Source organism: Platalea leucorodia (assembly GCF_965183815.1).
Source record: "Platalea leucorodia genome assembly, chromosome: 5".
In the NCBI taxonomy this organism is placed as follows: Eukaryota; Metazoa; Chordata; class Aves; order Pelecaniformes; family Threskiornithidae; genus Platalea; species Platalea leucorodia.
In genome coordinates this window covers 100,850,268-100,993,892 of record NC_138827.1, presented here as the reverse complement: position 1 = coordinate 100,993,892, position 143,625 = coordinate 100,850,268, and the positions used below count along the sequence as shown (strand labels likewise).

Here is a 143,625-nt window from a genome sequence, read left to right as displayed (position 1 = left end):
AGCAATTAACCATTCATCCCCTGCAATGGCATACTCAGAAGTGTTTTCTTTTTCCCAGCCTAGGAAAGAGCACCATAAAGATCAGCTGTGCTGTTTGGCACTGCTGTGTAACCTTCTCGTGCTGCCATTTCACACCACCATCCTACTTCTGGGACATTCATCCTGGAAAGCAGCCCGAGATGGATGCCACACCGTCTGCAGGAGTCATGCATGACCTGAGAAGAGCAGAAGGGAGACGGACCCCCAGCACCGCTGGCCATCAAGCTGTAGGGTTTATGACAACGGCAGAACATCAGGCACAGTTTTATGTCCATCAGCTCATCATTCACAGGCCTGAAATCACAAATTTATTCTGGGGGTAAGACAGTTCAAGAGCTCTCTGCCGTTTAAGATCCTTGCAGGATTTAAACAATTTCCACCGAGACCAACACAAGCATCCCCTCCTGAGCTTATTTTTAAACAGCTCTGTCAGCACAGGCTAACCTGACACTTGTGTTTCTGGACAGTAAAGAGCATCACAAATTGAAGTGAACACAGAATTTTTTAAATTGGAAGCTAATACAAGTTCCACATCTCCAGCAATGAACGCATCCAGCGACAAGCAATTAGCACAGCTGACTGCTCATTCTCCACCACTTCCCTAACGCAAAGTAAGGGGGGAAAATAAGTCTGGTCTCACCTTGTAGACTCAAAGCAGAGATATTTAGTGCAACCAAGCAACACGTGGAGTGGTTTGCCACAGCAGGCTGGAGTCATGCACAGCAGCTCAATATTAAAAAGGGGCAAGCTAATTTTACAGAAAATAATGAAGCATGTATTTATGCATGATAAAATGCAATTAATTAAAAAATTACTTCCTGTGCTTTAGTGTGATAACTTATTGCTGTAAGGATGAAGAATGAAATTTTACTCCTAGTTCACTGGCTACGTGGTCATTGCTGGAAACGGGTACTCACATACGATGGGCACAGATCTCTGCTCCTGTTCCCAGCTCAGAGGCCACATTAAGAAATTGCCAGTCACCGACAAGAACGCTGACACATCAAAGTAAAATTTTATAGTTTATTTCAGATACCTGCAAGTTCTGAAGTGTTTCTGTTCATTTGACATAGAAAGTGAGATCCCACACAAATCAAGAATTAGGAATAGCGTTTGTTCCTCCAGTGTCAGCCTGTGGTGAATTCACATCAAGGCCCCGATCCCCAAGACAGGACACATGGGGCAGGACCTGCCGTACCCGCTGCCAGGCTGCCGGTGCCCGCGGCAGCGCCGAGGGGCGGATGGCAACAGAGCACACGAAGCACAGCCCTTCAACCTGCTCTTTGGGACATGCACCAGCCTTCCTGTTCCAGGGATAAGGAAACCCGGATCAGACAGCTAAGCATCAGGCGAGGGACCGGGGCAGCACTCGCACGTGGTGCGACTGTACAGACTCCTGCCCTTCACCCGCACCGCTCCAGCCAGCGGCAAGTACAGCGACCCATCTCTCAGCTGGAGTAAAGAGGTGCTGCTTCATCACCTTCAGTAAAATGACATAAGATGAAGATCTAGCCAGGTGTTTTTGCTTAAAAACCAATAATTCAATCAATACATCCATGTAAAACCACACATAGCTAGTGCATGCAAGGGTGTTCTCATCATTACAGCTATAGATACCTCATCTCCTCCAGCCCTCCCCTGTTTCTGGCTGGCAGAAGGTACTGCCACTTGCCAAATCCCTGTTCCTCAGCAATATGGATGTTAGAATAACTTGGATAGCAGACCCAGGGGCATATCAAACAATAATAATTAGTAATAAACAGTAATAGCAATGAAGAGTGCTGACCTTTTACAGGGCTGAGTGAAAAAAGCCACAAAGTGAATCTAATGATTCCCAGCAAGTTTAATGGCATTCACGTCAGTCCCAGTCTGAAAAAAGTTATCCAAATGCCATTAAAACAATGATCATCTGCCTGTGCCATCCCCCAAGCAACACATGAAAAATAAGTCAGTAACTTACAGAAGGCTGTTTTCTCTGTATTTCAGCTTCCATGGTGTTATCCTCACTGTACTCTAGAGAGTATCTAGAAAATAACCAGTTGCCAACTGCAAATACATACCTATGAGTTGTTTGTATATTAGTCAAACTTTCAGCATAACTTTATAGTAAGGAGGTTTTGCAATATTTTGCCTTCATTAAAAAAGCACAGTTTTCCTTCTACCCTTTTCCTTTCCCCATGCAGGCTGAAGAGAAGTTCACTGAACATCTTTGACATGCAAGTATACTAGTCATCTCAATTTTTTTTTCCATTTCTGAAGTTTATCAAACATTTGGATAAAAAAAAATATTACAGCTTTCCTTCAAATCTCTATATTCTTATTTGTCCCTAGAGAGGCAGCCCGTCTGCGCAGGCTGCGTTGGGTCTGGAGAAGCGCAGGAGCACAGCACGCTTGCGTGCAACCCCTGGGAACAGCAACGAGGAGGATGTTTCTCAGCAAATCTCCCAACATCTCCCTCCTCCAAATCAGCTTCTGCATTTTCATCACAGTGTTATTGATTCCCCATGGACTACTCGGGAATAGCAAATGCCCATTTGCAGGAAAAAGATCCTCTTTTTGAACACCCCCCCAAGAAGAGGATGCACTGCTGAAGGCAAGAGCAAGCCGATTCCTTTCTGAGCTCTTATGTTGATGCGATCCGTCACTGAAAATCCCTCCGGTTTCATTGCGTACAACCCACAGCTTCTTATAATATTTTGCCATACAGCATTAAATTGCCTGTGTTCTCCCTCATGGTAAAAATCAGGAATCTCTCTATTTTTAGGGGAAATGAACTACCAAAGACAGATGACAATGTTCTTCCACATGCAGCTGATAAGGGAATAATTGTCAAGATACACCTGGGATAAGAAGTGCCAATTAACTCTGGGGATGGCCACTTCCTTTGATGTTTTCTTCCTCATTAAGGTGCTGAAAATGCTTAATGTTTGTGAAGCATTTGAATTATTACTGTTTCTAGACATTAAACCAAACGTATATGCATTTCTGCAGATCTTAAATTCCCCATCAACTAGCCTGGAGACCTCTAATGATTCTTCCATGTCATAAACAAGGGTACCAGTAGGTTCTTCCTTCTAAAGGGCATTTGCATGAAACCCAGGTTCCAGTGAAAGCCTTGATCTGTGCCTTCTCCATTTGAAGTCACAACTCCCTGCCATATCCCAGCTGGTTACTACGGACGTTAATTCTGCGCTCCAGGCACTGAACTTGCAGTATGCTGATGGGAAGTATCCAAGAGCAGCGGGAGCTTAAGATCAATCATACAAATGTTATCTAATCTAAAGGCTGGCAATCTGTGGAGGTCCAGGGAACCTAATAGAATCAAGCTTAGTCTTTCCTCATCATAATGAGGAAATATGTAAATGCTGGAGACTCATTTTTTGAAAAGCATTGCTCAGCTAAAGCCCAAGTCCTCCTCCCTGGATAGAAATCAAAGTATAATCCTGTCGGCTTTACTGTCGGAGGCAGGAAGAACAACTCATCGATGAGATGGAGCAGAGTCAGACACCATGCTCGTGGAGCAGATTTCACAGGCTGTTAGCAACCCGCGGATGACCCACGTGCGACATCAGAGTAGCACCTCTGCTCTGTCAGAATTCGAGACGAGCGCGAGGGAATCTCAGACCCCCTTTGGCTCTGCACAGGGAGGAGCAGCAATGCAGCACCGTCCTGCCTGCACCCTCAGGCCTCCCAGCTGAAAGCCCGTGTGTGTTACAGTCAGCCAGGTTTTGCTGCCATTAAAGGCCCAAAGAGAATCAGTTTCTATAAACCCCTATTGACGGGAAAGTTGGTTGTAATGAGTAAACAACAAAATGACACATCTTATCTACATCTACCCAATGCCCAAGAAGGGCACTGGAGAGTTGTAACTTGTTGAGTGAAGAATGCAATAGGCCAGAACCGATAAAAATGTCCACGCATTTGGTTAAAGAAACACATAATCCTGCGCAAGCCCTTGTACAAGGGAGTTTACCTTGACTGGGAGCTCAAGCTGCCGATTGAAGCAAGTGCTCTCATCGCCCGCCAAAGCGTTTGCTACATCTGCATTTCTCAGTTTACTATTCTAGGATAGGAATCTTTGACAGGCCTCAATCTCCTCCAAGCATGAAGGAAGAAGAGACATGGAAATTGTGACAAGCCTTATGGAATGGGAAAAATCATTTTTGCCAGCCAGAAACGCATCTACCCTGTACAGTTAAATTGGTACCTAATAAAACGTGCTAAAAAACTTACTACTTGGACATGCTATGATTTAAATAACATTTTCATAAATGTAAGTTGGGAGCATGCTCAGACATAAGGTTTCTATTTTTCATGACACATTTCACGTGTATTTCCTAAAAATTATTTTATACTCCATAGTGAACTGTCTTGCATGAGGACACCCCATTTTGGAGAAATGTGTACTGAATTAGCCTCCAGCTTTATCTTTTGGAACATCAAGTCTTGTTTTACAGACTCAGTCTATTACAGAGGTGTAACAGTTTGTGAAGAAAGTCAGCAACAGAAAGACAAAGTGATATTTCATTGCCAGTTAAATAGCAGAAATAAAGAGAAACGCTGTATCAAAAGATCCATCTTGAAGTGTACCTTCACTGAAGATTTTGATATGCATTTTTAAAAAAAAAAAAACTTGTTTCATTATAAGCTACACTTAATTGCTATGCATCAATCTTTAAATTAGTGCAAATAAGTAGAAAGAAGTCATACATGGAATCTAAGGAGCATATTGTAAATGCCATGTGTGTCTTTGCTGCAAAGACAATAAATATTCATGTGTGACATCTTAAAACAGACAAAATCCTCATGCACAGAATTCACAGCATCAGTACAGAATAATACCGCTCACAATAGCTAAGGGCTGCTGTTAAATGCTGGAAATTGTAGGTTGTATGAAGGCTTTTATCCCTTTTGTGCACCTGACCGTCTCGGCCACAAAGCTGTCAGGGACCGTTTAGATTCAGCTAAGAAAACACTCCAAAACCAATCCTTTCCCCTGCAGATAACCAATGCTTTAGTCCCTCAATCTGAGCTATCAGGGACCTGCATCTTCACTTAGACAATTGAGCCGGGCTGGTTAAAACGCAGCCTTCAATCGCAGGATTAGCGCTTTGCTCACTCATTTCGGCAGTCAGTTTGTCCCTTACAATGGGGGCTTACAGTCAAGGCTTACAATGACCAGACGTACGGCGTCAAGACCTTTTCCAGTTTAAATCCTGATGTGTCACCATGCCACATCCCTTCTCTTTACCTAGAATAAACGACTGTAGGTTGTGACCACCTCCATGATGGAGCAAGAAACCAGAGCTTTGCTTTGGAGGGGCCAGTTTGGGAGCAGAGGTGCAGAAAGGATGATGGCACAGACATGCATTTATGTCCTCTCTGCATGTGTCCCCCCGTTCAGAGCCATCTTTCACCTTCTCATCACACCATAACTAAGAACTCTGCGTTTGCTCTAACTTGAAGAATTTTTAAACAGCTTCCCATCAGCCACACTAGTAGGCAAAAAAACAGACTGCGGTTTGGGTATGCAGTCACTCCTCTCACCAAACTGAGCTTGCACAAGAGAAAACATGACCTTTCCACCCAGACCTTCCTAGGAGGAGGACACAGCAGGTGGTACTTGCAGATATGACAGCGTGACCCAGCTGGCTAGCATTCTCCACTTGCAGCTCTGCCAAGTGCCTAAATCCCTTTGCTTACTGCAGAAAGTTACCTCCTAAATACTTAAAGTTTCAGGCTAGCAGAATTATTTTGTCAAGCACATATCTCACTGGAGATCATTTATCCCCACTGGTACACAGAAGCATTCCTTGCTGTGCCATGAAGGAAAAAAATATTTGCAACGACATTAAGACCACTTGTAACCCACAGACTCCTGCACCTAGTGCAGAAAACCAGTACCAGGCTGCAGACTGCATTTCTTAAACACAAGTTTGTAGTTGCAAGCTGGAAATAACAGCTGGTACCTCCAGGTGTCGGGTAGACAACATTGCTAATTCCCTAGCTCATAGTGCAGGAACACAGTAGATCATTATTTTTTGTGAATCAGGAAACACAGGATCAGCTGTAGTGAGCCAAGGTACACATTGGTAACAGAATAATGAGAAAATAATCAACAGTAACTGCCGCTTCCTCCTTCCCCGCCATACATGTGCCCTCATCAGCGTCAGGTCAGCATTTTGTCTCCAGCAGAGGGTATATTCTTAAATACTACATTTCCAGCAATCCTTAAATTTTTCACAAATTCAGCTGCTATCAGTCTGCCAAGCAAGCAAATAAAAGCCTGTACCGCAGAGCGGAAGCTCTTATCCTGGCGTTTGAGAACAGCTACAGATGAAGCGGAGCACAGAGAGCTCCTCGCACGCCGGGTTCGGATTCCGTGCCTCTGCTGCGCGAGGTTAAACGCCAAGCTCCCGTCTCCGCAGAGATGGGCTACCGATCGATAGAACTGCACTGCCGAGCAATCGATTCCTTGCCTTCAAGGAGATTCAGATACTCTCACTTCTACTGAAGACAGTTATTAAAGTGTCTTGTTCTTCTAAATATTTCCTAATTACATTTTCTGAAATATTGCACTCATTTCACAAAACCTCCCTTAAATCTTATTTCCCCACTGATTCAGCATTATCATTCATTCCACAGGAGGCACAGCCATATAAGCCAGCAGAATAGCCACAAGTCATCTCAACACCTCCTCGTCACTCAAGAGGTCAGCTGTAAGATTACAATCTAGTAATAAGATGAGTTAACAGACTGCTGCAAATAATCTGGTGGTTAACAGCAGGTGAGCTTTATGTGGAGCATCCATGAAGCCTATCTAGGAGGACATGGGCTTTTTCACCTTTATCACCATTAAAAAAAAAAAAAAATCTTCACATGCCTAAATGAAGCACAGAGTGCTTCATGTTATGGAGTAGAGAATTAAAACTTAGTGACACCACTGCAAGAGAGACAATTTCCAATCTCTGCTTTTGTGACCAGAAAGCAGGATAACGCATAACGAAAATACACAGTCACAAGCTGTACGGCAGAGAGTTTCTCTTTAATGAGCTTCCCCACAAATTTGCCGCTGACAGGAAAATTGGCAGGTTTTGCTCTGTGAAAAAGAGAGGCCCCCATTGCCCACCAGGGATGCTGCAAAAGAAGTAACACCCCCGGTTTTACGGCAAATGTATTCTGATTTTGCTACTTTTAGCAGCTTTCAAGTCACCAGTGTAATCTCATTTCATGCAAAAAAGGCTTAGTTCTGTACAACAAAAACACAAGAATATTGAGGCAAAAAGAAACCCCCAAAGCGAGGCAACATCACCAAATTCATACTGAACTACTCAAAAGAAAAACAATACTTCAAACTCTAATTCTCATCCTCATGAGACAACCCAAACTCCAACAGCTATCATACCTTGATGGAGACAGAGTTAAAAACTCAGAAACAAAGAGAGTGAGCCACAGGGCAGCATTACTTGGGGAAACAGCATCTGATAATAAAACAAATTGGACATATCCCAAAGGTCTGAGTACTCACACACATTCCCCCCCAAACTCTTAATGCCTTCTTTCCATCTTGCTTTTCTAATTTTTTCCCCTCTAATCCAGATCATGCCCGAACCTGATAATTTTCCAAATCTTGACATCCTCACTGTCCAAGCCTCTACAATGACAAAAGCAAAACAAACCTGGGCCTTTAGCAGCGCTGATTTTGAAAGCCAGCTTCAGAAGCAACAGCCAGGCCAGCCTTCTCCATGCCCCGTAGCCACTATAACCACTACAGCTGACCTAACTTATATGCAGAGGAGCTACTAACAGGTGTAGGTAATGATCACCCCCAACCGCCTCCCTGCAAAGCTGCATCTGGAAGGGTGATATGAAAAGCATTACAGCAATTACCAAAGCCTGGTAAATGATGTCTGTGTTTCTGCAAAAGATACCTTTCACCACTTGGACGAGGCTTTCCTACTTCGTCTTTGGAAAACACCTGGTCCTGCTTCTCCACCTTCCCAGCTCAAGCACTTGAAAGGACACGATGATCATCATCTTATGTCATTTTTCATCTTAAGGTGAAAAAACCCAACATCCAAGATGCCTGTAACTCCAAAACTGACAAATCCACATGGTATTTGTGCGGGTGATTAATCATTAGCAAATAACTTGTTAATTACGGTTGCTGATTAAAAGATGTAAACATCAAAGCTGCACCTGCTTTCTAAATTGATCGCTGTTAAAGTGTAAATATTTTATCTATACGAGATGGGAAAACAGAATGTCACCAGTGTTTAATCTGTACCATTCATTACAGATTTATATTAACCTTTAGAAAAGCAGTGACTACATCCCAGCGTTCAAGATGAACCACTATTAAGAATAAAATGCGAGTCAATTAAAAATTGAAGGATGGTGCTTTACTAAAGGACAGAGGATGATGATTATTATTACTATTATACCACTGCAACAATCCTAAAGCTACAGTTAAAGTAGGACTTTCTTCTGGTGCTATATTGTCATGCAGATATAACTTCAAGTTAAAATTTTAAATCTAAATAGTAACGTTTGGTTTTAGCACACAGGGAAGAAGTTGGTCAAACTCCCGGGTGATCATTTCAGATCACCCTAAAGCAGAAATCTCTTCGCTCAACTGAGTCTAACAGCTTAAAAACTTCACAACAATGAGGTGTAACAGTACCTAAGAAATAACTGGCCAAACCCAGGAGATCATATTAAAATGAGTTAAGTATAAATGCACACAAACAGCACAGGTATATTTTCATCCTTTTGTTCTAATAGTCCACCATCAAACTGATTCCCGAAATAACTGATGGAAACCAGGGAGGGAGAGGGCGGGCAAATAATATTTGCCAAAGAGAAAAACAAAGCCCCAACGAGGCAGGCTATTCTGAGTTTGTCAGTATTTCTACCTATTAAGTCAAAATTTAACCACAAGAATTAGGATGCTTCAAAATCAAGCAGAAACCATAATTTATAACACCTAAAAACCAGAAACCATAATTTATAACATCTATAAAATTATACTATTAATGAGGTATGGAAGAAGCTCATAAAATTATTTCACGCACAATTTCTAGATTTTATATGAAGGGGAAATAGATACACTGTGTTCGGCATTGGGAATACGTCTTGCACTTTGGCTGTAATTATTTCTCTCCGTGCTATCACGTTACATGACAAATGTGACGGATGGAGGGACTCCATTTCAAGGCATGTTCACAAACTGGCAAAGTAAAACAAAATTAAGGCCCCGCATGAGTGTACAGGATTTCGGGATCTGACATTCTTCTGATGCAATGCTTCAGTACCCATAAAAATGAAGAGATGCAGGAATGAGATAGGAGTACATAATTATAATGTCAGAGGCTAAAAGATGCCTGAAAACATGGGCTAAAATGAGTACCACTGCCTAGTGCATTATCGTCTAAACCCAAAATGACAATAGTTTTACTGCATAATTGCACTTTTATTGCTTTATTGCACTCATTAAGAAGAGCAGCCTTTCTCTCTTTATTCCTTTCTGACTACTTGTCTCCATTGCTCCTGGCTGCTGGCCTAAATCGCTCATCCAAACTTATCTGCAGAGCAACTGGCAATGCTCTGGAAATAGCTGGCTGGTCCCGTGGCGCGTCCCTTCCCAGTGTCCGGATGCTAAACCCCGTTCGGAGACGGCTCAGTGTGCTTGAGAGAGGCCTCGGCACGGATTTCCCACGGAGCCCCTTGCTGTGGTTGGCACGAGGAGGTCACTGCTGTGCCAGGAGGAAGGGAAATGGTCCGTGCAATCAAGAAGGTGGGAGGCTGCGACCATGGGACTATCATACATGCGAGGCTTTCACCTCTTGAAAGTTTATTTTTGCTTGACAACCCAAACATCAACATCTGTGCATGCTAAAGGCTGTTAAATCTCTGAATGGCCCTAAATCCAATGGGTCAGCTCAGTTTGCGACTTTCCTCTGCATTTCTTTGCTTTTTGGCCATATTCCCCCTGGTATGTATCCATGCAGAGCTCACTCTAGCACACGTGGTATCAGATGTTGGAGATGGCACGGTATTCATGCACTCAGCATGGCGTAAATCTCCATGTACAGATTACACTACTCTTGCTTCTACAAAGGCAAAACGTAAACATAACCTTCAAAGACAGGTACATCAAAGACAAAGCTGGCTTGCTGTACCAGGCTGGTCACCCACTGAAGAAAGAGGTGACTGTCAAGGGAAGAAAACACTCTCACCTTCAAGTCTTTGGATAACATCACAGACTGAAGTCCCCAGTCCTGCAGTCACTGAAGTGGGATTTCAGTCAAAATCAGTGGGATTTTGCCTAGTTTGGGCAAAACGATCTGATCCTTTATGAAAGGCCGCATACCGACGGAGCAGGAATCACTGCAGGCACTGCTAACTGAAGCTGCAACGCAGTGGCAGAAGCGTTTGCAGCGCCTGCTCCTCAGAAGAGCGGTTGTTACTCAGTTAAGCATCATTTTCAATGAGACCCAGACCAAATTCGGATGCACTAATGAACAAATAAATTATTGACACTAAGTGCGTGGCTGTACTTGTTCCACTAATCTCAAGGGTTAAGCTTGCCAGGGGGGATGAAGAATCACAGTTTGTCTTTCGAGGGCCCATTATACGAGGCACAATCCAGTTATTTAAGTGCAGGTCACACTGACTTTGCTTGCACTGTTTACTGAGGAGTTACGTACATGCGTGAAGAACTCACAAAGTTAGACCCACAGGCTGCCCACTTTTTAAGGCGAAGCATGACCTGATTTTAGAAAGTTTTCCACACCCACAGCGCTTTATAAATCGTTTCTCATAAAAGATGGTGGATTTAAACTCTTGATGATCTCCAAGTTCTTGTGTGTTAGTAGGGTTTGAAGAATGAATGGCAGAATGCACAGACTGGTCCCCTTCTGTGAAAGCTGGCTATAAGATATTGAGGGGAGGCACGCTGAGAATTAAAAATATTAGACATTTTTGGTAGAGTGAGGATCTAAAAGATAGGGTAAACCTACTAGAAATAGTTTGACAGAAAACAACAGAAGGGTTGTTAAAACCACTCCTTAACGTGGCAGATGTGACACCCACCCCAGCTGGAGAATCCATATGGAAATTTGCCTTTAGGAGCGGGGCACATCACCCATGCTAGGAGGCAGGAGCCGAAGATGGAAGCCCAAGAGAAAAGCCACGTGAAAACTAACTTTGTTGAGCAAAGGAGGATTGTATCTCCGTGCTTGGGCAGGAGCCGCAGACGCCAGAGCGAACTAACCAGCACAAAAGGAGGGCAATCAGAGAGCCCCGGGTAACCCATGCAGTAACCTCACCTCCCGCTCCAGCACGCAGGTTAACAATCAGTGAAAAGAGAAAATGTTACCCAAGGACTTGATGAAATTTTCTTCATTTTTAAAGCGACATGGGATTTGTAAAGTGGTGCCCAGAAAACTAAATTGGAACAGATCATTCTAGCTCGTAATAAGTTAATGGCGCAGAAAAATAAGAACATAGCAGCTGAAAAGGGAGTAACTGCCATGTTTTGTCTTCTTTTTTAACATTTTAATTTCTGCAGATTATGATTTTACTTCCAGTTTTTCAGATAACGTGGTCCTTACAGTGGTTAACCATTTTTCTCTCTATTTTGCTACAGTACCTCACCAACAAGCCTCTCTAAATCCTCAGTTGGCATCAACTTCACACACAATAGGGTCAACTCATTCCTGAGCAGACGTCAGAGTGATTTTGACTCAACCATTAATATAATCAATCCCAGACATGGAAGTCCTAGAAATAAAAAACCCTCTGGCCCCGAGTTACTTTCCCAAGCGGGTATCCCTGGCTGGTGTGAGCTGGCATCCCTTCACGCCAACCGACAGCAGCACAGCAGTTGCACAGGGGACATCGCTCTGCGCCGGTCAGATCCAGATATAGAGGCTTTAGGGCCTGGGTTATTTTATATCTTAATATTTTTTCCTAGGTTATTTTATATCTTTATTGTCTCCTAGGTTATTTTATACCTTTATTGTTTACTCTGTTAGATTTATTTATACGCGAAGACATTTACAAGAAGGAGATGTGAATAACTTAACAGTAACAGCTGCCTGTCACCAAGAGACCGTAAAGACACAAGTCTATATGCAGAGTTGGAGAGCACTGAATATTCATACATACCGTGTTCTCAGGGACTTGCGGAAACAAACAAAGCAGAGGTGGTTCCCACGTGAGAGTAAAATATGACCTCTAGAAGGAAGGCTCGTTAGTAAAGTGTAGTGAAACTTCACAGAACCACAGAATCGCTAAGGCTGGAAAGGACCTCTGAGATCATCGAGCCCAACCTGTTAACCCAGCTGCCTGGTCCACCTCTAAACCCTGTCCCTAAGCACCACATCCACACGGGTTTCGAACACTTCCAGCGACTGTGATTGCACCCCTTCCCTGGGCAGCCCGTGCCAGGGCCTGACCACTCTCTCCGGGAAGAAATTTTTCCTAATATCAAATCTAAATCTGCCCTGGCACAACTTGAAATGTTAAAAGACGATTAGCGAGCACTCTGGCTGCAGTGGGATACTGGCAAGTGGTGTGGCTGCATGTCCAGACCTCTGTCTCCCTGCTCCTGAGTGCTGCAAAAAGCAAGCTCCCTAAATTAGCTGGCGGGCACCCTGATAACCACCAATGCTGTGCCATACACTTCACAAAACGTTCAATTCTTACAAAATACTGCCCTGTATGCAAGAAAAACATTGAAACCGGTGGCACCAGGTATTGCAAGGTTACTATTGACACTTAGCACTTCTCATCTCAGGGTCCCAAATTGCTGCACGGGGCAGCTGGGCACTGGTACTGCCCTGGAGCACGGATGGGGGAGCAGGAGAGAGGGCGAGCAGCCGCCCGAGGTACTGCAACGGGGCGGCTGAACGGATCTCCTGGCTCCCAGCCAGGCCATCCTGCCCTAATGTACTTGGCCGTGCAATGTAATATTTAAAAACCAGTTGCTCCAACGTGCTTGAGAGTAGGGAAGCTGATATTAAGGACATCAGTCAGGAAAGCAGCAATACATTATTCAAACAGTTTCTTGAGCGTTCAGATCTCTGCGAGATGCCAAGACAGCTCTCCAGATTCTATTCTTTCAATTTGGTACGAGAGCTGCAAGAAAGAAAAAAAATGGAATCAATAATCCAAAGCTATGCTCTCTGCTATTAAAATGAGAAATCAGAATATTCAGAGAACCGAAGTTGTAAGCCATTTCATGCCCTTTTGTTAAGTTTTGTCTTAGTTTTCAAGTTCCCTGCGCCTGTAAATGGCACACAGCTTTCCCAAGAACTCAATAATTCATTAAGAACTGGTTTGGACTTTGATCAAGACTAGTAATTCATATTTGATAGCCCAAAGCCCACAGAGACAGTCCTCAAGAAGCACGGACAGGCAGAACTACAAGGCAGTGTCAAATCCCGCCGTCTTTAATAACTAATTGAAAATAATAGCTTTTTCGTGGTGGTGTCAATAAGTTCAAAGCTTTCCAGTTGGGTGTGAAAGAAGGCAAAGTGAAACCCAAACCAAATAGCTCGTTAAAAGCCAGCAGTGAGAAAAACTACAGATGGAAAATAAGTAATCGTAAGCCGATCCAAGCCGTAAAGCTACTTTCCGGGATCATGGATATTCTTACATAATTTTGGCAGAACTTGTTCAGCAAATCATTTTACTCGCTTTATTTGCACGGAGTGCTGAAACCAAACCGAACGTTCACCTTCTTCCAGCACGGCTCCCCACACAGCCCCCGGGGCTGATGTCCCCATCGCAGCAGGCTTCAGGCACAGCTTCCCAGTTAGGCAGTTTGCCTACTGGGAACTCCTCCATCACTGGGAACTGGGCCCTGGGACAGGGACAAGCAGCCGGTGCCATGCCCGGTTCAGCAGCCGTGCGGTGCTGGGCCGGGTCGGGGTGCGCGGGGTGCGTTTCCCACGGCTCCGCTCCCCGGGGCGCTTCCCGTGGTTTACAAGAGCTGCACGATCCAGGCGGGGGGGCAGATCTATCAGGCTGTTATTAGACACCCATTGATTGCAAAGACATTTACATTTTCACATCTGAAGGGAGAAGTTAACCCAAGCTGTCATATTAATGCAGCTATATTGTATACCACGTATTATAATATTTACATATACTGTGTATATATTGTACTCTCATACAAATGTATATTCATGGAACCGTATATTAAATAATTCATTACAAAGCGGAAAGTTTTTAAAAGTACAAACACATGCCTAAAATTAACTGAAGCATTTGTTTTCACCATTAGGTCAGCTGGCAACGTAGGCAAGAACCAGACTGTATAAAGGCACAGGAGAACACATTAGTCCCACAAATAATAAAACGTAACGATAATGATGCTCCGAATGGAAACGATTGTGAAACCAGGGCGAGCACTTAGATAATTTCATGCCAGACAAATAGCCTGCCTACAATAAGAGATTTTCACAGCCAAATACTAATTGAATCAGTCAGCCAACAGAGTGGCTTAAAATATTTGTTCTGCCAGGTTTCAAAGTTTCTGGTTTTTGACACAGCTCTTCAGATCCAAACCCCGGGCAGAGCAGGAGCCTGCACTTCTGCGGGCAACGAGAAATGGCAGGAGGAGAGAAGCAGGGAGGCTGACAGTGGGTTAGACGGCAGCGAGCCAGCGCCGCCCGAAAAGGTGGCAGGGCCAGCCGGCCAGCTGCTTCACTCGCAGCGGGAATGACACTCTTCCCCTGTTGAGATTTTTTATTGCTTTGCTTCTTTTTGTCCTGGAAATGCAGGCATGGCACGCCACGGCTTCTGGGAGACGGCTGAAGACATGCATTAAATGCTCTGGGAAGAGAGGAGAGAAAACACTATTATCAAAGAACTTGCATTTTGAGGCAGGTTAGTCATGGCACAAGGAGCAGTTTCTTTTTGTGTTTAAAAGGCTTGGATTTCTCCTCTTTCTGAGTGGGATGTGGTTATGCGTAACGCTCCTTCCTCTCCCGACAGGAGACGAGCTTACCCCCCCCAGCAGAGCAATGTTCGGGGGGGGGGGTTCGCTCAGAGCGAAATCGTGATTCCCACAGAAAACGGTTTTGCTGTCACCAACGGGTTCCTCTGCTGCTGCTTCAGAACATGCAGAAATCCCAGCAGCATTCTTGCAGAAAACGCGCACAGATCATTCCTCGGACTGTTGGATGGCGGGAAGAAATTGCAGGGAAGGAGATCCCAGCGTAGCCATCCCGGCCCCATTCCTTCCAATTCCCATTAGCTGAGCCAGCTTTGCTCCAAGCCAAGCGCCTCACAGCCTCCCCTGCCCGGGACCCGGCTCCGCAGCAGGGGCAAGGAGACCTGTCGCCTCTTGCAGGCAGGTTTTTCGGGACAAAGTCAGGGGTCAGGGGTCTGAGGAGTGCGGGGAAGGCAGCCTGGCCGCCCGGACAGCCGGACCCACACCGCCGGGACTGCCGAGAGACCGCCTTGGGGTGTACGAGAGAGCACAGAAACCACCCGCATCAAAGAAGGCTGAGAAAAACAGGCTAGCTATGCTGAGAGCGACAGTCAAAAATTAATTATGTCTTTAAAACCATATCCATGCTGTGCTTTTCCCCGTGGATGCTCCAAGAAAGGAAAGCGCAGCTAAGGAGCTCTAATGAAGCTCCGCCGACGCGGCCCCACGGGCGGCCCTGGGTGGGCTCAGGCAGCGCCGGCCGCTCGGAGGAGCAGGGCCTGCCTGAGCCCGTCCTTCTCCTCCCCATCCCTCCTCCTGACCCGGCAGCGCAGCGCCGCGGCGTGTGCTCAGCCGTGAACCCTTCACTGGCAATTAATCTCCCGGTGCTAATCAGAGAGGGAATATTGCCCAGCATGTTATTTCCCTTTGTCCTCCTCCAAAGTGGGATGCAAAGAGCCCCAAACGCCCTCTTCTGCCAGACACGGCCCCCAGACCCCGATCCTCATCTCATCTAAGGGGAGGCAGCTGCCAGCACCGCATTAGTTTCTCTCTCATGTGGTGGCATCAACATCTGGCAGGAGCTGAAATCTCTGCCCGGGCAAAGTGAGTCCTCGGCCACCGCAGATGCTGCACATCTGGTGATGATTCATTCTGCTGCCCTAGGATACGCGCTCGGGAAACACGGGGCGAGGGGAGCGCGTAGAAGCCTCCATAGAGAGGGTAGAGGATCAAGGAGACAAAAAGTGAATCCGTTGGACACCAGCAAAGACCTTCACTTGGGGAACACCCTCCCGGGGACTACCAAAGAGACTGGCTTTGCCACCCGCTCTCCAGGCAATGCTGTTTGGGGCCAGGGTGGCCAGAGCGGAGCGGTGCCGTAGCCCGCTCCGTGCCCAGGATCTGGCCCCGCGGTGGGCACTGTTGGCTTTCACCCTTGCATCTTTTAGGCTGGTGATGGACAAACGGCCGTTCCGAGCACCATCCCTCGAAGCAGAATTCAGTACAGGCAGTATGTGCCGGCATGATCAAACCACACCTTGGGAACCGGGTCCTGCAGGGGACCCGGTGTGTAGGGCCATTAGTTTTCTGAATGTCAAGCACCGTCAGGGGATATATGAGCCTAAATGCTCAGACCAGTCCAGGTACGTACAATAGAAGAACTTGGAGGTGCCCTAAGATGTGTTTTTTGGAAACTTGCTTATGGCATCTACGCACCATCAGCCAAGTTTCTTGGATCACACTCTTGAATTCAGCCGTGTAAACTCCAGCCAGATTGCGCTTTCTGGAGCTCATTCCAAGAGTCTCCAATCAGTGAAGAATTTAAACTCAGTGTGGATAAACAAAAAGATCACATCACGGGTGGATTTTTGTTTTCTTGCCATTGCAATTAAAAGCAGCATTAAAGCTCTCCCATAAATAGGGTCTCCAGATGCAGCATTTTATATCCCCCAAAGATTCCCTCTGGTGGAAGGGCTGGCGATGGAGCCGCTGGAGGAGAGCGGCCGTGCACTCAGCCCCGCCGGTCCTGGGTACCACAGGGATGCGGTGAGCCCCAGTTCTCTGGCTTCGTTCTTACGCACCTGCTTAACTATACGATGCGCAAGTCCTACCTAATAAAACTGGCACCTGACACCATTTTAATTAATTTCCTTCCCCCCAAAGCTGACAGTGTGGAGCATAGCTCTAAATGTGTATTTATATCAGACTGGGGGTGACAACTGAAGCTGAATAAGCAGCAAGAGCAGAGGAAGCCACAACTCGTGGTGCACCAGATGCTCTGCTGATTAACTGGCTGCGTCTTCTGACCACTTTGACATGAAAACTGGCAAAGCGACAAGAAACCCATCCCCAACATCGCAATTGTCCTTGAAGATGTGAATTGTTGTTACTGGTTTAAATTAGGACATAATTCACTGATAAATGATGCACAGTAATGAATGCTATGAGCCACAGCACCACTCTTCGGACCACTCAGCTGCTCCAGATGTGAACTGTTAAACACAGGCAATGGAGAATCTGTTTTATGCTTTAGATAATCTTCAAATAAAGCCCAGACTTGACTGAGAGAGTGCTCTCACTTCGTAGCATAGGCTCCTAATTTGTAGATAAACCATTTTCTGGGGGATATTCATCAACAAACGGATTATCTCTACATTTGTCCCTATAACCATTCGCAGTTCTGACTGAATCACCAACAGGTTTAAGAACAGTGTGAGCAAAAATTCTCTGGAAAAAAATTCTCTGGAAAAAAATTCTGGAAACATAAAATTCAGCAATACTTAGATAAAATCGAAGCTCTGCTTTTACTAGTGATTAGCCATTTCTTTCAGAGAAACTGCATTTTAGGTGGACAGCACATCAAGCTTTGCCATGAGTCTTTTTGCTTCTCTCATTTTCTGCTTTTGGTTTTCTTCTGTTACTTAAACATATTTTATGTTTTATTATACAATTGGATATACTGATGGCATTTTACTTGTGGCTTTTTAATTTCTTTTTGTTTAGATTCTACTGAAGAAATTCCATGAAGATTAACAGCAAATTTTATAAGAAGAATTAAATTTTAGGGCCTTTATAAATGAGATGGATAAAATTAACAGACGCAGATGTAGGTTTCTTTTGCCAAGGATTGTAGCCAAGCCTGATTACGGAGTTCCTCAAGAATAAATCTTGGTTGTTTCCTCCTGGTATTTACAGCAACAGGAACAGGGAATAAGTGAGAAAATCTGGTTATTACTGTGTTACCTTATGTTATTACCTAGGTGAAGCAAAGGAATAAACAACTGTTGATGGTGAGCTCTCCTATGAACAGATTTTCCCGGGAATAAGTGGTTGGGTTTGCCCTAGTCTTTCGATATTGTTCCAGTGAATTATGGAAGCATTAAGATATGCATCATCCACCTGTAAAGCGAGATTTATTTTGGATCCTTTATGTTCTCCGTGGCCCCAAAACTTGCTGTACCTACTAGACAAGTCCTAGGGCTGTAACGGGAACCCTTTTGGAACTTGTTTGAAAATGCAAGTATTGTACGCGAGCAGCAGCCATGCGATTAAAAATAACTACAGTCCTACTTAGCAAACCGTGTGAGGTATTTATAAGGTGCTTAGTAGAGTATCATGGGCAACACCCTCACACCACCTAAATCAACAGCAAAATTCCCAGACATTTCAACAGCTGTAACACCTTTTTCTATTTCAACTAATTTCTTAAATTGTTTTTTTCCAATCAGCTCATAAATCTCTGGTGGGTTAGGCTGGAGCTGCTATCAGTAAAGCTGTTGTGCACCAGGAGAGATCCATCCTGACCACGCTCAGCATCATTTTCTCAGAGTACCTTTGGACTGCTGCGTTAGACGTAGCCATCCAAGCTAGGTATTAATGTTTCCTCACACAGCCAGGTTATTAAGACAGAGCATAATTATCTTGCATGGATCTCCTGCTGTCACGCTTTGCCTTTTGGCAGTGCCAGCTCGATAGCATAACACTATTCCTAGTACACTTTGGGGAGACGGACTCAGCGTAACGCCTGTGCTATCAGCTGAGCCTAAACCGTGATGCTACGGCTTAAAATGGGTGTAAACCCGGTGCAAATATTGAAGACGTTCCTTGGCCCATCGCTCGGGGAAATGAGGGCTGGCACAAGCGCGGCCGTGTCCTGCAGCAGCTCCCCAGCCCACAGCTGCTGCTCTCGCCTCTGCCCTCCCTCAGTCTGCTCGGATTATTTTTGCTTTCTATATTTACCCCTTGTCCTCCTCCGCTCTGTGGGATCGGCACGGCGTCTTTTCCTCCGTTTTGAGTGATGAGATCCCAGCTGTGCATATTTGGGGCTGGTATCCGAATGGAGCAAGATCTGCTTGGAACGTACCTCCAGCCAGCGAGCACGCCCAGCCCTGGCCGCCATCTGTCCCCAGCTCTAGAGCTGTGAGAGAAATGATAATTGCTGTTCTCCGCAAGGACTATTTGGTATTTAACAATGATATTCAATACTCCTTGTGATACAATAGCCTAAGCAAAAACCAGAACTTCTATTCTCTGATCTAAAAAATCCAGCATACATGCACCATCTCTGCAGCTTCGCAAACCAAGGATGCTGCTAGAGCACAAAAGCACTGAGCAATTCATTACAGAAAGCCTTGTCAAACAGTTTGAGGCATTTTGGATGCCTCATTTTCATCAGAAGTTAACCCTGCAGCTAATTGAGGGATCATAACTCGACTTTTTGATTATTCTCTGTAGGACTTAACAACCCTGAGAACACGCACTTCCATCATTTTGATGACACTGAGCCTTTTAATCAAGCATCGCAGTTTGCAAGGACTGCAGTGTTACTTATCTGTTATAAATAGTTCATTGCTAAAAAAATATCAGATAGTTTCTGCAATATTTATGTTAAGAAGACAATGAAATGAGCATTCTGGCATTAGCAGAGGAGTTATTTCAAAAAGGGTGATCTTTAGAGAGTTCAAGGAACTGTAAACCATGGGATACACTATTTAAAAATACATAATCTTTATGTCCTGTGTGCTGCAATGTGTAGCGTGCTAATGAAAGCAGAAGATCTCTTGATTTTTCTGCCCTATTGTCATTTCTTAATTTTGCAGTCGCCCCATAGGAGCCCCTCGCTCTGCATCCCTGCCCCGGAGGCAGAGAGAGGAGATGAGCACAGAGCTAGAGATCTGAGAGTGGAAAGCTCTCCGGTCTGGAAAAACAGACAACCCTGGACCTAAGATGCACTTAGCAAAGAAAGGGATTTTCGTGGCAATGAACAATCAATGTGGAAAAAAGTGCTGCCGAGATCCCAGCGCATCGACACTCCCTGCCCTCTCTGCTTTCCAAAAAAAAAAAGAGGCCAAAAAAGGGAAAGGTCTTTGCAAAAGCCCCATGAGCTCCGTTCCGTGGGACGGCAGCGCAGCTCGGCGCCGGCCAGGGCGGCCGCTCGGCCACGCGGGACCAGGCTCCGCAGCACCCGGGGCAGGGCCGGGAGCGCCGGGCCAGGAGAGGAGGTAACAGTTGCGGGGGCACCGACGCACGGAGGAGGGCATGGGTTTCATGGCAACCCTTACTCTCAGATTTCTTGGATCTTTTTTGGTGTTTTTAGCTCGATTCATAGGTATAGCAATGGCGACGATCACGTCTGTCCAGCTCAGTAGGTAAGACACGGTCTTCTTTGAACTGATCAAGAGAAATGACCATTAATATTGGTATATGCTGTTGGCTTTATGTCTTTCACGTGCAGCTTATACTTTTTGAAAACAGGCTTTATCACTCAAGTAGACAAAGTGGATTTGGATATACATCTTATGAAATTCTGCTTAGGAAATAACACTGACCAGATGCCAAAAGATGTAAAAGATGGGTATCTGAATAAAAAATGCTGATCTGCAAGATAACGTATTCCTAAGTATAAATCATGAATATTAATCCAGCAAAAATGGAAGACTTAAGGGCGAAGCATTATTAAAAAGGTGGCTATTAGTCTTTATTTATCTCCTTTAGCATGATAAACAGTCTTATTGTCTCCTGAGTCTACCTAATTGCAACTGGAAAATTGTTGCCATGGATGCCACTAAGGTATGCAGATTGCTAGTTTCTATTTTTTTAATCTGTTTCAATGGCTCTCTGGACGGTACGACTGGAAACGCCGCTGGAATTCGGAGAAAAACCAGCAGTTAGACGACAGATGAGACTCAGCCACTTTGCAACCGGACAAAAGCAGAACACAATCGCTTTATATCACTTGCAAACCCTTTTGTCACACTTCAACTGCTCAATCAGCGAACGATGCTCTCGGGAAGGGAAAGGGAGCTTTGATGAGCGGGCGGGCACCGTGCGGGCGAGGCGACCTGCCCTCACCCTGTGGCAGCGGCTGCCGGGACGGAGCAGCCCCCTCGTTTCACCACGCTCTGGCACCAGCCCACAAATTGGGCCGAGAAGCAGCGGGCAAGAGTCGGGCTACGAGCCAAAAGGCGTATTTAGCAAAATCACCACGGGTTCAGCTCTTGAACTGAAGCTCAGCGCCGGCGAGCGGCTGCTGCCTGCACTTGAAATGAAGCTATTGCTCCGTCACTCTCCTGAGGTCTGCGTGTGCCACTGCCCCCAGTAGCCAACTGGCCAACACACCAGCCACCAAGCTTAGCAAAAGTAATGCTGCTATATACAGTGAGAACGAAGGAGAGAAAGAAAGGGAGAAAAAAGGGTGTTTTCATATTTTGCTTCACCTCCTGCTTCTCATGCTTCTCCCACAAACTGTTTACCGTTTAATATGCTGCACAGGCCTCCCCAACCTGAAGTTTTAAAAGGTTCCTAAGAATTCAGATTATGGCCACAATAACAGAGACAGCGCTCCCTCTCATTCCTCTTTTCCAGATTTTCCTTCCCAAAGAAGCAAACCTATTTGTATTGGCACACCAAGGGACGCAGGAGGCTTGGTTTCGCTCTAAAACAAGGTTCTTAATCTCAGTTACAAAATCGCTTTCTCTTACTGCACTCAGGACCAAAGAGAAATGAAACACAACATTTTTCTTAGTCATGTCCCAGGCAAACCGCTAGTGACGGTGGCGGCACCACCTCCTGCCCAGGCTGTCCTGAGCCCAGAGCCGCGGCGGGCGAGCGGGGCCGGGGCCGGCCACCGGGGCCACCGGGCACCCGCTGGGTTCTGCCTGCCAGCCGGCAAGGCCACGGCGCTTCCCAGCTACTACACAAACCTGTTGCGACCATTAACGGCAGCCTATTTGCAGAGAGCTTTGAAGATATTATTATGTGAAGAGCAGCTGTCGGGAAATCATTAAATATCTATGTATAATATCAACACAAAGTACTACTTAATGTTATTGTACAAGCATCGGTCCTGGAATTTATTAAATGCCAATGGCACAGATGAATTGCTTTTTCACATTAAAAAATGGTAATACATTTAGAAAAAAGCCCAGAACAATAGACACTTCTATTTATTTATATCAAAAGCATAAAAGACTCAGCAAATTGCATTTTAACCACTGAGATAGATAGTTTTTAAGTCATTTCAGATTAATAATAGAATTCTGTCTTAGCCGTCATTAAAAAGATAAGAAGGAGGTGTTTTAGTAGGGCTTTTTCAACTTCTTTTGACTCATTATTTCAGTCCCTGTCTTTGATAAAATAAACAAACTAATACAAAACGAGTGCTGCTGCAGGCTGTGGTTGCAAGCACATGCTTCCTTTACACAGCTTTCCCCACTACTGCCCCAAAAGTAAGTAAAATAGCAGGAAAATGAACGTTGCAACACCGAGACCGTCTCTAGATCCGATGTGACTGAAGTCAGCATTGACAAAAGGCTGGTTTATAATACACATATATATGAACTTGGCCTAGCAGTCTATAGTTAATACAATAAAATTTGGCAATAGAATGATATTTTGTAGTCTAGCAAGAAGATGTAAAGACTGAAGCTCTCTGGGAAAAGCATTATGTTTAAGCTGAGTCCCCCCTGGCTTTTATTCGCCCTCTTGCCGCAGCCACGGCAGCCCCCGGTCACCACGGGGCTATCAGCAGTGGCACATCTACAGCTGGTGTTCGGACCGCCCGCGGAGCGACGAACGCACTGCTCGCAGCAACAAGAGCGAAGAACGTGCACGGTATAATCAATATCGTAAAAACAAGACCTGGTCCTGGTTTCTTTAGTGCAAGACTGAACTGGGCAGTTACACTTCTTGCAGTGCTGCTAATCCTGTTGTTGAGAGTCTAATGCCAAGGGCAGTCCCAGTAACACCAGCCGGTATTCTCATGCCTTTTGCCTTCCTACCATATACATACACATCCCCAAGCACGGCACAGACAGGAGCGCCAGGCTGGTCAGGGGTACGGTGACTAAAAGCTGGTCAGGGGTACGGCCGGTGTGTCTGTACTGCTTGCGAGGACCCACAACGACAGTGCCATTTATTTTCTAGCAAGAGCCGAAAGAGAGCGGCAGGGCTTTACTGGTGCTTCTCGCTGCCGGATACATCGGGAGAAGGGTAAGAGTTCTTTCAGTCCACCAGCACTGCTGCCTTCTCCCCTCAAGAGCTATGTTCCTGCTTTGTCCTCGAGATTTTGCACTAGATGCACTGGGTATTTTTGTAGTGCATTTTTATTGCTTAAAAAAATAAATCAGCAAGCACCTCAAAATAGATGTGCACAATAGTGCACTGCTGACAAAGCAGGGCAGCAGAGACCTGTTTTGAATGGCTGAAAGAAGAAGAAATTCTCATCTAGTTGGCAGTGAGCTTGCAGACAGCTACACTGATGAATAAATTAGCTAAAATAGCATCGCTTGTTTTACCTGCAGCTTTTGAGGACAATTTGCTGCTTCTCACGCGGCGCAGTCAATTACAAAAATGCAAATCAAAGTAACAAGTTCAGTTTCAAAAAGAAAAATAAAATCTGGTAACATTTGTAAGTCCTACAAAGCCAAAATGAACAGTACCTTACAGATAACAGTCTATTTAAAGAAATATTTTACTAGAAAGTCATTTGCTTTGCTTCCAAGCTCAGTGCTTTGCACAGGCTCCATCAGCAGACTGGTTGCCAACGCGCCGAGTCAGAAGCTTGCAGGTGAGCCGATTCTCGGCAGCTAAGCTCGCAGTTCCCACAGTCCTAAATCACTGCACCGGTTCAGTCCCTCTAAGAAAAACACAGAGGACTGCTGCAGTGACGGCTACCGGGAGCAACGTTTGGGAAGTGCCCACGTTGCCGCTGGCTGGTGATGAAGAGCACTGGTGGCCGCAGCTCTCCCCGTGCCCCAGCAAGGGTTAGGAGTATCTGCAACCCTGCCTGAGGAGCTGAGGCCGCCCGGGGCCGGGGGCCCGGCAGCTGCACACGCGTCACCGGTGGTGGGATTCCTACGGATGCTCCATGTTTCTTAGTGGCGGGGTTGATCAAGTTGTCTTCTTTTAGCTAGATGCTGCTGAAACACCTCGCCAACCTTAGCTCCTCTTCCTAATCAGGTTTTGCTTTTAAATTAGTGAAAGAAGCTAGAGTAAAAATTTCTCTCTCTTATCTCCATTACGAGATACATAAACCAACTCCTCAGGGACACCAGTGCTATGAAATGTCAGTTTTTTCCTCACGTAAAGCCAACGCAGGCACTCATCTGGTGTCCTCAGCCTGAACCATTCTCCCTCAAAATCATAGCAGCTCCCTACCTCTGAGATGGATACTTCTAACTCTTACAATTTTGTAAGATATATTAATATTTCACCGGTAAAGAAATGGCCTCAGGAGTAAAGTTGGATCCCATTTCATCTATTCATGGCAGCAGTGGCTGGGAACTTGCATACATAAATGCTGCAGCATCAACTGCTTTTCCAGTTGCTATGCTTTTATTCCTTCTCCAAAAACCTCTTTCCCGTGTCCATTATAATCCGAGATGGCGAGCAGAGACTCCGTACGCGACATCCTTGAGCATCATACCTTTATGATAACCATTTTACCTTTTCTGTCTCCTCCATCTTCTTTCTTTGCTTTACTCCGCTTGGTTTTATTTTGCCTCCCGTAGCCCTTTCCCCGCCTGTAGCACAGGCCAAGTGCCAGAAGGGGAGGAACGATGGGATCAAAAGCTCAGTCTGGATTTCCGAAGCCACTCTTGCATCTACAGTATGTGTGAGCATCTGAATAATTCATTGCTTAGGATATTATAACAGTTTTTGTAGGTCACAGTTTTCAGCGACAGACGTTTAGCATACACCAACTGTTTTAAATTGCTACATAGAGTGAAATTTAATCCAAATCTGTGAATTATTTGGAAAAGCTAAAAATAAACTTTAAAAAATCCCCAGTGGATGTTACGCGTGCTCCAGGAAGCTCAGAGAACGATTTCACGCACTGTATAATAAAGAAATATGACAAATGCTGGAGATGTTTCATAGACGTCCGGGGGGATGAGGTTGCGTGGAATGACGAGGGCTGAAAGATCACGTTTCAATCCACAAACGAGTAAAAAGGAAGCCAGAAGAGAGAAGGCCACCCAAGCACGATTGCCTTACCTCTCGATGCTCTTTCAGTGACGTGGAGTTGGACTGTATCAACTTTCTTTGTCATGCGCTTCGAGAAAGCCGGGTGGTGAGAGCAATCTTCAAGCTAGGGAGAAAATCTGACTCTGCTCAGGACGAAGGGTGCCAAGGTCCGTGTCAGGGACGGGCAGTCCCTACCCAATGCAGCCACAGACCACACAGCGTCCTCCAAGTCACCCTGTAAAAGGGTCCAAGCACGCTACTTGTGTACTTCAAGACAAGCGGGTGGAAAAATACCGTACAGAGTACTCTCCCCCGTGAGCCGTAATTCACCGTGCATCACTCGCTGGCCAGCCTCTCGCACACCCGGAGGCGGCCTGGCTCCATCCCTGGTGGCAGCCCCGCGCCCTTCCTCCCCGCGGCGGCTCAGCTCTTCCCCGCTCACGGGGCAGGGCTCTGCTCCGGCAACAGTCCTGCGGAGTTTCAAAATGCATTTTATTTAATAGAAACATTTTCTGCAGTAATTGAACCAGGCCCTGCAAAATCATATCGACTTTAAAATGTATTTATTTCTAATTCTTCAAATTAGCAATAGTTAAGAGAGACTTGAAACGGGAGCGGCAGCTTGTTTTCCCACCGGCGACATCGACAGCTGGAGGAGGAACAGGACAGACCTTGTTTGATTGCTTTGTATAACAAGTATAAAAACTCGGCATAAGATTTCACAGACATTGCATGTATTAATAAAAATGTATTTTTATACATTTTTAATTTGAGCTGTCAGTCATAAAATACCTGCTGCGATTATGGCTGCTTTTTAGTCATATCTTTGACGAAGCCGTCTTTGACGGACACATTGCCACGGTTACCTGGAAAGCACAAAGCGTAACTGGGAGGAGAAGCTGAGCGCCGGAGCCCGCGGGCGGGCAGGCGGGGGCTGCGGGTTAGGCAGGATAAATGATCACACCACCTTTCTCAGTGGGACCTGGTGCAAGGGAAAGGTACCGCTACACGACCACCAGCCTAATTCAAAGAAAGCTCAAGTCTTCAGTGAGCTTGCACTCGATACAACCGTGATCCATGCCCAGGCACTTTAATAAAAGCAAAAAATCCAGCACACTCTTTGAGAGCATAGCAATTTACCCTCCCACGCTGCTGCGTGTTAAATAAAGCTCCTTTTCCAGCTCAACCTGCAATACTTTTAAGACCCAGCTGGAGGGGTGCTGGGCCATCTCGTCCAGACTGTGCTCGTGCCTAGAAAGGTTGGACCAGATGATCCCTGAGGTCCCTTCCAACCTGGTACTCTACGGTGATTCTATGATTCGATGAACCACCTCACTACACAGCAATACTAATCAAGGCCACTTCGTCTGCGTACTTTCTATGTTTCTTTCTTGAACAGTGAGAAAGTAGCATGTAGTGAAGGGCAAACACATAAGGCATTGGTCTATGAGAGAATTGGGCGCTTTTGGCTAAAGTTGCCTCTGCCGACCAAAACTTTGCAACTCCTCGTCCTTTGAAGGAACTGCGCTTCCCTGGACGGTGACGAGGGGAACCCAACAGGGCACTGAGAGGCACAAGGGGAAGGAGCACACCTACCTCATGCAACACTAGGGCGATGAGGATGGCACGAGGGGAAAGTATAAATATATTATATAGAGATCTCACTCCCTTCTGAACTTTTCAGAAGGCAAGGAAAAAGCCTGACACTCAAAGAGTGCACGTCCACGCCTATTCTGCAGGAAATACTTTGGAGAGCGGGACCTGGAGAGGCGCCCAGGCTCCGAGCATGGCAGAGCCCGAACAGAGCCGCCTGCACCGCGTCCAACCAGCCGGCTGCGGGCAAAAGCCTCCTCTGCGCTCAGATCAGCATTTCGGGCAAGCACCAGCCTCGCTGCACCGGCTGGGGCCTCCCGCACAGGTTCTGAGAGTTCCAGGCTTTACCCGAGCTCACGTTTAGTCTCTCCCTTCCCCGTGCAATAGGGTAAGACATACCAAAAGCAGCAGGCAAGGTGTTCGCATCACTCACTGCAAACGTACAGTGCTGTGCAGGTCACGCCTCCCACATCCAAAAGGGCACAGAAGGAAACTTAAGGATCTTCTTACCAAAGTTTTAACACCAAACTGAGTGGACACCGGTCATTTTAGCTGCTGACAAGCAGATCGGAGGAGTAACAATGAGTGCCAGTTAGTCCATCAGGAGCTGCACCAGACCCAGCACACACGAGAAAGCATTACAACAAACACAAGGGTTTCCAGACCCACCCACCTACCACACGTACTGTATCACAGACATATTTATTCTATTTTATATAGCCATTTTAATTAAGAAATTTCATTTCCAATGTAACACAATTTAAGGAGACCACTTTATGAGCACCAGCTGAAGAGAAGTACATTAGACTTTCCATAACCGAGAACAACCACTACCTCGATCGGACTAGTGCTGTGCACGTCGATCCCAATTCTGCCCCAAGCAGAGAAGATGAGAAGTATGGGCTTGAATAATTCGAGACAAAATGGTTTCAAACTGATGAAAGGTTCACGCCGTTAAGGAACGCAGGGTGGAAACACCAAACTCTTCCACCTGCCGACAGTGTTTGAAAAAGTATTTACAAACAGACCAACAATATTCTGCAACAACACAGGTCAGAAAATACAGGTTATTAACAAAGTCCTTGGATCTATAGCATTTTCTGTGCAGTCCAGAGTGAAAAAAGGAAAACACCACATTGGACGACAGCTATACGCATAGGTTCACATAATGAAAACTCAATTGCATATACGTGTGCTTTCATACAGAAACAGGTTTCAGAGTACAGTCAACTGTTGTGGAATTTGTCAAATTAAATATCAAGACTGTAAATTCTTAAGAATATTGACTTTGAAATCATATAAATTTACTTAGAAATTAATGTTTCTTCACAATTTCAGTTACAACTTACAACCAGTTTACATTTATCGAAAATAATTTTTTTTTCTGATAGGTTATATTAAGCAAATGAATGGAGGCTAACCAAATTCCGTCATTTATCACTGCACCATATATGACTGGCAGACTTGATCTTCTTAAAAGCATGGGAAAAATACTGCAGAAAAGGTAAGCAGTTTTATATGCTTTGCAAAGACAAAAAAACCTGTACTAGTTACTTCTGCGGCTCTCAGGGTGTACATCTGCCAACAGATTCCAAAACACATGAATATATCTAAGATTGAAGTGTATAAGAACAGAGCAGCATCATTAGACTTTGTCTCTGTGTCAAAATCTTCTTATATTCTTAGTGCAAATATTTTTGCATATTCAAAAATGGCTGCACATAGCTGCATTCCTCGCAGGTAAATACAATATCAAGTGGTTTACGCACAAGATTGAGAATGCTTATAAAAACATAGGAAAGAGTAACTTGTAAAATCGGATATAAAAGAAATTATATTTTCTCTGAATCCAATAAAAATGCTTGAATAATTTCTTCCCTGTGGTGTTAGGAAAAAAAAACCAAACCAGTGCTGTACAAATATCAGAGAGCCCAAGTACTTGACTACATGAACTAAACATTGCTGATTTTTATCAGGTATAATTTAAACTGCAAGAGCAGTGGAAAAAAAAGTTACTGGACTTCATCAACACCTTTAATTGCAAATTAGTTTTGTCTCCTTTTACCTGCACCCCTATAGCACAGCTAGAAGCACAGACAAAAAGAGTACAAAAAAATCAGAAAATATCTTATGGGTTTGAAACATTGGCTGTTTTTCTGGAAGATAAATAGTCATGTTTTGTACATAAGCATACGTCCGCTTTCCTTTTTTCTTACATATAACACCCTCTAAGCCTAAGGCTTCGTCTATAGACCTGAAACAGAGAACAGCAAACTGTTCTATTTTAAGACCTGAACCATCATTCTCTACGGTGTTATTTAAGACATCAAACTCCATCAGTAGGCTCGAGATCCATCTTCAAAGAAGCGTTAGCAAACATGGAGTCGCCACACCAGCCGCATCGGGTACCATAAAACCACGAGAGCAGCCACCACGCCATTCGGGGCTGCCCTGGCGCAAACGATACCGAAAGAACACCCTGTTGGTCCCTGCAGAAGGACATCAGAGTGCTAATTAGCACAGCAAAATTCACTAAAACACATTCACTCCAAGGCTTTACCCGTGGCAGGCTCCTTCCTTTCGTCTCTGGAAGACAGGACTATTGTGACAGGTAAAGCCATAGTAAGCAAACCACTCTATATGGTGCTATAGCTTCCTATAAGCATCTCCTCTGATATACATATCATAGAATCATAGAATTGTCAAGGTTGGAAAAGACCCTTAAAATCACCGAGTCCAACCGTCAACCTATCACTGCCAAGTCCATCTATACCATGTCCTCGAGCACCACATCTATCCGTTCTTTAAATACCTCCAGGGATGCATAACAGAGGGCAAACGCAGGTGTTTTCCAATGGTTGGGCATTCATAACATTCCCCATGTGAATTTTTTGTTCTGCAATAAGAGCTAAGTTCAACCAACAGCTTTCCCTTCCAGCCGGGGAAAAATATCGCCTCTTCTGCCGACCCCTTGTCTTTGCAAGCTCTACCCTCCCAGTTCCACCACAGCTGCCCAGTGGGCTCCAAAGGTCTCTTCTGGGGTGGTGATGGGGAACGGAACAGAGGAGAAACAGGCAGCAAATGCCCGCGTCTCACAAGCCCCATTTTATCAGACATGAAGCTAAAATAACCATCATCTGAAGGCTTTGCAGGATTAAGAGTTCAGAAATCAGCTCGGTCGCTCCAGCTTACAGGGAATTGCTGGCTGCGGCCACCGAAGCGCGATCGCTGCCCGCGGTGCAGCCGAGCGGAGGGGTGCTAACCAAGGGCCCAACAGGCAGGGAGACGCTTGGGAAAGCAAACGTTTTGGCTTATTGTTTTAAAGCCATCCCATAGCAGCAGTGGAAAACGAAAACACAGAAAACGTTTTTACCCAAACAGAAAAATGTTCTCAGATTTCTACAATGGGCCCTAAATTTAAGCTCCTCATTGACGGATGCTTGTGTTTCCACCGGAGCTACTGTGTAGCATAACAAACAAATCTAAAATAACATTTGACCAAAAAAGCACAACAGAAGAGACCCTTGCATGAAAACCTGATCAGTACATTGAGAAGAACAAACATTAATTAAACTCTCCTTCCACCCTCTTCCAGACAGCTGTAGGATCCATACCGAACCAGACAATTTGCAATCATTTCAGCGTTCCAATGCAGAGCCTGCATTGCCAAAAGCCGCTAGCAGCAATCTTTATATAACGTGGTCAGGATCCAATCTTCCACGCGATCGTATGCTGCGACTTAGGATGAATTTTAGATGTTTATTTATAACGTTTTATCTTCGAGGTCCTGCAGCGTATTTGCACTCCCCGCTCCTTCCCAGCCTGCAGCAGAAACAATAGCTCTGATACGCAATCAGCGCCGCTCGCGCCCATCGGGGCCCTGACGGCGCTGTGCCATGATGACAATAATTCAGAAGTAATCTTCGCATAAGACACATTTAAGCCACAAACTTTTTGCTGTGGGATTCAGGGAGAAGTTCTGGTCGGGAAAAGTTTTTGCGTTTAAAAAAAGTGCACCAGTGCAAAAGTCGGAGTCCTAAAACCAGGATACAGTAAAGGACGACGATAATGAAAAGCCTGTCTCTCATTCTGCAAGCGCCTGAGCCCACGCATCGCTATCAGATCGCTGCCACGGCTGCTGGCAGCTTTGCTCTGGTCTAAACCAGCTATTTTAATGCTCTAAAGTACTAGGGAAAAAAAAAAAAAAAGGTCATTGCCACATTTGCTGTCCGCTAGCGATGAAATAGCCATATCCCCAACGCCCTGCTCCTGGAGGAAGTATTAGTGAGGGCAGCGCGAGTTCCCTGCACAGCGTTTGCACAGGGGCCCGCTAACGGCCCCGCTGGGGACCTCCGCCCTGGGAGACGCTGGAAGGCGGCCGGAGCAGGTCCCCAGCGAGCCGCTGCTCAAGGACAAACCCGCCGCAGGGCTGGCCCCGAGCAGGCGGCCTCCGGGGACTCCCTCCTCGCTCAGAAACGGATTCAAGGGCGTTCGTGAGCACAGCCGATCGTATGATTGCCTTCTGAAAATTCCTAAGAACTCTCTGAAATTGAGATTGCTTAAGAAGCGAGAGGGAAGCAATGAAAATGGACAGCATCGGCGCAGAACTCGGGGCCAGCTCAATAGAGCAGACACTGCCAGGATTAAAATACATCATCTTTTATTTACATTTTGCATAAAATCCAATTTTTTTATTTGTACTCAACACTTTTAAGTATACTTACAAATATTGAAAAATTCTTCAAGAATTCTCCCATAACCATGGTTAACTCCACAAGAAAATGCTTAATTACATCTCTTAGCGATGACAAGAGTGTTTGATTTCTCAGGTTTGCCCGCTGCAGAATCAGCCGGTCTCCAGGAAACCCCTCTCCCCGAGTCACCCCCAAACACTTCTCCAGACCCGGGTTTTGCACAGGCTGGCAGCCCCCTGGGTTTCTGCTCCCCGTGCAAATGCACGGCCGGCAGAGAGTGCTGCTTGTGGGACGGGCTGTTCTGCTCTCCACGCTGCCCGGGCTGCGAGCACGCCCAGCGGGAAGCGGCCTACCAGCTCAAAAATGGGAAAATCTGACTAAAAATTTTAATTTTTAATTGTTGACATCATTAAAAAAGTTGCCTCTAACAGACTTCTCCATCGTGCGTTAGGAAGAACAGCAATGCTGCTGAACGGTGCCAAAAGCAAGCAGGTGTGCAGATAGCACCGGGTGCTGTCAAACCGATTTCATTTTCCATTACACACCATGCAGATTGCCAGAACACTTCGACACGGTGGAAAAATAAGCAAAACCACTTTACAATAACGCAGGCTGAAATTGTCCCTTTATAGAGAGGCCTCCATAGCAAGGGGTAGGGGTAGCAAACATTTAAGTCGAAGGAACCACTGAAAAAATTAGTGATTTTAAAAGCCACTTGAAGCGGAATAGAAAGGTGGCAGGATGACAAAGCGGGAAGTGCTGGCTTGTTTCAAATGGTTTACTGAAAAAGACACTTGCAATTTCCCCATTATTTCATTCTGCGGGCATATGCCGGGGTAATTAAAAAAAGCTTTTTTGAGTGCCTATGGAGAACATCACTTTGGAGATGGCGTCCCCAGCACCGCAGGGCCGGGGCTCTTCCTGATGCCCTTCCCAGGCGTGGGGCACGGTCAGAGAGGGAATCTGCCTTCCCCGTGCCTATGCCTCTGCCCACGTTCAGCTTCTCTCTCATGTTCGACATCAGATTAACATATTAATTTGGATTCTTTTGTTCCTCCCCTACTATTATTTGCAGGATTAAATAGCAGCTTAGAAAATGCCCACCATTAAATAGGATGGCTTCTTTTAAACACTTCATTGTCTGTCATCTCGGTGACTTCTTTTCCCCAAAGGTAAGCCTGGGCCTTTCCTTACAAGGGACTCGGAACAGGACTCCGCAAAGTAACGCCAGAAGATTTCGCTAAAGCAGTCCACGCAGACCCTCCTGCTAGGCGACATCCCAGCTTCGAAACACCGACGCTCGGACTTTACAGCTTTAATGGATTCGTTGAACTTCTGCAAAAGTCTCCGCGACCACCAATGACTTTCACGTTGCCTGTGGTGGTAAAACACCACTCTAGGAAGTGAGTAAAACTAACAAAAAGCTTAAGCTCGTTTTTGTGCAATAGTATTATGGATGGTAAAGCTTACTTTCCATGACCAAAATTTAACTATTCATAATACCATTGATTCTCTTATACCGATCATACTCGTACTGTGTTTAGCCATGTGAGTTCAAATCAGGAGCATCAGAAACAAGGAAATACATTTTCATCAGAAGCTTGATGAACAACATTTTTCTGTGCGGCGAAGCTCCATTTACCCTGATTTTCAAGCTTAAATTCACCGAAAACCATTACTTGCAGAGACAACTTCCTGCATCACAACAAATTGATTCCTTTCTCCACGCATTAAGAAGTTTCCCTAAGAAATGAATCCAGAAGTGAAATAAGGTACATAAGACTTAGTACATTTGGGGGAAAAAAAAAAAAATAGCATTCGGGAAGATTATCAGAGAATTAATTTGCCTTCCTGAAGGCCAGGCCGCGCTTAGGTACGGAGCCAGCTGCCTTTCCACAACTATTTCCAAATATACCCTTTTAGGGGGGTTGTTCTGACTTTTCCATCACACTTGACATTAACTTGAAAGGCTGTCATTGTTTTTTCTCTCGACTAAAAAACCCTTCCTGCTGATAGGTGCCCTGAAGTGAAAGAAACCACCTTCAGAAACCGGGAGAATGTCCAGGCATTATAAGATTTCTCTTCCTATTGCTAACGTTGTTTGTGAATTAAATGTAGCTCTTTTGCCCTTTAAGCTTTATCCCTATGCTTTTATCTTTAGCTTCATTAGTCTCTCTAGAACACGTTTCAGACAGGCTTCAAAGCTTTCCCATGTAGAAAATAAAATTTTCAGATAACCTGAACTGCTATTTTATTCTGATTTTTCTCACATATTGCTCCCCCCTCGCTTTTATTTCCTATATCTAAAGACTTCAAAGGTTCATAACTGTCGGTTGAGAGGGCTGGATGCTATTAAGCAGATGTCATTACTCGCTTCGTTTTTTAACATTTCTCTTGAGAGATTTTTTTTTTTTTGCCCAACTTTAATCCTCTCTTATGACTTCAGGATTTGTTTTTCAACCAATAGTCCAGAGTACATTTTTATTTCTAGCACTTGCTAGTAATGAAATACGGATTATTTGTCTTAAATCCATGAATTCATCAGCTATACAGCAGCAGGATCAAGCAACAAGCATTACTGATCTATGTTTCACTGCATGATTTTTATGAAACAAGCAAGCATATGAACACAATAAAGTGGGATACGCCATTATTTAGCCTAGAATCCCTTATTAGCTTTACCAAAATCAGGAATTAGTCACTTGCATCAAATTTTAACAAGGATTCTACTAAAAAGCAGATCAGGTGAAAAAGTCCAACATTTACCGCGCAAGAGCTGCAAACACACAAATTATCCGTCTCGAGTGAGAATTCCCCTGGGCATAGTGCACACGCACAGAGCCGTGAGCTACCCAAGGGGAATATAATTTTTTTTTTAATTGTCACATACTTTTGCCTTGCATTTTGCCTTAACTTTGCTACAACTGTCTCGCACCCTTCATTTGGCACTGGCTTTGGGTGTGCTGCTTCTCATGGCACCTGCCACCTAAACTCTTACCTTCCGGAGCCGACAGAGAAGTAGGGGTGCACCTAGTTTCCCCAGAACCTGAGTTTGGCAGGCTCCCAAATTCCCCCAAGGATCTCAGGGAACGGACACCTCCAGGATGAAGATGCTCAAAGGACGTTTCAGACCCTGCCAAAGAAGACACCCCATTTCCAGAGGTGTTCCCGTTCTGGTTCTTCTGACAGCTACTGCACGAAGTGCTCCCGAGAAATAACACTGTGTTCGTTCTCAGCTTTAGACTTCTTCAGGAAAAAAAGTTAGACGTGCTCTTGTTATATTTCCCTGCGTTGGGCTGATCTGAATCCAGCCTGTTCTCGGTCCAACGTTTTCCGTGATGGCAGCGCAAGCGGAAGGAGAACGCAATTGTGATAACACGCCGTGATAATATAGTGCCCAGCGTATTGTACAGTCCCACAGTTTATAAAACAAAATACACTACTGGAAAATGTCAATACATTTTTCATAAAGAGTGAAAATTAAGTAACATTATTCAGAGTAAGAAATAAGCTGCAAAGAATACAATTGGAACAAGGGAAAAAGCTCCCTACAGCTCTTTGGCAAAAGAGACTAAGGTTATGTGCTGAATAGATCTAACCAAAACACATCAGATATCCCCGGCACTCCTTGCAAGGGAAAAAAACCCAAACCCACCCTTACCACAACATCAAAACTGTATTTTTAAAAAACAAAATCAATTCAATTCTTGAATAACTTATGAAGCTCTAATGGAAAAAAAATCCTTCTGCATAACTTAAAGCACATCTGTTGTGAAATAATCAGATGCACCAGCAAACCGAAAACATAACTAGCTTCATGTAGAATATGATTTCACCTGTTTGTTTTTTTTTAATATCCAGAGAGATTTCTTTAACTCAACACCTTAGAAAGCAATAGTTTGAATCTAGCCAGGAACTAAGGCCGCAGTTGCTAGGGCAACCCTGCCTTTCCGAGCCGCTTGCTCCTTGCTTCACATGCCAGCATCTCAAAATATTTCACCCGGGCGTATGAAGCAGGACAGAATTCTAAATGGCACTCCGAAATTAAAAAAAAAAAAAAAAAATCTTACAAATGTTTTTCTCCTTAACAAGCTGCTCCTGTTTCATTAACTGAATCCCGAGACAGGGGAGCTGGAAGCTTCACTAATATTTCCTTTTAGATTCACAGTCTTAAAGCATATTCGATGTACAAGCCCTCACCCTGCTGGCCAGACCACAGGCTGGCTGTCTCAGAAACCGCTGCTACCGAAAAATAACCATCTATCCATAACGTGACAGGGGCCTAGGAAACATTTGAGAGCAATGTCGTATTTAGTTTATACAGAGAAAGCTATGAGTTAAAGAAAAAAAGTTGAAGTTAAAAGTTGAGTTAAAGAAAAGCGCATTTCTAAGAGCAAAAATAAAAGACCACTGTGTATTTAAATATACTCTAGCTAAAAGTGCTGTCATTCTATTGTAAAAGAAACTTAAGCACTCCTTCTGCCCCCGGCTTCCTACAAATTGTGTATTTCGAAATACAGACGTACTGGCAGGGGGCTTTCCTGCGGGACCAGAAAGGAAGGAAGGGCGAAAGATACGTGCTCTATCAAAACATATGAAAAACAATGCAAAAAGTTAAAAACTTCAGGGGGGAAAAAGTCACTTGATATAGACTTATTTTAGGAAGCAGTGTTTAACTAAAAAAAAAAAAAAAGAGAAAAAGAGACTGCAAAGAGCAAACGTGGACCTCGGGATAACAAAAGCAAGTTCAACCCCCTGCTGAAGCTCTGCTCGCTGTACGAAACCGAAAGCAGTCAGATTCAACTCTCCTGAACACAGTCGCAGAATCGAGCCTTTCGCTCCTCGGCACCGCTTGCGCTTTGAAATCCTCCCAGGCTGGGGGCTCCTGTGGCAAACCGGGGCTCCCGCAGCGTGCTGGGTCAGGGCCGCCCTGGCAAGCAGGGCAGCGGCAGCGCCAGCCCACGAAGGGCGCAGGGGAGAGGGGCACAGCCTGGGGAGGCCAAAACGCGCAACGTGAGGGCGAAGCGCTCGCGCGCGAGGGGAAGAACCTCTTTCAGGTGGCCTCGTTTGGCAAGACGCGCCCAAGAAATGAAGCACTGTGCCGACGGCTGGTAGGAACCGGCACCTAAACCCATCATAAATCACAAGGCTGAAGAGAGTCGCCCAGGGGAGGCCGGGCAGAGCCAGGAAAAGACGAAGCAGCCGCTTTCAGATTTTTGAAGGAGACCCCTTATCTTCTCGTATGAGGTGAGCAGATCTCGTTCGGATCGGAAGAGGTTTCAGATTAAACAGGATGCTTTGGTAGCACCGTTTCATTCTAGACAGCAAATACGAGATTTAAATATTTAATTCCACCATGGCAGAAGAATCTGATGGAGTAAAGGCCTTCTAATGTTTATGTATTTAGAGGCCGTTACTCTAGACTCCTCGTTAATTTACACTGTTCAATCAAGAGGCGCAAGGTCTGTGGTTTATAGTTTTAACTCTAATTTCAAGATATGCATGAATTTTGGAAAATAGCGATTGAGGAGCTGTTTCACACAGATGAGCGTCTCCATCCTGAAGCGGCAGAACTGGCTTGGTGTGGGACCGGGAACAGTAAGAGCGCTGCCCAATTAATTTTTAATACTGTTACAACATTCAGCTGAATTTTACCCTGTTTGTAGCAAACCTTACACCGTTGAGAAGCAATGCCTGCAAACGGGGTAAAGCTGGCTTTCTTGGCTAGCACTGAGGAGTAATTAGCACACACACCAGAGACACCAAACAAATTCATCAGAATACCTTTGTTGCATATACTGAACAACGCAAACCCACAACAGGTAATGCGCCCCGTCAATACACGTAGGCATGCACCAACACACACAGCTGAATAAAATCCACGTTCCCCCAGTATCTGCCCACTTCGCATGAAGACAATCTAACACACAGTGTGCAGTGCAATGCTAGTAAAAGAAAAACATAACACCAGTTTTGCAATTCTAGGAAGTAAACTCTGCCTACCATAGTTACGTAGTAGCGACGGGAAGGTAAACATGACGTCACTCTGACAAATGAACAAATGCTAACTAAGGGAGCAGGTCTGTGGGCTTTTTCCTTTAGCTCCTGCAGAAGTTATTTCCACAAGTTTTTTACTACAGTTGTGAAATTCTACCTCTTTTAGTAGTACATTACCTCAGTGAAAATGGTTCAGTAAGAAAACAAGTCTTTGTGCACGACAGCGTCAAGAAAAGAGCACCAGTTTTTCAATTCTAAATAAATCCTCCCTCTCCAACTTGAGTTTGCGATGAGGTGATTTTTAAAATTAATTTTTAATCTGAACGCATCACCGTTACAATTCAACCTGAGAAGCTGCCGTCCTTGCACCAGGAACGCGCGCGGCAGCCACTTCTTCGGCACTGCATCTCCCCTCCCTCCGACTTCTGTACCAGCGTCCATTCGGTCAGATCCTTTCAGACCAGAAGCAGACCAGCCAAAGCCGTGCCGCCGCCAGCAGAGATCCCGCCCTGGAGCTCAAGCTACGCTCCTGCGAACGCCCAGGCAGCATTTGCCTGGTCCGCAGCGCCAGGACACTGTGCAATCAACTTCAGCTTAGACGGCGCTCCAAGTTCTCAGCCGTTTCCACAGCCAGACCTTCGCAAACAACCCGCAACACAGCTAAATTTGGTGTTGCAATTAAGTGGCACAAAATTAAAATTAAAAATTAAAATTAAAAATTAAAATTAAAAATTAAAATTAAAAATTAAAATTAAAAATTAAAATTAAAAATTAAAATGTATTAAATTGCCATTTTTCCACCTTTACCACCCCTCCAGCCCTTCTCCCACTTTATTCAGCTCTCTCCCCTACTGACTAAATTCACAGGCAGTAATTTTAGTGTTAAGGTTGCATGAAATGATCTCTCACCTATGCAGTCTCACCTGTACATTCATATTAGATTCCTTCGTTTTCTCTAAACCCAGGGCATTTTGTCTAAGTTTAATGAGTGCATCATATTTTAAATAATGCACATTTCGGCAATAATCACAGCACCTAAATCGATGACACCGTAATTATAATGGCCACATGTATTAGCGGCTGAGCTTTACCAATTATTTAGCGACTCCCCAGCTCACACGCACGTACACGCTGCAGTTACTGACTGCCGCCGTAATACGGATCAACATTAGCTCCTTCCACTCCTCTGAAGAAAAAAAAAAAAAAAAAAAAGAAAAAAAAGCAACTCTAAAAACCATCCTAAAGGCTTCCAGCTATTCCAGCAGCCCACACGGACAACTCTACGACATGTCAAATTAACGCGGCTGGTTTCTTGCGAGACCCCCACTCAGTGGGCTGCTAATCAAGCCGGCTGGTGAATAAACTATCAGTGTAATGAGCAAAAGAAGAAATCTGCCCACACCTTCTGCAGAGACTAGTAATAACGCAGAACAGCTGCAACACAGCTGGTTCATCCACACACACCCCTCAGCTTTGCAAGGTGTTTTTAAACAAGCGATTAGGTAAACTCTTCACTTCAGGCAAAACCCTCACCCCCGCTGTCTCTAGGATATTGCTCACGTCTCTTACACGCATCCATCCCTCTTCTAAGTTTTGAGTACAAACTGGTAGGTTTTTTTACAGTGAGTTCCCGTAACTTTGACAAAACTAACAAGAACAGATGCTGGTTGCCTTCACGAAGGGCACAGCGTGAGTTCGGCCCTCCCTAGCAAACAGAGCATTCACCCGGCAGCTCACTTCCAAGTCTCGGCAAAACTTAGTTTCCAATGCTCACAGCACTCCTTGCTCCTGCCTTCAAACAAACGAACAAACAAACATCATGAAACCATGTCTGAAACTGTTTTGCCAGAACTTTAAACCCAAACATCATCTTCATTGGAGACAACAGTTACCATAGCGGAGCTTCCCTGCTGAAAGCAGAGCAGTTTCCAGTTTTTTGGTCGCGACCCTGGCAGGAGCTGCTGCATCAGGGGAGCGTGCGGTCAACCCCACAGCAGACCACGCACGCCTTGCCGCGCGTGCAGACGCACCTTCCTGTTAGTCTCTGCATCTTCACAGTTGCTCTGACCGCATCTTTAAGAGAACACTGGTTCTAATAATCATTAAGCCAAATTTCCGCTGCTTTTCTGACACAGAGAGTAGCCTTTCATCCGCCTCTAAATCACACGGACAACTCAGGTGAACAGGATCGACAGCTTCTCCTGCAAGCCCCAGGCTGTCGCAGACGGTGACAATTCCTTCACACGACCTCTTTCGCCACGCGGCGTGCTGCCTGCAATTGGGCTTGAGCCACGCAACGCAAAGCCGCACGTACGCCCTCTTCACACAGCACCTGTAGAAGAGCGTACATCGGTCAGTTTGCAAACTACAAGCAGTTTCCGAAATGATGACTTCAAATGTACAATTAAGTTGGCTGAAGTGGCAGTGACTGAAATACATAGTTTCCCATTTGAAAACACATTCAAGCCTAAGAATCAAGTCTTAAATCACGCGGTAGGACATGCCAAGCTGTTAGGAAAGGATGCCTAACTGATGAAGATATAACAATTGTTTGGTATGACAGTAATCAAGTTTTAATATCCTGTCCACAAGCTGCCCTGTTTTATCACATGGTGATACCTGTACGAAACTTCAAATGGTAAAAACACATATTAGAGCATGAGTGCTGTTATAAATCAACAACTCAGTCTTTCTGCATTATTATTCCTGCTTTTTAATTTCCACTTTTGGTCCTGGTAAAAGTTAACAAATTCAGCTGTTCGGAATTTGCTGAGCAAATTCAGCATGTTTCTTCATAAAAGGGTAACTAAGACCCAATCAAAAAGACACTGGGAGTTAGAAGCAAGGTATGTAGTTCAAATATCATTTGCCTAATGCTTTTGACTCCTTGAAAACACAAATCTGACAGTTCGCTTAATATGATTAACCTTTTTATAACAACCTAGAAAAGCCAGCTGAAAGCATCAAGATAATGTTTATCTACAGTAATTTGACAGAGCCACGCACACTATTCTGCTCTTTTCAGCTCTTACTGGACAACCAGTTGGGAATTTAATACCTTATTCAGGTGAGAACTCTTAATTAGAGACTCTCACCCAAGCCCAGTGACATTAGATACGCACTCTTTCAGCCTGGATATAGTATTTCATCTCTACAGAGTCCATTTCACACAAAATAAATTAAGCTTCGATATGTAAGTGTTGCTCCTTATTAAGGGGTAACGCATTGACTTGACAGGTACATTTGGCACAGAGGAAAACCAGCAGCAGAACTAGAAACAGCTTCCCTCAACAAATTCCAAGTTCCACCACAAGCATATCACTACAGCAGGATGGTCCCGTTGTAGGGTCACGGAGATCACAACTTTGGATCTTTGTAGGATCACACAAATCCTATTAATCATCATACACGGAACTTAAGACTACTACTAAACAGCCTTGTTAAGTGATAGAAGTAGGACACCTGTACAAAATGTTTCCCCATTTAGAAGCTAGCCCACTCATTTGGAGTATAAAAAAAAAAACAAACTCAAAACAAAACAACTTGAACACACCACTACACCTAAAGGGCCACATTCACAACTGATTTTAAAAACCTATAAAAATGTGTATATTGTGCTCACCTCTACTTGTAAGTTACAGATATTGAGACATAAAACATTGAATTGACACTACACGTGTGTATACATATATATATATAAAATAAATAAAAAGTCAGGGTTTTACACATATCATACAATTTTTATCTTGATATAATAAATTAACTCCTTCCTCCACACCAAACACTTTTCAGTAGGTGTATATACCCTTATAAAAAGCCAGCTACACACCATATGCAAAAAAAACCCCAGTTTGACAAGTTTTTTACCATTTTATTGAAAAAGAAGAGTTAGATGTTACACTTAATTTCAGCTGAAGTTACAGTGAGTTTCAACATTGGGTCAATTTTCAGGTCTCCTTTTCTGGCTTCCCGCCCTCTGCTCTCACCAGTTCCTGCACTGAAGCCGACCACGGACTGTGAAGGGAGCAGAGGGACCCTGACTGCTGCAGCTGGCACGTTCTGCTCTGAAGCAGGGAAAAAGGCAGGAGAGAAGACACAAATAAAGTGCAAAACTGATGTTTAAGACAGTCTGTTGGTTTAAGTCAAGCTCTATCAAACCCAGTTTATATTATCTAAAGAAATAGGGGATTTTAATTAAGATTACTTTGAATCCCTACTGATGCCCATCATATTATCGATAACTATTTTCAAAACCTTCTTATTCATAAAATATGGATTTAGTAAAAACACTGCACAGAACCCATGAAAGCATCCACACACTTGCAATGTCACACCTCGCCCAGCCGAGCCTCTCCAATTCTCATTTGAGGCGGCAGAACGGGATTCCTAAAAATGCATAAAGCCTCTCAGGTTTTTCCAGCAGTCTCCTTGGAAAAGGTCAAAGGCTTCAGAGCCTGAAGAAGCCCTAACTTAAACTGCCTCCAGCGAGATTTTCAGACTGCCTACCTCAACATTAGCCCCTCCAGTGGCCCTAAGGCAATTCGCGATTGTAATTTAAGGCAGGACGCTTTCCCTGCCTGAACTGGAGGAAGACGCGCAGAACTGCCAAGGCAGCGGGGCTGCAGGGCGGCAAAGCCCCCGCACGTTGTGCGGGTCTCGGCCCACAGGGCCGCAGAACGCCACTCTGAGGGCAGCGCTACCCGGTCCTCCGGCCATGCCAGGCCCAAGAGCGCGCCAGGAGCGGCCCCAGGCCCGGAGGAGCCCCGGGCCGCCCGCCCTCAGCCACGGCTCGGCGGCGGGGAGAGCGGCCCGGGCCCCGCCGCCCTGAGGGCCGCCCCCGCCATGGCGGCTGCTGCGCGCCTCCCGCTTCCCCCTCAGGCAGCACCTACCACTGCGCGCCCAGGGCGGGGGGAGAGGGTACGCGCGGCACGTACCAACAGGCACTGGCACGGGGGGGGAGTGGGGGGCGGGCGGACAGTGAGGCCGAGCCTCCGGGCCGGCGCGTACCACCTGCCGCAGGGCAGAGGGGAGCGCGGCCGCCACCTCCCAGTCTGCTTGAGCGGGCAGCCAAGAAGGCGCTGGGCGTCTCTCCCCCGCCTTCCTTCTGGTGCCGCCCGGCCGTCAGCGCCCCGCCCCCTGCCCACGTGATCCCTTTCCCAGCGTCCCCTGCGCTCGGCCCCCGCCGCAGCCGCTTCCCCCCGCGCCAGCTCGGCGGGCCCGCGCCCCGTCCCCCGCCGGCAGCGGCCCGCTCTCGCCGGGAGGCGCCTCGGCTCGCCGCAGACCCGCCGAGCCCCCGGCCCGGCCCGGCCCGGCTAGCCGCCTTTACTCCGCGGCTTTCCCGCCCCCCGCCCCCCAGCGCGGGGCCTCTCTCCATCCGCCCGGTCCTTGCCGCCGCCAGCCGCTCCGGGCACCGACGCTAGGAGAGGCGGAGAAGAGCTCCTCGCGGCCGGGCCGGCGGCCAGGATGTCAGGTGGGGACTCGGCGGCGGCGGCGGCGACCGCCTCCCCGCAGCCGCTCCCGTTCTCCTTGCCGAAGCCCCCTCCCCTCATGCAGCTGACGCCGGGGGACGCCGTCCGGCCCGTCGCTTCCGCCGCGGACCAATCGCCGAAGAGCACCCGACTGGCGGGCCGCCCGGATTGGCCGGCCGGGAAGCCAGTCAGCCTGCTGGCCCCGCTGCTCCCGCCCCGCGGGGAGCCCGAGCCACTCATGCCCTTTGGCCCCTCGTCGCGGCAGCCACTCAGAGGGCGGCTTCTTGGCAGGTGCAGCGGGGGCAGCCTCCTCAGCCCCTCGATGCGGCCCGGCGGCGTCGACCGCGGATCCCTCATGGTGAGTCGGGGCGGTGGGAGCGGGCGGGCCTCGCCGCTCCTCCGGGCCCCGCCGGGCTTCGCGGCGCTCGGCAGTGCCTGGGGCCGGGGCCGCCTCGCCTTGGCCGCGGCCCTTTGTCGTGAGGAGGCGGGGGGGCCCCCGGTCCTGCGGGGCGGCGCGTTGCTGCCCGGCTGAGGGGAGCGGAGGCTCAGCCGGTGCCCTTCCCGCTGTGAGACCCCCCCGCCACCGCCAGCGGCAGGGAGGGGCTGGTGGGCGGCAGACGGCAGCTGCCCGGCGGGTCCCTCGGGAAGTAAAAGAAAACGCGGTTACACCCGGGGGAGGGGCTGGGGAGGCTTTGAGGAAACGTTATTCTGCCCTGAGTTACTGGGGCAGCAGCCGAGGCTCGGCAAACAGGCAGGCTGTCCCTGCGCCTCTTGTGAGGCTCAGGGATGTGGCCGGGGGTGAGGGTTGCCTTCACAAGTTTCAAACCCTTCTAGTTGTTTGTGATTTCTTTGTGTGAACGACCCACTCCCAGCTTCAGAGAGTGTTCTGGCACAAAAAAGAACATAGAAAGAATTCTTCTTAGACAAATCAAGAAGCATTACTTATTCTTTTTTTCTGCTAAGAACCTTTCAAAAATGATGTTTTGCTTAAGAATAGTTTTCATATTAATAAACTAGTTTACTTATACACACACAGAAATATGTTATACGTTTAAGTTGTATGTTCCTCAAAGAAAAAGGCTTTCCAGTGTTTATCCTAAGGTACTCTTAGAAGCTGTTGCTTCTGACTAGAATAGAAAGCTCTTAATATGTTTTGGTAATTAAAAAAAAGGAAAAAATGTCCCTATCCATTTTTGTACTAGCAGTGTGACTATGCTGAGCATTAGAACAGCAACAGGATTCGGGTTTTTAGGAAAACACGGAGACGGCGATGGTAGTCAGTGTAGAAGCTATTTCAGCGTTGGACATCAGGAGTAGAAGATATTTTGTTTCTCTGATTGACTTTTGTGCCACATGGTTGCTTGTGTTAATTGTAATTGTACGGAGGAGCGTGCAGAAATAGTTGCGTTCCTAAATTTAGTATGTTTTTCTGTGTGTCCTGATTTTGGCTGGGATAGAGTTAATTTTCTTCCTAGTAGCTGGTATAGTGCTATGTTTTGGATTTAGCATGAGAATAATGTCGATAACACGCTGATGTTTTAGTTGTTGCTCAGCAGTGCTTACACTGAGTCAAGGACTTTTCAGCTTCCCACGCTCTGCCCGGTGCACAGGGAGCTGGGAGGGGGCACGGCCAGGCCAGCTGGCCCAGACTGGCCCAAGGGCTGTTCCGTACCCTATGGCGTCATGCCCAGTAGAGAAACTGGGGAGAGTTGGCTGGGGGGCAGCGATCACTGTTCGGGGACGGGCTGGGCATCGCTCAGCTGGTGGTGAGCAATTGCATTGTGCATCACTTGTTTTGTATATTCTTTTATCATTATTTCCTCTTCCTCTACTGTCCTGTTAAACTGTCTTTATCGCAACCCATGGGCTTTACTTTTTTCCTCTGATTCTCTTCCCCCATCCCACTGGGGGAGGAGGGTGAGTGAGCAGCCGTGTGGTGCTCAGTTGCTGACAGGGGTTAAACCACAACGCTGTGACAAACCATAAGGTGAAAGATTTTGGAGAGTTTTTTTCATTTGGATGTTGGTTTTGAAATTGTAAATGGATTTGTTGATTATGATTAACTCTGGCTCTAGAGGACCTGGAAGGGTGAATGATCTTGCTTGCTGTTTTGCAGTATCGATCTAAAATTGCCCAAATCATTTTCTATTCAGTGTTGAGCGTCTCTTTGTTGTTAATGCTTTTAAGGGGTTTTGGGTAGTTGGCTTCATGCTGATTTTTCTCATTTGTTGCTGTCTTTCAGATGGGACACCCAGGCATGCCACATTATCCTCCCATGGGAATGCACCCCATGGGTCAGAGACCACCAAATATGCCGCCAGTTCCACATGGTATGATGCCTCAGATGATGCCCCCCATGGGAGGACCACCAATGGGGCAGGTAAAGCAGTTTTACAAGATTTTTTTTTTTTTTTTTTCTTTCTTTCTTCCCATAATGATGTCAGGTAACCCCTGAGGGAGGTAAGTCTCATACAGTAGCTCTCACATGGTAAGGTTAATAATTCAGAGTATGTTATGCCATAGTTCCTATCCATGCATAGCCTCTTCTCATTTGTAACAGGTAATTGATGCACCTCACATGTAGCTTTAATTGTAAATAGCTGTAGGTATGAACCTATAATTTGTTTTTTATTAAAGCTTTTTGGTAGTTTTCTTTAGTTTTTGAGGAAGTAAGGTTGTGTTACTAAAAAATACTAGAAACATAAAGTAGTGGCTCTCTTTAGAGGTAGTAATGATAGAGAAGTTCACGTTTCTTTAATTCTTGGCTAACTCATACGTCTACACAGATGAAAGTCATAGGCAGATGCAAGGGAAGAAATAATTACATTTTGAATTTTTTTAGAGAATTCCTTCTTGAATCCTAGGGAGTGGTTTATAAATCTGTGTATATACAGTTGTTTCTAGTGTCGTGTGATGGAAAAATAAACTTGGCCGTTCAGATTGACAGGTGTGAACCTGGGTTGACAGGTAGAGTAGCCAGAATCGTATCTGTGCTTTTTGCAAATTTAAAGCTTTTATTTTCAATAATAAAACGTCCTTTCCTGTGTGGTTTCTGATTAAATTCTGAACCTCTAAAAGAAGCAATTCTCTTTCTGGATATAATAAATGTTCTAGTGATATTACTTGTAATGATGGTTTGCATAAGTAGAAACTGAGTGTCATCAACTAGACCAGAGGGATAGAGCGAACCAGAGTAGACAGAGGATGGCAAGAAAGATTAACCCTTTGAGAAGAGCCCACAAGGTCATGCTGGCAACACAGTGTCTTCCTTTGCAGTACCTTAGATAGGACGTATGTCGTCTTTTTTTTTTTTTTGCTGGTGTATAAAGGCTTGGTAGGAATCTCTTCAGCATGGTTTTGCAGCCTGTTAGAGCTTCTGGTGTAAAAATAATGCAGTTGTAAAAGATGAGGAGGATTTGACCATTAGCATGATAGCTAATAGCATGAGCTTTTGTGTGTGTTCATTAGAAACTTAAATAGCAGTTCTGTTTTATTGCTCTATTTAACAGTTCTTTTGTAGCTTCTGTTCCACTGTTCTCACTCGTATATTGAATATCTCAGTCTTTAATATTTTAATGAGCAATGTAGGGAACTCGGGACTTTTTGGTAGACGTAGAGTAAAAAGCTAAGTATAAATGGCATGGCAGAGATATTTGGCTCAGTTACCCTACAGCCTTAAGGATGGGACAGGACGGTGATATTCTCCCACCAGAACTATTGTACTGGAAGTATCAGCTCATGTGGGCCCGTTTCCTTGAACGATAAGGTCTTTCTTCCAGCAGATATCGGAGGTTTATTTGTGAGGCTTTGCAGGATGGGATGTTCTGTAGTTTGTTTTCTCCTTTCTGAGGTGAACCCCCGTAGGACAGGTATTTTGCGTAGAGAATAGCAGCGGCCTTCTGTCAGCATCATTCAGAGGAGGGTCTTTTGGAAACGAGTTCGCTCTCCTTCCCCATTTTTTTTTTCCTTTGCTGACTATGATTCTGTGCAGAAGCCGAGCAGTGTGCAGGGTTTCTTCAGGACCTGAGCCAGGGCTTTTAAGAAGTTTCACGCGCTCAGAGCCCCCTTAGTTGGAAGTAGCGGTGGGGCAAGAGTGCTTTCTTCTCCTGCTTCTACAGGATGGCGAGGAATAGGAGGGGCCGCCTTCCAGTCTTTCCTTCCTCCCTCACCCTCCCAAGAAAACCTTGTGGATTGAGGGTGGAGCAGTAGCCCTACCACATATCCCTCTCTCCGCACAAGATGCAAGATGAGGAGAGTGGTAACCTGATGCTCCCTGAAGATACAGGGGGATGGGGTCACTTGGCCAGCCTGCCAAGGACAATAAAGGTAAAGGGGCATAACTGAAAGGTTGAAGGGGGTTGACTTCTCGAAACCTGTTTGGGATGAGTGGCCAGAAGTTCATGTTCTTAATGACCTAAATTATATCCTTTGTTCATTTTGCCACTTCTTTTAATGGCTTGTTAGTTCTTAAAAGCCAGGATCGGTAAAAACCATGGGAAGCGTGCAAGGTATTAAACGCTTTTTCAGTAGCATTTTTTACATCTTTTCAGTGCATCACTTCAGTGATGCATAAGTTCTGCATAACTATCCCTTTGAGACTATAAGCATAAATATTTGAGCAAAAGCTAGCTTATCTGAGTAGCAGTTCTGTGGTTTATTTGGTCTCATCGGACCACCCAACAAACTCGGATACAAGTCTAGACTCAAACTTTTCATTTCTGCAGTGTGATGTGTCCCCATTTCCAAGTTCACACTGTTACATGGTTTAATATTTTATGTCTATATTAAGGATTTTTCCCCAGACCTTTAAAAAAAGAGTTCAGAATTGTTTTAGAGCTTTGATGTTTAAATTTAATAGCTCTCTTCATCTTGAAGTTGTTTGCAGAAATTCATTCTTCTAGCATCCCTGTAAAGTGTTTCTTCCTATTTGTGAGGTAAGAGGAAAGGGAGACAGGTTGAAGAAAATGTGAGCATAACTAGTCGTAGACTCTTGAGTTTACCTTTCCTTTCTTTAGTTTGTTCTGTGTTGTCTTGGAATTTTGCAGAAATCTTTCCCAACCTTTATTTTTCCTGGTTTAACTTAGGATTTCAGTAATAGCTTATTAACAGATCACACCTCTTATCATTTGCTGCTGTTGTTTCGTAGTTTAAATGGTCGCCTTTATTGATATTTTGTATCAGACTTTGGAATACTGTGGACATGTTATTCCTAATGTCGATTTTGTAGGAGTATAGTAAAGGGAATCAGAGTTCTACAAACTTAGCTTACTCTTTGTTACCAAGTACTTAAAAGGGTTTTTTTGGATTGAAAACTAGTACCAGATAATTGCTTTTAAATAAAAATAAAAGAATCCTCATGTTTTATGTTTAAAATATCATAAAATATATCTGAAATACTATTTAATTGTAGATGCCTGGAATGATGCAGTCAGTAATGCCTGGAATGATGATGTCTCACATGTCTCAAGCTGCTATGCAGCCTACAGTTCCGGTGAGTTTAACTTAACTTTTCTGGTTTTTAAAAGGTCTTTGTGTCAGTTGCTGTTGTTACTTCAGTATGGGTATGCCTTTTCTTGAATTGGATTATGAAAAAGGTATTGCTAATTGCAATGAGGTTTTTTCTAACTCTTGAATTATTGTAAAAAATAAGATTTCTGCAAGAGGTAGAGCTGGTGATTCTTGATGTCCTGTGGATTTTCATTAGTCTTTAAACTCTTCTCTGTGTCTGTGTTTGCTTTTCCCTTCTTTTTTCTGTCCAAATTCTGCTTCCCGTAATGATTGCTGCATCCCTGGCCTCCTCCCTTGTCCCTCACCTGCTGGTAGCTTGGCAGGAACCAGTGTGAACTCTGGCTGTTTGGAGGGAGGGATAAATGTCTGACTAGGATATTTCTGATTTTCATTGAAGTTTCTGAAATTCAGCCCATTTGAGATCTTGAGTAAAGTTTGCTGAAATCAGTAAAGGTATGAAGAAGTTATTTGGGTGGCAATGGAGAGGGAAGAGTTAACAGACATTACAGATGAAGTCTCTCCCTGAAGTGGAAAAGGCTAAATTTCTTTCCTATTAACATAATCTTTTCAGGGATTTAAAGTAACTGTAGGAGATCCACTTAGAAACAGTTCTTTCCACTTAAAGTTAGAAATAAATTAGAAATAAATTATTTTTTATTTTCTTACCATGCAGATACTACATCTCCAAGTAGAACTCTGAATTTTTCTGTAGTGCTAAGCACAAAACCTTTGCTACTTCTCTTGTTGACTTTTTAAAAATAAGTTGGTTAATACTCCACTTTTTTTTTCATTAAGGGTTTGCTGAAAGAGATCTTTAATTCATCTACTAAATACTAAATACGCTATGTGTAACCAGATGTATTGTGTTAAGCAGTCTATCTGCCCTGTGGAATAATGAAAGAAAAATCACAAAGTTACAAAGTTTCTGCAAAATAAGGAGAGAAGGAACTGTTAGGGAAAGGATGTAATGTCACCTGGACGTGTGCTAGATGACTGAGAATTCATGCCACAGAAAGGATGTTAATTACCTTAACAGTGGAGAAAAACACAAGTTTAGTGCTTGGGCTTTATCAGACACCATCAGGTCGTGCCTGTGCAGGTTCACTGTCTGTTTTGTGACCTACAGAAGTGTTTACTCCCAGAAAGCTGGTTAGAACCAGTGTAATTCCTAAAAATGATTATTTCAGTCAGATTAGCGCTCTTACAATACGCAGCAAATTAGAATGGAATTTGGAAAAGTAAACATAAGCACAAGAAAAGAAGCGTGTCAGAAGGGTTGGTTACTAGAGACACAAACTTAACTGTGGCCTTGCTTAAGTGACAGTACTTATGCTCAGGGACACATGCACGCACACAGAGTAGCTGAGTTTTTTTCCAGTATACAGAATGCACTTTAAAGGCCTGCGTTTCGTTGATGATTCACCTGGTATAGTCCTATTGGATAATATCAAACATAAGTCATGAAATAGGATTTCTTTTCTCTTTATAACAGATTTTACTTTTTTGCTTGAGGAGTTTTCTGTTAATTAAGTTTGTAGAAGAGAGCTGAAAGATAAACCCTTCCAAAAGATAAACCTGCGAGCTGTATTTTTGTCTACAGAAAGAAACTGGGAAAACTCTATTTGAATTCTGTTAATCTTTTTCCTTAGCTTGAAAGAATTTCAAAAAGGGTATCTGTAAGAGCTTTGGTTATTTGCAAGCAGTTTTGTGAATGCAACAAATTCAACACTAATATGTTCAAAGGCTTATGCCACATGATTGTAACAGAAGCCCACTAAGGTACTCCAGCAGAAATTCAGAATCTCAGTTTTTTTCCTCCCAACTCAATCATTTGGAGATAAAGATGTGTATTGGAAAGATGGCAAGGGACCCCCCGGTGTCCTTTATTGCATGTATTGCTTTTCTGATGTTCCTAATCACGTATTTAAGGAGCAGTAATGATTAAGTGGGCGATGGGAAGCTAGGAATCTGTATTTAAGGCAGTAGAGCATTTTGTTGCTGAAAGCACTTGTTTGGGTATGTACTGTATTTATTGATGATTTAATTACAATTGCACTCAGTACTTAAATATCTGTTGATTGTTTCTACAGCCAGGGGTGAACAGTATGGATGCACAAGTAGGTAAGTATAAACAATTTGTTACCATTTCAAAATATTTCACCAAAATCAGGTGAAGTATTTAAAAAAAAAAAAATTTATACTTTTCTGTAAAATGTGATTTAGCGTTTCAGTACCTGACATCTTCACTGATTCCCAGAATAACTTTTTTCTTTCAAACACTGATTAATTAGAGTCTTTTATAGAAAAATAAAGCAACCAAACCCTTTTATAAAATTAATTTTTTTAATTTTATTTTTTAGGTGTAACACCTCCTGGAACTCAAGTAAGTGAAAACCAAAATTCTAGAAGACTGTAATAGCAATGTGGTGTTGTGCATATGTGGCTTTACAGGCTTAAAAGAAAACCTTGTATCTTATTTTTCTTCTTATATGGAGCTTCTTTGCTTATTTGACTGTCAGGCTGTAATTAATGTTAAGATTATAGCTCCAAATGTGTTTCTTATTTGTCAGGTACATACAGCTTTCATGATCTTTTTGTGTGAATGTGGTATTTTGTTGTTTAAAGAAATTTAGGCTTGAAATAAAGTCGGTGTGCATTTCAGTTGTATTTGTAGTTCTTGTATGCAGGACAGCAATAGGAGATGTTTCTTGTGGTGTTTTTAGGTCTTTTTGCCATACCTGAGCAGCAAGCGAATTGCAGCCTACGTACCTATGTTACTTGAAAGCTGACTGTTTTCAGATTTAAATCTTTGCAAGTGTTGGGCAGGATAGTTACTCAGAGTAGAGTGGGGGTTTTATTTGTGCTGAAGACGACTGAAGGTTGTTTCTTTTTCTGTGTTTCTCTTTTTTTTTTTTTTTTTTTTTTTTGGTTGTTGTTCTTCCGTGTCAGTGACCAGTTTATAAGCAGATTTTTATTTTACTTAAGTTTGGGTAACTTTTTGCCTGTTACATGTGAATGAGTATTTTGCTTTGGCAGTTCTAATACGTAGAGCAGAATTCGGTAGGCCGTGATTAAATCTGCCGTGCTGTTCCTTAATGCAGCTGTGCTTAGCAGGAGAAGCCAGGTCAAGGTTCTGGTATTGTTCAGTCCTGTGTGATTTATTGGAACCTTTATTAGCATGGTCAGCTTACTGAGAGTTTTGATACCAAACACTCTAACAATAAAAAGAGAATAGCCTGTATAGTTACCCATAGTAATTTCAAAAACATCACTGTGGTTTTTGAAGAATATAAAGTACAAGCTCAAAAGAATGGTTATTATTACTTCATCCATTTTGCTGCTCGTTGGTAATTTAGCTTAATTCTCCCTCCCAAAGTCTTGACATAATTTGAAATTTGCTTTTTAGTGTCTCCTTCTGTGTTTGTGGGAACATAGCATAATTCAGTAGCTTAAGTAGGAATAAATATTGGGTAGGTTGCATGGAAGGTGATTTAATGTAGATTGAACTTGTAAACAGGAAGGTGGCTTGCGGGTCAAATTTACTTCATTAGGTAATTCTTAGTACTCTTCCACCTTTCCATCAGATGGGGAATCACTGATGGAACAGAACCGGTGCTGTATATCTCAATATTGAAACGTTTGAGTCGTGAATTAATGGAACTTTGTATTGAGGTAGGCAGGTCGTCTGGAAGTAATCTCAAATTTTAAATTTGTGCTTCATGGCAGCTTGAATGACCATGAATAACTTTCAGTCACTATCAGATTTCTGTTTAAAATTTTGTAAATATTAAATTACATCTTCAGAAGATATCCTAGATGTTTACCTTTAGTTTTTAAGACGATGAAGAAAATAGTTTGGCTAGATAACAAAGAGGCGGAATCTGTAAAAATAGTCACGTGGCCTCGAAGATACCCCGTTCTCTTTTGGTTGTTGCTTCAAAATTCGGGGACCTTGTACCTAGCTTAATTATTAAATATCGGTCAGTATCAGTTGTCCTTTTATTTCTATGAGATCTACATTATATGTAATTAAACAAGGCAGTTGGACCTATAAGGAAGTTGTTTTGCCTCAGCCTTATCCAGTAACTGAAACGGAGTAGATGGCTAAAGCTGTATTCTGATTTCGGAGACTTTATTTAAGCTGTCGATGAAAAGCAGTAGGAGGGTACTCCTGCATTCACACTAAACTCTTGAAGTTAGAATCTTCTTGAAGCAAATTTTTCTTAGTTTTGAAACCGTGGTGTGCTGCTGGGACTTTCACTTGAAGGTGTTAGAGTCTGACCACATTCACTTTTGCTTTCTTTTCTGATGGTAATGGCCTGTCTTGGATTGCTGAATGGGAGGGGTGTGTGAGAGACTCTTAATAGCTCTTGTCACAAAGAAGTAGTTTCTTGAAAACAATACTGACTTAAATGTGTTTAGATTTTGGCTTGCTGTCTTTGCTGCTGAATTACTTAGTATATTTAATACACACATTCAAATGAAAAACAAATATTAACCAGAATGTCTTTTCAGAGCTCTGTTTTGTTTCGCCCTCAGACAACACATCCTGTAGTTTGTGCAGCCCAGCAAACTGCCACAACCAACAGTTCTGCTAATGAAGAGCACTCTAAACAGGTTTATCTGCTTTCCGCTTGTATTTAACGTTTTAGTGGCTTTTGATAGCATCTTGGTCAGCAATTATTGTTCATCATTAATGATTTCTTTTATTTTTTTGTAGAAATCTACGTGGACAGAACACAAATCACCTGATGGAAGAACGTATTACTATAATACGGAAACAAAGCAGTCTACATGGGAGAAGCCGGATGATCTCAAAACACCTGCTGAGGTAAATTAAATTCGGATGAAGTTTACTGTGCTGTGTGAGTTTGTGTGAACGCAAGAATTTTCTAGCATAACATGCAGGAGGAGCTGTGCTGATAGATTTCCCCCACGCACACACTGTGGAAGCGAACTCTTCAAATGAGAAATGTTGAAAAAATGTTTATATTGCACTCCTTACGTTGGTAGAACTTGAGGCTGCAGAACGGACAAAACTTGCAACGGTTTTCCTCAATTTTTAGATAAATTTTCCTTATTAAAAAGATGGCAGTCCTTGATATTTAGACAAGTAATGTGTTTGTTTATCACTAGGGGGGATTTTCGTTGGACAGTATACGCCTTGTATTCACTGATCTTTAAGTTATTTCTTGGCGCAGTGTTTGTGGCTCACTTCTAGCTATCCTTTTAATTTTAAAAACACCATTGTAAGTTTGATTTTATGTTTTTGTTTTCTGTCCATTAGCAATTGTTGTCGAAGTGTCCCTGGAAAGAGTATAAATCTGATTCTGGAAAGCCCTACTATTATAATTCCCAAACAAAGGAATCGCGCTGGGCAAAACCCAAAGAGCTTGAGGATCTTGAAGGTAATGTTACAAAAATGAGTAGGGAGGGTGGCAGCGAGTTGCAGCTGTGCATATGTGTGACTTTTGGCAAAAATTTGGTGTCAAAGCATAGCAGTTAAACTTCTGTTAGAAGTGAAATCTACTGAAATGAGCTGTGTGTAGTAGAGTTAATGCAGTCTGAGGTTTCTTTGGAGCAGTCTTGTCTCCGGTGTCCTGATCACCATCCCTTTTGCCGTTATCCCCTTAGTTCTTCCCTAGTTGCGTGGCAGCAGCAGCTCCCCCTCGTGTCCCTGAACAAGAACTGAATTGGGATGTAAGGCGCTGTGCCTTGTTCGGGGCTGTGTGCGCACTCTGCCTGAGCGCTAGGTCATGCTTCAAGTCTTTCTTCGTTTTAGGGCTGTTGTAGGATTTGACTTTTACTTAGCTGCCAATCCTTTGGAACTTGTAGGAACTTAGTAGGATTTGTGAAGGGGTTTAGGTTGATGGGGGAAGATGAGAGGCAGAGGGGCGACTGAACTAATCCTCGTTCACTTGGGAAACCAGGGTAAAAGGGTGCTGAACTTCTGTAATACAGTATAGCTTATAACTGAGTAAGAACTACATTTTCTTTCGGTGTCTTAGAAGAATTTTGAAAACAGTAATGTACTTTATACTCAAAGCAGTAGTACTGGCTGTCTGCTGAAAGCCAAAATTGTGTGTAAGGATTTGCTTAGGTATCAATGTGCTTTTAATTTTTGACAAAAATTATTTTGATAAACTATGATGTGGCAAAAATATTAGTAACTTTTCTAATGCCCATCTGTATCAGAAAGGCAGTGTCCCCTTTTGTACAAACATCATGTGATGCCGTGCTCCTGTTTCTCACTTTTAGCACGGTTTTGTTTGGTATTGTACGGGAAATAAAATCTTGATGAATAATCTACAAAATCAGCTGGGGTAAGAACTGAGAATTTAAAGTACCACGAAGAGTAGGCATCTGTGACTGTTAGAATAAAAAAAGAAGGAAAGATATGTTTCAGTAGACCTGACTTTATCCGTTCTTTAAACTAGTCTTTTAAAGTTGAAATAATAAACCAAGAAGTCATTTTTTATACACCCTGATCTTTATTTAATGGGATTTCTAAATTTAGTTTTAGTCTGAATTGATGTCAGTCTTTAAAGGACACAAATATTAAAATTATTGATAGTAACAAAAATATTTAAAGCTGTACTTTTATTAAATCATGTTAACAGTAACTTTTTACCATGCATATATAAACTGTTTTTGAAGCTGTATTTTGATTGTTTTTTCCCCTTTCTCCTCTAGCAATGATTAAAGCTGAAGAAAACAGGTATGTTTTTAATGGCGTGCTAATGTTTTTTATGCTAGGCTCCCTATTGTTTCTTAAAAATGGAATCTAGTCCTTGAATCTTAAAACATTCTCCTTGCAGCTTTTCATTCCAAATAGTGGCTTAATATATAAAAACTCAAAAAAACATATTCTAGATTTCTTTTTAACTGAAATGATTGATTTACATAGATACCCTGTTTCAGTAAAGCATTTCCTTTCTCTAAGACTGTTTTGTGTTCTTCTGCAATACAGTCTTTGTAACTAGGCCTAAACCCCTCATTTTGTACTTTACTAACTTATTTAAACCACAGGTTTCCCTAAAACCATTAAGTTGTCCCATGCTTCTATGTGACTGCTCCTGTTTTTTGATACCTATAGCACAAAGCCCGAAGACTCAACTCCAGCAACATCTGCCTCAGCTGCTGCAGCAGAGGCAACAAACGCAACCACCACAGCCGCAACTGCTGCTGAAACTGCTGCGGCTGTTACTACCACCACCGCTACTTCTGCAGCAGCCACAGCCCCCGAAGGCGAATCTGCTGCAGCTTCCGTGGTAGAAAATGAGAGCACTGGCACAGCCGCAGCTGAGGAACAGGGACAAGCAACTTCTGCACCCGCTGCGCAGGAACAGAGCGGAGAAACTGCAGCTAACGCAGCAGATGACTCTTCCAAGCAGGAGGCTTCAGGAGAGTAAGTGAAATTACGAAGCATGTGGCTTTGCTGCAGTTCTGTATTTCTTCTAGGATCTGGTTTATCTTTGATTGTAGGTGGCCAGGCTTCTTTGACAGTTAGCCGTTTCTTCAGTGAAACGTGAGCGTGAATCAATGGCAGCAGAGAAGAATAATGAGTAAGAAAGAGAGGAAGAAGTATTAAATCTATTTTTAGAAAAATTAACGCCCTCCCCTTGCCAGCCCTCTCCTAAAGCTCTTAAACCCTACAGAGAACATGAGTGGCTTGAACATTTCATGATTTTTTCGATAGCTGTAAGACTTTCCCAAGGTGGCACTATATGCTCACCCTGGATGTTTCCTCTTCCATAGATCTGTGCAATTGGCTATCGTTAGAAGAAAATGCAATACTAAATAGATCTTTACCTGTTCCACCAGAAGTGAGATCCTTTGTTTTTTAATAATGGAGAATTGATTATGTGGAGAATTATAGCTTACGATTTTTATCATTCAAGCAAAAAAGAAACACGCTGGGGGCATTATAGTCATCAGGAGATAATTAAAGGCAAGAGGCATATTTTTAGTCACTCCCCTTTGTATTTTTATATTATATATATGAAAATGTTCCTGCTAAATTTCAGCATTATGTTTTTATGAATAATTTCTAGATAACTCAAGCAGGTAGCCAACTGCATAAGTGATAGTACTTCTCTGAAATAGGTTGCTTTTTTTTTTCAGTTGTGTATGGTGTCTGTAAGGAAAAGTCTTGTACAAATTTTGGTGTTTATAATGTGTAGCATTACCATTTTTCTTTGAGTTGCTATTTAAAAACCTCATTCTATCTGATTATGGTGGTTTATGACTGTTCAGTGGCTCTAACTTAGAAAAGAAAATGCTTAAATAACAAAATTATTAATTTTTGTATACAGTGCTGCTTCAAAGAAAGAGGATGATGATGCCCAACCAGTTAAAAAAACCTATACATGGAATACAAAGGAAGAAGCAAAGCAAGCATTTAAAGAACTGTTAAAAGAAAAGGTATTTCAATCAGCTGTTCTTCATGCTTTATTGAACTACAAAAATGGCATTTGTCAGAAATTGCTAGACATTTTTGGTTTGTTTGGTGAAGAATTTCTCACTGTTGTGGAAGAGGACTTTTGTAATCTGGTCTTTGTCCAAAATTCAAACTGGAATGATGAGTGATTTGACAGACAGCTTCACGAGATGATTCAGAGACACACAGTGTAGAGGTGCATATGGAAAAAGGACAAACTGTTAGATTTAGTTTGCAGTGTTTCCATAAGCTAGTATGATTTAAAGACACATTTTTTTCCCTGCTATGAAGTAGTAATTCTTAAACTGTATTTAAGTGTTGTGGAAATCATGGTTGCCAATATTTTTCTCTGACAGCGAGGTACATTTCTGATAAAAGTGTTGCCTGATTGTCTGAGCCCTCAATTTTTTATCTTTGTTGCAAAGATGGAGATGAATTTGGAGTAAAATGAGACTGGCTTTGGTTTTCCCTCAGAATATATGGGATCTGTTTGTGTTTTGTCTAGTGAGTCAACATAGTTGTATAGTAGACAAACTTCCCGAAGAAATTATTGTAGAAAAGCAATAATCCCCAAAGTACCTTGTTTTGTTTTCCATGTTGACTGTTAATAACATTTAAAAAAAACTTGTGACAAAGAATGGTGTCTTAACCTCAAAAGTGTAGTGCCTTTTTTTTTTTTTTTTTTTTTTTTTTGTAAGGGCTATTTTTTTAAGGAATCTGTCATTGTTGGATGTTGGTTCCATATCTAATTAGTTAATGATTTAATGTCTTCACAGCGAGTACCATCCAATGCTTCTTGGGAGCAAGCTATGAAAATGATCATTAATGATCCTAGATACAGGTACGGCTTGATTCTTTCCTCATTACATTTCTACACGAATACCTCTTGAGGTAGTTTGACTTTACCGATGTACCTTTTGATTGTTTTAATAGATATTTGTGTGTTTGTGAATGTGTACTGTTGTCAGGAAGCTTTGTTCTTTATGTTGCAAGTCCTAGGCTTAATTTTTCATTTGGAAAAGTTGTGGCAGTTGTTGTGTTTTATGGTCTTTAAATTATTTTCTTGGGAATAAAAGCACTCATTTACAATGATGGAGCCAAAGACTTTCTAGGTTACTTTCTTAAATGGTTGGCTGCTATAAACATTGGCAGAAAAGCAGTTGATATCCATGATGAAAATAGTATTGTATTGCAAAATGTGTAAATGCAGCCTGAAGGCTTGATAATAGCTTGTGTTTTATTATTAACTGCTTTTATTACTAAGTGCGTATTTTTATTGCTATTTTGAAATGATCTTCCGTAATCCTGAGGGAGAGACAGTGTGATGACTGGCCATTTAGATTATGTTTCATTTTGTCTCAAAAATCTGGATTATTCAAATCTGTTATCTTTTGGCTTTTTGGTTTTGTTTTTCCAATTTAATTCCCTTCTGTATCATTGACGTTGTTTTCTTTTTCTTTGATATGAAGTGCTTTGGCAAAATTAAGTGAAAAAAAGCAAGCCTTTAATGCTTACAAAGTTCAAACAGAAAAAGAAGAGAAAGAAGAAGCAAGATCAAAATACAAAGAAGCTAAAGAATCCTTCCAGCGTTTTCTTGAAAACCATGAAAAGATGACATCCACAACAAGATACAAGTAAGACTGATCTTAAATGAAGTTCCAGCCTTGACTAGCTTGCCAAGTTAATAATCAAATCTTGCTGGCTTGCTCTTGGTCAATGCTAACCTTTGTATGTGCTCAGCCTGGAAAAGCCTGTAACTAAAATTTTTATAAGAACAGAAATATTCTCCTTTTCATAGATGCAGGCAGAAAAGCAACTCAAATGGGTGGTGTGCTGATGATAATGGTTTGAGCTTCTAATAAGTAAAAATATAACACCGAGAGGAGTTTTATATTACGTCTGCATTAAGAACAAAGTAGTTCTGATAGCTTGTTCGTGGAAGTTCATGGCCAAAGGGAGGTATATCTAATAAGCCTGTCACTGAAAACTTCATATATCTGATTTCTTACGATGTTTGCTAGAACAGTGCCCTGAACATGTGCTAGCCCTCAGATAAAAATACTAATGTAATGCACTGCAGGTGAACTTGCACTTCTGTGGAGAGGAGTTTCCTCTGTTTATAAGAGAGAGAAAGCTGTCACAGGAAAAGTTGCCCAAGACAGAAATTTAGGGAGATGTCATACAAAAGCATTACTACTTATAACAGAGTTATAAGCAAGCCAATGGTTCAATTTAAGTCAGTGTTCAACAATAAATGATTGTATGCTTTTTCTTTGTTTTGTACAGAAAAGCTGAACAAATGTTTGGGGAGATGGAAGTCTGGAATGCAATATCTGAGCGTGATCGTCTTGAAATTTATGAAGACGTCTTATTTTTTCTGTCTAAGAAAGAGAAGGTAACTTTATTTCAAACCTCTTTTTCCACTTGTTATCTGTAAATTGTGAACAGTCAGAATGCAAACAGACGGGGAGGAATCTGTAGGAAAGGCACGGAGGACCACATGAGAATGTTGCTGCATTACTGTGAACCATATACTGCTTACAGGGTGCAGGTCAGTCCCGAAGGAGAAAGACAGAAGAACGGAAGGGAGACAAGGTTTATCAACTATGAGACACTGTAGAGAGGGGGCTCGTCAGTTTAGAAAGGCGTGATGAGGAGGGGGACAAAGAAAAAAGCATTGGTGGAACTCTGCAAAACTATGACTGGTTTTGTAGAGGTGAATTTGGAGACAGTTGTTCTTTATTTCTCATTATACAGTACATAAGGGGTATAATAACGTTAGCAGGCAGAAGGTGATGAATCTTTACCTAAACAAACTATTGGAAGTTCTGTTTCTGCACAGTACACAACTGAAGTTGTGGAACTAACTGCTGCCGGGTAATGGTTTGGAGATCAAAATTTCATGGAAACTGAAGCTGGGCAAGCATGCTAGGAGCAGATCCCTCCGGTTATCTTTCCCTAGTTCATTGCGGTCTGCTGGTGGACAAGATGAACCCCTGATCTGACCCTGTATGGCAGGAACAGTAGCAGTTTCTTTGAAAGGTCTTTGTTCTTATTGAGACAGGTTGCTGCTAATTTTGCAATGTGTTTAACTTTCGGTATGATTTTAATGAATTATATGATGGCTTTTATTCTGAACTGCTCTGAATCAGACTGTGAAACTATCATGGGCTTGTTAGAGAGAGCTGTGTTTCCTTTAACCTCAGTGCTGCCATGCCGACTGTCAGGATCTGGCCCTAACTGTATCGGGTCAGTTCATCTTCGCTCACTTTGTAGTGATGCTAGCACTTGCCAACATCCTTGGGTAGAGGGAAGACAGGCAATTAGAAACAAATCGTGTAGCAAGACTGTTTCTGAAATTGATTCAAATGAGACTAGCCTTCAAGTCCACACTTGCTAGAAAAGCAAAAGAAACAGAGAGGGGCCAGCCATCCAAACGGCACTGCTTAAGGAGTTGCCTGCGATTAGCACGTCTGGTTTAGATCTGCTCTTCAGCAGCATGGTGGGCCGTAGTACCTTGTCGCAGCACTGACTGCTTACTGAACGTACTGGCAGTTTCCTAGCAGTATCTCTAAAAGACGAGCACTGTTTCATGAGCTTTTCCCATCTGTCGGGAACAGAGAGAATAGTATGAAATGGCTTAGCTGTGGATGCAAGCAATAATAGTGCGTGAAAACTGCATGTAGGTCCAAATTGTATTACATTGCTTTACATGTCAATGAAAGGTTAATTTAGTGTTTTCTTGGAGAACAAACTTGAGGCGTTATGTATTTTTGTCTATGCAACCTCAAATTTAACAAAACAACAAAAAAAATGCATTTCCTTCTCAGGAACAAGCCAAACAGTTACGAAAGAGGAATTGGGAAGCTTTGAAGAACATACTAGATAACATGGCTAATGTCACTTACTGTACGACTTGGTCGGAGGCTCAGCAGTATCTGATGGACAATCCTACATTTGCTGAAGATGAGGAACTTCAGAGTACGTAAAAAGTCTATGCGTTTCTTAGGAAAGAGGGAAGGGATTTGTCTTTGGCAGTGAGGACTCCTGACGGGGTATGGCTTGCTCTGGCCCAGTCCGGAGCCGCTATGACAGCTGCCGAGCAGCCTGTATAAAGGACCCTGTCTTGTTTGGTTCCTAGGAAACAGATGTCAGCTTCCAAAGTCATTACTGATGAATCTTAGTGATAAAGCAAAGGGTACCTTTTTCGTGGGGATTGAATTGCCTTAGTATTTGTTAGCCTTGGAAACTTGAAGTATTATTTGACAATGTAATCTGTGTTGCAAATACTTGTGCTACCTTCTGCTAGACTGAGTGAGGTCCCGCTGTGTCTGCTTTCCTAGAAAAGTCATTGTTTTTACTCTTCTAGAGTAAGAAGGCAGTTTTTCCATTATGAGCACGTTTTTCTTAATGTGTTGATCCTGTATTTTACGAGCAGCGTATGCATTTACACAGCTGCTAAAGCATTTGACAAAGATGCTCTGTGTTCTTACCTCTGTCCTGTGTTTTTATGATACCTGTGGCAATGCAGGGCGATGCACAAGTGCTCATCCACAGTACTTTTCTCGTAAAGGCTTCCATGCTCTGTATTGGCAATGATAATTTAGCCATGCTGGGGGAGCTTGGTTTTTGCTGCTGCACGGATCTTCATGTATTTTGGTGCTCAATGAAGCTTCCACTCGCAGTAACAGTTGGCAGCTGTTATCTCATAGTAAGAAACTTCCTACAGTTAGTGGGGAGAAATGCCTAATTCTTACTCTTACCACTCTGTTGTTATCTGTTGCTAGACATGGATAAGGAGGATGCACTGATCTGTTTTGAGGAACATATCAGGGCACTGGAAAAAGAGGAGGAAGAAGAAAAACAGAAAAGTTTGCTTAGAGAAAGAAGGCGGCAGCGTAAAAATAGAGAATCTTTTCAGGTTGGTGGACTTTTTTTTTTCTGTCCTAGACATGTCATGTGATTAGATACTCTATGCCTTTGTTTGTTTGTTTTTTTTATTTCTTAGGGTAGGCTAAGGGGTGTGTATAATGCGTTAGTTATCAGTGTTGTAGCACTTTGTCTGCTGTATAATACGTTTGCCAGAAAGCTGCAAGAGTAGGGGAAAGTAAGAGGAAATAGATTTGAATGGAAAGGAAATGCAATTGGAACATTGTGAATGGTGGAGGAAGAAATCATGTAAAAAGTGTGATTTTTTTTTTTTTCAATCCCATTTTAACAAAAATGGGATTCCAGTTGTCAAGAGTATCCGTTCGAGCTGTTAGCCAAGTAGAAGTATGATGAGTGACTACAAATTTCCATTTCACTTGTATTTTGTAGCTATTTTTAGATGAACTGCACGAGCATGGACAATTACATTCAATGTCCTCTTGGATGGAGTTGTACCCAACCATAAGCTCTGACATCAGATTCACTAATATGCTTGGTCAGCCTGGTAAGAATACTGTCTGTTCCAACCCTGTAGAAAGTAAGGTAAAAGGTCTTGGATTTGGGGCAGAACAGAGCAGGGTTATTTTGTATATTTTCTAAATGTTTAAAAAAATGCAGCTCTTTTATTAGAGCTAGCTTTTGACTTATCTAGTTTTTTCGTCAGGATCAACAGCACTTGATCTTTTCAAGTTCTATGTTGAAGACTTGAAGGCACGTTACCATGATGAAAAGAAGATAATAAAAGATATCTTAAAGGTGAGAGGGGAAAATGCTTCGTTATGTCATTTCTTCTTTTAATGCCAAATAAATCATTCAAGTGAACTCTTTGCTACTGGGAGGCGGGATTTCACGTTGTGTTAATGTCATGTGCATTAGCACTGAAGTGAGAGTTCCTGACTTACCTGATGCCAAAGAAGTAATTTCCTTACAGGATAAAGGATTTGTGGTTGAAGTGAATACTTCTTTTGAAGACTTTGTTACGGTCATCAGTTCAACTAAAAGAGCTACTACTTTAGATGCAGGAAATATCAAACTGGCTTTCAACAGTGTAAGTATTAATATATAGGAATGTTCAAAAATTATAGTATGGATCTCTTGTAAAAACAAGAATGGGCACTTACTTTCACTGTAGTGCTGTGACTACTTTTGTAGTATTTGAGAGAGATGCTGTGCTTTAAAGTTGCTTATCCTGATACCGGTTCCCAAAATAAAGAGTGCAGAGGTATATCTTTATTCAAAACATAAACATTTCACCTTGAGAAATTCTGTGGTAGGAATTAAGTCATGTTCTCTCATTTATACGTAACTTTTCTCATGAGGGATTTGTGTGTGTTTCTGTAATTCTGGCTTACGTTATGTATTAACTCTTGTTTTAGATTCTGTTTGAGAAACAGCAGTTGCGTGCTTTAAGAATAAGTAACTGGTTAATTTTCCTGTGTGCCCGAGTGACTAGTAGAAAACTCTACAGGTTAACTGTCATTGGGCTTTCCAAAAATTGCATTAAAGTGAATTATTACTCTTCCATTTTGATAGCTTTCAAATGATCTTACAACTTTTGTTTGATATAGCTGCTAGAAAAGGCAGAAGCCCGTGAAAGAGAGAGGGAAAAAGAAGAAGCTCGCAAAATGAAGCGGAAAGAGTCTGCCTTCAAGAGTATGTTGAAGCAAGCTACTCCTCCAATTGAATTGGACGCTGTCTGGGAAGACGTATGTATCGTCACTTAATTATGAAAGTCTCTCCAAATGTACTTAGCAGGCCGCCGCATGCTAATGCTTTTATAAAGAAATGTAGATTCCCTAAGCTGTTAGTATTTCTGTTTATATAACTTAGACCCGTAAAAATTGTCCTGTCATTTCTTCAGTAAAATTGGAAATTTGATGTGAATAACTTCTTTCTGTTGATACTTTCATTTGAATACAATTTAAAACAAAACAAAACAAAAAACCCCTAAACCCAACCAACTAAAAAAAAAAAGAAAACCCAAACCACCCCCACCCCCAAAAAAGCTAATCGCACAAAGCCCCCAAACTTTATTTAAATGGAGATAAAGCACTCTGCTTAGTTAAAAGTCTGTAACTTTGTTCTGGTAAGATAACCTTTAAAAACCTTTCCTCTCAGAGTATACTTCGTATAAAAATGCAGGCTTTAACAAGCTTGCATGGCTTAAATGGCATATGCAGGAAAAACCAGTCTGATTCTGCATCCCTCCACCTGTTACAGTTTTATTGAAGACCGTTTTGGTTATGAAGCTGGCATAAAAAAAGGTTTAGACTTGTGGCAGTACAATGGCTTTTTCAACTGCTGAAATCATGTCTCGTTATTATTAATAATAATAATAATATTACATTATTATTTCTGAATGGCTGTATTTCATATTAGTATTTCATTGCCGTTTTTCTTACAGATCAGGGATAGATTTGTGAAGGAACCAGCATTTGAAGACATCACTCTGGAGTCTGAAAGAAAAAGAATATTTAAAGATTTCATGCATGTACTAGAGGTAATTATTACTTTACTTTTTCCTGATTAGAGAATATACAAAAAAAATTCTTAGTCGATACGCTTTTTAAATTATGTGGGAAAGGAGAGGAGTTTAACAGAATTCTACTGATTTCTGTTACAGTGGACGCTGCGCGTTATGTAAAAGTAATGGCTATTAAAACCTCACTTTGAAAGTAAGGAACTGAAGAATGCGTTACAGTTATTTGATATTATTTGATACGGAATTGTTTTAATCTGCTTCCCTACAAGAATTTTCAAAGTTAATTTAGCATCAAAATTTCCTGTTTTATTTTAGAAAAATTTTCTTACTGTGATTTCATACAAAATGTGGTGAAACTTCTGCGGTGTTTTGTTCACTACAAATCTGAAACTTCCAGAACATGCCAAGCTCTGCAGATGTACTTTTTTCCCCCACTATAACCAATTTTTTGCTGATGTGCAGAAGGGTGTTGTAGTTCAGTTTAATTCGTAACTTTTGGATGGGCCGCAGCAAGAGTTAAGCTGCAGAAGTTCTGACAAGTCATTCTTGTTGAATAAGGTGCTGTTTTTTCCTAGATCATGTGAGATTTGATTTTGCAGCACGTGCTCTTTGGGTGTTTTGTTTCATATTCTGGAGTTTGTAAGAGATTTTAAACGGCTTGATTTCAGAATTTGAAATTTGGCAAGGCAAGGGGTGCAGTATATTCTAGGCCACCTTGAGCGCAGGGGCTTTAATTGGAAGCATTGAAAGAGCGATCCAGGTAGTTAAGCCGTGTGCATCCACGCCTAAAGTTGTATGCTTCCGTGCTTCTAAATGCTTCTTAGTACAACTTTAACGTGGCACACTGGTAGCTGTTTATGGGTTTTGATACAATAAATGCTTGATTTTGGTGGGTTTTTTTAATGACTGCTGACTGTAGATGCCTTGTGGATGATAAGAAACATCATTACAGTTCCTTGCTGTGTCCTATAGACTGATGATAACATTTGCCTTCTCTTGTACTCTAGCACGAGTGTCAGCATCATCATTCAAAGAACAAGAAACATTCTAAAAAGTCTAAAAAACATCACAGGAAACGATCACGTTCTCGTTCGGTAAGGTGTTCTTGGTGTCTTCAGATCTGCTTCCGCAGCTCCTCGTAATGCTGTCGTCTTGCTAACCACGTTGTTTTGTATCTCAAGGGCTCGGAGTCCGAGGATGACGATAGCCACTCAAAGAAGAAAAGGCAGCGTTCAGAATCTAGATCAGTTTCTGAGCGTTCTTCCAGTGCAGAATCTGGTATGAGATTGTTCTGTTTGTTTTCAAGTTAATGTTACTCTTTTATTGCTGGGTCTTTATAATTTCATTGATTATATTTTTGCTTCTCCATATGTTTGCAGAGAGAAGTTACAAGAAGTCAAAAAAACACAAGAAAAAGAGCAAGAAGAGAAGACACAAGTCTGTAAGTGCAGTTAACTTCTTTGAGTTGGCTAATGGACAGCTTGACACCTTGTGGTTTCAGTAATCCTGCTTAGGTATCTGTAATCATCCAGCTGCCTTTGTAATAGGGGCTGTGTGAGATCAGACTGGAGGAGGGTATTGGCAACGTCATAACTTTGTTACACATACTTTAATATTAAACCATGTAAGACTGCTAAATGTGGGGGGTTTAACAGCAACCGTGCAAGCAGATGTAAAGGACTGTACGAGTAGCCTGGTATTCGCTGTTTATCGTGGCAAATCTTGGTGTTCGCTTTTATCGTGGAGTGCTGGGGAGAATCCCAGCCATCCTTTCCTTTTGCCTTACGCCAAGCATCGTTCCTTTTGGCTGCCTGAGTGTCAGGGCTGCGGTAGAAGCTCTGATACCGAATGTACTGGAGCATCAAAAGGACCTAAAGAGCAGAAAGAGAGTTTTCAATCTGTGTATCGGTTGAGGCCAAAGAATTTTTTTTTTTTTTTCCCCTGGGTAAAGAAAGAAGTTTGAGTCTCTGAACTCATCTTGGCTGCAAAACTCTTCAAAACTGATGTATTCTTCTGTTTCTCTAATTTTTTAGCAGTTAGCTGTGCCCTTCAGCGGACAGTGTTCACAAGGAGGGGGGATATTCACTGTTAGCCATTGAGTAAGATACTCCTGCTAAAGGGTTGCAACGCAAAGAGGGTCACCTAAGCTCAGCAACACTGGGGTGAAACGTGGCCTAAAAGCACAGTGGGGCCCCCGAGCCCTCGCAGTACGGCCAGGGGGCTGGCAAACGCCCAGCAACACCAGAGCGGTCGAGTGTGGCCAAGCAGCCTGCCACAGAAAAATGCTCCCCAGGTTTCACCCTTTCCGGAGACGGTACCGAACAGCGTTTGTGTGCAGAAGGGATTTATTGTCCGGCATCCGGCGTGCCCCGTCTTTGCACTGAGAATGGTGAAGGTTCTCTGGTACTGAGCAAACCTCTCTCCTCCTCAGCCACTTCAGGAGTGGTTTTGCGTTACTGACTTGTGCCCTGGTTAATAGGATGTGCTTAATCAGTAACCACGTTCAGCAGTTGTTTAATATGTTCTGTATTGAAATGAAGTCAGACTTTTCTGAGGTGTGTGTATTCCGCAAATTAATATTTAATATATGTAACATTAATACGGAATATTTTCCCCTTTATTTAAACAGGATTCACCAGAATCGGATATTGAACGAGAAAAAGACAAGAAAGAAAGAGAGAGAGATAGTGAAAAGGATAGAGCTAGGCAAAGATCTGAATCGAAACATAAATCTCCTACTAAAAAACGACCTGGAAAAGATTCCGTAAGCTTTCTCGTTGCCTTCTTATCTGATGCTTTGGGCTTTATGTATCAGCGGGATGCTGTAGTGTGGTATGCAAGCTTAGAGCTGTACTTTAAATAAGGTGCTACAGCTTTGCGTATGTTCCGTTTCTAGCTAAAAAGGACCAAGTGTTCGAGCAGAGTTCCATCATACAGATCCTGTTCTCTCATTCAGTGGTTTTTTGAATTGATGTGTGAATGATTATTACTTGATTAAGTGCTCGCTATCGTTGCTCGTTGACGTAAAGTGTGAATGAGGCACATTATTTTACAGACAGTACTGAGGTTTGGTCCGTACCGTGACAAAGTAGTATTTATGACTAAACTGTCGTTCTTTATTCCCTCCGCTTGGCCAGACTGCTCTCAAAGGAGATCAGGAGCACAGCTGGCTAAACGTTGGAGTGACCGTGTGGCACCTGCGTTCTAACACTTTAGTTGCTGCAGCGCAACAAAAATCTTAGTGGAACAAAGTTCTGCGGTTCTTGCGCTTCTCAGGCTGGGAAGGCCTGCGGGAGCACGGCTGCGGTCCCGCGCTTTGCCGGGGTGCTTCTGTGTGCAGCTTGTTCTGGAAGGGGCTTAGAGCAGTATTTTCAAAGATGCGTACAAGTGTTTGATTGCAAATAGAAACTTCTTTTGGCTCAGCATCTTTTGGGGTCTCTTCAGGGGGGAATTACGTGCCTCGCCCTGGTTATTTAGCTCGTGGTGGTGTCCTCCTGGATGACGCCCCGTACGTTCCACCTTCCGAGAGGAGATGGGTGGGCCCGTGTTGGCTTTTTATATTCTTACAACAAGCTGCTCTGGCCTCCAGATGCCTTTAAAAAACCCAGTTACGTAGCCCGACGTGGGCATCTTCTATCGCGAAGGTGAACTCGGGTGCGGTGAAGTGGACCCGCTCTGCAGCAGGACCTCAGCTGAGCTTGCCGTTTCCCCCTCGCCCTCCCGGCTCGTCCCGGGGCCGCTGGCGAGCGCGACGCCGAGCAGCCTCCTCTGCCCTGTGCTCGTTCTTGCCCCTGACCTTGCTTCTCTCCGCAGGGGAACTGGGATACTTCTGGCAGCGAGCTGAGCGAAGGGGAGTTGGAAAAACAGAGGAGGACTCTTTTGGAACAACTGGATGAAGATCAATGAGAACATTATTTATACCAAATATGTTTACATTGTGGCATAATAAAAGAAACCAATGTCTAATTCAGGACGTGGGTTCTGATATCCTGAGTTCCATTGTTGAAATAACAGTGGGTTTAATTTTACCCCATAAATCATTCAAGTACTATTCTTACGGGCCTGGCATCAAATCTAGAAAAGCGAATGAAATTCCGAGCGCAAAGCTGGGTGCCAGTCCTGGAGCCGCGAGGCAGGACGGGCGCCCTGCTCGCCGTGGAGGAGCCCTCGAAGGGAACGCCGCGGCGGAAGGCGCCTCGCTGCTCGCGGGGTCTCGGCTGCGCGCCCGGGGAAGCGTCGGCACCTTTCTAGCAAAGCATCTCTGTAGCACGGTCCTTCCTAGAAAGGTAGTCAGGCTTTCCTGGCTGGGGTAGGCAGATAAAATTTCAGATAAAATTTCATTTTTAGAAAGAGATTCTTAATATAGTTTCTTGTGGTTTAATTTGTTTTATGGATTTGTTTTTTATTTTGGAAAGGGGAAGGCAATGGAAGGGGAGTAATGAATCCATTTCTTGATCTGGACCGCAAAAAAGAAATCGGATATTGGAATTGCTCTTTTGTGAACGGTGTCAGTGGCCAAACCCGTGTTGAGCTTTTGTGCAAAACAAAGACTCGACGTCCCGGCTGAGAGTCGTGCCTAAGCACTGTCTCGGCGTGAATTTTTACGGTGAATTTTCAAAGCTCTGGGACTGCGGTTGAGGGGGAGGCGACGGCCCCTTCGTCGCGGTGCCGGCAGAGGGGGCTGCCTCTCGCAGCCGCCTCTCCCGCTCCCTAAAACCCCAGCCGGAGCAGCGCGGGCTGGCGTGCCAGCGTTTATCTTCCCAGTGAGAAAACCTAAAAACAAAAATCATATTGTAAATTAATTTCAATGTGTTGCCTTAAGAACCTGCTGAAGAATGTGGCACCGGGTTGCACCGGCAGCAGAGCACCCCTTCAGCCGGGAGAAGGCCGAGCTGGGCCCCCCTCGCCTCCGACAGTTGGCTTTCGGGAAGGTTGTGCCGGCCCCGAGCGGCGGCCGCGGTGGTACGCGTTCCGAAACCCCTCCCCGGGGAGTATTTTTGTACATTTTTATCAATTATTAAACCTTGTCTCCTAGTGCGTACTAGTATTTATTTCTAGTTTTAAATACTCTGTGCGGCTCTGGTAAATTGTGACTAGCTTCTGCTGGCTGCGTTTAAGCCACGTCTTTGCTCGCAGAAGCTGTGCGCCCGCGAGGCTGGGAGTGCAGCTGCCTTCTCGGCGCGTTCTTCCCTAACGCGGGCCCGCCGCTGCTGGTGCAGGAATGCCCAGAGGGCCCAGTTCACGCAGCGCATTTCTTGCTGGGGGGGTGACGTGATTCAGGCTTAAGCGCAGTAGCTGAGATTGAAGTTTGTCACTGCAAATGTAAGCTGCTGCGCGCGGCGGGGCCCGACGCCCGTCTCATTGCGGCGACGCGCCCGGGGGCTGCTCGGCACCGAGCGCCTTCCAGCACTGGGGGTTCCCAGCAGCGAGCAGCAGCTGCTCCTCACCCCATCGGGGAGAAAATACGGGAGTTTGGGCAAGCGAGGCTTGCGGGAATTCCTCCTCCCCGGTGGCGGGTTCCATGGGAAGCTGGGGAAGCGCTGGCTGCAGCTTTGCTCCAGCCCGCGGCGAGCGGCGCTGCCGGGCGCGGGGGCACGGTGCGGGCAGCGCTGCTGCCCCCGGACCCTTTCAGCCGCCCCGGCTGTAGCTGCGCGGTTGCTGCCCCTGAAATTCCCCTCCCCGGCTCCGCGCAGGCAGCGTAGCGGGAAGCGCCGGCCGCGGGGCCGGCGGCAGCGGGGCGTCCGGCGCCTTCCCCGTCCTCGCACCGGTGCGGAGCGGGGCGCGGGGTGGCAGCCAACCGTTTGCAAACGCGCTAGAAGGGCTGTACCATCCTTTGTTATTGCCTTGCGTTTGCATAAGGAGAAAGTGTTTCTAAGTAAATACCACTTCTAAAAGGTTTGCCTTTATTTTTCCATTAAAAATAAAAAAACAGTAAATGTAAATTATTCTAATGTTGGTTTTGTTGTTGTTTTTTTTTTTTTAATGTCTTCGTTAGATCTTGCAAAAGAAATGCACCTTAAAAGGAGCCTGCTTGCAAAACAATCCCGGCAAGGCGTAATTTAGCTTTTAGGGAAGGGAGGTCAGGCTTTTTGGGGGTTTTTTTGGTTGGTTGCTGGCGGCCAGCACAACGAAGCGCTGAGCTCAAACTCCACCTTTCTGCCTCGAACCGGGAAGGATTTTTAGCAGGATCAGTTGGTTCGACGCGGCCGCGGTATCGTCTGTCGCAGCGCTGGGCTCGGCTCGCACGCGGGTCGCCCCGTTCTGCGCGGCCCCGGGGCAGCTCGCTGTCCCACCCCGCAGCTCCCCCGCCCCGCTGCCTTCGGGCTGTTTGTTAAACCCCTCTACAGCTTAAATCTGAATTTTGGTGAAAGCACGAAGGTGTTCCCAAGAGTCCTAAACACTTGCGCTGTTTGTGTGTTTATGGGCCCACCGCTCCTGGCCCGGCGGGCCGGTATTCCTGCGCCCACCGCGGGAACGGCGATCCCGAATTTGTCCCCTCGGCCTCTTGCCGGCCCGGCGATGCCGTGGCTGCGTGCGGCAAATGCAGGGCCTGGGACCGCGCTCTGGCAGCAGGGCTGCGCCTGGGCCGCGGGCAGCAGCGGGCGGGCGCCCACCCCAAAAAAAGAAAAAAAAAAGGGAGGGGAAAAAAAAGGAGGGGGGAAAAAAAAAAAGCAGCAGGGTGCAGTTACAGCCGGTGCGTGGTGGGGTGTGCAAACGCAAACACTGAATGCTTTAAAGAAAAAGAAACAATAAAAAAAAAGCCCCAAAGCAGCGCCCGGGCTTTCGCTCTGCCCCTGCTGGAAGCTCCAGGTGTTCACCTGCAAAATGTCATCATTTGTGGGGAAAAACCAGAAAAGTGCCCCAAAAAAGCCCCTGCGGCTTCCTGGGTAGTAGGGTAAATAGTTTATTTGATCTTATGCCAGGAACAGACCAGGAAAGTAACATGAACTGCTTTTATAAAACACTTCTAATATTGCTAAGAAGCAGGTCTATTACCAGAAAAATATTAAAGAGAACATGCCAGCATTATATTCTAGTTGTAGGATCATTTTTGTCTTCAATTAAAAAAATACCTTTGAGCTTAACAGTGTGAGGGCTCGCGCTTTTAGCCATTTGCCTGACGATCTGTGCCGTTCATCGGCCGGTTTTCTCAGGCGGGGCGGGAGGCCCCGGCGCCCTCGGCGGCGGGGTGGCTCCTTCTCGGCGGCGCGCAAGCGCGCGGCTGCACGGGCAGGAGGGCGGCGGGGTTTACAGTCGGTCGATGCGGTAACGCTGAGCCCCACACTGTCCGTTTAGTTAAATATAAAACCAAAAACTATAAGTTAAAATAACATTCAGATTGTATAGCACAGGCCGATGCTTTTTTTTTTTTTTTTTTTAAACAATATTTACAATATTACCCAGAGGCTAAGGTGGGAATAAAAGAGAAGTGTAAAAACCATAAAAAACTGCACCGATTTTGTAGCAAAATATCTGTACATTTAAAAACAGATTATCATATAACTACACATGATCCAAGAAAAAAACCAAACAAACGGGACCTTCACCAGTGGTTCACATAAGCACAACATAAAAGAAAAAGAAATTCAGTGGTTAAATACTATACAGTAAATTTTACAATTAACATATTGATGCAGTGAGACCAGGCAAGGTAAGCTGTAAGCAAAACGCATCTCGGCAAGTACAGATTTCTCTGCAGTCCAGTTCTTCACCTCGGAGAAGCTCGCGTACCCTGCCGGCACGAACGCGGCTTCGTCCTGCTGCCGCGGGACGCTGGTGCGCGCTGGCGGCCCGGGGGGCCGACGCACGTCGCCTCTCCCTTGTTAAGCTCTACAGATGTCACGTATCACCTGTAACCTACCGGGGTTTTTAGGCTGGGCTTCCCTTCGCTGCCCCAACGCTCCTCAGCAGGGAACCCGAATGGATTGTCCGAGGGCCTTGGAGTCGGAGCGGGGCAGGAGCCCCACGGAGCAGGGCACGGGAGGATTCTCTGCGCGAGTAACTGAACCCTAATACTGATTATTGAGATGTTAATACCTTAGTGCTAATGAATAAATACACCGTTACGCCGAAGCTGAAGGACATCGACGTGCCTTGGCCACCCTTCTCGTGCCGTGACTCGCAGCGCGGTTGCCCCCGGCGCCCCGTGCCTCAGCCCCGCGTTGCGCACCGCGGCCGTCGCCGCCGCCGGGAGCCGCGGGATCGGGCGCTAAACGTCGTGGGACCGCTGACGGACGTGGCGCCGCGTCCCAGCTACCGTGGTGCGGAGCCTGTGTGCGGGGGGAAAGGTACGGGTCTCCTCTCGGATTATTTCCGTGTTACAGAGAGAGAAAGCCCTTCAATGTCTTCCTTTTTAACAAAACAAAACAAAAGCCGTAAGTGCAGCTGAAGGCAAGGTTAAGCCCTCGGCCGACAGCAGAGGAACGCATTTAAAAGCAGAGCACGGCCAAGTATTACCTGTTTACAACCAGTGGGGATGCGGGTCAGGTCCGCAGGAGACCAGTCACTAAACTTTTATATAATCAAACGAAACTAAACACCCAAGAAAACAACACGTATTTTACATTTTGGTTAAAAATACTGAATAATGTATTGGTGTAAAAAGATACCCAATCAAATCAAGTCCTATTGCTTTGATTAATTTGAGCAGGTACTTCAATTTTAGGCACTTGTTAGCTACGGTTGAGTGGAGAGCCCATCGCTGACGTTCCTATGCATGTTCTAGGTCTTTGAGCCCTTTAGAAGGTCAAGTTTACTGTTCCCAAGGCTGTAAATGAGTGGCAGAACAGAGAGTTCCCAGGGACAAGGCATCGCTCAAGCACCCCCTTTCCTCGGCACCTGCAGGCCTCCCGCTCACATCGTTATTTCAGCACCGTTTGCAGAGCGCAAGTTCTGATCATCGAAGCGCCGCCGGACGCTTCTCCTCACCGCGTCGGCCCGTCGGTACGGCTGGTTTCTAAGATCTGCGGAGAGGAAAGCGGCGTTCGTAAAGACGCACGGCTCGCCCACGAGCACACACGCACGCACGCACACGCAGTCTAGACAAGGAAAAGTCCTGCTGGAAGCCAATCAAAGCAGCTTGTGTAGGGACAGGAGAAGGGACTTCAGCCCAAGGAGAGCAGAAGTGAGCAAATACCGACGTGCCCTTTTACTACGCACCCAAGCAGCAGGTAATACTGGTGAAACGCGCTGAAAATGCTGGTGAAACTAAATGGAGTTGTGCCGCCAAGGCAGCGTGAACGTCTCCCCGCCCACGGGCTGCTCCCGTTCGTTAACGTCGGTAAGGAAGGCAACGTCGACTGCAATCAGTCTGCTTACGTACGCCTTGGTCCTTCGCGCAGCCTCTCAAACCCTACCGCGAGCTGAAGGAGTTTCTAAAGCGGGGTGAAGCTCGCGGGAGACGTGTGCCCCAGGGTACAACGGGGCAAGCCTTCAGCCACCAAGGGGGGCCTATGCTCCCTACGTACCCGCTTATTTAAAAGAGGGTGCCCTGCGAAAAAGCAGCTGGGACGCTGCAGCCGGCTGGCAAAGCTCTGGCTGCCGCCCTGCCCCACTGCCACCATCTCGCCCGGCTGCAGAGATGCTTCGTTAGCTGAAGGCAGCGGGGCGGCCGCCCCCTCCCTCCTCCTCCTCGCCGGCAGCGAAGCCCGGCCCGGCCAACCCTGCTCCTGCTGCTGCTGCTGGGGAGGGGAGAGCTCTGGAGGGAAGAGGAGGGGATACTGAGCATGCGATGGATCCAACAGCGGAGAAAGCTGGAGATGGACATGTTGATGAAAGCTGGTGTTACATGTGCTGTTACACGTGTTACATGTGCTGTTACATGGGTTACGTGTGCGGCTACGATATAACGAGCACGCTTGGTACACCTGAAGACTTAATTCCAGTTTAAGTATTTCTCTCCTGGAAAACAAATTTGCAAACCCTCCCTCAAATTTCCTGGGTGACTTCTCTCTTGGTTTAAATACAACCCCCAAACTTGCCAGCTCTCGGTGTACCCCAGCAGAAGGTGCCTTTGCTCGAGGCCGCCCTCTCCCACCTCCACGCTGGGAGCTGCTGGTTGTCCATCTCTCCCGTCCCCTTCGGTGGCCGTAGCGGGGCCGAGATGGAGCAGCAGAACAACCAGGGAACTACGGGGCTGAAACAACCTGGGGACAAGGCTGCTATCTGGGGCGAAACTTGGAAGAGAACGGGCCAAAACGGAGCGAGTCTGAAGACGGTCACCAGCCCTGTGGATCCCCTGCGCCACGGGGGGCAATAAAGGGTCTCAGTCTCCACTGGCCCGAGGCTCTCACCAGTATTAGCCACATCTACCCACAGGCTGCCTGGCATACAGAGAGAGGAGGAAGCTAAGTAAAAAGTGATGCTTGCCAGCTCTGTGTATCCTCCACCACCGGTGTGCTAGAAGAAATCCTTACCCTCGAGTGAACATTTGGAAATTTAGTGATATTATTCTTCTTTAGGGCTAAACAGAAAAAAAAAAACAGAACAAAACAAAACACAAAATGATGGTTAAGTAAAAAATGGGATGGAAAATGAAGAGCAAGTCAATTCAGCGTTCAAAACTCCCAGGCACGTTCGCCAACAGAGCAAGAGGGGGTGAGGGCGAGGCTACGGGAGGAGGTTAGACACCGAGAGGAGAGGAGAGGAGAGGACAGGAGAGGAGAGGAGGGCCACCCTCGCCCCTCGCTAACCAAATTCCAAGCTGCTTTGAAGATTGGCTCCAGGAAGATAATACAGCAATTAACTCGACAGAGCAAATGACCGTTGAGCTGATTATAGTTCGCAATTTTATTAGAAGCATTCATAAAAATACATATCGCAAAAGTGAAACACTGTTGTCTTCTTAAGCCGCCGAGTCCTTAATTCAAGACAACAGTGTTAACAGACATGCGGGGTTAAACACACCCTCCTCACGCTTTACACCACACGATGTAAATCGCTCAGTTCCATGCCAAGCTTTTCATCGTCACCGTTTCTGCGGTTCTGGCAAATAACGGCGCCTTTCCCCAGCCCTGCTCCTTCCCACCCCCCCGGTTCGGGCACCGCTGCCGCTACCGAGCCCGGCCCCAGCACGGCACGGGGTCCCAGCGAACTGGAACTGGTTCGCGCTCAGTAAACACCTCTGATTTTATTTAGATGAAGTTGGCATGGAACTGAAAAAAGTTAAATATGGATGTGACCGAATGAGAAAAGATTTTATGCTGTTCATTTCATCCCGTATCTCACATGCAGACAAACATGCAGGTGCTGGTTAAAGCGTCTAAACCACACCACTCCTCGCAGAGGACGTACGTTATTACAGACAACCCTTCCAAGCCCGAAAGCAAACCCCAGGAAAGTCCCGCTCAGGTCATGCAGCCCGTAATTTTGCTTTGGCATACAGCTGACGTATTACATGCATTTTACAAAGGTAGACTGGCGTACAGAGGAAGGTCTGTAGGCCAGAAGAGATGCCATAGAAAAGCCAAGTGAGCTGTCACTTTTTGGCCGCGTTTGATCTCCTAAGCCTTGCGGACCGTAGGAAACCCGCACCGAATCTACCGCGACTTCCACCACTTGCTGTTCTATGGCATTTGTCGTGCGGGTGAGAGATGCCTTTGAAACGCAAGGATGGCCAAAAGCATCAAGCGCAAAGTCGATGGGATGGAATAAGAAGTTACCGAAACACAAGAACATGCAACAGAGGTGACATAAATACAACTTCGGTGGACGCTGGACATTACTATACACTCAACATTCACATGATCCTGGCTGAGATCCGTACAAATGGAGAAGTGTCAAAAATCTACAGCAACCTTTCTTTTTTCTAAGAGCATCAGATGTGAAAGAGGAATAGTTTAGTAATGGAATTCCTCAGTGAGAACAGGTTCGCAGAAAAACCGAGAGCCCCGCTTGGCGGTTCGAGCGGTAAAGGGCACAGTCTTCAGCACTGCATGGGAATAACAGCCAAACAGACAAACAGAGCCGTGAGAAGCGGATCTATCGCATTAGTACAGTGTTAGTGCTCGGTTACGGACACCCAGGGACGGTCGGACACGTTCCAACCAGCTGTCTAATCGCTGCGCTTCAGTGGGCTTTGGCAGCAAGGCAGTTGTAAGTCTTTGAAGAAGCAGTTCTTACGTGACATCGTTTTTCAACCGTTTTGAGAGGCTATTGCTAACCGTGCTCCAGAAAAGGGTGTGTTATCAGACAGGGCTCTGCTCCGGATCAGCAGGGCTTTTCTGTGCATCTGATCAGGCACTATCCAATTTAAAACGACACTTTCAACCATTTCCATACCATTGACAGAGACCTCATGGGCCGTATTCAAGTGACCTTGGTCCTGCCTGACTTTCTGTGCCTAACCTTCGTTATTACATGGCTTGAGGCCCTCAGAGACAGGCCCGTCCTGGGAAATCCGAGGCACAAGCCCATAGGAAATATTTAATTTGAGGCTGGCACTCGCTCCACTGAACTGCCTTTTGCATGTGGATGGTCTTCTGCCACACAATCTGTTTCTCCCACAGAGCAGGAGAACCACTTTACCAATTAAACAAGCTTCCAGGAGTCTGCAGGAGTTGCAGAAGCAGTAACAGATTAGATATTATAACGACTCTGCCCTTTAAATAAAGAATATTATCTTAGGAAGCTATTAATCAAGGTTAAAAGGAGTTGTGAAAGCTTCAAGCATTTCAGCCCTGTCATCTCATCGGGCAAAAATTCCCTGGCTTTCCTTAGCGAGCGGTAAAACAGCTCTCCTCCCCTCCTGCAGGAGAAACTCATGTGAAAAACATTCAGGAGCAGTAGCCAAGGAAATCCTGCCCAAAGACCTCTTTTTTGCACTTCTGTGCAATGGAAGCCAAGTACTGTAAAGCTACCGAAGGGTTAAAATCGTGTTCCTTTCACACCACGGGTGAAGAACGTGCAGTAAAATCAAAGTACTGCAATCAGAGCAGCTGTACAGATTAAAAATTGTTTGACTCCTGAGCAAAATGCAATTTAGAAGGCAGCTCTTTTTATCAGCAAATATTTGCACCAAAGTCCTGACCGTCTCTGGCTACGGCAGCGGGTTCTGCCCCTCGCCGTCCCTCTCCCTAGGCTGGGTCAGTGCAGACTTTGCCTACCAAACTGAGAAGCAGTAAAACTAGAAGCAGTTTAGGGTCATAAATCATTCAGGTTTGACTAAATGATTTGCTCTAACTGTGCAATAATGTGGTGCAATTACTGTTAGTACATTTTAATGAAAATGTAGGCTCTTAATAATGTTAAACATCCGTCGTTCATTCCATTTATGGGGGAAAAAAGGTTTCTGGGAAAGGTCTGCACAGCATGCACATCCCCACCGGAGCATCTGCTGAGATGAGGCACTGCACTGGCTACTCTAAAGATCAGAGACCGAGTACGTCCCCACATGCTGAAAGAGAAGAACTAAACCGGAGCGCGTCCCCGAGGCCCGCGCGCCCAGCACTGGCAGCGGCCACGCCAAGGCAGGCTACGGGGCCTTGTTCCGTACCGCTGGCAAAGGTTTCTATACCTGATTCACATCCCGTAAACGGTGCCCTAAGCTGTGCTCCAGTAACGCTTTTTTAAGAAGTACACGAAGCACTTACAATAGCTACTAGGCAGATACACATTTTCATCCTTTGTGAAAGGGCCTCTGAGATTACGGAACAAAAGGTGTTTACCTGTTATAATATCTTCAATAGCACCGTCCTTCCCTTCGTACACATGCCTGTTATCCTTGACTTGCCGCCGTCTGAGCTCTGCAATCAGCTCTTGCTGCTGTCTCTTCGTTTTATGTGAAGGAGACTGAAAGCAAAGAAGAGAGGACTTGTAAGGACCGACCTCCAGCGACCCTGCTTCTCTCTTCCCGAACGCGAAGCAATCGGCAAGCAGTAATTGCCACTTTTCTGCCCAGTTCTGCAAGACTGGGAGAACACACGCGTGCGGTTAGCTCACGGCCCATGGAGAGGACAGGCAGAGTCACAAGTTAACCTGGCTGCCAAGCTGCTTTTCTTTCTTACATTTGTAATCTACTTCCAAGCCTTCTCATCACTTGGAAGTGGAGCTCCAAGCTCTCACCTCTGAAAAGCATCAGGGGAACAGGGCGAACAGGCTTTCCTTCCGCGGGAAAAAGCTTGGCTGGGACTAAAGATCCCACCCACTGCTGTGGGAAGCAGCACCAGCCGACAAAGTGGCTGTTTGAGAGCCATGGGAAGCTTTCTCCAGCCAATCTAAAGTGTTACCTCAGGAAAAAAAAAAGAAACACCTCAGGAAAATTCCTATAAAACGGTAATGTGAGGCCGGGGCCTGCTGCCATGCTCTGACGGGGGAGGATCCGGGTGATCGCTCCCTGTCCCTGTACGCGACGGGAGGCTCTGCACGCTGGGCACCAGTGAGGTTTTAACAGAATCAAGGCCAGAGCAGAACAAAGTTTAGCTAACGGCAATGTGGACGAGATGACTTCTCTCTTCAGTTCTTCTTAATTTTACAGACTTCAAAGTGACAGAACCATACACTTGTATTCTCTTAGCTTGTTTTGTTTCCCTCCCCGTAAGGAGAGAACTTCCAGTGACCCTATTTAGAGGCAACTGTAAGTTGGACAACTGAAGTTCTTATACAGAGCTGAGGTTTCTGAACTACCAGGAAAAACACATGAACATGAGGGCTCCTGCCTGTAAGAGATATCTGTTTCATACCTTTTGGTCCTGTTGCTCCATCAATGCTTCTTGCTCCATAAGTTTTTCCATTAAGGCCTGTTCCTGCTTTTTTCTCAACTCATTCTCTTCTTCTGCTTGCTATTTATCACAAAAAAAGCACAGGTTAGAGCTTCCAGTTGCTGGAGGGAACCTAAATATTACAAATGAGGAACACGATCACTTGCTACCGTGGGGCTTTCCAAGGAAGCAAGCTCAGGTGGAGCAATTTAGCTGCCTCTGAACACAGTCGGAAAAAAGTGGGCTGGGAGAGACCTTCCCTAGGTCGCACAAACCATCCCATCCTCTCCCAGTCCCAAAAGACGTGTATTCAGGGTTAAAGGTGCAAGCTGCAGCCGCCCAGACATGACATTTCTGAAGATTCCTCCAGCGTCTCAGATAGCCGTGTTGTCTTTCAGCCCTGAAAATAATCCCAAAACAACTATTTGCGCTGCCCCGAGCTGGCGCTGCCGTGCTGTCGGGGATGGCTCACGTTGCGTCAGAGCTAGAGGGAGCCACGAGCTGTTCGGTTGGGCCCCCCGAATCGGGCTCAGAGGGACAGAAGAGAAGAGGAGGATGCTCCTGTTTACCTTGTAGGCCTTCACAAACCGGACAAACACTGGGAAAAAGACCGAGGGGGGTGTCGTCTTGGGATTCTCCCCAAAGTACTTCACAGCATCATCAAAGGCATCCTACAAAAAGCAGATTTACTGCATTGCACTTATTTCAAGATAAAGTCACCATCCATAACTCCAGTATTCAGTGTAAAGGGTCTAGATTTCCTCTAGAAACCCTTGGCTCAGACCACCACGTCTACATCTAGCACGTGGACTCGGGAACAAATCCACAACATTGCTGCACCTTCTCCTCCCTGCTGCGTCTATAAAAGCACATCCTTTGCAGTGACATGCTGCTATTCACCCCCTCACCAAACCCCAAGAATAAAGAAATACCTGGGCTATTTTGGCGTCATCCTGCAGTTTCTTTAGCTTCCCTTCGTTGCTCTGAATGAACTCCTTCAGCATCGTGTTGTGGTCATGCATGGTGTACTCGCGCTTCGTCAGATCCAGACCCCTCTGCAGCTCCTTCACATCCAAGAGGACGTTTTCAAGAGACACTAGGAAATAAAAACGCTGCATTGCTCCTGGTCCGCAAGCACACAAACCCACAGCTTGAACAATTCCCCACCAAGAAATGCCCCCACAGCCCATGTGCGGTGTGCCGTGAAGTCCCTCGGGTGGCACACGTGCCACCACCACTGGCCAGGCACAGGAGGGAGACAGTACCTGCAGCAGCCTTCTCCACGTAATGAAGTTCGTTGTAAAAGAGGGAGACGTGTTGGTACTTCTCCTTGACCACATTAGAAATATAGTGCAGCAGGGTCTGCTTTCGGTCTGTTGACTTTGTTTCTAGGAGCTGGGGAGAGAAGGCAAAGAGGTTGCTGGGTGGAGGTGCAGCAGGCCCCAAGCAAAGTGACTCAACCGGTGCTCGCCTCTCCCTGGTGGCTCTCCATCTGATAGGGATGGCTGTAAAAGCTCATTTAAGTGTTTAGCAGGTGGTTTTCAAGCTGTGGTCTGCGGAGCCTCTGAGGACACGTGCCTTCTCCTAAGTGCCCCCCCAAAACAACAATAAGCAAAGCAAACTCACGCCGCCTGGCAGGGAGCGCCTTCCCCGCTGCCGCCCTGCCTTCACCGGCTGGGAAGCACCGACCGGGTGCCCCAGCAGCCACCCGCCGTGTATGTGAAATGCGGTCCCACCTGCGCCCCACGAGGCACCTCTGCTTGACTTACCAGGTCCAAACTCTGTAGCTTAAATCCATACACAGCTCCTCGTTTACTGCTGTTCATGTAGTTTCCAAGAGCCAAGATTATCTGCCAGGATGAAACAGAGCAGAGCATGAATTTTCAGGACAAATGCACATTGCTTTAGAAACCTCTGGAAGGAGAGCTGGTATGTCAGCATCCACGTACAGTTTCAGTACACGTAAGGGGATGCACCCGTCGGTGACGGAGCTATTGAACGTGTCTAAAATCAGACCTACCTCCAGTATTTTCTTAAGCTTTTGGGATGACTTTATTGACACAGATGCAGCTATTATGGCGTGAAGTTGCTGCAGGTAAACACAGGAAGAGCTTTGGTTAATGCATGTCCAACCCAAGAGTAAAATTAAAATCTAAACACTCACATTCTAAAAAAAACCTCGGTTTTCATCCATACCGTGGGCCCTAGCATGAATGTTATCCTGCCCTGACACACCAGGATATCAAACAATTCATTTGCGCCACGGATTTACCACACTCAGATGTGTATTTACATTTCAATCCTTATGACTGCGAAAGATACGTCAGGCTGAAGAGGACACACTTCAGAGAGCCCACAGACCAGCACTGATAATAACTTTCCCCGATGATACAAACAACTAGATTTTCATTTAAACCGGTTTTAAACTCCTACAGGGTAGAGAAATAGGACAGTATGGAGCAGTCCAGGGTACAAACAGCACCTGGGATATCAGAGTCATTGATACATGAAAATACAGCTTGAAAACCACTTTTTCATTTGTGTCGTTGTTCCTTGCTCTGTCTCCGTGAGAAATGATAATCACAACACTCAAACCACCTCTCTGCCTCAGAAAAATTAAAGTCTCTATAACCTTCACCGACTGGCCCCCACCTTCGCATGGCTGCAATGCTCCCCGCAAGCTGACCCGCACCGCAGAGCGCAGCTCCCAAGGGGAGCCTGAACCCCCAGGAAGGCCCGGTCCCTGCGGAGCCAACGCAGCCCCCAGGAGCCCCCAGGGCTTGTCCCTCACTCACCGGGGTCAGCATCTGGATGCTTTCTGCGAAGTTGCCTATAAACGCCATGATGGTCATCTTCTGCATCAGCCTCTCAATCTTGCTGAACTGCATCATGAACCGGTCTTCGTCGGACAGGTTCTCGATGGGTTTCCTTTCCCGCTCGTAGAGCCGCAGCACTTTCACTTCATTCTCGGTGGGCAGGAACCGCATGAGGCATTCAACAAAATCCACCGGCAATGTTTTCAGGTCAAACCTGCGTGATACCAAACCAGAAGAAGTGGTGTTACGACAAGGCTCTACACGAAATGATGGAAAAGTAAAAGGAGGGAGAAAGCTGCCACAGGCAGCCCTGCCTCCTACACTGCTCAGCTCCACGTAAGCCCGAGTCAGTAAAGCAGTGAGAAACCATAAAGAAGCCGTGAATTACTCCTGCTCGTGCTGCCCTGGCTGGGGTGGGGGGCACGGTCCTGCATGTGAAGCTCTCTGCACATGAAGAGGCGAACAAGGTTACCGTGCTGATGTGAACGGTGCTGCTGGGCACCTTGTTTCTGTTCTCAAAGATGCGGTCATTCCCCCCAACCCTCATTTTTATCAGAGAAGATATGCAGGGAGGAGCAAATAGCAGTTTTAGTTAATTGGGCCAGAGCCCTGTAAACCCCAACTGCTGAACCTGCCTCAACCTGCAGCAGGTTTGGGTCACCCTCCTCCCCAGCCCGAAGGTAAGGCTTGTGCATCCAAATTTTGAAGATACTCCTTAACGGAGAAATGGCAGATGTTTGTCATGGCCACGAGTACCAAGGATGGATTTGGGATGAGCCCCAAGGAGCGGGTACACCCCTGCTCCGTCCCCGGGAGCTGCTGGAGTCGGCAGGCAAGGGGCCGTATCAGCGCGGCGCACCTTGGGCACACCTGCATCACGCTGGGGTCTGGCACTGCCTGGGGCCGTTCCATCAACCTCATTCTACGCAAAACCCTTCCAGCACACTCGGACTGAACTCGTGCTTTACGGAGCAAACTGAAATAGTTGCCTCTTCCCGATACTCTGGCTTTTGGGTGTTCATTGTAACAGAAAGTACCACGCAAACAGAATGAGAGATGCAGTATGCAATGGCACACTGCGGATATACGTGAATTAGCTTCTTTAATAAAACAAGTGTTAATTTGTCAAGCCTAAATAGTGATACAGCAACTTAAAACTGCACGTTTTTTATTTTAGCTCAAGGGAATCTGATTTCTGGGAATTCAGAGTGGTTCCATCCTTACTCCTGGATTTTTTCCAGATGCAAAAACATTTACATCAACTGCCAATTCAAAACCATTCCACTTACCAAAAATCACAGTAAATCTTAAACACGATTTCTTTGCCGACAAGGGTTTTACTTACACGTGAATAGCTTTGCATATTTCATCTGCCGTCTTTCCAGCTTTTCTTAAAGTAATGGCAAGATTTTTGGCCCTGTTGGCATCCAGTAACGTGACTTTGTTTGATCCTTTCTGAGTTATCTTTTGCTTGCTTGAAGTAAGATCAATGGCTGGACCTTGGGCTTTTGTTTTGAATATTTCTTCAAATTCATCCACATTTAAATCCTAAAAAGGAAAGAAAAGGATTTACAAGACCCGCGCTGCCTAATATTGTGCCCGAACTGCAGTACAAACCCTGCGACGCCGTGACTACAGCAGAGTACTTCGATCAGGGCCTGCAGGATGCAACGAACAAGCGCTCCTGAGGCAGGGACCAGGAAATGTGGCCTCCACCCCCAGTGGCCCCATACACGTTCAGAAGTTCAGGAAAACATTCCTGAACTCGGGCTTCATCCAGCCACGTGCCTCTTCAGGGCACGGGGAGCATGTAAGACCTGCGTACTCAGCTCCGCTCTGTGCTGCTTTAGGCTCCGTTCCCTGGCACGCAGCCCCCCAGCCCAGCCTAACTCCTACAGACCCGACCAGCAATTTTAGGCTGGGAAAAATGCATCTTCCTCATCTTGGTTGATCTGTTTTAAACAAATCCACACAACAGGTATGCACCCTTTATAATCGATACTACCAGCCACCATCCCTAATTCTCAAGCAAGGCACTCACGCTGACCTACTGGGTACCAGGGGCCACTGGATGAGCTGCTTGCCAAAATAACTGCTGCAATCTATCCCTGCAAAGACCGATATTCGCTTGTTTTATGGACAGAAGTGGGAGGCAGAAGGCAGCAAGCAACACTCATACCTCCAGGATCCTTTCGTCATCTATTTCGTTGAAGACCGTCCCGTTGATCTGGTTGGGTTTGAGGGCGACCCAGTTGAACACCGGCATGCGGAACTTGGTCTTGATCGGCTTCTTGATTTTCACAGCTAAAGACAGCAGAGGAGAAGAAACGATAAATTCCCCAGCCGCTGAAAAACACCTCGCGTGCCCAGACTGAAGCTTTTGAGTTGGCATTTCAGCACTGGAGGAAGAACTGGCCAGAGCCAAATGGTCGCACTGGAAAGCCTGGACAGATCTCGCTGCCCTGAGGGGCAAACAGCGGCGAGAGGCTCCCACCCAGCGCCTCGGCTGTCTCAGGCCCAGCCTCTGCAGAACCGGACTGAACGCCAGAGGCTGTGAAAACTTCACTAGAGGAAATGTGTTATTGCTTTATTACCGCGTGTTGCCTGGATTGATTTAAAAGCCCAGGCTATTTTTAAATGCTACAGAAAATGGAGAGAGTGGTCGAATTTAACCCTGTCCTGCTGGTTGCAGAGCCCACCCCGGTGCGAGCTGACGCACAGCCGTGCACAGCTGATCTGTGTCACAAAACTCAAGGCAGAATAGTGACAAGAAATAAAAAAACCACCCTTTCCCAAGGTTTTGGTACAGGGAGTGACCCCTCTCACTGCCTGCTGCCATGGGGCAGTGCTGCTGCTGGCCAGGTTTGTCTTTTAAAGCAAAAGGGGTGGGCTGCAGCACGCGTGAGCTCTAACGTGGTTGAAATACCAGCTTTAATCTTCTTGTGCTGTGCAGAGCCAGTAAACGATTTAGTAGCTTACTCAGAGAAGCTATGAAAATGAAGACTGACTACTCTCATTAATCTGTGAACAGAGTACAAAAAAGCCATGTCGGAGCAAGGAAAACAATACTTTTCTATTCCTATTCCTAACAGGCCTGGAAGGTACATGAATAATTTCTGTAATTCAGTTCTCATTTCTTTGTATCGTGATGTAAACATGAAGTTGCTAGTTGCTACAAAATCAGGATGTTCATTAAAGCGATCAATCAACGTTTTGCTCCCGAATTACTTAGAAAATAATCTGTTTCTTTCCAAGCTGCAAACACGAAGCAGAAACCCCGGTCCTTCCTCTCCAGCGCTGGATAAAAGAGCCACCCAGCCCGCCGCGGCGGGCAGCGGCAGAGAGGCGTGCAGGGGACACCCCGCTCCCCCGCCGGGGACGGACCACGTCTGTGTTCGTTCAGTCCGGTGTTTGCCCCTGACTCCTGCCTACCCCGCATTTGCAGCAGGAGCAATCTTCCCAAATATTCGATGCTCTGTAGAGATGCTACATTTTTTCCCCTCGGTTTCAGAAGATGGCCAGGCTCCCAGGTTGCAAAGCACTTGAGCAAATAATTACTTTACTTTCCCCTAACAACTCTGTATGTATGTTTTTGCCAGGACAGAGAGGACCTATTTCAGGGGACAGGCCTCTTGGGCGCCGGAGCTGGGTCAATGCTGAAAACATCTCTCTCGCTTTGTCATTCCGCTTTTACAACAGGAGCAGAGTTGTGTGTCCATGTCCCTTTCAAGCTCGTGCTCATTTTGCAGGGACATCACAAAGAATAAATTACTGGCAAGAGTATTTGCTTGAAACAAAGAACCGTAAGTGAGTAACAGGAAACATATACAATATTCAGCTTGAAAGTCTGTGTATTTGGAGAATTATATTCATCCAACTGGAAGACAGGAACACACGTGATCAACTTCTGCTCATCTAAACTAAACTGAGTTTTACGCTGCTTAATTAATGTGGTTACTTCAAGATAATTCCTAAAATAAAAAAAAGAAATAGCTTTTTCCATCTGAAACACCCATGAAAAAAAACATTTTCCAGTTGCACATCCATTAGAATAGATTAATAACTGCTCCTGGGTTATTCCAGGACAGGCAAGGAAGCGAACTGCCTCGTGGGCCAGTTCCTGATGTAGCTCATCAACATCTCTTAAAATTTCCCTTCCTCCTCGGTCACAGAGCCCTGGCAAGGTGACATCCCCGGGAGCCGTGCTGCTGCCGGCAGCGCGGCGGGGACGCGGTCACAGCTGGGGACCAGACCCTGCGGAGGGTACCCGCAGCCGGCGAAAGCTGCCGCAGCTCCGCACTCGGCCTCGCTGGGAAAAGCCTGTCCTCGGCATGACGGGTGCCGAGAGCGCGGCTCGAGGAGGGCTCAAAAGAAACCGCACGTCTTAATTACTTGCTGAAGTGCTTTGCTGAATCAGGGCCTCCCGGGTGCCAAATCCCGATGGTTGGCAGCATCCCCATGGCTACTGCGTGCTCCGGCTCCGGCTCCATCCAGCAAGCCCCCGCGCCAGCCTCCCCCCTCCCCGCCGCCTCCCCATCGCCCGCACGAGTCCACGGGCACACAAATGGGCACAGCACAGAGGGAAACGTGGGGAGGTGGGGAAATACTTAGCAGAAAGCAACCTACAGAAGAGCTTGATTGGCCCGTCTTAGAAGGAAGCAGAAAGAACAGAGAAAAAAAATGTTAGTACCAGTCAGAAAAGCAAAATCTGTTATTTCACTGACTCCCCTCTGACCCAGAAGCTTCCTGCCCTGAGAAACGCTCCTTTCTGCACAGCCATCGTATCAACAAAAGGCGCTTTCACCCTCCTTGCCTCTCCTAACCCACTGAAGAACAAAATATCCATCCCAGCTGGCTTTGGGCGTCTCACCCAGGCACCTAAGCGAGGAGCTGGGCTGCGGGGCTTGCCCCTGCCCTCGGTGCGGCTCAGAGGAGCCACACGCAGAAGCAGGGCTTGCTCCGCTGCTCCCAACCCCAAATGACACCGGGAGGATGCCGGGCTGAGGCACGGTGGCCGGGCACCGGGCGGCACAACCCCGCTGCGCGCAGCAGCTCCTGTGCCCCCGCAGCCCCCCGAGCACCACGGCGGCCACAGCCAGCACCCCCTGCCCTCTGCGCCGCGGGACCCCCGCCTGCTCTGCCAAACCCCTCGGCGAGGGACCAGCCCGTAACCTCAGCAGTGGGGGGGTTTGTGCCTTTTTTTTTTTTTTAATGCACCCTGGGACCCTCTAGTTCCGTGATGCTTTTCGCTTTCAGAAGAAACTTTAAAGGCTGGAATACTTAATCAGTTTTCAAAAAAAAAAAGCTATTAATCAGAGCTCCTCAGTTTCTCTTTCTGGACTCATATCGTGCTCTGGAGATTTCCTGGGGGGAAGCGGTACGATACCAATTAGCATTTACTTGCTTGGCATATCTCAGAGAGTGCATAAAAGCATTATTAATGACAGCCAGTAAATTTTTCTTCCTTCCAAAAAAATTACAAAAAGTTTGCCATATTTTGCACAGAGATTTCTTCACTGAGTTCTCAGAAGAAATCAAAACCATGAAGCTTTGTGTTTCTTTCAAAACCATATTTTGTTTGCTTAAAGCCAAAAATGATCGCGTTTGAAAAATATTTTTGGCAATAGCTTTAGTTTCACTGAAAAAGCTCTCTCTTCCAGACCAAACCAAAACCGTTTGGTTGATAAATGCTCTTTCCTTTTATAAACCCCTCTAAGTATAATACCAGTAAGAGATAATGGGTATTATTTAGGTGATTAAGAGTAGTAAAGTCCCACCTCGATACCCTGTCCACTCTAGCCGACGTGCCCTGACCTTGCCTTTGCTGACTTCGCCAGCAAGCCACAGCATGCTGGGGAGTCGCGCGGGCGTTTTACCTGCAAGCCCTGAGTTGAACACCACGGTGGGAGAGGCCGTCCCGGGCAGGGGGGGTGCCGACGGCGGGGGCGGTGGGGGCAGCGGAGCCGTGGGAGCCGTCTCCAAAGCTGGACCTGGGAGAGGAGGCGGTGGTGGCGGAGGCGGAGGTGGCGGTGGAGGCGGTGGCGGAGGCGGCATCGGCACCGACACAGGACCGTTTTGTACTACGAAACGAAGGAAAGACAAGGTATTAAGGTGAACACTGATCAAAATATTATAAGCAGCACAGAGAAAGTCACAACATCCACCTTGTCCCCCACTATACATCTCCTTCCCACCACTATACTGGCCCCAGCACTGGTTGGACCCTTCACCAAAGTACTTCAGTGCATTAAGAGAGGAGGAAACTACCCTAACGAAAGAAGCTAGTATTTTTTTCTGTTGACTGAAGGGCTCAGAGATGGATCAGACAAACACGGGAGCCACCCAGAGAGTGAGAGCGCAAAGGCAGCTGGGGGACCTCAGCATCCTTGGCTGCTGCAAGGTGCCGTGACCTGCAGGCTCATGACAACTGAGGGGGGTTTTGTCAGTGTAAGGCCGCTGTGACTGTCCCCGGCACGAGGAACCGCACCTCCAGCTCCCGGCCAGCCTACCTCCTGGGGACAAAATGCTTCTTACCTGCCTCAGATGCTGCTGCTAAGCTGGGTAACGGTGGTGGAGGTGGTGGCAATGGTACTGAAGATGCAGCTCCAGTGACCGGTGTGACACATGTGCCAGCCACAGCCTCTGACCCTGCCGGCACCATCCCAGAGGCCAGAGCAACAGGAAGGATAGAGATGTCACCATCACCTTTCTTCTGGATCTTAATGGTTCCCTGCTTCTCCAGTTCGTGGATCTTTTTCTCCAGCGTGGACTGTCGCTGGATGGCTTCTTCTTTTTCTTTCACCATTTTTCTCAAGGTGTGAACCTGGGTATTTGCATCTTTGTAGATTTCCTGAGAATGCCGCAGAAAGAAGGAATTTGCACTTGTACTCACAAAACAGAATACCAGTACCAGAAACAGAAGAGCCTGACCCAGGACGGTCGCTGCACCAGGCACTATCGTACAAGGAGCTTCGATGCAAATCACACATCTTTGCTGGCGAGCAAGAATTCATTTTGTGTTTTTCCCAAGCTAGCAGCGAGGCTGTGCGCAGTACTGCGTCCTGGGAGAAATCTCACCTGTGGGCACCAACACCTGGGAGTACAGAATTTCTCATCATCACCTTTTCATGATGTCTCCCATTTCTTATGCTGCTAGTCTTAACCATATAGCGTAGGTGTCCTACCTCGATTTTGACTTTAACAGAGACTATCTGATGCCTTGCTGGTTGCTCTACCTATGTGCAGATGTTGGCCCGTAAAGGGAAGCAGGAACAGAGCTCCTGATCTGGAGGGGAGATTGTACCTGCAAGCACCCAGGGCAGACCCTCCGAAGGAACCCTAGAAGCACCACACTTTGGGACGACATTTAGGCTGAAGTTAGTTAATATTACACTAATAATTTTTGTTACTAAGCTTGTACACCAAGACGTAACGAGCCCGGATCGTGCACGGAAAGCTGGCTGCACTTGACAGCACAGACCCAGGGCACTTGCTCCCGTCCTGCTGCTGTGCAGCCCAAGTGTGAAAGGCTCCAGGTCCTCCCCCAACGCCCCTCCGTAGCCAAGCACACGTGCAAAACTTCCAACACAGATGCTACAGACCTGAGTGACAAGAGGTACCTGCCTCATTCACCGATCTGCTGGCGCATTCAAAGAGTTTCATGTCCACCTTTGAGTGCGCACACGAATAATTCTACTTGAAATCTGTCCTAGGTTCAAAATGAGGAAGCTAACAGAAGTCACCTGGCCCATTAAAAGGGTCGTTACCTCCCAAACACACAGCGCACAGGAGATCGCTACCCTGCAGCGTGGCACCCAGCCAGAGCTCTCCCCTCGCACCTACCCGAATCACATCCAGTTCTTTGTTCCTTTGCATAAGTTGTTTTTCCAGTTCCACAATCTTTGCCATGGCTTCGTTCTCCGTATCTTGGAGTTTTTCAGATAACTATCATTCAAAAGAGAAGTAGATCATATAAGTGGCTAACAGTAGTTTTCTCAAACAAAATGTCAGGAACGCTTGCCGGAGCAGTGGTACGTCGTACATTATCGATTTTCTACCAAACCCTGAAGTCTTTCTTTGGAAAGAGAGAGGGTTCCTGCATGCGATCGGGGCACGCTAAGTGCCCCGGTGAAGGTTCCTCTGATGATGAATGTTACCCCTCAGCTATGACCAGCAGGGAACCTGGCTATGAACCTGTCCAGGTAAGAAAGCCTACTCTACAATAAAGTACTGAAAATGCAATTATTTTCATACACACTAAGTCTGATCCGAAACCCCAAAACCCCACAGAACACCACAGTGGCACTGTTGCAAAACAAATAGATGCTGCAATGGTGGAACCTATAAATATCACCTCTCACAATGAGGCTAATTTGATTAGTAATGAATGACATGTGTTTTTTTCTTTTTCCCCCATGGTCTTTTGATTTATTTTTATTTTCTGCCAGCCCCGCAAACCTGGGATCTGAAAGCCCCGCTGTTCTTGCTGGCTTTTTCCATCACCACCAATCACGCCGACTCAGGCGAGGCTGCAGAGGTGGTGAGGTGGTGTCGGTCGCTGTGTTTTTGAGATAAAACTTCTGCAATTCTATTATTAGTATTTCTGCCAACACATGACAGAAAATTATGTCCATACTCCTGGGATGAGTCTAGTTTATGTAACGAGAGATCAGAAGCAAGCCCTTAAAAACGTGCCACCAGAGTAAACCATTAAGCTTCTAAGCAGCTAAAAGGAGATGATCATGAAGCAAATGGCGCCATTTCTACCGGATCACTTTTCTCTAGCAGAAGAGCACCTGAGAGGGGCAAATACTGCACAGCGAGCTGTTTTAAGAACGTATTTATTCTAAGTGGTGGCCATATAGGAATGGTAACAGAATGACCCTTTTATGTTTTGGTTTTTTTAATAGGGAAATCATTTTATATTTAAAACAGCCAAGCTATGTTTTCTGGACTAAAGTACCTGACACCAAAAAGGGACGGGACAGAAAAGCTGTGAGCCAACAGTGAATATCTGCACAGCACTGTTTTTCAGTCCCTCACCTCCGGAGCCCAGTAATGTTTTAAGACACAGACAGGATGGTTATCTGCTCTATTTACCAGTACTGCATTGCTGAGGAATTTGCAATTTCCATGCAAATTAGCTTTCCCAGCTCGTAAGAGAACTCTTTGCAGAGGCTCCGTGCACCAAGCGACTCCACCTGGAACCGCAGCCGAACCGAAGCTGAAGCCCGCGCAGCTGCGAACCTGCCGGGCCAGGGCCTCGGAGCTGCGCCCCTCTGCTCGGCCGGGCCCCGGCACGGGGGCCATCCCCTCCCGGCTCACCGCGGCGCTCGGGGGATAAACGGGCCGACGCTAGCGAGGTGTGCGAGCGCTGCAGCCGTGGCCACGGAAGCGCATGGAGGGGCAGGCACGGCGCAGCACAGGCCGAGCTGTCCCTTGATGTGCACAAAACCGGCGTGCCAAGCCCCACATTAACAAGGCAATGCTACTCCTTTATAAGAAGCTGGGGGTTGTGTCAGATAGGAGAGTAAATAAAATGACAGAATAAGGTATTTTCTCATCGGGTCAATAAACAGCTTATGAACAAATATTTGTAGCCAGTGGGGCACCTGTTAACTAAACCAAGCAGAATATGAGGTTCAACATATAGCATGAAAGCTCCCAGGAAGTTTACCTGCCTGAGATCTCTCGAATTCCTTCGTTTGCCAAATATCTGATTATTCCCCCAATACAGAAGCACAGCAGTCCTAAGGCTTTTTCTAAGTGACCCTCACCCCAGAGGCTGCAGCCCCGCTGTGCCTGTGCTTCCACCTCCCGAAACGGGCAGTAGCAAAGCCCCTGCGCAGAGCAGGCTCTGAACTGCTTCAGAGACAAAGGTGACAAAGTTTGGTACTAACATGGGAAATGTTTTCTTCCAGTTCTTCAACTCTTTCCAAGGCTGCATTCTTGGTTTCGGCATCCTCCAGTAAAGCTCCCACATCAAAAACGTTATCCAGGTAAGCTTGGATTTGCACCTGCAGTTTGTCACTCTCTGTGTGTTTCAGTTTCTGTAAATCCAAGGAGACAAGGGTGTCACTCGGCACTGGCAGCCCTTCGCAGCAAGAGGGCCACGGACCGCAACGGGGTGGGAGAGCAGCAGGGGCTCAGGCCACTTCCATCACCCAGGAAAACACTTTGCATTTTAACGTTAGCTGGGGTCGTAAGTGATAAACAGTCATTTTTGAAAACCAAACACCCAGAGCTTTCAAATAAAGCTAAGCAGCATCTTATCTTATCATAGCATCACAGAATGCTCTGGGGTGGAAGGGCCCTTTCCAGGCCATCCTGTCCATCCCCCTGCCATGGGCAGGGACATCTCCAACCAGATCAGGGTGCTCACAGCCCCATCCAGCCTGGCCTTGGATGTTTCCAAGGATGGGGCATCCCCCGCCTCTCTGGGCAACCCCTTCCAGTGTTTCACCACCCTCATGTTACTACAGAGGATACTACTGCTTTCCTCCATGCTTGCTGCTTGACTGTGGCAAGCTCTGAACCTACGACCCGGCCCTGGGATGGTGCAAGGCCAGCAAGGCAGGCGGGCGGCGGGGCCAACCCTGCTGCTGCCCGTGGTGGCCACCGGCTCCGTGGCTGGTAGGCAGAGGTGAGGCCATCCCTTGTGCTTGGCTTCAAAGCAGCCACGTGGCCCGGAGCAAATCCGCTGATTGCTCTCCCTGACCTCGTGCTGGGTTTGCTGTGCTCAAAATGAGCATGCTTTATCTCCAAAGAGAACATCAGAGCATGCTTTGAACTGCTCTGCCTGCTCCCGATGGACTGCAGGGTTTGTGCCGTCCTGGGACCCCAAACAGACCCACGCTCGGTAGCGCCATGTACAAATCCATCCTGTAGACAGCAAAAAACCTCTCTCCCAGTTACTGCTGAGCAGAAGTCAGCAGGGACAAATCAATCCCTCGTCAACACCAGCACTGTTTTCATGCGTGTGTTCCCAAGGGCACAGGGAGAGAGAGAAAAATAAGGAAGGGGAAATAGAAAAGCAGCTTTCTTCTGAAAGAGAGCATTTCCCACAGGACACCAGAAAATGCCTGGCTGTCAGGAGGAAACCCAAAGGAGGACTTTTTCACACGGAGGCGGAGGGGACCCTGGCGGCACCTGAGCTGGGGCCGACACGAGGCCTGCAGCCCGCGGCTGGAGCTCAGGGACGTGGCGCGGGCGAGGACGACTGCGGTTCATCCTCCCTTTGTTATAAGGCGAAGCTACAAATTTAGCTCCCAGTCTGTAATTGCAGTCAGTTGCAGCTGATTTTTCTTCTGCAGGGGTGGCTCCAGGCCACAGCCCCCAGTCAGCGGCCAAGGCACTGCATTTTTAGCAGAGACTATGGGAAAACCCTGCTCTGCCCTCCCGAAAGCTCTCGGCTGAGGGGGCTTAAGGACGTTTAAGGCTAGGCTGGGCAGCGGTGGTGCTGGGGGACGTGGCATGGACCCTCCATGGCCGCGGGTGGCCCCAGCCCGCACCCCCAGGCAGGGCTCAGCCTCGCCGGGAGGGCAGACCCACGCTGCGAGGCGTAGAGACCCGGCTCATACTCACATCCAAATACTCGTCCAGGCCGAGCTTCGTAAATTCATACTGCAGGTGGACTCTGAAGTTCATGTCCTCCACCGAGTGGACGACGATGTTGATGAACTGCATGCAGGCCACCTGCAAGGAGAAGCGTTGCACGTGAGAGGAGGCGATGGCGCGGCCCCGGCCGCCCCCCGAGAGCCCCGGGCGCAGGGTCGGAGCGGGCTCTCCCGGGGCCCCATGGGTCAGACACTGCGAATGACCACATTTCCTTGTGGTTACTCCAAGGGGAAACTGTGATCCGCTCTTCTGCAGCTTTTTTCCAAGCCGGTGCTGGATTTGGGCTTACGGGGCTTTTGTCTGCTGTGATAAAGGCAAACACGGGTTCCAGAAATTAAGTCATGTCTGCAGAGTCTACCTTTACTGCGTGCCGGTGAACAGAAACGCTTTCCATGCCAGCTCGCACAGCCAGACACCATACAAGCACACGAGCTCTTAAGAAAACAATGCTGTTTCTGAAATGGCCTGTAAAAGTGAGATTAATTTTGCAACTGAAACCCCTAGCTTAGGAAACGGGATTTTCACAAAAGGCGCTTTGTTGTTTGCAGAAAGCATATTTCCAAAGCTGTGGTTTGGTAACTGAACAAGGGAACAGATCATAGGAGTTGGCATCCAAACGCGTCCCAACACAGCAAAGGAAAGGGAAAGGCTCTCGAGCGAAGGGGGTCGCGAGCGGTGTGAGCGGTGGGGGGAACCTCCCGCAGAGCGGCAGGAATCGGGCGGCAGACCCCAAAAGGGTTGCCCTTTACTTGACTGTAGGGCACGGCCAAATCCTGCTCTGCACAAGCATCCCCAGCCCTCTTTCAGCTCACAGATATCACGCCTGTCACCCTCCGAGCCGCTTTCAGAGAGGGTTTGCCTGGTCCTTGCTGGGCTTCTCAAGGGCACAGCCCCATCCTGCCAGCAACGCTGCAGCAGGGGTAACACCAAGCTTCTCAACAGAGCTGGGAAGTATCTCATAGAATCACAGAATCGTTAAGGTTGGAAAAGACCCTTAAGATCATCGAGTCCAACCGTTAACCTAGCACTGCCGAGCCCACCACTAAACCATGTCCTTGAGCGTGTCCTCGACCTCAGTAGGTCTAGAATGAATCTGAGAGAAGATAAAATCAAAGCAACCTGATTTTACTTGTAACACAAGCCTCCGGGAGACCCCACGTCTCTGGGTCATTTCGTGGGAAGAACGGAGTGAAGGCACTCGCTGGATCACCGGTTTCCTACAGGGAAGTGGCCCGTTCTCTGTGATCTGCTGTAGTGCCCAGAGGATAGACCCACGAGCAGGCATCTGCTGCTTGGTGGCCTTTGACTACAGGTCTGGCCGGGATGCCCCGGGCTGCTCCTTCCAGCCGGAGCTCCCAGCAGCCACTGAGTTGCCATAAAAACTCTCCCGGCGGAACTGCCTGGTACTGCCCAGCTTTGGAGGAACGGGGACCACAGGGACACAACAAAGGTCAGTCAAAACCTTTCAGCTACATCCTCCCACGTAGACCCTGACCAGCTTTAACCATTCTGTTTCCAAAATGACTTTAAGCCTAGATAATGCAAAGTTGTGAGTGGTAACAGGGATAGCCCCAAGGACGAGAGGAAGGAAGATGGTCTGAAGACCCATCCAGGAGCTCCTGTGATGCCTCATCCCCACCTCTTGGTGTGCACCCCTCTCTTACACGAACAACCCGATCCAGGCAGTTGGAAACCTAACTTCAGGTTTCGAGTCTTTGCAGGACCCTCTCCAGTTCCTGTGGCGAGCCGTGGTTCCTCCCAGTGCTGGTACTGGCCTTGGCCAGCTGAACCCTGCCGTCCCGTCGAATCACCCACAGCCAAATACCTTTATTTCAAAAGCGCTTTTGTTATACTTGCTTTGGCTCTCACAATGTTAGGGCCAAATTCTCATTTCCTTTCTCAGATCCTTACATACACAACTAAGGAATTTATCAAGTCAAAGAAAACTGATCTAAGAAAGTTGCTTTTAAAATGAAGTAAGTCAATGTCAACAACAGGAACCTTCTCTAACATACTTTTGCCTTTTTGTTGCTCTTTTCTCCCTGTCAATCCATGCAATTAACCACGGCCCCTTCCAGCTACAGCTTCCCAGACAGCTCTCTATTTAGGGCAACGTGGAACCAGGTCCTGCAGGAATAGCTCTTTGTTTATGTTCCCTCCTCGCAACTCCTTGAATTACTCGAGCTTTAACGTTACGTCCTGGAGCCTGGGCTCCGGCGCCCGTTTTATCCCGTCCTGCGGAAAGGAGCGACGCCTGCCCTGGGCACGCCGCGGTGCGGCCCGCAGGCTCCCGCAGCGCTCCCCGCTCACCCCCCGAAGCGCGCTCGTCCGCTAGCGCTCGCAGCAGCACGCGGAGCTCGTTAGGGCCAGATGGCGACGAGAACGAGCGGATCTGCCAAATCGGTTGTCATGAGCTCTCTCTTCCAGCTTTAGGCTTGTCATATAGTCAAGCCCGTAGCCGGTGGAAGCAGCCCAAAGACGCAGATTTTATTAGCATTTGGGCAAGTCCTGAAAAAAACGTATCCTTTTTCAAGCAAATTTCACCACTACCTTCAACCCATGGCCTGAGAGGACCAGGGAATTTTCTTACAGGCCATCCAGATGGATGCTGAATATTCACAGCTCACCGGGCTGGTATGGACCCACACTCTCATGCTTATTCCCTATTATATCCTTACAATACACCGTTTAGTATCTTAAATAAAGCTGGGGGATGATTTTTTTAAAAAAACAGTGGACAAATGCCATAGCTCACAGCTGCAGCCACCGTCTTGCTTCCAGGCTGCATGAAGCTGTGCTACTCTCCCACTCCGCAAATACGATTACCCCTCCCTGAGAGCACAGGAAAAATGACTGGGTCGGGTGTTGAGGACTGACAAATCTTGCTGTTAAACTACAGACTAAACTCTGTACATCTGAGGATACTTCATGTATACTGTGACGACCAACATGTCCTTACTGGGACTGCAGTAATCAGGAGTGAAACCAACTGTAACATCAGAGAGTTAGAGCTTGCCAACTTGAGTAAAATTGCAGGGATCACTGTAACTTTTTTTTCTTTTTAAATACAAGAAAGAGGCCATCCTATCTTGCTCACACCACCTCCTTTTTACTCTGCTGTCCCCTCAAGGGTGCGAGCCTGCCCTGGCCATCAGGGCTGCAAGCCACTGACACCAGTGTTCAAAGCCTGTAGGAAACACCACACTGCCTGATTTAACATCCAGTTCCTGGCAGAAAGAGGTCTTTAACACAAAGCTCAGCACTAAAACAGTATAAAGTGTTCACAGATGCTTAACAGAGGCCTCAGCAGACCAGCCAGTGTGACCGGGTGGGAAGCCCTCCTGCTCTGCTCTCACCTCAAAACAGGACCACGTCAGATCCGAGGCATCAAGCACGAGCAGTGCAAGGGAGTCTGCACTGACCACGCCAGCATTTGTTTTCTAATTAAAAATAGGACTTAAATTTCTTACGCTTCTGACACGAGCACTCACTTGCCATAGACTTTAAAAAAATGGATACAGAAGTATGTTTGGTATCGGACAGGTAACCAGCTAGCTCAGCCCTGCTGCCACGACCTCTGCCTTTCAGGTGAAGCCAAGGTGCAAGCTGGCGCTGGTGCCTGCGGGTGCCAGCCAGAGCTCCCTCTCTCGCCGTTCCCTCTTGTGCTCCAGGGGAAGTGGATTTGGTGAATAATCATGCATATGCACGTTGAGGAACCAAAAGTGGTGCAAACTACTGCTATATTTATCGGCAGATAAGGACAGACAGCAGCTGCAGCGAGTCTCTCCCACACTTCCCTGTCTGTGGCTCTGAGGATGCTGGCACACGGACAGAATACGCATCTTCATATTGCAGAAGCTGCTGCTTTGCCGCAGCGAAATAGCACACACGACCAAAAGGCCGCTTTCCTCTTACCTTCACTACGGTACAAGGCATTTCTTGAAGATAACTGAATTGAACTGAAGCTAAAAACGAAACGCACATTATGTAGTCTGGAATATAAAAAAAAATTGTATTGTGGTGATTTTAGGCCAAGGATCAGAAGGCAGATACATCTCCGCCTAGGACAACAGGGCCAGACACAGTAAAAACGGAAACCAAAGTCTGCTGATGATAAATAGCACTCACCATGAAGTCTATATTGTTGTCTTCATTTCGGAAGTGCTCCATCAGCTTCTCAAAGCGCTGTTTCTCTCCACACACCTACAAAAGAATCACCACGTGTTTGTTAAACTACGGCTTGCGAGAGACAGTAGGAGAAACATTTCAAAAGCAGCTCATCTGCTTGCTCAAAACCTCGCCGCCCAGGTTTCTTCTTCTTGTTAAAAATATTCTTCTTCGTGACAAATCCAGTGGAGAAATCACAGGTGAACACCTGCGCTGCAAGTCTAAGGGGTCAGGTACAATTATAACATAACTCTTTGTATCTCTTTTCCCCCTAAAAATTTAATCATACCCACTGATGGCACGAACGTAAGCAACAGAGTTGCGCCAGGCTATGCCACAGGAAGACTCGGCCTCTTTTACAGTGCAGAATTGGCTTTCCACTGTAATATAATGTAATTAGGAAGAAGAACAAATTACAGGGAGGAAAAAAAGAAAATTATCACCGGCTAAATGAGGAGTGAAATACATCAGCGTAACTATCGGCTGGTCAGAATTACAGAGCCGTAACACAGGGGTGCTGGCAGGAAACACAAGCAACTTGAGGGAGAAATAAGATCCAAGATAAAGCAGGTCTCAGGATACTGTTTAAATCTTATTACTTCCCAGTAGCTTCTCTGGCTCACTCCTACTTTTCTCAGCACACAAATGATCTAGAGTAATCCACACCAAAATCCCGAAACATTAAATACGTTGGAAAGCAAAAGGGAGCAGAGGTGCACCCATCTCCCCATCCCCCTTACTTAGCAACCGCAGCTCCTCCCTCTGCGGTGCATCGTTCGGGGTACTTTTTCTATCCCCGCGTGAACGGACTACACCGAACGCCCAAGCCGTAGGGGTAGGAGCCGGTGCCCGGCAGCTGCCCCGCACACAGCCGTCCCAGCGAGCCCAACTGTCCCAGCACGGTCAGATAGCAGGCGATGGAGGCAGTGCAAAGGGTCCCACACGTTCCCAAATCCACTGGGAGCTTCCTCGTACCCTGTGCCGTGAGCTGACTTCTCACTTTGGCGTCAAACTGAGCAGTGAATGCAGAAGAGCACAGGCACGCTCTTCTGAACAGAGCTGTAAGCGCCCGGGTAGGCACATCCACCCACGAACAGCGTCAAACACCATTCCCAGCTTCACCCTCCTCAGATGCTGGCTGGTTGCAGAGGCACAGGAGAAGCTCTGAAAGAAGCTGTTTTCTTCTTAAAGGTCCTGAAAAGCAGTGTCCCGTCATCGGGAGGACTGAAACCTCCCTTCTGCTGAGGAACGAACCCCTCGGGGAGACCCAAGGCTCCTTCCTTCCTTAGCCAGATTGCACCCAAATGTCCCGGGAATGCTGGGTGCTGCTGATCAGGAGACGGGGGACAGCAGTGGGACCTCCAACCCGGGCTGTCCGGTTAGGGCCCACCCGCTTCCACGCAGCAGACCCCTCCGAGGCATCAGCTGCTGCTTCCCTTAGGGGCCAGCTCATGGCACAGTAGTTATGTGACATGAGCCAACCGAGGGTAATTAAGGATTGGCGGGAGCACTGGCTACTTCTTCTTTAGAAACTAACCTCTCTGGGGCAGGGGCCAGGTCTTTGTACGTATTTCCACATTTGTGTCTCCCACAAGGAGACCAAATCCCCAGCTGGGGTTTCTAGATACTCCCAAAAAGCAAGTTCTTTACAAAGTATGCATTATTATTACTACTCCCGCATCAGCTTCCTCTTTCTAACTGTGTGTATCTTATAGCACGTACCTACACAAAGATTAAGGCACCGAGCAGACCTCACTGGAGCCACGCAGAGCTTAGTGGGACCTCAGCTGAGCTGACCATGAGATCTGCAAAGCACTGCGAGCAGGGGCCTGCTGGGTGACCTCTCCCCACGCTTTCTGCTCTCTGTTACGACTGAATAAAACATACTTGTGGTGTACGCGATACATCTTCTGCCATTCCAAAGCAAAACTGCCACAACTGGGTTACTGTTCAGATATTTGTGGTCAGTACCCGACGTCAATGGGAATTCTGCCACTGGATCTCTGTGAGAGGACAGGGACACTGGTTACGATGAACTATTTGATAACATTACCATCGATATTCACGGCCGCAATCCCACAAGTTGCAGCTAATGGGCTCCGTGCAGGCTCGGCAACCCCTCTGGTAGGCAGGGCGCTGAAGTCCACACAAGCACTTGCTAAAGTTGTATTTAAATGCTTCCAGCTGAACCTTAAAGACTCACAAGGTAGAACAGAGAGACTTAAATAACAACGCGTGCACCCTCATGAAAAACAGATTACACTTGTTGGTCAAGCAAATTATCACGATCTTAAACCCAAAGGACTTGGCTCTCTCTACAGCCTATGCCATGAAAGTGGTTTTGAAGCATTAAACGCCTTTACGTGGGCTGCTCCACTAGGCCCATAAAACACACATTAAGGTCTAAGATAGAATAAACCAGAGCTGAGACAGCCCCGCTCTTGGATGGAGCAAGTCTCCTTGGTATCGCCTGGCCTGCAGTTGGGCATGACCTGGCTCTCTGCTTGGCAGAGATGGGGTCCCTGGGACACCGAAAGGGTGGGTGAGTTTGGAGAGCCCGTGCCGTTCAGCTTCAGGCTGTAAATCTTCAGTCTAATCTCAGGCTTTTCTTCAGGAGTAATCCTCATAAAGCCTCCCTCCAGCGTCAGGCATCGCCTTGCTGGGAGATCAAAGCCCAAACACCACATACACATTGCTGGTGGTTAGAGCAGCTCCGACAAAAACTGAGGGCAAGCGAGCGAGCGCGCTTGCTTTGCAGCAGCTGGCGTCACCGGTGAAGGGCCTTAGGCTCTGCAAAGCCACCAAATGGCCAAACTCAAATCCAAAACGGCCAGAAGCACCCTTGGGAAAACGGGGAGAACATCGTGAGCGTTTTGGCATGACCACCCTGGTTTCACAAGCGTGCATTTAAAAGCAAGAGGCGGGATGAGCGCGCTCCGGCGGGGACCAGAGCATCTCCGCGCCAGACGACACATCCCGTCCGGCTCCCCCGCTCTCCGCGTGCAGGACCAGGAATCGTTTCGTCGTGAAGAAGCTCAAGTTGATCGAACATGCAGCAACGTGACCTACTCCAGGCACTCCCCACGAATGCCCTACCAGGCACGCTCTTACCGGGAGCCCACCAAAACCGCTCCTGGCAGGCTGCAGGCTGCAGGCACGCAGCTCTGCTGCGGCGCACGGCCCTCCCGGGACGCACACGCTTCCATGCAGGAGCAACGCGCCCTTCAGGAGGAAAAGAGACAAAATGCTGCGAAAAGGCCGACCTCCATCAGGAAGAGCCAAAGAGAAAAGCAGAATCTGGCTGAGTTTCAGGAAGCCACTGGCACTGTAAGGATCAAAGGCAGCAGCTGCCCGCTGATATAATTTGATTTTGGAGGCGTACGCTGGGCCTGATCCAACTCCCGCTCAAAGCTGACCCAAGGAACCCTCTCCTTGACTTGCACCACAGGCTGCTTCGATGCACCCGTCCCTACATTATTATCCATTTAGCCATTTTTTTCCTACTAGAGTAAATGGGATGATATTTCAGTTCAACCAACTGCAAATTCTTCGGCGCTCTCCGTACTCTCCCCTCCCCACAAAACCATTAAGAGTCAACATAACAAAAGAAAAGAAGGAGGTTCATCTCAACTTTGAGCTCTAACAATTACCTCTCTCTTGTACCCACTTCAGAAAAAATGGAGCCGATTTAAACAAAATCGCGTTTTGTGGAAATAAACATAACAATGGCGCATACGATCACTCAACAATAAAAGCCAGAAGGGTTGATTTCTGGGAAATCTAATGTAAACCGTTCCACATGGATGAGAAAAGCTGACATAAACAACTACAAGCCATTTATGGCCGACTAATTAAATGAAGGAGCAACCCGAAGCGATACAGCCCCGGCAGAGAACTGCCGATCCCGGGATGCGAGCAGCCGCGGCTGGCTGGGATGCAGCAGCCGAGAGCGAGAGGAAAAGCAACAACAACCTGCGGCTTTCGGTGGCTGCTCGCAGATATTTCACACTATCATCAGATGAGTCAGGGCTGGGAACATGTGCGTTTCAAGAGACGGCGAGCTGACTTTCATGAAATGATATAATTTATCCTGGAAGATTAAAGAGAGTGAAACTGTAGATGAAGCCTACAGCCTGAAGATTGGCCAAAATCCAAGACGAATGCTGAAATCAAATCCCACCACATAAAACCATATGTTGCCATTTATATTTGAATAAATTTCCAAGGTCTGTCATTTGAAAGTATGGCTGGGACTAAGAAAGGCTGATCTTTCTTTTATTAGCATTATTCTGTGTAAGAAGCAAGATTAAACGGGTTACCACAGCTATAAAAAACCTCTGTCTCTGCTTAGGCTGTGAAAAAAAACTTTTTAGGTTGCATGAAGCCCACGTCATTCTAGAAGAACAATGTGGCTTTATGGAAAACCACCCACAAAGGGGTCCTTTCTCTGGGAAGGCTTCGGCTGCTATCGAAGTGAGCCCGCCACAGATCTACTACACAGGTACAATACAATCCTGTAAGGAAGCAAAAGGATCCGTGATGAGAAATTTAGTGACGATTATATCCACATCCACCTGGCAATGCTCTCAGGTCTTACAGATCACATCCAGACCACCCAAGAGCAAAGTTCAACTACGACAGCCCTCGCCTTGCTCCTGCGCCCGTGGCAGGATTACTGTAAGGTGCTCCAGAAAGGCGTCCTGGGCAGACAGCAAAAGACACCAAGGTTATTTTGGAAAACCTGAAGATGTTTTCATGTGCAGTGTCAGGCAGAAAGTGAAAATCCAGGCTCACGGACACACATCCATCGTCGTCCTGCCTCAGACAGTTATCTAACAACATGAAGCACCACCTCATTTTGTTGGAGAATGGAGCTCGCCACTGAACCTCACCACAAGCAAATATAGCGTGCTCCACGTGGAGATGGCAGCGAACACAGGCAGTGTTTCAGGCTTTGGAGCTGCAGCCTGTTGGTGGTACAGAAGGCACACCACGAGACACAGCTGCCAGAGCGCTCTCTCCTCCACATCTGGAGGACTGATGCTCCTAAGCCCGAGGTGCAGTGCCCCATCCAGACGCGGAGCTGCCTACTGCAACCGCCTCGATGCCAGCGTCGGTCTGTCAGCAACGGGGAGAGAGAACGACAGCTCTGAGCTAGCCACCTGTGTTCGTAGAAAAGCCATTAGTAAGCTCACCGCCTCACAAAACGCCCCTGTGCCAGGAAGCAGGTAACGCCTGGCGGTCCCGGACTCCATACAGATAATGAAATCGTTTTGGCTGCATTTACACTCGAGGTGAACACGGTCTGGCATGGCAAAGGCAGCCAACAGTGACCTCAAGGCAGGGAAAACAAAGGACCAAATTTAAACCACCTAAACCTTAGTCAAGCTTTGCAACACAGGACATTTTCTGTCAGTGCAAACATTAAAATTACCATCTACCATGTGTTGCCCGAAGGTTGTTTTAAGCTGCTCCCTCCTCCTTCAATAACTTTTTGAGTTCTCTAAGAGCAAGACAGAGTAGCACGATTTCACAGCAAATATGCACCGGGTACAGGAACGCAGCCCATACTGGATATGGTGTTGCGAATAGCCTGATGTATATGCAACCCAAAAATTCACGGGACCCTTTGTGAACCCTTTCTCCTGTCTGTGCTCCTTTATCCGGCGGCACAATGCCGGCTTTCTCTCCCCCACAACAGCCCACTGTGATCAGCAGATCCCACCACCGGCAAGCCGCGCTCCACAGAAACACTTTGTTTGGACTGATCATGCTGACATTTTTGCAGTTTGCTGAAGAACAAAAAAATCAGTTTTCCCATAACTTACTGGTTAAGTAAACAGTTATTTAATACTTACTAGGTTAAAATACCTTTTACTTCTCTACCAGCAGGGTTGAGGCACACTCAAAATGCTGCTGCAGTGCAAAAGACAACAAACGTACTGGCATTTTCCAGCACTTGCAAACCGTTTCTTCTAGTACTGAGTTGTTATAATGGCCCGTAAGAATAATTCAGAACTGCTGTTTTCAGCACCACCATTCATTATTCAAATAGAGAAACCTGACTCTGAATTAAGCATTGTGAAAACTGAGGGCTGAACAATATTGTCTCACTTCGCCGGAGTGAGAACGGATGGAGGCAAACAAGGAGGTTCATTTGCCGTGCCCCCGCCTTTCAGCTCGCTGCCGGCAGGACCCGGCCTCCGTAAGCTCGGCTTTGATAGTCACAACTAGGCGATGTGTGAGGGGACGGCAGTTCTGCTCACCTGTCAGATATTTCAGAGCGGCAAACCCATAATTACATTGAGGTTAAAAGAAGAGGGAGCGCCGGCGTGCTGGACCCCGCTCCTCTCTCGTCCCCTGGTCTCCAACGAGTCAGGCCAGCTCTTCTCTCCCCGGCACGTGGGGAGGCTCAGACGCTGGAACAACCACCAGACGATGAGCTTCCCAAAAGTTTGCTGGATTATCTGAATTCCCATTTATTTTTTTGGCATTTCTTCTTGTCTTGGAGCAAAACAAAGTGGTTTCTTGAAAGGTATGGTTCATCGTAGGAAAAGCACCTCAATTCTGTTTTTATTTTTAAATACTAAAATTGTTGCCCGTATGGAGAAGCACACAAGCATACGCGCACCTTACCGAATTCAATTATTCTGGTATATGCTTGTATAATAATCAATTTAACTGCTTTGCTGGATTAGAGCCAAAGTCAGGAATTGCTCCCTGCAGAGAGCCAGGATTATTTCTGGCTGGCTTTCTGTCTCACTACAGATCCCAGTCAATTCTTTTGCCTCCTCGGTTTGGATCCGTTTTAAAACTACTATTGTGCTTATAAAAAAAAAAAAAAAAAAAAAAAAAAGAGTGGTAGAGTCCTCTGGCCTTTTCCCAGAAATATTCAGTTGTTATTGAAGTAAATTCTCCTACGTTTAAAACGGAGATTAACAAAAAGCTGCATAAGGATCTAAGATTGTGCTCCTTAAAATGTTAGTTCAGAGCGCTGCGAAGTACATTCAAAAACTGTCATTTTCAGCTCTTCACTAAAGCTGAGGAAATTCATATTTGCAACAACGCCCACAGTTTCTCTGTCACTGCTTTCATTATGCAATCACATCAGCGCTGCCGGGTTGTGATTTTTTCCAACGTATCTGCAAACTTACTGAAACTATTTGTTTATTGGCTACTGCACTTTCAGTAAATGAAAAACATGTAAACCATGTAAATAAAACAGCTAACTAGAAACGCCGCAAAAAATTTTCATTTTGGAGCGAGGCCATAAGCGAGCTGGAAAACAGCTTTCAGCACTCATAGCCTCAACAAGCTTTAACTCCGTTGAACTTGAACTCTTCTGCTAATTCTATTTCTGGGTGTTCTCACCAGATTTCGCAACCCTGCTCACAATTCGCCCGTCCACGTTATTTCTGTGCCTCAGCTCTGAGGAATCCTCGTTTAGGTTTGGTAATGAGGGCCTGCGACCAAATGTGCAGGCTTTGAGCGGGAAGGGGTTTGGTTTGGGTGGTGGTATCCCCGCGCAGTCAGGCTCGTTCAGGTGTTTCTGGGGATATACGGGGCGCTAAAACCTTTGCCTCCAGGCTCTGTCAGTGATGTTTTCCACGATTAAAGAGAAAGGGGTTGAGAGACTCTGGCTCTGACTGTAAGCAAAAGTTCCTTAAAACTAACCCAAGAGTCAAAGGTGTACATATATATACACACACACACACATATATGTATGTGTATAAATATGGATATATATACACATATATATATGTATATAAATACGGATATATAATGGGCAAAGCATCACGTAATTTTTCCTAGGAACACACAACCCTAAGAAACTTGACGGTGAAGCAGACCTAACCCACAGCACGGCTCGGAGCTGGCCCCTGAGGAGTCCGAGCCACGGTCTCCACCAAGGCAGGTTCCCATCCATGCTCGCTTCAGGCTCCCTGGGAAGGGGCTCCAAGAAAGAGCTGGCCCCAGTTCAACGGCACGCTGGTCTTCAGGACATAACACGGGTCAGCCAGGAGAGCAGAAACTCCTTTACGAGCTGCACGTCCAAGGGGAACACAAAGCAACATGGGGTTTCGGCACTCAGGAAAAAAAAGAGAAAAATGCCCCAGGTTCAAAGCTGCTCTTGTAGCCGAGGGTGGCTTTGCCGAGGTGCGAGCCAGAGCCCGGCGCGTGCGGCTGCGCAGGCAGGGATGGCCAGGGGCCAGCGCTCCCGATCCCACTGATGAGGGGAGGTCAGGTCGCACACATCTGCGGACTTCAGCACGCTGAAATTTCCCCCTTCAGTATTCTGCTACATTTAAAATTTATTTTCCCCTAATTCAAGATGCCAGCCATGTGGAAAGTCAAATTTTCCCAGAGTTTCCCGCCTCCTGGACCAAGAGCTGGCAGGGTTCTGCCGACTCAAATCACAGCTGCCCTCTCCGATGAGAAGCGCTTGTGTTTTCAACCTGCTGAAGACACCTGTATCTCACTGTAGAAATCTTAACACAAGAATAGCAGGTGTGGTTATCCTCGTATTCTTTTTCTCAGCTCTGTAAAACCTTCTTCCTCTTCCAACCTGCAGCAAAACATTTCCTACGCTATTCGCTCTCGGCATACAAGTAGATTAGAAGTATCCAGTCAACAGCAGTGATGATTAAAAGATCTTCTCAATCTGTAGAATCACATCAACATGAAAACATCCTCCCTTGACAAGGCAGCAATGAACAAAAGCATTTTGATGACGGCAAGATATCAGTAAAACGACAGAGAGCGAGGGCAGCTTTGGAACGATGCTCGTTTCGGGTGCTGAGTGAGTCACCACCGCGTGGCTATGCCGCGGTTTAAGCGGCACCGTCCCCACGCCGCGTCTACGCGAAGTGAGCAGCAGCGTGTGAGAAGCCACGCGCTCGCGCCGTGCTGGCTCTCACCGCTTCCGATGGCCACGGGCAGAGTCACCAGGGCACCGACGCGCCCGAGGCCCAGCACAACGCGCCTCTGCGAATTCAAAACAGCGTTTCCAGGAAACAGTAAGGGGAGCAAGCGATGAAAGAATAGTAAAACAAAGTTTTATTGTTGGCAGTAAAAGATGGCAGCTTAATTCTCTGTATACCCACACATGCAATCACACTATTAAAATGAATTAACTACTCTGAATAAGCATTAGAAAAATATATCTCGTTTTTCAACAGTGCACTCAGCCTGCTTCAATTTAAATGGGGCAGAAGCTCTTAGCATCTGGTCTGTGACCCCAGAGCTCCCCAAAGCTGTCTTGCAGCTAACTCCGCTCTCGTTTTCTTCCCCTGGCATTCTGCTGAAGTGCATTTGCTCATCCTGCAACACAAATCCAGGCAACTTGGATAAAACCGCACAGCCCGTTCTGGCAAACCCATGGAAACAAGCACGAAGGGCCGGGAACACTGCTATGGAAGCCCACTGGCAAGCGGGTAAAGGCAGGGGTCGCGGCCGTGCCCAAGAGCTCACCCAGCCAAGGCTGCGATATCCCACTCGAGCAGCGTTTGCCTTCAGTGCGAGGTCCTGGGAATAAGAGGTGGCTGCAAACAGAACCGGCGACAGGCCAGAGAGCATCAAAAAGATAAGGGAATAGCCAAACGCCCCAGCTATTCCCGTGGGTTACCTGGGGCACAGTAACTCCAAACTATTTCCCATAAATACAGCAGAATTCGGTCAAGTATCGCTCAGAAAAAGGAAGTTTTCCAGCTGCAGAGTGCGGGTGGCCGGAGCACACCTGGAGCCGCTCGCTGTAGGCAAAGCCCTGCTCCCCTCCACGGCCCCCTCGCACTTCTTCTGCTCCGGGACCTTTCGGAAGCTGTTTGAGGCCTGATGGCACCGAGAGCGGCTGCAGCCAAACCAAAATGTCTGCTGGCCTTCCTGGCTACTGGAGCTGCTCATAGCCAAGATCGGACCGTCCTGCAAGTACAAACGTAGCCGAGCAGCTGAGGCTGATCTTGATGTAGAGGCTAAGCAGCACCTGGACTTCAAAAGCAATGAGAGTTACGAAAGTAACACCTTCGAAAAGAGAAACGCGGGATGGTGCAAAAGTCCACCTTGCTCAGGAACTAGCAGCGGCAGGGTCTTCGCAGTTTAATTTGAACTTTCTTTCCCATTTAGACCGGAGCAAGACCTCCTGAAAATGGATGAGCTGAATTTAGGCTGGACACTGGGGACGACTCGCCCAACATCTGCACTGGCCTGGAAGGAACGACCAAACCCAGAAGGTGTGTGAACATTTGGGACACTTCTCTCTTGGAGAGCTGGAAGTTGCTGTTCTGTCAATGCCGAATAGCTCCCAAAACGTAGAGCAGGCTGCGGAAAGCAGACACGTGCACCACAAGACTGACCTGAACCATCCTCTGCTTGTACCCAACATGCAAACTCCTTCAACGTTACAGGGAACACAAAGGAGAGATACAAAGACGGATGAGAAACTAATACTGATGTCTCCCTTAAAATTCCCGAGTCATTCCGTACAATACAGACAAGGATTTCATTGTAACCGTTTCCTGCCCTTCAGCAAAATTAAAAAAAAAGAATTTATTCAACAGCTCTGCCACTCACCGGCCTGAAAGAGCGGGCTCGTGCTTGCTACCACCAGCCCGACTGCGTGAAGCCTGGTTTTCTCAGCTCTAATGAGCTTTGCGTAGAACACCTGCCTTTCCTTCCATCCATCCCAAACTACTCCTTCCCCCTCCCGGTCTCCGTTCCCCATCAGTAACAGCGGTCCTGGATTTTCTTTTCCTGTTGAGTTCTGCTTTATCCAATTCCATCTCAAGCTCCGCATTTCTTGTACCTTCTTGGCGGCTTCGAAATACCCCGTGTTTCCGTGCTCAGAAGCGAGCTGTTCAACACGACCTTAGCCCTGCACTGACAAGCGAGCGCTGGGCTGTGCCTGCAATGCGCAAGCATCCACGATTTCAGGTGAAGTCACTGGGCAAGAAGAATTTTCAAGAGGCAGCTTAACAACACAAACCCTCCTCCATTTGAACATCCGGAGCCCAGCCAGAACAAGATTGGCCTGTAAAATCATTTTCAAATGAAAAGTCATTTTCAAAAAGAATTCTTGACAAGATTCAGATCAACTGCGGTTTTCCAGCTCAGTCAGACCCTGAGAACCAAATTCTGTTCTCATTTACATCAGAGCAAAGCTCAAAGCCTGATGAAATATTTGATGTTCACCCTGATGTAAATGAGAGCAGAATTTGGTCCGAAATATCCTGTTTTCCCTACTGACTTTATTACAGGGTGAGTGTTAGGCAGGAGTTCAGGTTTCTTTTGAAGTTATTTTATGGCAAGGAGATAGAGTGGCAGAGATCTAGTTCGACGAGTCTAATCTGCCCTAAATATGCACACAGTGCCTGATGAAAGAACCACAGAGAAGCTGTGGCAGCCCTGCAACGCATAGTTACAGAAGCCACACAAATATTATTGAGCTTGCAGTAATTTCAATTGGAAGTATACTGCTAGAAATCTAACCCTGGGTACTTCGCATGTCAGCAACTCAGAGATTTTTTAATATACCAGTTGAATGAGTTATAAACATGAAGGCTTGAAACCATTGCTGAAAACTTGCCCAGGAGGAAAGTGGAAAACGACAGCACAGAGCAAGAAATAAGCAGCACAACGGGACAGAGAGAACAGCCGAACGCGGAACTGGGAAAGGTGAAATCCCCGCCTTGCACACCCGCTTCACCTGCAGCGTCCAGCAGTTCCCTTACAGCGAACGACTTGATCAAACAGGAACGGAATAAATAAATAATGGCAGACAAACTGAATGTGTTACTCAGGAATTTTTGAATATCAGCAGGAGAAAACGGAGATGACGGAGCACTTGGAAGAAAACGAAGGAGCAAAACCTCGACTAAAGATGTCAGGGAGGTTAAGAGAGCAAATGGGACTTTACAGGTCCTTCCCTGTGGCATGCAAAGGGCCTGTTCAATGAGCCCTACAGACCATCCCCGCCAGTGGTATTTCGCCTGTAGTCATTTGCCCAACTTATCTGTACTCCCTCACACCGCCCTCCCTAATGAGTCATATTTCTTCTGTAATAGAGGAATAAGCCAGAAGAATTTAAGCCTGGAATAACAACATTGTACTTTGCATGTTTACAGTGCTTCTCCTACTTAAAGCACTTCTCTCGTATTACCCAACTGCTCTTCATAACAATCTCACCTGCATCTGCTTCCCCGATTCCTTCATTTCACAAAGGTGCAAATAAAGACAAAGACACCGGCAGCTCGCCCAAGGCTACAGATGAATAAATGAAAGAACCTAACTACAATTTCCAGTTCTGTGCCTGCATTAAAGGACTGCAGACCTTTCCCCAGCTGGAAGCAGAATGTCTTATTTCCCTATTCTGACCTTCCCTGCCGCTGGTGTAACCCCGGAGCAAGGCTTTCTCCACGGCCACACAACACTTCCACTTCACAGCCGGGGAAGCCTCGCCGGCAGCCGTGCCGTTCCCATTACCTCCGTCCTTAGGTAGCTCTACGTACACAACGCAGCTCACACTTAGGACAGGTCTGGTCTTGCAAAGCTGAGGTTTCTCCAACAGGCCCACACTGGAGATTACTTCAAACCTTTTGCTCTGGCTCTGTATAACGACGAGCACCTCAGAAATACAGTTACGGTGCAGCTCTACGACATGCAAATATTTACAGTGGATATAAATCAGAGACTGCTATCTCCCCACCAGAAATAATTCCCCAAACACAAAAAGTAAAAAAACTAACAACTTGGCTTGTTGGTCAGCTGCACTAACCCACTTATAGCAGCAGCGGCATTAAGGAAAAACATGCTACGTGTTTATACGCACTCCGCTTGGGACTCATCGAGTCTAACCATTTTTGAGCTGGTAAGTCTAGATTCATTTGTTCTTTGATAATAAATCCACACATATATCCAACATTCAAAATAAACCAGAACAGCACCTTTCTAGGACTTGATTCTCACACGAGGGCTTCTGAACCTTCATACAATGTTCTCAAATCCCATTAACACTGTACGCAAACGTGATAGGCTTGAACGTATATACCTCCGAATGACACCGGTTTGCTCCACGTGAGCCTACTGGAATAGCTGTATTAATTTCAGCAGTCAGTGTTCCATCACAGAGAGTTGATTTTGTAATTTCTCCACAAATAAAATTCCTACTGATAGTAAAACCAGGAGTTTTGCATTTCAAGGGCTTGTGTAAATGGCTCTGAAAATGGGAGATCTAATGCACCGTGCCTGGTTGTTTCATCTAAGAGCATCCAAAAGTGTTCCGAGACAGAAGAACTGGAGTAAAGCTCTCAAGATCCCCATTAGTTTTCCACTTCAGGGACACAGCTTGACTGACCAAAAAGCAAAGGCAGCAATTCACAGTCTAGATTCATCTTGCTGGAATTATGGCTCTTTTACGCAAAAGTGCACAAAATGACGGCATCACCACCACCGTCTGATTCTTTGCAGCTCAAAGTGACTTATGGAATATCTGCAGTTTATGGAAATCTAGGAAATTTAGCTGAATGAGAAAGCTCTAGCCAACGCCATGTAAGAGAACTATCGACACGTGCATCAAATGCTAATGCCGCAGAGTAACGTACCTCCTTAAAGTTATCGAATGCAGATAAAATGATTTCATGCCCTCCCCTGACGAGGCAAACAGCTGCTAGAAGTTCCAAGACAAGGGCCTTCGTCCTGCAAAGAGAAGAAACCGCAACAGTCAACGACCACCGGGGGATGAACCACCTTCTGCCTACCTGCTTGCAAAAGGGGTGCAGAGACACGGGGAGACGTAGTTTGCATCCTGTGTATTTTTAATCTCTTGAAACTAGTAAACCTGCAAAATGCATAATGCTGAGCATCATCTGATCCAGGGCATTTTGTCTCTCCCAGGATCATGCAGTTTCCCCTCATTTTAATGCTTCTCAAAACATGCAAAAATTTAAATCACAAATTATACTTGTGGAAATCCAAGCAAACCAAAGGCAGTTGCGTAACTCCGGCAAAGGCAGACCACGTCAGCCTTCGACAGCCTGCACTCCCGGAGAGTTCACCTGCACAAGCCCGCAGACGAGGCAGTTGTACACAAGCCAGGATCACCGCACATCAGCCACGAGTCAGCTGTCTTCACCGCAACGCATCCTCTGAGCCCAGGTTTTAATGAGTGTGCATATAATTCAGATCTGTATTTTTCCTGATACAAATCTGAATTATTTTCTATGACAATTTGTATTATTCATAGCCGCAAAAAAAACCCAAGACGTGGTTCACTGAAGTAAATATAGGATGCCTTAGCATGTCTTTCCCCTCTTGAATCAGAAATCTGGGCAACTGATTGACAGCAGTGCTAACACAGGCATATTAATGAGAGAAGACAACAGATTACTGAAAGAAAAGCATGCGAGAGACTCAGTGTAACTCCAGTATAAATAATCCCCAGTACTTTCTTATAGGGTTCACATAAGGCAAAAGCACCAACCAGAATTTATGGTCAGATGAGCTCTGAGCAGATATTAAAATCATGCAGACACATATGAAATTAGTCTCATGCTAAAGCCATGACTCAAACCAGATGTTACAGAAAAAGAAATACCTTTTGGCTTTCAAAGTGTCAAGGTTATCTTTGGAAACCAGATAAAATGTTCACTTTCCTAGGAAATTTTAAATGTATCATTTTCAATTCTTACTCATCAATTTTTTTTTCCTGCCACAAGAAGAAAATCCAAGCTCTTTCAGACAGGATCAAGGGGTTCTTACTACAGATCTTCAGTATTTTCCCCTCCAAGGGCGGGCTGTGACCGGTGTGAGCGGGGAGGAGGCAGAGCGATCGCTGCCAGCCGAGAGCCCGGGGGATGCCCAGGTCTCCGATGCCGCCCGCAGCGCTCACCCGCCGGCTGCCCCCCGCCTGGCGTGGGGACGGGGAGAGGACAGGCTGTGTCCCTGCCACCCCTCTGGGCACAACCAGAGGAGACGGAGTCCCTGCATCCATCCTCCACCTGGCCTGCCCGCTCCTGCGGCTCCTGGCTCCGCGGTGTGCGCGGTCTGGGGGTGGGCTCAGCCCTGCAGCATCTCTCAGAGCTGCCCCTTCCCTTTTTGCACATCTCGGACAACCCTAAGCACTCAAACCCCTGGTTTCTTCAAAAATCACGATGGGGCTAAACCAGAAAGAAATGAGGTTTTGAACAGCACTAACATTAAGTTTTGTCTTCAGATTATTTTAGCCACATTTGAAAGTTGTTTTTTTTTTTAATAAACAGAAACCTAAATAATGCACTTCTTTCAAACATGAAAACTTAGGCTCTCTCTTGATCACCTGATTTCCAGGCACAGGACACCAAAAGTGATAAAAACAATAAACTTCCCATATCCTTCCCATGTATGCTGTGCCCAGGCTTGCTGACTAAGGGCTAAATAAAAGGAAGGAAGGAAGCACCTACAAAAAATCAGGACAAGATTTCAAGCAGTGTACTGTAAGGCAAGCGGACAGCCTAAGCAAAGGCCGTATATATACACATATATAGTGCTGTTTAGTTTTGTCTCATCCCCTAGTTCTACCTTTCCTTGCAAACACCAGTATGTCAGATTTGGTTTCGTTAGACATGCAAGAGGTTCGCAGCTCCAGGCGTTGCTGGAAGCAGCTGCCAGGGTCACAAGTGTGTGCGGGGAGCGGAGGGGACGCAGCCTCGCAGCCATCAGTTCCGCTGTGCAATTACACCATTGCTGCTGGGACTGAACGGCAACCCGGTACAGAACAAGAACGAAACCCTCTCTCAAAGAAATTCAAACCTAAGGACCTCTCAGACAAAATCTAGTTAAGAAGACTTTCCTGTTCTTCAGGAAAATCCCATGCTAAACTGCTCGTTATCAGCAGGGTCGCCTTTGCACTGCAATAGAGCTGGAGTGCTTAGGGAGCACGTTTTCAGCTGAAGAGTCAGCAGCTCCTGAAACCAATGGCACTAGATGGCAATTGCTCATCTATTTGCACCATAATACAGATTTAATCTGATTCAGAATGAAGTTTGATCTTTGCTACAGGTTTGCGCATAAACATACCCCTGAAAATCCCTTTCCATGTACTCTTTACTTACCTACTTCTTAAAGTCTCTAAAAGCAAGTGCAGCCTACCTGGGATTCTTGTTGTTCAAACTTAGTGCAATTTCATTAACGGCATGTGGATGCGACATGACCATATTGAATCCATACTGAAAAGAGAAGGGGAAAATGCTGTTTCAGTTTTGAGACTGAAATTATTATTTTTAAAATCCAACAAATTAGGTATCTCTAACTAGATCTGGCGGCAGTCTTTCACAATGCTGTAAGCCAAACAAAACGTTGTCGAGTTTACCAAGTCAGCCAGCACATTTCCACCTACCACCCTACCTGACAGCTTCTCTGCCACTAGCAGTGTCGAAAGTACTCGGTTTGGCCATGTCAGCCAACAAAAAGGGGTCCAAGAGCTGCTCCTACACCACTGCCAACCCCTCTGCTCATCCTTTCCCCTCCCTCTCTCTTTATTTCTGACTGTCAAGTTACTCTCTGAAGTGGAATTTGCAATTTAGCTGCCAAAATCACTTCTTTTCCAGCATGCACGCTGCCATAGAGCGACCGCATCGTGCAGTTACTGCACGAGTACTGCTGGCTTTGCTCTCCAAAAATGAAAAAAAACCTGCTTTGGAAAATACTGTATTGGTTATTAGTACAAGATTGTTGTTTGCATCCTTCCCATCAGAGGCACGAAACCCGGTAAATCCAGGGAGCCGGTATCCCCAAGGGCAGAGTTCACATACGCAGCCGTGTTAGAGATACCTCGTACGACCATACATAAAATACATATAAAAGTAAAATAAACTCATAATAAAGGTGTTCACCACAGCCTTTCTTTGGAACACGTCACTTTTAGCTGTTAGTGTTTTAGCAAAAAATCCCAAGTCTCTGAGCTACCTGGGCATGCCATATGATCACAGCATCCCACTGAAGAGAAAAGAAACTCATGAAAATAAGATTAGCTTTGGTCGAGTTTATTCTTTGACTCGCAGTTATTGCAATTGCCTTGCGATAAACACGTAATGAGCGAAAGCTTGGATTTTCCATCAGTGTGTAGCTCTTCTGAAAAATTCTCATCTTTCCTAAGTGTTAGTACTGAGACAAATTATAAGTTCAGCTGTGTGGCTGCATGCCTAATCAGTTAGTGCAAACCGAGCCCAGCGCTGCAAACAGAACGGGCCCGATACGCACATGCTCCTATCGACGCGCGTCTTCACATCTGTACTAAATCATCTGCATGGGTACACACGGACCGTGTTATATTGCTTCCCAGCTACACTGCCTAAGAACGAGTAAGAATTTAAACCTTTCCATCAGTTTTACCCTAACAATTCACCGCTAACCTTTTCCTCCCTCCTCCCAGCAACAAAACAGTTATGTGGTCCAAAAGAACAAAAAAGGGAAATACCTGGTAATTCATTATGGCCCGTAAACACATGATGCAGACGTGAACATCATCTTTTTTACTCACTAATCTGGAATTTTTTAGTGTTCTTCGGCTTGGCAAGGTGTTATACCTGCAAACAAAAACAGCTCTCATCAATCGCAAGACTATTTTTAGGCGGTAAGAATAAAGGAATGGAAATACTCCACTGGGTGAAAACGCAGACATCTTTTCGCTCTGCCGAGCAGACGACCATCGGACAACACAAATAAATAAAGCAAATAAAGCAGAAAAAAGGTGACGGGCCGTTCAGGCTGGCGGTGTAGGAAGCTCCAGGCGCTCGGCTCCGCGACTGCCCACTGGCCACCGCTGCCCGCCCCGGGCCAGCGCGGCACAGCCCATCCCAAGGCAGGCACCCCCAGCCTCGGGGCGCGCGTGGCCCACCACAGCCAGAGGCGTGCTGCGTTTTCTTCCATGCGCTTTACCCTGCACGAGCAACGGCCCAGACTTTTAATGGAACCGAGCATTCGCAGGCATCAGCAAATGTATTAATTCCCGCTGCATTTCATTTAAGAATGGTGCCTCTCTTCTATTCTGCAGCTGAGCTTTCTGAAAGCCCTCCAAATTATTTGAGGAAAATACAGCCCTTAGGAACTTTGCTCAGAACAGAGGCATTAATTATTTTAATTGTAACCCCTAACTGGTAAATCAACCTTGAATTCAATTAAATAAGTACCCGGAATAAACACAAAGGGAAATCTTTTAATCTGTTATTTCTATGACATAGTAAATGAAAACCACATTTCAGCTCTTCCCGAAATACTGCTTATTTTCTTTCAGAAAAAACATCCTTCATGAGCTGAGCACAGGCAACTGGAGACAAGGAGAGGGGCTGCCATATGAAATACATACATGTTCTTACGTACGCGGAACTGAATAAGCAATGAGAGGATCATGATTATGGTCAAGAAATCTTTTGACAGTGATGCGCTAACTGCTGCGATCGGCCGCTGGTGGCCGCCGCGCTGCCCCGGCGAGCCCCGGGACCAGCACAGCACGGGGGACGGGACCCGTCCAAGCTGCGGGGGGTCTGCGGGCCCCCCGGCCGTGCCAGGGACACGGGGGTTCTCTGCAAAGCTGTGCGGGCTGCCCCGAGCAGCCCCAGCCGGCGGCACCGCGGGTGACGCCGACAGTGGCGGTGAAGGGTGGCGTTTGGGGTTGGAAAAACACGGTGTTTATCCCGCCCCCCCAATTTACAGTGGAAAACCAGCCCAGAGGGAAGGTCCAAGCAGGTTCTCAATTCGTCACAGGGCTGCAGCATCCAGAGATTTGCTCCTGATTTACACCTATGCAGGTGAGAGCAGAGACCAGAAGGGCATCGGCTCATCGGCTCAGAGGCTAATGAAACCTCTAGGCAGGCACAGTAATCCTTTGAGACTTCCAACTATCACACTCGGGCCTGAAAATGGAGGAAGAAAGTCTAAAAATCAGCTGAAAGGAAGACAGAAATAAAAACAACATGATGCACGTGCAGTGATGTGCAAATTCTGACATTTGTTATGCAAAGAGCAACGCCACTGGGGGAAGAAAGAGAAATTCATAGATGAAGCTTGACTGGTGGAGTAAATACAACCTCCAGTAAAAGCAAGGCTTCTTCAGACACCTGCAGCTGGCCTCACACTTGGCAATGCCACCCTTGCAGCCTGGGGAACATACCCGGGAAGGCTCTTCTCCTCTTTGATTTGGGGAGTGGGGAAAGCTGCTGGATTGCAGCATCCTTAGCTCTCCCTCCAGTCCCTAACCAGGAGTTAAACGAATCAGTGCTGGCACCCAGCAATGACTCAAAGCACAACTGCAAACAGGGGCCAGGGCAGGGTGAGGAGGCGAGCCGGAGAACGGGAGAGCTCCCAGGGGACAGGCAGACCCGGGCTCTTCCATCCGAGAACTATCCCAGCGCTCCAAGAAAGTATGAGAGCCATGGAAGGAGTCAACGGGGAACGATCTGTCATTATTTCTCCTAACATGGGAACTATGTGGCGTCACGTGTAATTATCAGGCGAGAGGATCAAAGCAAACCTGGTGATTTTCCAGGCGCTCCTCCACAGAGTGCTCCGGAGAGCGGGAGCTCTTTGGCATGACTGCTGCGGAGCCCAGAGCCTGGCACGGGCTCCAAAAGCACTTACACCACTTCACAGGGGAAAAAAATCCATCAAGGACTATTAACCAGGAGATGCAATCCTTAGATCAGGATGCTTAAATCTACAGACTGCTGGAAGCAGGAGCGTGTACCAGGAGAAACATCACTGGGTACCTGCCTTGCTCGTGCTAAGCAAGTGCCCTAAGCATCTCCTGCAGCAAGCGTCTGCTCGGGGGCCGTGTCAGAGAAGGAATCAGGTACGGCTTTGGTGTCAGCACACTTCACCATCTTCCTCCGACTTTCTCTGCATATTTTGAGTGCATTTGGGGGGTTGCCCTGTTTATTGCCAACGCTACTGTGCAAGTTACTTGTCTCATCCGTGCTACTCATTTTGTTCAAAAAAGAGGTGTAGCTTTTAAAACCGGTGAATAACACTATTAACGATGATGATGATCATCATCATAGTAATAGTAAAGATTAATAATAAATACATGAACAAGTAATAACAGACTTGTTTTATTCTGACTCACTAGCTGACTCTCCAACACAAAGAACATCCTTGCAAATTTTCTCGCTTTCAAGGTGCAAAACAAAACGAATGAGCTAGCTGGCACACGGGTCTGGGCAAATCTTCTCACTTTAAAGGTACAAAACAAAACGAATGAGCCTGCTGGCACGAGGGTCTGGGCGCACCGTGCGCCGGGCAGCCAGCACGGCTCAGCGGCACCAGGAGCCTTCCCCGCTCCGCAGCTCCAGCGCAGGACGCGAGCAGAACGCGCCGGAGCACGGTGCAAAACCAGCCTGCCCACGGAGAGCCCGCGACTCTCGGGCTTCAGCAACTACTTCCCTTTGCTTTCATTTTCCAGAAGCGCCGAGATGAAAGAAACCCCAAAATTCAAAGCAGAATTCAGTCAAACTGCTTTTTTTTCCCCATCTATATGAATGCATAAATCAGCTCAGGGCACTCCAGACGGATTTCAGGTTTGCAGGAAACATGACCCAGTTTTGCCTGAGCCAGCGCGAGCGGTTAAAGCACGGGAGCTGGGTTTCGGGGAGCAGAGCCTGAGATGGGGCGCAGGCTGTGCCTCAGAGGACCGGGACAGGACGAGGCTGCGGGGCTGTCCCGGCTGGCCCCGAGGCACCACAAGCACTTGGGATGGGGTGCTGCACCGCACCTCGCACCTGGGATCTGGGACGCTTTGTCCGGCTGCTCCCGGTGGGAATGGGGCCAGCCAGGGAGCTCCAGCCGAGGCGGTCCTGCCTGTGTCCCTGCGGACAGACCGACTGCTGCCAAACCTCCCTTCCCGGGACAAAAGAAGAGCAGTGCAACCTCTACCTGGGAGCCCGACACTGAGTCTGAACTGGGAAGTGTGGAAGTGCTGCCGGTGTTGGCTGGAGAATGTGTAACCACAACGCAGTAGCGTATTTCCATACATTCATTTTACTAAATATGAAAAACACTGCAATAAAAAGATTTAAAAGTCATTTCTCATCATACAGAGATTGTTCCTACAATGACTTATCTCAGTTTTAAACTACTAAAGCCTGCATACATTATTTTATTTTAAATTTTAAATAAGCAGAGTAATTAGATCTTTATCATGCCACTGATAGAAGAAAAAAAATCTTCCTCAGTGCCTGGTGTATCAACTCCTTAAATTTCAGAATGCCTTTAAACACCTCACAGAGTTTCGTCAGCTGTAACAAATGGGAGCAAGTCCCCTAAACTAATGAAAGATGACTATAAAGCCAGAATGTGGCATTTCCAGCCGCTTGGGGAGCGAGGAGAAACAGAATCGGGGAGCAAAGAGACTCTGCAGCGCAGCAGGAGCCTGGAGCACGCTGGGTCCCATCTCCCTGGGATCTCAGCCTGGCACCCAGCCAGCTGGACGGAGGCTTCCCGGGCCAAGAGATGCTCCTCTACACCCCTCACCACCCACGTGGCTGCCCGGGCACCTCATCAAACCCCTGCTCTGCAGAGCAATGCAGGCACCAGAAGGAAGGTTTGAGGTGAAGACAATATTCGCCTCTTCTGAAGAGGTGCAAAAGACCCACAGAAACCCAGCAAGGACTGCAGACATCCCGTACTACCTGCCCGCAGCCAGGAAAACTGCTGTTTTCAAGCCTGGAGATGCTCACTTGGAGGATGCTCATGACCAGAGGTAGCTGTTGCGTCCTCTGCCCAACGCCCAAGGTGACCCTCACCTCTGGGTACCCTGCCCCAGGGCAGGCGCACAGCTCAGCCCCAGGCTGCACACCTTGCCCCGCGCTCTCCGCCGCGGTCCTCGGCCTTCCCCGCCATCCCGCCCACCCCGCGTCGGCGCTGTGTTATTCAGGGATCTCATCAGCGATACTCAGAGCCCGCGCCCTCCGGCTCGCAGAGCTTCCACCCGTGCTAGTTTACGATTAGGCTGAGAAACGGGCACAGAATATGCAATCGAGAGCTGCACTGCAGAGAAAATATCTCTAGCACAGATGGGATTCTGCCCTAGATTTAGATCGCTTCCCTTCAACAGATGCAAATTTCTTCACACAGACATGAATGCCAAGAATTAATGAGGATTTTTTGTACAGAAACTCTTTTACGACGACTCTGCACACTGGAACTAAGGCTCAAGATGCTTTCTCTGTATTTGTGGCAATCGCAACGACCCCGATTTGTTTCCCTCCTAAAGGCAGGGCAGACCGGCGGTAGCTCTAACACCTCCCTTTACGCGACATGAGCCACGCCAGGGTGGATGATCTTCTTTTGCTTTTATTTCATTTCTTGTTACTAAACATTAGGCTGATCCGAGCATCTGGATGAATCGTTGGTTTTGATTTCCTGTCTGCTGCAGGTCAAAGATTGTGTCACCAAGAGTATATTTATCCTGGTAATTAAATTCAGATGGTTCCTCTTTTATTTCCTCTGCCCCTCCTTTAAAGAAGAACTACAAAACCTCACTTCTGAAAAAAGCAGAAACAGAAAACCCGACCATGTGCAAGCTCCCGCAGCGTGTAATGCTTTCCTCCTGCCCGCCATCGGCGGCGGGCACGGGGTGGCACGCGTGGCACTTCGTGCCTTTGCCGCTGGCGGCTATGGGGCAGCGGGCAGGATCCGGCATTCCCACAGCCGGGACACTGCACCCGCGTGGGAAAGCCAACGGCCATTAACACCGAGGCTAAATCTGTGCTGAAATACACAGTACAGTTCAAGGTTCCTTTTCTCGCCCAGATCTAACAGAAGTACATTTCTGTTCAGGAATAACTCCTTCATCATTTTCATTCAATTTGCTAACAATTTAGTTAATTTGGGGCTTGTAAAGGCACTGCCATCACGTCTCTGGAGACCAGGCTGTGTGTTGACCCACCAGCCTCCTAGAGAGGTGAGAAGGACCATTCAGCCCAGACAGCCTGAAGAAATTAATTTGGAAAAACTACTCCTGCCTCCATGTCCACCTTACTTTGTTAATGTGATCAGCCAGAACCGCTGAACATGTCCAGTGTGTCCTGCACTCAGCCAGCACTTTGTACAACCAAGACCTAGAAAACACAACACACAAGGGCATCTTCTGGTGCAGAACAGCTCACACCGACACCGAAGACCCACAGATGGGTAATTATAACACCTACACAACAAACTGGGATACTCAAAGTAAATAAAAGCCCTTTCCACCACGGTAAGCGAGCACAAGTCTCCATACAAACTCCCGCCACCTCCACCAACTGCAGTGGGAGGACCTTCACGCTTACAATGAGGACATGTGCCCAGTCCAACAGTGTAGACTTCTAATGCACCGCCTTAATAACGAACACAAGTTACAGCTGGTTTCTCCTATCGTTTTTATCTTATTATCTGCTAAAGAATATCATGCCCTCGTTTGTCTACACTGGCTCCCTCAGAGAAGGAGCGCGGAGAGGAGAGGACAGCCCAGGGTGGACCTCATCTCCCCCGTGGCAGCTCGCCCAGCTCTGTGTGGGCTGGGACTCCTGGTTTTCACTGGGGTTTGGTGGTTTTTGGATTGCATTTCTGCGATTTTGCTGGTGGTGGCTTGGAGGCAGTGGTGTTTGTGTTACGAATGTCCTTCTGACAGCAGAAAGGGACTTTGGAAGGGGAAGGTCTCGGCGCTTCCTACTAACTTGGGATTTCTCTGATCTCCTCTTAGAGCAAGTTACAAGCGGGGTCTGCTGGACGTGGGGACCCTGAACTCGCACCCCTCTGCAGGGGACGAGGCCCGGAGAGGGAACGGCAGCGAGCCCGTGCTCAAGGGTGGCCCCCACAAGCGCTAAAACCAGTGAGGTGCCATCAGCATCTTCGCTCATGCAAGGGCATAAATATCTGCCCCAGGCGAGCCGCAGCAGATGTGCTGCCCGAAAATGTCTCCTTTCTGCCACCTCAGACAAGGGTGACAAAGCTGGTTTGTGCTACAAATGTAAAGAAAATAAATGACTTTGAGCTTGCTGGTTTTGTCTTCATCTAAAAGAATCTGGGAAAATTATTAATCCGTAAAGCAGAGGAGATATTTGCTGCTTAAAAAAGGCGAGAAAAGAAATCAAAACGGCCGGTTTTGGCCTCCCTCCTCCCAGGCCAGGCAGCCAGCGCGTGGCTACAGCTGCAAACGCACACGTGGGTGGTGCTCAGCTCCGCAGCGCTGCGCGCATCCCAGGCGACTTCCAGCACGGGCACCAGCGTGCTCCTGTACCCAAACACAGGTGGGCGCTGCCGGGGATTCTCCCCCAGTTCGACCAGGGCATTTCCCTACGAACACCCCCCCACCGCCACCAAGCAAGCCAGGCGAAAAGGGGTGCAGGCTGCGCCGGAGCTACCCGCGGCTGCCAGGGACACCGCCGCCTGACTCATGCTGTCCCGGGTCTGTCAAAATCGTGGTCTTGGGGTAGAGAAACCAAAATCACAAGACTGACAACGGACTGCTCAAAAATACGCTGTTAAATTAGCAAGTATCTGACAAAAATTATGGCGACAAAGTCAGCTGGTCCCTGAGCAGCGAAAGTCTCAATGGCAACATCCGATACATCGCGGCCTAAGCCACAGTGCCAAGTTTGAGTCCAATTATTGAATGCATTCAAAGCCCGTTTATGGATTAAGATACATTTGCCTGGATCACTCTCTCACTACGGACTCCACAGATTGTGAAGAAAGAAATGAAGTTTCTTAGTTCAATCCACATAAAAATTGAAGTATTTGACTGCATAGAAAGGGAATTTCTAATGGGCTGGGACATTACAAAGTCTGCATTAATATTTATCTGACAGGAGATTATGACTCTCATGTGAAAGTACAATGCTCTTTCCCCCAAAAAAGCAGCAATAAAATCCCCAAAGGTTCATCCCCGTTTTTATCCTTCTGCCCTCATTTTGGTGTTTGCTTCCCAAATCCCTGTGCCTCCTCTTAAAAAAAGAAAAACCCTCAGTTGCCAAGGAAACCCAGCGAGCAGGGAACTGGCAGGGTTTAGCACTACTAAAAAGAGCTACGGGAAGCCAGTTAAAGTCACAATTAGAAGTGGACAGCCTCAGCCACGCAAACGAACAGCCAGAAAGCCTCCGTGCCCACGTCACCGCCGGGCGAGTTCGCACCGCAGCCAGCTTGCCCCGGCTGGTCGCAAGGGAACTGCTCACCGCGACAGAGCCGCACCGTTTGCAAGCGTGCAAGGGGTACAACCCTGCCAGTAATTCCTAGTGTCACCTTGTGCTTATCTCCTATTCCTTTTGCTAAAATTAAATGTGCACAGCACAGATCAGCCGGGGTCGCGCAGGGTCCTGAGGGCTACAGCAGGTTTACTGCTACTGAACCCTGAGGACAGGCAGGACAGCGGGTGCCATCGCACTGCCGCGCCAGCACCAAAAATTGAGAAAAAACGGTGCGAAAGCCGGCACGAACCACTGTTTCCCCAAATCTTCTTGCTGTTTTAAGAAAAAGGAATCCAGGCTAAACCTGGTTTCATTTTTCATACTGCTATGGCATTTACTAATTATACAAAAAAGCCCTTCTTAAAAACTTCCCACCCACTTTTAGCTTTGACTTTTTTTAATACACAGAGTCCCCAGCTATTGAAAAAGTAGACACTTTAAAACACAGGTATTTTTTTTTTTAATGAAACACAAACCACAGATGCTAATTCCAGATAAATGTTGGCCAGTTTCTGCCCAAGCTGCCCGGTACAAAGACGGCTCTGCAGGCAGGAGAGGGCACTTGGCTGAAAACCACCGCACTAGGTTACATTTCTGTGCCAGTGCTGGACATGAGTGAAGTCTCTATTTGTAAGAAAAAAGCTGAAATAACATGGGCAACGACTAAGAGCTCTATGTCTTAGGTATGAAACTAATAATACTATTTGCAATACGACAAAGAGAACTAGTATCTTGTTTCGAAGTAAAACACCTTTTTTTTTTTTTCCTCTTTTAGAAAATCCCACTCTACGGAAGCAAACTACACTTTGAAGTTATAATGTGATAACCACACGTTTTGGAGGCTGAAAATTCCCCCTGATGCTCAGGAGGTCGCTTTACCAAGACGTCCGATTACCAGATTATAAGGCATGGGGAGCAGGGCTAGCCAGCGGCTCCCATGCCCTGCACAGCCCCTGCCGCCTCTGACCTTCCACCTGGGACTTACGAGATCCTCCGGCTCGAAGCCTCGTCGGCAGAGCGCAAAGTGAAGCCGCTCCAGAGGCAGGTGGCTGAAAAGCAGCTCTGGCGGCGTTTGAACTGAAGTTGCTCAGGCAGAGAAACCAATCTGATGGTATGCGAAAGGCGGGCGAGAGCAGGGGAGGGAAGGGTGCGAGAGAGAGAATTGGAGGAGAGCATGTGAAAGAGGGAGGGGAATGAAGGATGCAAGGAAGGAGACGTTGACATGGTAAATAAAAAAGGTAAGGAATGAAGGGGGATGTGAAAAAGGAAAAAGGATGGAAGGAAATGAAGAGAACAAAATGTAAGAGTCATGTAATGTATACCTGACTTACGCATCTCTAGTGTAACTAAGCACAAGCATGCCTCCCCAAGACAGACAGCAGAATCAGACATCCTCCTGCAAGCACGAGACTCTACCACTTCTCTGTCATAGTAATTAAAAGATCAAAGAAAACCAAAACCGCTAAGAACACCTTTGCAACATTTAAAAAAAAAAAAAGCAACGGGTCGAGTGATTTTGCTGCACTCCACAGCCCGTATCTCTGTACCAGGACTGCGTGTCCGTCTGCCCTGCACTGAGGGCTGTGAACTACATCTTCCAGGTATCGCACCCGCTGCCGCTCAGGCCGTAAGTGGAAGGCACTCACTTAACACCAACGAAAGAGCCAACGCTACCATTGACCAGCAAACCAAAACTGAACCTCAACTGGAAGGCACAGGAAAAGGCAGCAAGTCCTCACTGGCTCCATCTTTTTTGGACTCCTTTATGCTCCCAGTACTATGTAATGGAGCTCCACAAAAGCCAGAAAAAGTGAAAAAGCGTATGAGTAAATACCATTCAGCACCCTGAGCTGTGCCCCTAGGTAACAGTCCTGCGAGTCTAAAGGTGATGTTCAGTATGTTTTATAATAGGGAAGCATCGAAGAAATGTAAGAGAGCTGACTGCCATTCAGTCCTGGGAAGTGATCCTGCCTTTTCCACAGACTAAAAAAACCCCAGTATTCCGAAGGGAGACTTCATAGTAAGGCCTGGGGTGGTGCTAGTATTTACAGCGGGTTTGAAGGATGGAAGTGGCCTTTAAAAAAAAAAAAAAATCCTCTTGTTCATAGCAGCGTGGAAGGAATGTGCTGCTAGAAGAGACCTCTTTGGACGAGACACCAGATCGGCGCCCCAGACTGGCTGGGCCCATGGAAATCTTGAGGCACTCTTTGGAGAAGAGGAATTGCTTCCTCTGTGCAAGCCACATTGTACCTGATGGAAACATCGTGCATCCTTAGGTCACTCTGCCATTGGAAAGGGAGGCAGAGTTATTCTCGTCTCTTCCTCAATTGCTGTGTAATGCTGCCCCGTGTTACTAGCTTAGCACTTCTTTCCACCTCAAAACCGTCAGTACAACATTTCCTATATATGTCAAGCCTATACTGTGAAAAGAAGGAAGATGAAAAATATTCTAATTGGAAAACCATACTGACTCCTCTCACTTGGGCACTCACTGTTTGCAGGTCACCCACTGCCTGATTTAACTCCTTACCGTAAAGTTGAGTGTCTGCCGGAGCGGGAAACGCTGTTGCCAACGGGCGAGGGTAAATTACTGCCTCTGTGCAGGTCCTCAATAGATCGGCTCCAAGGTTTGGACTTGTCCATCGAGTTTTCCACATTGTTTTCCAAACTTTCAAAGTCAAACCTGAAAGGAAACAGAAATGCCAGCGCCGGCTTAGACAGAAAAGACGCACGGAGCATTCTCATTCCTGTTTGACATCTGCAGATTTTAGTAGGTCCCAAAAGATTACAGAAAGAAAGCAAGCAAGCAATGCAGGCTAACTTCCCTTCGGCTGCAATTCAGCGCGAGCTTCAAAGGCGTAGTGCAGCAAATCTGGACCTTGACAAAGGCAGCAGCTAACCACACCAGCATACAGTTTCAGAAGGATCAGCTACGGTATTATTCTACCTCAACGTAAAATAAATACAACACTGGGTGCTTTGCTGATGATCAGCCCTGCCTTGAAGGAAAGAGGGAGAATGCTTAAAGCTGTCTCCATTGTATTTCAATAAATCAATAGCTTGTGCGAGTACTAATTCACTTTCCTCCATCAATATGTGACCGAGCATTTACACTGGCTTGCTGGCCCTCGCGAATCTCCCCGCATATGTAATGCATTACCATAATCATTACAGATTTTCTTTGATTTCTGACTCGTTGCCCACTGTACTGCTATTTCAAGCAAAAATTGCTTGTTCCCCTTACAGCTTTTGAGGTTATTACTCATGTTTACCACGTTAGAGAGAGGAAAAACCCAGCAAGCTAACTTGCATACATTTGTATAATTTTAGGAAGAAAGTCTTCATACAAACACTTCTTTTTGCTGTGCACAGTTTTTTCCAGTGTTAGCAACATTTTAAAACATATCATTTTCCTTCATTAATTTTATTGCAACCCCACCAAAAATCTCTTTTCTGTGCAATGGCACATATACATCTGATGGCATCTTTTCTAAAAATGAAACATCAACTCTACTCAGCTCGAGTTCCTAACTACAACAGTATCTTTAACCTACCGCTTCTTTTCATACAATTTTATACAAAAACCTATTGCTACAATATCCTGAAGTGAAAGCCTGTGGATATACAAAACAAGATCCTCAGCTGAGTATCTATTTCAAATTGTGTGATATAATGACTACGGAAAGCTGATTTTTTTTTCCCCCAATTGTTTTAATAAAGGACATTTAATGATTTATTACCTAAATGACTAAATCTGACTCCCAGCTAAGCAGATGTCAGAACTGCAAAAGCTCGTTTCGCAGTCTTCCTGACTTGCAAAACCACCTTGAAATTCCCACTCTCGTCTTGCAGCGCAGCTGCTGCACGCAATGCCGGCAGCTTTGCTTGCCACGAGCCTTCTGAGAAGCCGTTTTGTCTGTGGATGTTGCTTTGAACATGGTAGGCAGTATCATAATTCCTTGGGGTCAGACGCTAATTGCAAACCTATTTCATGCTTCCACACATTTACTGAATGTTTTTGCGCTGTACCCCGAAGAGGGTCAGAGGCCAAAGCTAAAAAATACGTCAGTACAGTCTTAGAGAGAAATAATCTCAAGGCTTAAACTTAGGCTTTTTTTTTTTTTTTCTCTGCAACATGTTAAGATTCAATGTTTTTGGATTAAAGTTACCATTTTCTCTGCTTTAAGGTACACAGGTAGCATTATTCCAAGCTGCTGGCAGGAGAGCTCTGCTAGAGAAACCGAGCATCTGCCCCGGCGCTCCCCTCTCCTGCTCTGCAGAGATGGCCCGAGCCTTGCTTTGCCTCGCAAGCCCCAGAGTACCAGGCACGTCTTACTTACGTGACTGCATACTGTGCAAGCACGTCTTACTTACGTGACTGCATACTGTGCAAGCATGTCTTTCTTACGTGACTGCATACTGTGCAAGCATGTCTTTCTTACGTGACTGCATACCGTGCAAGCATGTCTTACTTACGTGACTGCATACTGTGCAAAGGACAAGTACTCCACCAGAACATCCAGGCCTTTGTTTTCTTCGTTCAGGAACTCCCTGACCCATCTGTTAGAAAAATGATTAGACATCAGAGCGTTTCACAGGCTTTGTGCCGTTACTGGAATTCTTGTCAGATAAACTAGAGACCGATCCATTGCAGGAAAGGCAGCACTGCTGAGCAAAACTTCGCTTTCTCTTTTTAAAAATGCCCTTTATTATTTACAGAGGACTTGAAAACAGTCCTTTAGGGGACTTTACAAATGTACTGAAATGAGATTTTTTGCAGTACTATGACGGGACCTGGCTTATTTTTTTCCACATCCTGATCTCCAGCAGTATTTCAAAAGCATATGGACAGCACACCAGCAAAAGAGTAATAGCACCAAGGGGGAGATCTGGCACCCTGGTCAGCACCCTGATCTGACACCCTGGATTGAACAGTAATTTTGTCTTCTCTTTTTAAAAGATGTTAACCTATTGCTGTGAAGTTTGGTCCCTGAGAATTACACAAAATAATCTTCAATTCAGAAAAGCCTCTTATCTTCCAAAGCTTTCAAAAACTCAAAAATGCCAAGTAAAGTTTGAAAATCCATACATCTGGGGCAAACCCAGGCGAGCAAGGCACCTCAGCACAGCCCCAGTTCAGCTCTCCTCCGAACCCCAACTGGGGCAGCCGAAACTCCACCAGGAGCGGGTCAGGTGCCACTGGAACGAGTGGGAGCCAGGGAGGGAACCGGGGCTCCGGCCTCGCTCTGCCCGCGGGGCCTCGCAGCTGGGGATCCCCTGCTCTCAGCAGTGGGAATTCATGGCTTCTGAGTTATTCTAGTCCTCAGGCTTTAAATCTTTTGCTGTTTACCTGCTAAAATAAACAACCCGGCATTTTTATAAAGCGTATTTTGAAACACATCTTTCAGCCAAGTGAACCAAATAAATAAACATTGGTCTTGTCAGCCTCCCTTATTTATCTGGTGCACCACCACCACGGCTCCTTCTGCGCACCCATGAGACGTCATTAATCTGCAGAGTGTCATGCTTCGGATGCCCTAAGTCTTTGATGGGGAATCTTTTGTGCCGGAAAACAAGGGAAAACATAGCAGGAGCCAGAGCAGGGGTGTGGGAGAAGTTTGGTGGAAACATTTGCGACGGCGCAGCTCGCGGGAGGGTCCCCCGCTGCCATGCACGCCGTCCGCCCGCGCCATGCTGGGGAGCCGGCTCCCACAGAGAGAGAACAGTTTAAAATGCCCTCATTGCCACGAAATAAGAGCAGCATCCTGTAAAACCGATGTAATTGAACTGGACACGGTGTGGGATTGTGAAACAAAAGGCTGAAGAAACCTCCCTGGCTGGTGCACCAGTGCTGAGCCGGCTTCTGGTCCCCAGCCCCAAAGCAGAGAGGCGAGACTGGTAGAAACACGGATGGCAATGGCACGTTCGATAAAGAACCAAAGTCTCTGCACTTCTTTTACTTCTGCTATTGGAGAAGAATTTTGTGCTTTGTAGAAGTAAAATACTGGGAATATTACTCAGAGCCAGGCTTCATGAACTGCATCATGTTAAAGCTATAAAACAGCATGGGGGTTTTATATATATATGTATTTATAGCTGCAATACTATTACTATTCTAGACACACTCGTGCTCACTGCCGCTCTGACTGACTCAGGGTGAGCAGAAGTTGACTGCAATCTTTTCGCAGCCTTCACAGAGATGTGGATGAACCCTATCATGAAAGGATTAAAGCTGAATTATTCTCCTGAGATGCCCAGCTATCCCTTAACTGAGCCCTTCAGGCTTCAACGATCAATCAAGTGGTATCGCTGTTTGACAGGCAAAGAAATATTTTCTCAAAGGCATCCATCAGTAGATGTAAAAAAAAAAAAAAAGTCTTAGAGCAGAGGTCGTAAAAAATTCTTACCCGATGTGATTTGTTCTTAAAGAAATTTCCAGTTCGCGGAGTACTTGAGTAGACTCTTGGACTCGTCTTCTGAATTTCTGTAATTGAGTCAGCAGGCAAAAGTAACAATTAGACTCATGTGATGCTATTAAAAATACCAACATCTCACGCAGCGCAGACTGAATAAATAAAACATTAAGGTAAACTGAGAACCCCTCTAAATCCTGAGGAATGCAACAACAATAGTCCAGCAGTCAACAAAAACATATGCAGAAAAATAACTTCTGTTCCCAGGCACATTTTTGAGTTTCTAGGATTAAGAAAATTAAAAGCCTGTAGATAAATAAACATTTCCTTACAATACAAGCTTTGTTTTAGTATCAAACTCTCCATTGAGAACTACAGTGTTTGGGCTTCATTCTTAGCCTGGTGCTTTCATCTTGCTTTTGCGACTTTACACCCACACCAAAAAACCTGCCGTGGTTTCTATATAATTACCAAACCCGTGGGTGCGAGCCAATAATGAAACACATATGTGCTGCCATCTGCGTGCTTTAATAATTCGTGCACGCTAAATTGTAGCTGCAAAATTAGATGCTGGGAAAAGGCCATAAAATGTCAGAAGTAAAACGCTGGGCAGCAACGCAGCAGAAAGGAGATGAGGTTCTGTGTCATCTCCGTATGGGAGCAGAAAGGGCGACCTGGGAAAACCTCACTGGGACGCAGCGAGAGCCCCACTTCACTCCACAGCTCAAAGCAGGCACCGGTCGCGGTGCAAGACCTCTAAGTACATACGGACTCGTCTCGAGTCGAGGCCAGCAGCTCCTCTCCATCCTCTGCAAAACCAGCTCGCAGCAGGGCTACCGTCGGTGTGCGGCCAGAGCGAGCCAGCGATGCCTCCTCCTCTCCCAGCTGGAGGAAGACTGCCGTCTTCTCTCCTGCCTGGGGCTCCTTGCCCATGGAAATCTACTAAAACAGCTGGATAAAATACTCTGGAGCAGCTGTTTTGGTACATTTTCATATGTGAACAAGCTAAATGAGAGCAGAAGTGGATGGACAATGACAATCATCTTGGAATTGCAGTACTTAACAACCAGCTTGGCCATCAGTTATCACACACACAGACTTGAGGTGTTTGGAAAGGGCTTATAAATGCTTAGGACACAAGGGATGCTGCTGCAAGTGGGACTCTGCTCTGCATACTAGGGAAAAAAGGGGTTGTTCTCGGTGCACCACAATAAACCCACAATAAATTCAAGGGGACGACTTGGCAGTCAGTAATTCTCATGAGTTCATTTATTGAGGTGAAGACGATGAAAGGACAGGATTTACCTTGCCTTGCTGACCTAGGTGAAAATTATCAGCTGCCTTTTTCGCTAGGGTTTTACCCCCAGCTAGTCAGCACCACTGGCTTACCTGACGTAGGACTAAATCCCAGTTCAGAAAGCCACTGGCAGGCTGGAATAGACGTCTCGTTGTAAAGTCCTAGTAGGCACGAGGCACTATTAATTTTTACTTTGAAACAGCTAGTTGAGATCAGACATACAAGTTCTCTGGACCTCAGTTAATTAGCTCAGAGTACAACAACACAGTGCCTTCTCTCCCGAGAGAGTTTACGCAATAGAACTACAAGCAATATAAAACCTTAGCTCTCTAAAAGTAAAGGTAAAATCTTGATGTAGCAAGAGGCAAGCAGCAGGCAGAGGTGGGAGGGCACGGCAGAAACAGGCAGCACGTTCCCACGTGGGACCGTCATCCCCCAGCGAGGCCGGGCTGCTCTCTGCAACCACGGCGCAGAGCAACGAACCGGCTCTCTGCTTTACTGGGCTCTAGGAGCCCCCAAACTGCAATTTCTTTAAAAATGTGTAATTTCAACACTTTCACTTTCCTGTTTCAAAATCCAGCTCAGACGAAAAGCAATTGTTTTCCCGGGAAGAGCCATTACGACCGCAATCACAAGCCAAAACGCAACATTTTGCGTTTGGAGCCACTTTCTCTTGGCCACGCTGGGGACGATCAGCAAAAACGCTGACGCCGCCTCAATTACAGCAATAATCCTGGTCATACCAGCTCTCCCCGCAATATCGCGCGTCCGTCCAGAAGCCCATTTGTAAATCTTTCCGCTGGCAGCCCAGGCTGAGGAAAGGCTGCTGGTGACACAGAATAACGCAACAAAAGAGAGGAACTCAATGGAGTTATTTTTAGGCTCCTTCGGTTTTGTCATTTGCCATGGGACTCTTACAGTGGTATTAGGATAAGAAAGGCTTCAATGTGTGCCCATGGAGTAAGCACAGAGCAAAGCCAAACACTAAACGAATTTCAAAAACCCTTCAGGAGAAAAACAAAGACCCCTGTTCACCATTTTTTTTTTTAAAAAAACTATAATCAGCTACAGGCAAATTTAAACGTTTCCTACTAAATGGTTTCCTACTCCTTGTTAGAGCCTCCAACAAGAGAAGCACTGTCAGGAGACATTACTGCAGCCTTGAAGAGAGGAGCTAGCGACGGGGTGCTGGAAGCACAGGGCGCCCAGTGTTCGCCCCTCGCCTCTCGCAGGGACGGAGGTGCACCTCCGCGGCGGCCGGAGCCGGCCCCGGCCTGGAAGCCCTGTGTCAGGATACGTATTTTACTGCAGGGCACCAACCTCAGCTAATTGTATGGCAACACAAAGCAGCGATTGTTGGGGACAAGGCAGAGCCAGTCAATGGCAGGATCTGCTATGCTCTTGCTGCCTTTTTTTGGTTGTTGTTTTTTTTTGAAGGCTATTAAAACTATCAACACAGGATACGAGCTGATATCCAAAGTGGTTAAATACCAAAGGTTCAGCAATGGTCCTCTAAATGGGATGTAGGTTTACTGCTGTGCTAAAATCCTGCAGGCAATTACTAAGCCCATCACAGCGATGCAGAAATATCAGAACCAGCCACGAATACATCCCGGTACAGAAGCCACGTTCAGGGATGCACGACGTTCACATGAAAGGCCAAGGGGCATGCCTGAGTCTTTCACGAGTGATTATCACACTATTTTGGACAAAATAATACGCAGAAGGATGGACGAGGCTCTGCCATGTAAATACAGCCCAGGTTACGTCTTAGCTTCACAACCCTGAAACCTCGGAGGAGACTGCGAGCGGGAGGTGAGCTGTGCCAGCTGTGCTGAACTTCTGTCACGCAAACGCCCGGAGAAGAGGACTGAAAACTTCAACATCCCCTTCGCACGGGTGAGAACAGTGCCATCCGACAGAGGTTTTATTCACCACCAGCACTGCCCACACGAAAAGTCAGACCTAGAGTACAGCTCAGTGATAATTTGTCAGACTATTTATTGAAGCTAAAGTTATTAAAACTAGCTGTTTCACGTGTCAGATGGTCCTTTTCTTTGCAACATCTGTTCTCCTTTCTGAGCTGCAAAAACTGCAGCGTCTTTCCAATTTCTCTTTGCTTCTCTCTGCAGCTTGTTCCGTCTCCGAGACTCTTCTCGGAGACTTTTACGGGGCCTTTTACACAAAGGCAGGAAGGAACCCGGACCCCGGGACCATCCTCGCCGAGGATGGAGGGACGGGCCAGAGGAAACAGGACGCTCCTCACCTTCCTGGTTACAGCCGGGTCCAGATAGCCCTTCAACTTCTGGATGTACGTATGGGGAGGATTCTTCACTTGGAATCTTTCCTGCAAAGGACACGAGAATAAACATCAGCCATTTTATAACATTTTCTGTATTTACTTATTATATATATAAAATGCATCCACACACATATATATTTAAACAGTATATATTTACAATATAGTTTTATATGTACAAACCTTATATTCCTAAGTATATAATCCATGCATAAACAACATGCATGCAAATAAAATATATTTACATGTATCTTGATATTCTGAAATTTGGTATTTATATAGGATGCACAAAAAAATACCTTACATATTCAACAACAATTTTGAATTTTAGTTACGCATACAAACACACACATCTGAAATGACAGGGTTTCTGCTAGCCAGGAGTACTGAGAAAAGAGAGAAGCGTGAGGAGAGCGGATGCCTGTCCGTGTTTGACTGAAAGCCACCACCACAAAACCTGAGACGCCTTTTTCATCATTTGGAACAAGCCTATAAACACGCTGCACGGGCTGTTCATGGGAGAAGTCACACCATTTCATTCTTCAGCCTCCAGAAAAATGAATGCAAGAGTAGCATGTTAGCAATAAACAAGTACTATTCTAACTCCACGACAGGCAATTGGATTTGTCTGTGCAAGCGGCCCAGCAGGTCCCGGCCCAACCCTGACGGCAGGTTCCCGTTTACAGGGAGGGCAGAGCGCCACACGGGACAGGCAAAGCCTCCCCTGCCACCGGCACAAAGCAGTCACACAGTATTTGGGCCACGGTCCCACAGTATTTGGGCCACGGTCCCACAGTATTTGGGCCACGGCAAGTTCAGCTCGTCCTGGTGGAGCCCCATATGCGAACGATGACCAGCGCTCAGTCTTTATTTCCATTACAAAGTGCATACAAGCCCGGCCAGCTCTCCCGGCGATAACGATGCAGACTTCGTTACCAGCCCTGCCCGGCCACCGCACATTTATTCTACACAAATACACTCAATCACAGCAGCATCCCGCTTCCAAGCCAACACAACGCTCGAGCACCACCGTGTTCATCGTGCCTTGGGGTCAGCTCCCCACGCTCCTTCTGCCAGCACCGCTTGCATGGGGAGCACGTCGGTGGTTGAGCCCGTCCCAGCCACCCACGGCTCCCAGCGACTCGGAGGGTTTCCTTCAGCACCTGTGTCACTCGAGGGCAGAGCTGAGGCATCTCCAGCACGGTGGGAAGCAAGCCAGCAAATGCTACCAAGACCACCGTTACACCACCACGGGCAAATTATGGACCAGAAGCCCATCCCTGTCCCGCTGGGAAAGCCTGGGAATCACCATGTGCCTCTCCTCCTCACTACGGCTGGAGTCTTACCAACCTCAGGACATGGAGAAAGGCAGCTTGTCCGCGATGGGGCTTTACCCATGTAAACCAGCTCATTACCCACGCCTGCTTTCCTGCTTTCTGCCGCACACCGGCATCGCGCCTGATCTCCCCTCCCCATCTCACCTGCCGCTAGTCCAGTGCCGAGGGATTCCCACCTGCTTTTGAGACTCGCTTCTCACCGAAGGTTTCCCAAAACCTCACCTTACAGGGGGACACTTGATCTGCAAGCCAGAATCAACCACATTCAGAATCGAGTTAGAGATTTTAAAGACAAACGTAAGGTCTGTAAGGTTTGTATTCGGAGAGCTGCTTGATTTTTGCTTGCTTTTTTACCAGCTGCACGGCCAACTTGAAATTTATCCTACAAAAGCTGCTGTGAAACACGAGTTGTTCTGCGAGGAGTATGCTATGTCCAAACCTGTTAAGAGCATTACCAAAAGTTCTGATACTATTTGTATCTTGGAAGAATTTTAAACTATTCTGCCCTTTCCCTTGAGGAAAGATCTCATAACAATTTCCTCCTGAAATTTCGCATTTTATAACTGATATTTGAAACCTTCCTTTATTAGGTCAGGATGCAATTTTGACTACATTATCTGAAAGTTATTTCATAATGAATAGTACGCTGCTGCCCAGTTACCAAAACGTACTGTCTGAACACCAAAAGTTGTTCCTGTTATTATCTTGCTGCTTGCTGTAAAAAAAGTAATTCATCATGGTCAGAAGGAAAAAATGAACCAAAAAGTCTGCCCTGTGGCCCATCAGCCCCGGGCGAGAGCTCTGCAAGACAGAGAGCAGACATTTCTTTCCTCTTTTACAACTGAATTTTTTTTCCATGCACCTTCACATGTACGGGCCCAAACACAGTCCTGGAATCGGCATTTCCTTTTTTATCTAAAAAACAGTACAGAAAATGCAAAGTTCTCTGTTGCCAGCTCCTCTCTGGCCAAAGTGACACCAAGGGTGTCTGTCTGTCCTGCTCCACCCTTCCCCAGCACCATGCCCACCGCCATGGCTTCCCCTTGGCTCTATAGGCACGGATGCTTGCAGCATCAGCATCATCTCAGCTGATGAGTCAGACGGCCCCTTTCACACCCTTGTAGTTAAATTTGCTGCTAACTGGAACTGCTACGGGTGTGTGGGGAAAGACAGACGCACGAGACAGATGCATGGAGTTACAGATGGGTCTGGAAACGGCGTGCCAAGGCGCCATCGCACAGCTCCACCAGCGCAAGCAGAAATCATCTGCCACGTCCCGAGAGGTGTGCCGTGGTCAGCCCTAGCATCCAGCTCTCCGGAAAATGGGAGACAGGGACTTTAATGGAAATAGAAAAATAAAAAAATAAATTTAAAAAAGGCAAATAAAATAAACCAGTTAAAAGAACAAGATGACAATATTTGAAGTATCTTAATTGCTAGCTTAATTCATGCACTTTTTACAGGACACTGTTAGGCCAGTTTCTCAGTCAGACTTAGCATGGACTGTGGCTTTACAGTGGGCATAAATATAAGTTATGTAGAAGCAATTTCCATCCATTAACCCATTTTAAAACTTCTTCACACTGGCAGACACACAAAAAAAACAGTTTTCTGTGAATGAGAATCTGGCCTATTGTAGACTGGTAAAGAGTTATAGAGGTATCTGGACCCCGGAGATCACCACCATTCCTCATTTTCCCCCTCAACAGTTTTACATTAGCTCCAGAAACATTACAGCATTTGAATAACCATGTCATTCTCTACAAAAAAACCCACGAAGGTAGAAGTGTTTTCACCGTGCCACTTAATAACCACGTCCAAATATTATTCTTTGCATCCGCCCGCGATGGAGCACCAAGCCGAAGGTCCGCTCCTGAAGAGCGGTGGGTGACACGAGAGCACCAGCCAGCAGCAGGCACGGCAGTCCCAGACTAACAAAGCCCCCCGTTAGCTCTCGTATTTATTCCTCTCCTTTCTGGGGGGGTTCTCTCGTGCCGATGTAGCTCTGCTGTGCTTAGCCTAATCCTCCAGAGAAGCTATTTTACTCTTATGGATTTATTTCTCTTACTAACTAATCAGCCATCATCTGCTAAAGTGACAGGAGCTTTTCCTAACTGCCAGTTTTAATAACTGGAGTCTTCAAAATGAAATGAAGAGACTCAACAAGCACATTTAGTACTCTGTGATGCAAATACTATATGTTTTTGTTTGTTTTCTTAAAACCTAGCTGTAATTATGTATTTATGTAATAATCTCTACAGCGACTTCATTAAAAAGGTGCTGCTCATTACTGTATAGTGGAAGTATTTGGGTTGAAGGATTTTAAACACATTATCCATGAACAGCAGACACCAGCAACGTTCTTCGCTAACTAGTGACCAAGAATCATTTGTGGTAAACATCTACTAGTCCTGGAAACATTTTTATAGCCCCTTAAAGTGTTTTTTCTGCTTTGGAAAGCCATGAGGGATTAGCCTTTAAAATTGCCCTTTCCTGGCTATGATTGCTGTCTCGGTTTATCCAGCTTTGACTGTTTTATATTAGAGGCTGATACGTCGCAAGCTGCAAGGACCAGGGCTCGGCGCTGTGCAGCGACGGCAGCCCCAGGGCCACCCCGAACGCCTGCCTGCAGCCATCGTCCTCCCAAAAAACTGATGCTCTGCCAGAGCTCACACGGGGCGGGAAGGCACAGTGCTCGTCGGATCGGCGGGACCGCAGTCGGATATTTCACTTGCCCCGAACGCTGTAGGTGACTGTGCAGGCTGGCCAGCCCGGGGTCCTCTCCAGGTCCTCGGGACCTTCTTGAGAGCATTTACGTCCCTGTAGAGACAAACACGCTTCCCGGCTAACGCTGCGGCGCTGCTGTTCACACGTACTCCGCTTGCCTTAGATACCGCAAATAACGAGTTAAAAGTCGTCGCTTTTACCCGTCTGCTCCTCCTCCTCCCCACTTCTGGCAATTTGCAATCGCTCACTGGCCACATCTGCTTTCAAAATAAGAATTTATACGGCAAGGGGTTTAACACTATTTGAACGAGGAGGCTGGGGATTTTTACCACACACATATATAAAGTTTAAAATCCCTATTTGAGTCTCCAGACTGCGCTGAGCAGAAAGCGTAAGCCAGTGGGTGACATCACGACGGGGACGTGGTGGCTTCCCCTCCCGGTCGCCCCAAGACTGGGCCATTCAGACACAACGAAGTTAATAAATCCCAATGAAACCCATTTTATCTCCACTACGTGACTCATATAAGCACCAACACTATCTACAGCCCTGAAAGGAGAAAAGCACAGACCAGCAATAACTCGACCCTGCCTTTGTCAGCCACCTAGAAAGCAAACTAACTTAATTTCCCAAGGATAAAAGGCCCTTTCTTACTTGAAAAATTGCTGCGGAGCGGTGCTGCAAGCCAGAGCGACAGACAAGCGCGGAGACGGGCATGCAAGGAGCCAGCGGCAGTGGCACCAGACCAGAGAGCAGCGAGACGACCGTGGTCCCCAGCACCTCCCTTTAGGGTAATAAATGGTGAGAATTCAGGGAAAAAGCTTGGAAGAGGGAGCACAACACCGTTCCTGTGCTTCTTTTACCCCCAGCCTCCAGAATTAGCACTTTCTTTTCTGATGGATACAAAAAAAAAAGGGGGCTGAGGGGGCCTTACTTCAGCAGCAAAGAGAAACTGCCGGATTTCTGCATTTCCTCTGCCATGTGATCCTACAAAGAACTCGACACATCTCTTGTTCACCCAAATCTGGAAAATGTATTAATTCCGTAACCAGGAAATTGTGGCTTTTCCAGAGATCTTTTGCTTCCAAAAACATTCAGGACATTTTCTGCATTACTGACATATGTTGCTGTGTTGTTATTATTATTATTATTATTACTATTACCCTCACTAACTTGTTGCATTCTTAGGATTTATATACGTTAGGTAAACACACGGTGCGTCTGACTGGGTATCCAGCCTCGTCAGAAACTCCAGTAACTGCTAGGAGTGCATAAAGCACGTGGATGGTGAACGCTGGTGAAAGGAGGTGGACAAGTGGGGCTGGAGACCAGCGTCTTCTCGCTCCCGAGGCACAAACACGTCGTAAGCGTGGTGCACGTTTCCACCGCCCGTCCCTCATCCCGCACAGACGCGGAGGGCAGCTCAGTCCTGGCCCCAGCAATCCAGCCAGCCCGCCGGCAGGACAGTATGTCACTTTATACGTCTTATTATGGAATGAAACGACAGCAGCCGTTCATCTCTGCACTAATGAGGGGGCAGAGGGATCCATTTCCAACCACTATGAATTTTCTGCAAAACCAGCGCTTCTGCAAGGGACCCGGCCAAGAAGCGGGAGAGCCGTGGATCCCTCGTGCGGGAACCTCCGACTGCTTCACCGCTCGCCGCCCGATCTTCAGCGAGCCGCCCCTCACAGGGCCAGCCCGTCGGATAAATGAAGCGTCTCTACCGTCCAGCTGCTCCTGAGTTCCCTAAAACACTGGATTTTCTAGCCTGTGTTTTACCCACAACAGGGGAGATTCAATGACAGAGAAAACATTTTTTCATGCGAAGCTTCTCAGAGCTGTAAAAGGCTCCTGCAGAGATACGGAAAACGCTTGGTTGAATGTTGCCAAAAAAATCCCAATCTCTGCTGCGAAAGGGTTAATGGCACCATATGGTAACACACAGCGCGAGGGGCCGCTTTTCAACCACCGTCCCTTCATCGCATTTCGGAGAAGAGGTTTGGGGCTCACCCGAGGTATTTGTGTCAAACAGCGAACAGCACGGCATCCCCCGAGCCCCCATCCTCGCGCAGTCCCACCGCCTGCCCCTTCTCCGTCAGCCACCCGCCCCAGACCCGCGGGCAGCAGGCGGGAGGGCTGCCCGCACCGCCCCGCTGCCCGCACCGCCCCGCTGCCCGCACCGCCCCGCTGCCCGCAGCCTGGACGCGGCCCGGCCTGCCTTCAAAGTCACTCCCAGCCCGAATCCAAAGGACACCGAGACATTCGTCAGCACTCCCCGGTGCTCTGCACTTTGAAATGGCAGGCACGGATGCGCGGTTACACTCGCAACCAGCTCATAGTGCACAATCTCACAAAAAAACCCTAAAAATAAAAATAATATCAAGAACCTGCCTCTCCGCAGGCCTGGTTTATGGAGGGGAAGGCTGGGAAGGCTGCACGCCATCTTCCCTTTGCAGAGCTCGATGAACAGTGGCAGAGGAGGAAGGGGTGCAGAAACAAGCCGGGCTTAAAGGGCGTGCAGGTGCGTAGCGCACGCTAGTGTGCACCAACCTTTTTTGCAATATAAGAGAGCTTAGGATTAACATTTTTGCCTTATTTAGAGAAGGATCTAACCACTACAGTCAACGCTTGTTGAACCTAAGTGTAAACGAACACAAGTCTGAGGGTCCCTCTGTGGTTTCAGATGTTATCCTCCTCCAGGCGATCTTGAACGCTGCCGATTTTTGATAGCCTAATCTCCCAGCGCCAGATTTCTGTGCTCGGGCTCCCCCTCCACCACGATGCTCCGCCAGGCAGCGAGCCCAGGTCGCCCTCCTCTTCGGCAGAGCCGGGGTGTCACCCAGAGAGCTGGAGGACTCGGGGACTGGTGCGGCACAACCTACTCACCGGGGGCCGCGTTTCCAACAGGCTCCATACCATAGTCGCAAATAAACCCTAAAGTGGAAGATGGCACCCCGCCAATGGACCTTCTTTGAGGTGTAATTCCCCCTGACGCCGGCACGGAGGGGCCCGAGCCCCCCGGCAGCAAAGCTGAGGGGCGGCACAGGACCCCCACCCGGGAGGCTGCTGGAGAAACCCACCGCCACCCCGGGGAGCTCCACGCTGGCCACCAGCCTCCGAGACAGCCGGCACCTGCCTTCGTCAGGAGTTTCATTAGGAAAGGGAGAGAGCTCTACAAATATCTCAGGGAGGATATTTTGGATGCAAATAGCATGACTTTCATCTTAGGTCTCTTAATTCGTTATTCCCCACGGAGACCTCCAGTGTCCCAAAGGTGAGGACACGGTGATGCCCCTTCCACAATTTGCCATTAGAGGGCAACGAAGAACTTTGGAAGATGTCCCCAACCCCTTGCCTCAACATCTGTGCCCCCTCATGGCACGCAGCTCGATAAAGAGGCCTAGAGTGCACCAAAAGGGTGGCTCGCCATGCCAGGGAATTGCATCCTCTTCCCTGCCTGGATCCTTCCCAACGCTCACCTCCTGGCCGACCCACCGCTTGGCCCTCTCCAGGATGGGCAACAGGAATACCGGCTTTGCTCTTTTTCTCCTTGTATGCTAAGCCAGAGAGGTAGGGAGCAAGCTTTCAGGACGGCAGCAGCAATGCTGAGATGGCTTGCAAGGGTTATAGACAAAGGAACAGAAAATAGCACGCGGGATGAGTCCCCCACAACCAGCCCAGCAACCCTTACCACGATTCACTAGAATGGGCACAATCCTATTCATGGCAGATTGCTATTATTATTATTATTGTTGTTGTTGTTGTTGTTGTTGTTGATACCACCACTACTATCACTATCATCATCATCGTTATCATCACCATCGTGAGACTGGTAGCTCCCCACTTTTGTTAATCTCACTTCTGCAAAAGTGAGAGTTCCTTCTGAGAGCCGAACTCCCTCCCCTAATATTCTCAAAATATTTCACAGACAAATGACCAGGATCTCCCTTACAGACTATTAAGAAAATATTTAAGAGCAACCTCTGGACCCTTTTTCCTTTCAGATATAAGTTGAAAACTAGCAAAGGAGGGTACGGGTTAATCTCCTCAAGCCGTGACATTAATTTACATCCTCAGTCCTTCACTAAGCAAAAATGGATGAAAATCATGTAACGGGTGATACCAATAGAAAATAGCTGTCAAAATTTGCATCCACACTAAAAACATACATTCTGTACAAAATCTATTCCTAGAAGTACTTTTAGCCACGCACCGTAATTATGTGGACAGATATAAATATTTCACACCCCATATGCTGTATTGTGGTGCTTTTACAGACACCTGCTTCACGCTGCTCTAATTACAGCGGCTGGCAAGCACCCATGAGGGATGCCGGGGCGCTGCGACAGATCACAGACACGCAGCCCCGTACTGCCCAAGCGTCTCCCCTCGGATGGCCGGACCCTGGCACGCCGTCACCCCCCGTCCCCTTTGGGATCCTCGCAGCGTTGGGCTCCGCAGTGCTGCTTACAACAGTCCTGCGCTGCCTCTCTGCCTACCCTCTCCAAGCGATGGGAAGCAGACTCATCCCACCCCGGGGGTGGACTCGGTGTTGTGCAAGGAGCTATTAAGATACGTGATTACTCCAGATTGCAAATTTCCTTCGCTGCGTTTCCATCTGCTCATCCCTATCTTGCTGTAGAGTGGAGTGAATCAGCAGCAGCTGCATGTTGCAAAGGGTGGATCCCGCTCCGAGGTGGGAGTTTGCACGTCGAGGCTGTGATCTAACTGCTTCTGCCTGCCCCGCTGCCAGCTCAGTGCAAAGACAGCACGCAGACTCCAGCACAAAGCACACGCTTCCCTGTGCGGGCTCGGAGCGTGCACGCTCTAAGCAAACATCCATGAAACAAATCACTTACACCAGATTAAGCAATTTGTTCAGTGCCTCACTAAACCGAAACTTTAAATAGCTCAATGCTTTAGGTTTTCTGCACAGAAAACTCATGGAAAAAAGCAAGCAATTCTTTATTCAGCTTTACTTTAAGGTAGTTAGATTTTATCAGGGGCTCTGCCACTGTAACAGCTAAATAGGAAATGTCCCACAAATCTATTTATTAAAATGTTCCTGACCTCACAGCATGACTGTACCTTCTGCCAAACTCTCATCCTGGTACCGCTGTGTTTACATTTCATGGAAACATCCTACTTTCTCAGTCCTGGATCAATTATTTTCATTAGCAATTACTTTTGAAGTTTATGGCAGAGCCTGATTTTGCTGTTGGGTCACAAATGCACATCCTACCTTCTGCATGCTTCGCTTTCTCTAAATAATACAGTTTCTGTTCATTTGTCAGGGCAGAGCCAACCTGTTAATTGTTCGACATTGCTGCCAAGTCTGCACGCCACGGCAGAGCTCATACACAAAAGATGCCTCAGCATATGGTGCTGCTTAATCCGAGGTCGTCGTTCAGCCTCTGGAGGCGAAGAGGAGCTCAGGCCGCATCACCATCGCACCTCCCTGAAGGCGACGGCTACCGTCAACCGCGACAACGGCTCGTGATGGGGAAAGCCAAACACCCACTGGATCGAGACCATTCGTTCGTGCTACACAGGTCAAGACAGACCAAACTCAAAGCGCTGGCCGAGAGGCGACTGAAGGCCAGTCTCTTCGAGTCTGTGCCCGGCAAAATAAGCAGCATTCACCGCCCAGAGGAAACAGGCACGGGGTGATGGGAACATCAGAGGGGAGAGAAATACTGCTCTGTGGCAAAAAAGGGAATTATTGGTATGAGTTCTTACCAATAAAGGTGCATAAGGCCAAAGAAATGAGTGTTTGAATCCATTCAAACACGTGTCCTCTGCAAGGTCCCTTTCTAAGCCCAGCGACATCGCTGACGAAACCCAGTTTGTGCTCTCAAGGGGATGCCTGCCAAAAGCCCTCCCGGCCGCCCTTACCTGGTCACAGATGAGCTCCCACTTCTTCTCGTTGTCGTACTGCCGCAGCAGCCGGGCTTTGTCAGGCGGCAAGTTCATCGCATTCTGCGGAGAAAGAGAAAGCAAACGTGAGGGACCGCAGAGGGCTCGGGGCTCAGGAGGAGTCAGACATGAGCAAACCAAGGCAACATGGCTGTGGTTGCTTTAATTGTTTTATGTGAATTCCTGTTGACAGGGTTATTCAGAAACATTCCCTCTAAATGTCGTCTTTGGCCCCAAAAGCACCAGTGAATCACAAGGCACCAGTGCTGGGCCACGCTGGGACGCAGGAGGCGGCGAGGGACTGGAGCCCAGGACCAGCCACGTCCGTCGGGAGGAGAGGACGGGGCTTCCCCGTGCTGCCAGGGCCCGGCAGCCACCTCCCAGCCCAGGGGGGTCCCCATGCACCACATCCCCGCCACCGCCCCGCTGGGGCACCCTCACAAGGGAAACGCGCACTCCAGCTGCGGGCTGGGGACTGCAGAAGGCCACTTCTCTCCAAACAAGATCTTGAACTGCCATTTCATTTCAACAGCGGGACACTATTCAGGTTTTTAAATGTCACCGCATGCAACCTCATCTGGCTAATACAGATC

The 143,625-nt window shown here is 46.6% G+C and overlaps 2 protein-coding genes and 1 long non-coding RNA gene across 8 annotated transcripts; 1 reads left to right on the top strand and 2 right to left on the bottom strand.

Moving 5' to 3' along the window:
- Positions 1-38,588: 38,588 nt before the first annotated feature.
- On the bottom strand, positions 38,589-42,863 carry LOC309590650. 2 transcript variants are annotated; one of them, XR_014228181.1, is made up of 4 exons: positions 42,069-42,863; positions 41,602-41,798; positions 39,765-40,066; positions 38,589-38,920 (listed from the first exon to the last, which is right to left on the bottom strand). It is a non-coding gene; the product is annotated as an uncharacterized lncRNA (long non-coding RNA). The 2 variants fall into 2 exon arrangements; XR_014228182.1 differs by lacking the exon at positions 38,589-38,920 and having other exon boundaries at positions 38,960-40,066.
- A 121-nt stretch (positions 42,864-42,984) lies between these two features.
- Positions 42,985-69,542, top strand: PRPF40A (pre-mRNA processing factor 40 homolog A). Of its 5 annotated transcripts, none has more exons than XM_082312014.1 (26): positions 42,986-43,560; positions 45,445-45,582; positions 48,613-48,693; positions 50,801-50,831; positions 51,071-51,093; positions 53,250-53,327; positions 53,431-53,541; positions 53,998-54,118; positions 55,404-55,428; positions 55,807-56,118; positions 57,026-57,134; positions 57,927-57,991; positions 58,620-58,784; positions 59,437-59,545; positions 60,981-61,131; positions 61,938-62,071; positions 62,470-62,584; positions 62,732-62,835; positions 63,011-63,127; positions 63,648-63,785; positions 64,484-64,579; positions 65,569-65,655; positions 65,743-65,839; positions 65,941-66,002; positions 67,191-67,325; positions 68,375-69,542. In XM_082312014.1, exons 1-26 carry the CDS (start codon positions 43,198-43,200, stop codon positions 68,465-68,467), a joined length of 3,060 nt encoding a protein of 1,019 aa, XP_082168140.1. In that variant the 5' UTR covers positions 42,986-43,197; the 3' UTR covers positions 68,468-69,542. The 5 variants fall into 5 exon arrangements, with proteins under 5 accessions (XP_082168141.1, XP_082168140.1, XP_082168142.1 ...); XM_082312016.1 differs by having other exon boundaries at positions 62,744-62,835; positions 68,375-69,541; XM_082312012.1 differs by having other exon boundaries at positions 53,226-53,327; positions 68,375-69,541.
- Positions 69,543-71,556: 2,014 nt separating this feature from the next.
- Positions 71,557-143,089, bottom strand: FMNL2 (formin like 2; the record flags this gene model as incomplete). The annotated part of the gene is made up of 25 exons (XM_082311736.1): positions 71,557-73,524; positions 78,226-78,349; positions 79,240-79,338; positions 79,827-79,928; positions 80,190-80,353; positions 80,523-80,652; positions 81,027-81,107; positions 81,278-81,346; positions 82,053-82,287; positions 83,419-83,621; positions 84,253-84,377; positions 87,950-88,153; positions 88,608-88,923; positions 89,916-90,017; positions 91,973-92,122; positions 93,657-93,767; positions 97,818-97,892; positions 111,449-111,542; positions 113,973-114,049; positions 115,300-115,408; positions 125,571-125,723; positions 127,517-127,600; positions 129,448-129,524; positions 133,017-133,097; positions 143,012-143,089. The coding sequence occupies 25 exons, from the start codon at positions 143,087-143,089 to the stop codon at positions 73,415-73,417; spliced, it is 3,153 nt and encodes a 1,050-aa protein (XP_082167862.1). The 3' UTR covers positions 71,557-73,414.
- Between the last annotated feature and the right edge of the window lie 536 nt (positions 143,090-143,625).

Bases quoted from the DNA above. Each gene is read 5' to 3' on its own strand.
- PRPF40A (XM_082312012.1), top strand. From the start codon at position 43,198: ATGTCAGGTGGGGACTCGGCGGCGGCGGCGGCGACCGCCTCCCCGCAG. The intron at 48,694-50,800 runs GTGAGTTTAACT...TTGTTTCTACAG, and splicing joins CTATGCAGCCTACAGTTCCG to CCAGGGGTGAACAGTATGGA. The intron at 53,328-53,430 runs GTTTATCTGCTT...ATTTTTTTGTAG, and splicing joins ATGAAGAGCACTCTAAACAG to AAATCTACGTGGACAGAACA.